This window comes from Nuphar pumila, chromosome 6 (genome assembly GCF_984573655.1).
Source record: "Nuphar pumila chromosome 6, dmNupPumi1.hap1.1, whole genome shotgun sequence".
Taxonomy (NCBI): Eukaryota; Viridiplantae; Streptophyta; class Magnoliopsida; order Nymphaeales; family Nymphaeaceae; genus Nuphar; species Nuphar pumila.
The window spans coordinates 534,024-643,768 of record NC_143254.1 but is presented as its reverse complement, the minus strand read 5'-3'; the positions used below and the strand labels follow the sequence as shown (position 1 = coordinate 643,768).

The 109,745-nt window shown below is 38.9% G+C and overlaps 2 protein-coding genes across 4 annotated transcripts; one reads left to right on the top strand and one right to left on the bottom strand.

Moving 5' to 3' along the window:
* The first annotated feature begins 21,227 nt into the window (after positions 1 to 21,227).
* Positions 21,228 to 108,465, top strand: LOC149833586 (uncharacterized). Of its 3 annotated transcripts, none has more exons than XR_016432703.1 (15): positions 21,228 to 21,615; positions 22,271 to 22,398; positions 22,731 to 22,863; positions 32,791 to 32,947; positions 33,064 to 33,142; positions 45,328 to 45,368; positions 45,478 to 45,594; positions 45,700 to 45,780; positions 76,745 to 76,807; positions 89,177 to 89,228; positions 89,761 to 89,835; positions 107,672 to 107,736; positions 107,854 to 107,889; positions 107,960 to 108,034; positions 108,150 to 108,252. XR_016432703.1 is itself a non-coding variant. In XM_090010883.1 (15 exons), the coding sequence occupies exons 1-15, from the start codon at positions 21,456 to 21,458 to the stop codon at positions 108,222 to 108,224; spliced, it is 1,320 nt and encodes a 439-aa protein (XP_089867009.1). In that variant the 5' UTR covers positions 21,228 to 21,455; the 3' UTR covers positions 108,225 to 108,465. The 3 variants fall into 3 exon arrangements, 2 of the variants coding, with proteins under 2 accessions (XP_089867009.1, XP_089867010.1); XM_090010883.1 differs by having other exon boundaries at positions 107,672 to 107,719; positions 108,150 to 108,465; XM_090010884.1 differs by lacking the exon at positions 76,745 to 76,807 and having other exon boundaries at positions 107,672 to 107,719; positions 108,150 to 108,465.
* LOC149833587 (uncharacterized) lies at positions 25,137 to 29,149 on the bottom strand. Its single transcript, XM_090010882.1, has 2 exons — positions 25,446 to 29,149; positions 25,137 to 25,369 (listed from the first exon to the last, which is right to left on the bottom strand). Exon 1 carries the CDS (start codon positions 28,127 to 28,129, stop codon positions 26,339 to 26,341), a length of 1,791 nt encoding a protein of 596 aa, XP_089867008.1. The 5' UTR covers positions 28,130 to 29,149; the 3' UTR covers positions 25,137 to 25,369; positions 25,446 to 26,338.
* Positions 108,466 to 109,745: the final 1,280 nt, after the last annotated feature.

The following is a 109,745-nucleotide window of genomic DNA, read 5'->3' as shown; positions in this document are numbered from 1 at the left end:
CGTGGGTCTCTCCACGAAATGACTGCGATATTTGGAATACACATTTTGTGCAAGTAAGGCTGCGATTTGTTTTACGATATAATATGATTAAACCTGAATTAGTGGGTTTAATATCTTTACTCCTACATTAAGTCATGAACAGTGATAGGTCGTCCGAGTACCCACGCAATCCTCTCGTGTATGTATGTGTGTCTAATTGTAAAACAACTTTCTGGAATGGGGTCTCATTTTTAAATGTAGCAGCCTATACTGAGATCGTTGAGTGCAACCCTTTCAACTTGTTGGCCGCAAAGGCTAAGGAGTATAATAAAATCCTTGACCGTTCTACATTGATTCGAGTTGGATCGAATCTTACGTAAATTTCTTGAACCTGACTCCTTTGGATTCTGCTGTCATAACTCTGTGCTCAATCGACCAATTTCATAGTAGCAAATTATCCACCACTTGCCCTCCATCAACAATACCTGCTTCTTGATTATAATTACCTAGGATGAATGGAACAGAAATCGTGAAAAATATCAGGGTAATTAATCTGCATCAGCCAATTCCGTGTTTGAAATTTCTCACATAAATAAAAATAATTGAAAAATCTTTCTTTGAAAAGGATTCCTATTCTTCTTTCTCCCGAGGGTTTGTTTGAAAGGTGGTGATTGGAAAAACAAAAATTAAGTGAAATGACTTCCAGGGAATTCAAGAGAAATGGATATAGAAGGAGTTGAAAAGAACCATCTTATTTGCAATTACCTTGCTGGAGGTTTTCGAAGGAACCAGAACCCTCTTGTAAATTTAAGTGCCATCACGGTTGTTGGATCTCAAAATATCCAACGGCTGTAAAAAAGCGCAAGTGCTCCTAGAGCACCGTATAATTACTAATATATATATATATATATATATATATATATATATATATATATATATATATATATATATATATATATATATATATATAGTTGCATCTGGTCAGGACACCATGACATCTGAAGGAGTCTTTTTTTTCGTTTTCTTAAAAAAAAAAATTGTCATTTTTTCATGAAACCAATCTTACATATGTGATGCACATGTTTTGGTTAGTGAGAATGGGCTTTTGAATTGTCCGATCATGACATGTAAGCAGGATTTTATGAGCCTTAAAAAATCAGCAGCCTACAATGTTGTATCATTAAGTCCACAAGTGACATCATAGGATAACAACTAGTTGTTTTTCTTCAAATTGACAATATAGAACTGGCTTTTTTTAAACTTCTACTCATTGAACTTATAATATTATATACTTTTCATATATAGTGCATAATATTTACTTTAGATATGGAATTATTGGCCTTAAAATAATCAAATCAGTGACTTCACTCACACAACCACATGGTTGCTTAAAAGTGTTATTCTTGTATACAAGAAAATGTCTTCAAAAAACAATTATAGTTGTTGGATAGTTTTCTCTTGTGCAAATAATGTCTAATATATCCTTTGACTAGCGGAGTCCTTTTATTATAAAGTTACTTAAATGTTTTGACTACCAGACCTAGTAAATCTGTGTAATTAAGCAGGATAATTCGTATACAAACTTCTAAGTTGGTGTTTTGATCGTTACATGAAAACAATAATTTCTTCAAATTTTACATGAAAGATTCAGTTATATATGATTTATATCCTCATACCCTTACCAATAATGTACTTATAGACTATGGGTATTTGAAGTTTCTTAAAAAACTTTTATGAGATGATAGTGAGTCGTTCTACAAATTTCTTTCAACAAATGTGTTTTGAACTATGTCCATCTTTTTAAGGGTTAAACTGAAAACAAAAAACCTTCAGTTACACAATACATTTGGGAAGTGTTCTAAGTGAAAATTAGAGAGAGCAAAAAGGATACTCTCTACTTAGACGTAGTTTACTAAAAATCCCAATTATAAAGTCTTGTTAAGGGGGCCTACGTAGAAATTTTAAAGAAACCAATCGAGTACAAATGTGAAAAAGACAGCTTTTGCTGGACAAATACAAGAAGAATATATGTATTTTACTTTAATATTTAGACCATATGGTTCAACTGTTACCAATCTCAATAAATTATCAGTAAGAATTCATGTTAGTCTGCACAATTATAACAATATGCATTAGGTGGAATTGCACCCATCTCGACATTTATTTTTAGTTGCCTTGGAGCCTTGTGATTTTCTATTCTATGCATATCAGACAGCTGTTAGCAAGGTTCTTTTTAGAATGCACGAGGTGCAACGAAGTGTTTTTTGAAAGATATATACAAGACGTTAGCCTTGAGGCCCATCAAGGCATACCCTCATGTCTTTTGTGGTATTAAGTTAAAAAGTGCTGAAAAAAGTTTAAATTATTAAACATATTATCTTATAATGTGAACACAATTATTATATAATTATACAATATGCAGTCATTCACTTTGCAATGAATTTTTCACAGAACTTTGACCCATTATTGATGAATTCTCGCATGTATAAAATCAATCATGCAAGATCAAGGTTAATTGTGTAAGAACTTTGAGGGAACTTTTTGTTATTTATTATTTAAACAGCTTTTGCATTTAGTTATTCCCATGGTTTATATTTTGTAGTTTAATAAAATTTTTAATTTGGATAAGATCATAAGACAAAATTTCTGTATAATTTTATATAATCATGGTGGAAATGAACACAAATTTTACCTTTTTTTATGATGAAGTTCCCAGCCACAGCATGTAATCTTGGGGTGGGGTCACCGACACCCACGCCCTTATGGAGCCCCCAAGAGAAAGACGGCCGCACACCCAGTAGGAATCAAAATCCCAACCTTTGTTATTTGGTAGTACTTGATATAAAAGCCTTTGCTTGTCTGCTTCTCTTCTAATTGGTGCATGTAAAATGAGAGTTATGTGATTACAAGAATTATCCACTTTTTACCAAGGGGGGCTCCTCTTGTCTGGTAGGAGCAGCTAGTGCACGTCGGGAGGGTGTTGTGTGTTCTCTCTGGAACACAAATTTGCGTGTTCGGGTGTGTACGAAGGAATATCTTGGGACCTGCGATAATTCATATGCCAATGTTGCCCACGATGACTTTATAATAAAATAACATATAAAAAAGGTAGATATGCTTTTGACAGAAATGTCCTCCCATAAGATAGATATGCGTTGGACGAAAATATCCTCCCGCTCCCTGTAAATAGATTTACATGTTCCGCCTTTGTTTTTAGCTTGTGTTACGATACATGGCCACCTTCTCGTTCTTACCTTGTGTTAGATAGAAAACTTTTTCGAGTTCGTTCCTACCTCGTGGAGATAACTATAAATCGAACGACTGGTTCGATCATTGGTGAGCGTCATAGGGAGATTTGTTGGCCATCTCTTTTTACAGTCTTCTCTTCTTCTTCATTTTCGTTAGGCAGTATGGAAAAAAGCAATGACGCACAAACATTCCAACAAGTGCCATTAATGCATTCTGAGTCTCTTTCCATGTCATCATGCTACTGTTGAAGAACGTATATCATCGTGAGTGTCATTAAGGCATTGTTTTGTTATTGCAGGTAGATTATATCGTTTTGACAGTTGAAAACTTGAAGATATTTGTAAGGCGGTGGGATCTGTTGACAAGAATGCTTGGTTACAGATGTGAGCAAGGGCCTTTATTCCATCTGGTGTCGTTCATTCACTTAGTATATGCAATGTATAACGTAAATCGCGATTATAGTAACATGTATATCGATTTTTGAGATATTGTTTTGTTTGCTAATATCGATTTGTAATATATTATGTTGAACTATTGTATATCAATTTATAAGGTATTATGTATTTTCTAGTGTCAATTTGTGAGATATTGTTTTGTTTGTTAATATCAATTTGTAATATATTATGCTGAATTATCGTATATCGAATTGTAAGATATTATGTATTTTCTAATGTTGATTTGTGAGATATTGTTTTGTTTGTTAATATTGATTTGTAATATATTATACTGAATTATCGTATATCGATTTGTAAGATATCATGTATTTTCTAGTGTCAATTTGTGAGATATTGTTTTGGTTATTAATATTGATTTTTAATATATTATGTTGAATTGCCGTATATCGATTTGTAAGATATTATGCTGAATTACCGTATACCGATTTATAATATATTATGCTGAATTATTGTATATTGATTTGTAAGATATTATGTATTTTCTAGTGTCGATTTGTGAAATATGGTTTTGTTTGTTATTATCGATTTGTAAGCTATTATGTTGTTGCTTTGATACTGTGATTCATTCAATCATTTCTTTGACTTGCTTAACTAATTGGTAGTCGTTGTTATATGCATCTTGAATAAATCGTAGTAAATGTATGCGCTGACTAACGCAAATTTATATTTTGCTCATGACAATGTTGAGCTTATCAACTAGTTGCAATGAAGATGATATATCTCAATCATTGGAAAGTCATGGAGCAATGAACATTCGTATTGTCGATGCACCTGGAAAAGTGAATATGTGCACTAATGATACACATGATAAGAAGGGTGCAAGCATTGGATTCACTCTTGACTTGAATATTCTAGCAGACGCAATGAAATTCGATAATGAGGTAAACGATCATGACAGTGCACTTAACAAAGGTGCAGGCACCTCAAGTCTACATGATAGTACACTTGACTCTATTTTTATAGAGAGAATGCAGTTTAATAATGAGAAAGTTGCATACAAATTTTACAATGATTGTGCCTTAAAACTTGGCTTCAGTGTTAGAAGGTATTTTTGGGCAAAAAATGCACGGTGTGTTGTGGTGAGAAAGGCATATGTTTGTTCTAAGAAAGGTTGGAAGAAGTCAAGTGGAAATCCAACAAGGAGCAAGTCAGATTCAAGATGTGGTTGTCCAGCGAGAATGGTGTTAAGAAAACATCTAAATGGGAAACATGTAGTTCGTACTTTAATCAATGATCATAACCATGAATTAACCATTTCATTTATGACTCCTATGTTAAGGTCACATCGTAAAGTAACTGAAGTGCATGTTGCAATTACTGAAATAGCTGATAGTGTCGGCATTGCACTAAGGAAGACATACAATTTATGTGCGCACATAGATGGTGGTCACGAGAATGTATCATTCACACCTATGAATCTAAGAAACTACTTGAGAAGGAAGATGTCAGACAACATGAAGAATGGAGGAATATGTTCTTTGGTTGATTACCTACAAAAGAATTCAAGTAATGACTCTGATTTCTTTAATGCAATGCAACTGGATGAAGATAAGTATGCTGTGAATATGTTTTGGGCAGATTCAAAGTCAAGAGTAGATTATTAATGCTTTGATGATGTGCTTATTTTTTATACACCAGTGAAAATTATACGGAACAATGGCCATTTGCGCAGTTTGTCAGAGTGAACCATCACTCACGGAGTTGCATATTAGGCGGTGTTTTTTTGTATGACCAGACTAAGGAAACCTTTGAGTGGTTGTTCAGAGTATTTACGCAGGCAATGAATGGAAAGCACCCTGGAGTTGTACTTACAGATGGTGATCATGCAATTGTGGTTGCAGTGTCTCATATATGGCCATATGCACATCATCGCCTATGTTTGTGGCATATCTTTCAAAATACATCAAAGAACATAGGACACATTTTTAATCAGAAGACAGGGTTTGATAAAAAGTTTAGAAAGTGTGTACTTAAGAGCATAGATGAGGTCACCTTTATGTCTGATTGGGAGCAAATGATTCAGATGCACGACTTTGAAGACTGTGTGTGGTTACAATATTTATATGTAGACAAAGAGAAGTGGGCATTGGCATATGGAAGATAATACTTTTGTGCAGGTATGATAAGCACACAATGAGTTGAATCTATGCATGTCACACTGAAAAAAAACTGTGTATTCATGTTTAACAATGTTTCGCTTCATAGAATAGTATGAATTATTTGTAGACGATCTTAGGCAAAATGAGCTTGGACAATATGTGAAATGCTTCAACACCCGCCCTTTAACTTTGAGCATGAAAATATTGACGCGACCTACAGATCTGTATACACTAATTGTATTTGAATGGACTAAAAAGGAGATTATACAGGTCATGAATTGCAATATAGAAGGACATATGCAAATTAGAAATATGCACAAATACCATGTTGTATGGGAGGGCAAAGAGCATCCAAAAAGGAAAGAAGCACATGTTACGTACAATGTTGACAACAGAACAGTTGAATGTATATGCAAAATGTTTGAATTCAAAGGTATTTTATGTCATCATGCATTAAAGGCACTTAATCAAGAGAAGATACAAAAAAATACCTGAGTCATATTTAATACGAAGATAGATGCGACAAGCAAAGATTAAACTGTGGGATGCAAATAATGTTAGTCCATCTGGTGTTGATGAGAAGTACCACATAGCCTTCTGTTACCAACAACTATGCAGGTAACTTATGCATGTTATAGATTTGGCATCGAAAAGCGAAGAAACCTATGTATATATGAGAAAAGTGTCAAGAGAATTATTAAAAAAGTGAAGTTAATTTACCATCAGTCTGTTGCAGCTCATAAAGACCAATCTAAGAAAATGGGATCAAACAGTGTAGGTGAAAATCACACTTCTTCTGACCCTTATGAGAAGTTGCATCGAAGCGTAATCATCATTTCTGACAAGTCAGGAGTAAACGTTGTAGATTATGAAGAAAACATTCACCTAGCGAAGGGTATCAAAAGAAAACTTGCCTCTGATCACAGTCGTCGAAGGACAAAGGGTGCACTAAAATTGGTTGGCAAGAAAATATTGAAGAAACAACCAACCCCTAAGCAACCAAGCCCTTTGCATGAACAGGTATGTAATACAGTATATTGCTTCCCATATAAATTATATTACGTGCAACTTATCAATATATAACTTTTGTAATTTTCAGCATGCAACAATACCCTATAGACGTGAACTACAACGTTGGAACCTGCAATCCTCCTGACTTGTTTGAGTGAAACGATGGCATGAATTTGACAAGTCTTTTGGTATGTAACAATTCGGGAGGATGTTTGCATTTCTTGTTGAACTTAATGTAGAGTCTGATATTGTTCTATTTTATGACAGACTCGGTTCAATTCAAAAGTGAGCAACTCAACACAGAAATCGTGTATGAATTCTTCAACTACAAAATAGTTGTAGCATTTAACTTTCATTAGTGTAAAATGTTGTAATGTTTAGCATTCTATAATTCTTTGTTGTAAATCGATAATTCTTTGTTATAATGTTATAATTCTTTGTTATAATTCTACAATAGAAATCATACTATAAATATCATAAAAATCGATATTAGAAAACACATAATATCTTACAAATCGATATACAACAATTGGGCATAATATATTACAAATCGATATGGTAATTCAACATAATAGCTTACAAATTGATATTAACAAACAAAACAATATTTCACAAAAATTGGTAGAAATGATTTATCCTATCACGATTTATATAATGACTGATAAAAGGCGAAAAAGAGAAAGAAACAACAAATCGACACAATGTTTATTGATTGCAATATCTTAAATCTGTATAATATCCTATAAATCTGCAAATCGATAACTTATCTCATAAATCGATATGAAAATTCCTATTGATAGCTTAGAAATCAATATTAAGAATCAACATACAAATCGATATTAAGAATCAAAGTAATATCTTAAATCGATATAATATCTTACAAATTTATAGTAGACATTGTGTTAGGAAGCAATATCTGCAAATCGATGATAAAATATCATAAAAATCAAGAGAGAAATTCCTATTAATAGCTTAGAATTTGATATTAAGAATAAGCATATAAATCAATATTAAGAATCAATTTGTAATATATTATGCAATATTATATCGATTTGTAAGATGTTATGTGTTTACTAGTGTCAATTTACAAGATATTTGTATTATGATTTTGAAACGTGTGCCAGCAGAATTTATATCATGGCAATTTGCACGCTTAAGGTGGCAATTTGCGTATTCAACACATGTGTGCCTAGTGCATAATTTTGGTTTTTGGATCAATGTGAATTTTGTACACAGTTTTATAAAATTTGTATACACAATCTATAAAATTTCTCACAAATGTCTATACACAAAAAATTTGTCATGTTCGACAAATTAAATGTTGAACCAAAAATTGCTATCTCTCTCAGCAGTAGAATGTAACCCTCTTCACGTTATCCTTGAGAACAGGTAGACATTTAAAATGACTTTCTCTTACTCCTGGTGGTCTCGCGTCCTTCGTTGCTTTTTAGATAATCTTGCAGTATGGGTTTTTGTATTTTTCACAATTAGAAAATTCATCATTTTTTTGCATAGTTCTATGCGGAATCCAGGTATATCATCCTGTAAAAAAAAATGAAAGTCAAATCAATATAGAAATGTAGTCACCAATAATATAGGATAATAAAATATATCTAAGTGTACAACATACAATGGTGAATTCTGGTTCTCATCTACACTATATTGCTTCAATATACTTTATTACAAAGATGCCACAATCAATGTCATTATTTTGTAAAGGAGCATCCTCTACGACGTGAAGCCTCCACGGGCCAATGATGACACCCAACATCTCTCTGAAAAATACAACCTATGGTTTATGTAAAAACAAGTAAATTCTAGGCCACGATACAAGATATTGTAATCTTATATATAGAAACTTACCAAATGCACAATGTCATGGTCTACACTACCGTTAAAGTTCAAGGAGATGTAGAACCATATTTTTTGTTTTCGTCCATCCAACACGTATAAGACCCAATGTTTTTTTTATTGCCATAATGTAGGAATCAATATCTGCAAATCGATTATAAAATATCTTACAAAATCAATATAGAAATGCATATTGATAGCATAAAAATTGATGTTAAGAATCAAAACAATATCTTAAATCGATATTAGGAATCAACATAGAAATTGATATTAAGAATCAGAACAATATCTTAAATCGATATGAAAATTTCTATTGATAGCTTAAAAATAGATATTAAGAATAAACATAGAAATCAATATTAAGAATCAAAACAATATCTTAAATCGATATTAAGAATCAGCATGGAAATCAATATTAAGATTCAGAACAATATCTTAAATCAATTTAGAAATTTGTATTGATATCTTAAAAAATGATATTAAGAATCAAAGCATCTTAAATCGATATAAAAAATCTGATTGATATCTTAAGAATCGATATTTAGAACCAAAACAATATCTTAAATCGATATCAAGAATCAGCATAGAAATCGATATTAAGAATCAAAACAATATCTTAAATCGATATTAGGAATCAACATAGAAATCAATATTAAGAATCAGAACAATATCTTAAATCGATATGAAAATTCTTAGTAATAGCTTAGAAATCGATATTAAGAATCAACATAGAAATCGATATTAAGAATCAAAACAATATCTTAAATCGATATTAAGAATCAACATAGAAATCGAAATTAAGATTCAGAACAATATCTCAAATTGATTTAGAAATTTGTATTGATATCTTAAAAATTGATATTTAGAATAAAAAAATATCTTAAATTGATATTAAGAATCAAAACATCTTAAATCAATATGAAAATTTCTATTGATATCTTAAAAATCGATATTTAGAATCAAAACAATATCTTAAATCGATATTAAGAATCAAAACAATATCTTAAATCGATATTAAGAATCAACATAAAAAGCGATATTAAGAATAAAAACAATATCTTAAATCGATATTAAGAATCAACATAGAAATCGATATTAAGAATCAAAATAATATTTTAAATCGATATGCAAATTCCTATTGATAGCTTAAAAATCGATATTAAGAATCAAAACAAAATCTTAAATAGATTTAACAACTTACAAATCGTATGGTCACAAACCTTTTCACTTGACCAAAAGTCTGCCATTTGGTCATCGTTACTTCAGTATTTTAGTCCATCTAGAAATCCAACCGAGTATGGCATTCGGCGGATGATACTCTGTTGAACGAAATACTAATAATAGTAAGTTTAAAACACGATGGTACATTAGTAAATAAAAAAAGAAAATAAACATATAAGATAACCGATATACCATAAAACAAGGGGTGACGACGCAGACCGTCATGGTTGTTCCCTTGCTTTGAATATACATGACAAAATCGTGTATAGTCTGCTTACAACAAATATGCACTTGTTAATATGCATACCCATGACATACGTAAATGTATAACTGATAGTGGTTTCATACATACAAAGTTACTGATAGTGTTTTCTTCTGCAAATTCATCTCGCATTCAGTCGATGTTCTCTTTGAGCACTTTTTTGAGTTTTCTGGCACCTTGTTTTGTGGATGTTGCACTAAAATTAGCTTAATATTCAGTAAACGAACTGTAACATTATATTGTAATTCCTTTCTACAATACACAAAACAAATCGAATATACGACATAAAAAAGATGAAGCAGGTTAAAGAAATCAAAGGTACCTTTTTTTGTGGACGTTCGACTGAATCACAACGTCCTTCTTAGGCATCGATACAACTTTTACGATGAAGGAGGTTGAAGGAAACGTCAGTTTTTCTGTTCATTGCTCACGAAGCAGGTTATAGGAAAGGCTTTGGTTCTTTTTTAAATGAAACGTTGTATGTTCCTTGCTCTTAAAGGAAACGTCTTGTGTTCCTTGCAAAACATACTACTGAAGTTATGCAACACTTTATTCATTTATATGTCTTCACAACGTTTTACGTCTCGCCCGTTTTCAAAAATCATGCCCAAAGAATATAATAAATAAATAAATTACATTGTGCATTAATTAAAAGACGTCATTTCATTTTCTAGTATCATCGAAATGATGTTAGTACGTGTAAATGAATGACACATCGCATAACATTATAAGTGTGTCAGATGACATTTTCCTAAACTCTAGACCCTAAACCCTAAACTAATATTATGTGACGTTCCTTGCTCTTAAAGAAAACGCTATAAATAATAAACCTTAAACCACTAATCGCTTAACAATTGAGCAAACCTAAGTACAGATCATGGTAACTTCATAATCGCTATACCTAGTAATCGCTATACTGAGTAATCACTATTACAAGAATCACTATACATAATAAACTCAAAACTAGTAATCATTATACAATTTAGCAAACGTAAGTACAAATCGTGGTAACTTCATAATTGCTATACTTATTAATCGCTATCACATGAATCACTATAAATAATAAACCCTAAACTAGTAATCGCTATACGATTTAGCAAACGTAAGTACAAATCATGGTAACTTCATAATCGCTATACATAGTAATCGCTATACAAAGTAATCGCTATCACAAAAATTGTGATACATAATAAACCCTAAACCAGTAATTGCTATACGATTTAGCAAACGTAAGTTCAAATCATGGTAACTTCATAAATCGTTGTTGCTTCAAACGTACAAATCGTTGTTTCGAACATTCAAATCATTGTAGAAATTGCACCCTACATAGTAAAGGAAACTTTTATGCTTTTTCAAACTTAAGTTTATGTAGTCTTATTGATTTTTCAGTGGCACTTCTTGTGTTACACTTATTAATGAAAGAATTATATAATTACAATAAAGAATAATAGAATTACAACATAGAATTATCTGGATACACAAATCACATAATATGTTTATTCACCAACACTTGACGACTCAGATTGACATACAAATTGTCTCTTTCTTTGCCTTGGTGGAGTCTCTTTATTCAGTGGCCTCTTCGTTCCCTTGATCTTATTAAACCCACTGGTAATCATCTCTACCAGTGTATCATATTGTGACTGCATTTGTCTCCCCAAATTCTGCACATGCTTTCGTAACTCCTTATTCTCCCTCTCCAGCATCGCTAACCTTTTGGCGGACACTATATTCTCCTTTGTGAGTTGTATTTTCTCCTTATCGTATACTGCAATAGAGGGAATCATAGTATCTGTCAAAGGGACATGATGAACATTATGCCTATGCTAGAAGATGACATGCTTGGGGACAAGAGTGGTCTTACTTTCAGGTTGCTTCTCCTCAATCTGTCGATTTTGACTCATGGGTTGCCAATATTGTTTCAAATAGTTGGGGTCATATTATCGTTCTTTATAATCATATGGTATGGCACGAACAACTCCTTTATTCTAGCTATCCAATTGTTTCCTGAAGCGTTCATGCCAATTCACGTTCCGAGCCCCACTACTATTCATCTTCTTTCTCATTACCACAAGCACTTTTGGTATCGACTGTCCCAAGTCAGCTTATAAAAGTACTCGACTAACATGCTGCAACTCGGCTTTACATTTGCTTAAGAGCCAAATATCGCAGACAAACAATATTGTAGCTTCAGCAACAACATTTTTGTCCTCGTTCTCCCCATCTCCATACGGTCTCCACACAACCTGTATAATCGAGATTGTGGTTTAGATATAGACATAATTATTCATGCAAAATATTGAATACGATAACGATTTATACTAAAGAAGACAAAAAGTTGAATGCGATGATTACTTAAGAATGCTAAATATTACAACAATTTATGCTAATGAAAGTTAAATGCTAAGGAGATAACAATTTATACTAAGGAAGACAAAATCCTAAAGCGATGATTACTTAAGAATGCTAAACATTAGAATGATTTACGCTAATGAAAGTTAGATGCTAAAGAGATAACGATTTGTACTGAGAAAGACAAAATCCTAAAGCGATGATTACTTAAGAATGCTAAACATTACAACAATTTACGCTAATGAAAGTTAGATGCTAAAGCGATAACGATTTGTACTAAGGAAAATAAATTCCTAAAGCAATGATTACTTAAGAATGCTAAACATTTTAACGATTTTAAACCATTTACCTCATTTAATTGCAGACCATCTAAAATGAACTAAGCATTATCCTCGACATTTATTGTAGCCCACTGTAAACACCCCAAATTTTCATCATCCATTCTCAAACAACCATCCTCGTGCAGTGTCAACCCTATTAGGTCAGTGTAGGAGTCAAACCCCGAGTCAGTTTCAGGAAATTACCATTTTACCCATTTTTATTAGGAAAATTACCATTTTACCCCTAGGTCATCCTGGACCCCAGTCAGTCAGAGTCAACCAAGCTCATTGGTCAGTTCAGGACAGTTAGAATATTAGTCATTTCAAGTTCATCTGAGCTCACAATGAACATACCATTTCTATTTCTAACCATTCTTGCCAAAATGGGATCATTTCTTCAGAAATGAACTCATTTCTCACTCAAATCCAAGCCAATTGTCTCTGAGTCAGTCATTCATAGTCGTTCATATTTTCCAGAGTCTAACTTGATTTCACCAGGAGTTCGAGTGCTCCAGTTTCAGTTCAAAACCATTTCTGAGTGTCCAAGAGCCCATTTTAGTCCATTTCAGCTCTTTCAGCTGGAATTGAGCTGAGTTCAGTCAATTGAGCTAGTGTTCGAGCTTCGATTTTAGTTTATGTCAGTATTACTGACCTTTGTTCTAGCTCAAATCCAACTCTAGTTCGTAATTCACTTCGCTTCAGTGACCATTCTGTACCATTTCTCTAAAAATGACAACTTTTCTTGAAAAATTTAGTCGAAAAGGTCAGTTGAGTCAGTGTCTGGTCAGTTCACTTGAGTTCTGAAACTCTGAAACCCAGCTGAATCCAGCTCAAACCCCAATTTTCAGTGTCACTCTAACCCAATAGAGTCCCGAAAACCATTTCTTAAGCTATTTTGCAAATTTTGTCAATTTTAATGCTTTTTAAACTAGTACAGCGGCCAATCGGGGTTTAAAATCCAAAATTCTTCATCCAAGGTCTGCATTTTGCATGTCATTTCTTATCATTTCATATCATTTCTCAGCATTTCATAACATTTCATCATATTTTATTTCATTTTCGAAGTTCAAAACTCCAGTTTTATAAATTTCAATCTAGATTGAGTTTTAAAAGTTTTCAGAAATCAATTTCAAACCCTGGGTTTCCAAAATTGACATTTTTACCACCAGAATTCTAAATTTAGAAATATTTTCTCGAGAAAAACATTCTGGATTTCTTTCAAAATTAAATTTTCAAATTCTATACTGGATTTGTTTTGCAATGGGGTATTAAACTTCAAAATATGAGCTTGTTTCAAAAACTGCCAAAAATAGTTTGTTTCGTCTAGAATTTTTCTTAAAAGACTATTTTACCCCTCTAATCGTCAAAATGAATTTCAAAAGTGAAATTTGAACCCGCTCTGAGATGGCCCATCCATTTGCATTTTTTTGTTTTAATTTATAAAAAAAGAAAAAAAATTACCTTTTTCTTTATTTTTTGTTTGTATTATTTTTTATTTTATTTTATTTTATTATTTTATTTTTTCCTAAGGTGGGACCCACAAGGGGGTCGACCACCCTAACCCTCCTTCCAGCCCATTTCCTTTCTTTCTTCCTCCATTTTCCTTTTTTTCCATTTTTTCTTTCCTTCTTTCTTTCTTTTCTTCCTTTTTCTTTTCTTTCTTTCTTCCCCTTTCTTTTCTTTTCCTTCTTCTCCTCTTCTTTCATTTTCCTTCCCTTCCTTCTTTCCCCTTTCTTCCTTACCTCCTTTCTATTTTTTTCAAAGGCATGAGGCTACAACCATTCACGTAAGATCACTCATGGAACATTATTAGTAACTTAGGTTTTGATTTTTATCAAAACCCAAGTTAGCAAAAAAGAGGAAAAAAAGGCCATACAGCTATTGATTTTTCTCAACTAACGCCTCTCTCTCGCTATCTCCCTTGAACTCTTTCTTTCTCTCCTCTTTGCTGCTACAACCCACAACAACTCTCCCATTTGCTGCAACTTCCAGCCATTGAAGCTCCACAACCTTACCCACTATGTTGCAACCGATCTCCAGCCCACACAAGGATCGTCCATCCTTCTTCATTGTTCCAGCCACCTACAACAACCATCATCAAACTCCATCCTCCTCCACGCCCAACAACTCCAGTCAGCAGCTTCCCCTTTGAAGCCTCCACGCCCAGCAGCTCCAGCCAGCAGCTTCCCCTTTGAAGCCTCCACGCCCAGCAACTCCAGCCAGCATCTACTTCTTTGAAGCCTCCACGCCCAGATCTCCAAGCCCTTTTGCCCTTCCAAACTCCCTCACAGCCCCTTCAAGCACCAACTGACACCTCCTTCTTGCTGTCACCATGTCCAATTGCCAGCCCCTTTTGTGGCTATAGCCACCCTTCTTGGCAACACAGCAGTAGCCACCTTGGGCAGCACCAATACTTCTTCCTTCCACCACCAGCCAGACCTCTGATACAGCCCCAGCTGTTACAAGTGCAACCCCAAGGTAAGAGTCTTCGGTCTTGTATGCATCCATTGCTTATTTTTATAATAGCCCCTTTTCACAGCATAGTAACATGTATTTTTTTTTGTGATGGTTATGAATGTTGCATAAAACCAGATCTAAGATGATGAAAGGGTCTCTTTCATAATCTTTTAAAACATAAATAAATATAGAGAAACACATATCTCATGTGTAGGGGCTAATTAAACGATAAGATCCATCCGTTCAATGGATTGGATCTTGTGTTTCGCAAGCCAACAACAAAGAATATATTGTATCCCCATTGATGTGCATTTTAATTTTATATTTCGTGATATTTTATTTTAGATATACATGTAGATTAATTCATTTTCTTTTATTTTCATTTATCTTATATAGGATTCATTGTTACTTAGTTTAAAATCTACAGAATTTTAGTTTTAGACAAAGTCCAACAGTTATTTTATGTTTATTTTTTTATCGTTAAATCCAAAACAATTTTATGTCAATTGAGGTTATGCGTCACTAATATTCTATCAAAAACCTAGGTTCATTCGGGTTTCAGAACCCATCTAAACCGATCAAACCCTAAATCGGGTTTTCTGCTTCTCTGGATTTTCAATTTCTGCTTTAGTAGACAAGAACCTCTGACATCACCCTCGTGGGGGATTCAGATCATCCTCCAAAAATCACAGTGGATTCATAATTGAATTTACTAATGATCTAGAAATTTTGAGGTTTTTCCAATTAGTTTTGACCTCTGTCAAAAATCAGATTTCTTAGACCTTTGGGAAAATCTCGATTTTCCTTCGTCACGGTATAGACAGATCGTAATAGACCGAGTTCGTTCAGTCTGTAACCCGTCTGCAAAAACTTTCAACACTAAAGTTGTTCCTAACATATTTTCTTATCATTTCTCAAAATTTGATGATTTTTGAAACTGTCTCAGTATTTTTCTTAAATTTTTATCTTTTGTCTGTCAGATTCCAATATCCAGAAATTTCAGAGATTTAGGTCTCTGATAACAGTATGCTCTTTTCCAAATCGTAACCATAATCCCAATGATAAAAAAAGATCAAATTTTCTTCTATTTGTCAGGGATATTTTCCCACAATTTTAGCCTTTTCGCCATCTGTTTACTATTTTTCCCACTTTTTCTACCGAAACCTATCTGTTTCCTCCAAATCCTAGAGTCGCCAGATTCTGATCCGACTTGCCGGAGTGGTACAGCTCCGACCATAGGTCAAAACCAGAAAGTGTAAAAGAAAAAAATCTTTGCTATCGCTCCATAAAATTGGGGAAATTTTTATGGAAGTTTGATACTCTAAATCCCATTTAGAATCAATATTTTAGGCAAAAATCACAAAATTTAGGGTTTTTATTTGAATTTTCATATTAAAAAAATACAAAAAATAGATTTTCGAGATTTATTCTGTTTTTAGGGTTAGTCTAGGTGTTCATGCCAAATTTGGCTCAATTCCAAGTTCATTTGCTTTATATGTTAGTTTATCTTTGAATTTATAAGCGAAAATCAGACGAAAATCAAGTTAAATTTGATATTTTATGATATTTTCATCATTTTAGGGTTTTATTTATGTAAATAAGTATATATAATCATATTAGGGTTAATTTCAATCTCATTTGCATTTCCTATTTTTCATTTTTGCAAAAATTATTTCAGAAAACCCTGGTTTCAAGGCCATAGTCTTGTTATCATGGGTATTTTGGTCATTTTGACCTAAATTTCGAAATTTCAATCTTTAATTTCATAAATTTTCATACATATCATCCTACTTCATCATAATGTATTGGATTTATATCATTTGATTTTCAAAATTCCAAAATTTACAAAATTTCTTTCAGAAAACCCTGATTTCAAAGTCATCAGGGGTAATTTGGTCATTTTGACCCCAATTTGGAATTTTCAAGTTTATTTTAGAAATATATTCAGCATTTATCATGTTTATTTCAAAGGGGGTATGAATTTGGGTTTATATCTGAATAATATCCGATAATTTCTAATATTTTTGGATAAGTTGAGAAAAACCTACATTTTTGTGCTAACATTGTTTTCTAGTTTTGCAGGAACATCCAAGAAGAAGACTTAACTTTATTCTTTTATTTTTATTAAATATAAAGATGTAATAATTTGGAATAAGAATTTACATTTCTGCTAACGTTGATACGAATGGCACATGCAGAAGCTTTTATGGAGTTTATAAATTCGGTGGGATTTGTATTTATGGCCATAGTCAAAATACGAAGAAAACCAAGATTTATAATCTTCGTATTAGCCACATTCAATCTACACTCTTAAGCTAACTTCAAAAATGCACTGCATTTCTCAAAGTTTCAAAAGGATTTCCCAATTCCTCAATTGAAATTCCTTTTCAAATTCATAGTCATTCATTCATATCATTCAAATTGCATTATTTTCAAATTCATTTTCCAATTTCAATTTCAGAAAAATCAATTTTCTCAAGGATTTACCAAGTCTTTCTCAGGATTGGATTTTCTTAGAACTCTAAACTTTAAAATGAGATTTCAAAGGATTTTCCAAATTTAAATGAAGATTTTCCAATGTTTTAACATTCTCAAATTTCAAAATCCCAAGTTTTCAGAAATTGACTTTTTCAGAATTCTCATTTTCCTGAGAATCCATTTTCATTTCAAAAAATCTCTTTCTAATGAATTTTTTGATTTTTCCCAGAATTCTCAAATCCATTTCCTCAGAAAAACAATTCAAAAGCTCAAAATCAATTTTCCAAAGTTTAGGTTTTCCTGAGAATTCATTTTCCAATCCAATTTATGATTTCCAATAAAATTCAATGATTTCCCAAGAATTTCTATTTCAAGCACTTTTCCAAACATTTTTCAAGCATATTTCAATTTTCCAAAGCAAATATCATATTTTCTCAAACTTGAATCTTTTCAAAATTTCATAGCACAAGCCTGATTCTTTGTGGATTCTTAGAAAAATAGAGCATAATTTAGATATTTGAGTCGAGTTAAAGCACATAATTGGTCCTTGGTTCAATTACCTCTGGTAAAGGCGTCAGGAACGGTTGAACCTCGTACCGACAGGCGGATCCCTTTCAACAGAATTTTTCCGCAAATTTTCAAAACGGAGGCGAGTTAATTTTCAAAAACCAATTTCAAAACTTTGGTCGAGTTTGATTCGCGAAATTCGTTTCTCTCTCGCAAAAGACAAGTCCGGATCGGGTGAAAACACATGACACAAATTTTGTGCATTAAGCACTTGATTGCCCTCTATCAGGCCTTGAACCCCACAACTGGCAGGACTGTCCCAAGGATGGAGGGTGATCAGGTGCTTAATGCATAAATATTTGTGCAATCATATTGCTCCTGATCTTTTCGCATAGCTGACACACACTCATGCTTCCTCTCAAATGAAGTTACCACCACATAAGGCTGAGTGGTCAGTGTTTTTCTGACTTTGACAAGGGTTTCTTGTTATAAAATAAAAAAACAACTATATCACCTAGTCCAGCTTTGCTTTAGGCGGGCTAGACAAGTTGAGTGGCCTGTCCATACGGCTAGGTAGCAGTACATGAAAAAGACCGATACATGAGATTGGCAATAAAATGTTTATTATTTTGAACACTAAAATGGGTAAAAAATATAAAAAAGGGTATAAATGTGAGCCATGAATCATGGTGAATTTATAGAGAAAAAGCCCAAAGATGAGTGACCATTCTATTATTGATAAGTGGAGGAATGTCAAGAGATGAAATCACCCTCCTTCATTGTGGCTTACTTTCTAATTGGTGGCAATTTGGTTTTACAATAACAGACTCTTGAGGAGCTTACTTGGTAGCCGGCTGGTATCGTGAGTGCCACCGTGTTTTCTATCAATAATGGAATTGCTGGATCAGAATTGTGTAGTATGTTGATAGAACTAGTAGAGTGATTATTGAATTCTCAAGAAGAGACAGTCGCCATCCTAAATAGCAAACTTGAGGGATGCGGACGTCCAAACCTTATTATTCAGGAAGTGCTTCTCCATACTCTCTTCCAATTTCAAAGGATTCAAATTGTGAGAGCTCTAAAGTTTTGCAATTGGGTGGCAAGGGACTTGAGGTCCTTACATATTATTGTGATCTATTATACATTTTATTTTGTTCAATGATTGATAAGGGTCAACTTAACCCCACTTTGCTTAAAAAAAAAAAAAAAACTCAAATGCCACAAATGTTTAATAGGAGACATGACTTTTAAAACAATCAGTTTTTTTATTTGAAGCAAAAAGTTGATGAGAAGTAATTTAGGTATCCGTTAAAAAGATGGTAAGGGAACAAAATGAAATTGAGACAAAATGTTGGTGGTTACAAAACGAAATTGAAAATTCTTCAAGTGTCTTCTGAAGCGTCGTGTCATTTACAAAGACGAACTTCTCGTCCTTTTCTTTTTTTATCAGAATAAGACAAGAGCTTCTGGTCATGAATAACCTCACTGCTGCCTTTATATTATTTATATACACGACGTTGAACGCAAAGGAGAGTAAGGTCCTCATTTAATTCTTTGAATCACCTTAACTCTATTCTACCGAACAACAGCTGTAACGTGTGAGGCTATGAGTTGTGACCAGAATACAGCTCAAATTCCCATTTATTGTCTCCATCACCGGCTCCCAAACGGACACTTAAAAGATAAGACACTTGACCGGTTGATTGGCTGTCCTTGGGCACGGGGATGCATTTACGCGAGGGGTGTTATACAAGGACAACACAAGACATGACATCTGTTCTGTTTCTTAGCATGCCAAAGTAGCTGTGGGCCCAGAGAACAGAAGAAGTTGTTCCTGCATCCTGTTAAGAATATGCGTGTCGTCTCACTTTTGAGTACACAACGTATCGGCTGGTTGAGATGAGACGGGAGAGTTGTTGGAAAAAGCTCGTCATTGTCTACGGGAATGATGTACGACACAATCTTGATACTTCGGTCTTACGAAGCAAACCAATTCGCAACTCAAGACATAATCACCAGGACGTGCGTTATTAACCGTGCTACTTACCAAAGGGGGCTCAAGACCTGTGCCGGTTGGTGTTGTGTTGGGACGTTGAAAGTTCGGATTTTTATTGTCACGGGTATAGAATTTTTTTGCAAACTGGTGACACATTATACTGCTCAGTTTAAACTAGTTTAACAGTCAAAAGTCTCACACAAACTCATTTTTATGTGCCAAATCATTTTATTGGCCAAATGCACTATTTCGTGCGTAACACTATCCGGCACATCTTTTCTTAACGCATCACCATCGTGCTTTGATGAATAATCAAAGAGGTCATTTAAGTTTAAAAAAAAAAATAACGCTCACATCTAACCAACCAATCAATCAACCAATCCAAAAGGTAACGCCACACCTGTAGACCTCCTGATAGCATCACTCAACAAGGCCTGGCAGATTTGTAATGAACGAGGAAAGATTAATCTCAAGACTGCCCAACCTTTCGACCATTTGATAATGTTATGTCATAGCAAACAAAAGTACCCAGATTGCTTACCGATGTTTAGACATTCATTTGCCTAACTTCAAATCACAATACCCGATTAAAACTATTTAAGGTAATTTTTAAAAGAGTTAACGTTAACCCACATGTACCCTCGTGCATCCAAACTCTATGCGAGAAAAAATCATCTAATTTGAGAGATTCTTAAATAAATCTTCAACAAAAATGTCCTCTTATCCATTGACACTGCTTAACCAAAAATATTCTAAGTCCATACCATCACACGTCATCAAACCAATGACGATTACATTGTTCATTTAGATCAAGCCTAACGCATTCCACATGCTCCATTGGTATTAGTTGAGTCCAAAGATCCTTCTACCCACTTTCCCATGTACTCTCTCCTCTCTTCTCCTTGTTTAGATTTCACTTTTCGAGTCCCGTATGTCATTTTTTTCGTCATATAATAATAAAGTTGGATCAACAGCCGTTGATATCTTTTGGGGGTGGGTGGAGGAAGTGTCAGACCGTCCCTCTCTTGCCGCTAAAAAAAAAAATTGGGCGGTTGTTGAATTGCTCTCGCCATGGCGGGTCCGTCATAGCCTCTTACTGTTTTTAACATAGGGATTGATCTTTGTTTCGAACCGGTGGCTTCTGGTTTGTGCAGCAGATCACCCTACCGGCCGCAACCCAGCACCACCGCTACCTACCTACCATCACCACCACCGGCCATGGCTTCAACGGAAGGGCTGGTGCCAATTACTAGGTCATATCTGGCTCGATTTTACGACAAATACGAGTTTACCCCACTCTCTGACGACGTCCATCGGTTGTCCGCGGAGCTCCGTGAAGTCTCTACAGTTCTGCTGGATGAGGTTCACGCTTCCCCTGGTACGACCAGTTCTCTCTTCTCCTTCTTTCCTTCTTCTCTGGATCGTTTTTTTTCCCCCCCGATTTCGTTTCCCTACTCAGAGACGACTATCTCTCTCTCTTTATTGTCCGCCTTTTCTTCTTTTCGCTGTATCGCTTTTAGACGAATGGAAATCGGAATGAAAGAGCGCTGTTTTCGTAGTTTTGTTACATGAAAACCACGGGATTCCAAAATCAAATTTTGGTTGAAGGCCAGCGATTTGAGAGACGGAAATCTCTGTTCCTAATATTCTCCAGAGTTGAACGTATGCAGTCCGTGAGTTTGTGTTGGCGGCTTAGGGGAGTTTCCTTTATTGAGATGTGATTCCTAGTTTTATCCTTGTTTCAATTTTTCTCCTATGGGCGTTTGTGCGTCACCCCCTAGTGTATGCATCCACCATTTGATACATTCGCACACGAACACGCAATCTCTTGTTTGCCATGACTGATGTCTTCAATTGATTTTGTTGATGACTTGTTTCTTCCACGTCTGGCTGTGGCGGCCCTATTTCTTCTTTGAATCCTTTTGCTCCAGCTTTTATGTAGGCATGTCGTATAGTTTCTTTCCCCTGTTGAACTTAATGAAATATGTCTTTATTTTTCTCATCATTCTCTTTGTTCTTGTGCATCGTTTCAGCCGAGGAATCTGTTGTCCGTGAAGCAAATTTGGTTCCTCCACATAAAATCGACGAGAACATGTGGAAGAACAGAGAGCACATGGAAGAAATACTGCATCTACTGGAGACATCCAACTGGCCAAAAAAGGCATTAACTGTTTATCTTTCTCTCACTTATAATATGTTCATGCATTACCACCATACTCTTATTTTCCGCTTTCTTAACTTACAACATTGTTCCATGCGTCGCATGAACTTAAAGCGTGATTGATCCACACAGAAAATCATGGTCTTTGCTAATCCATACTCCATGTTGCATGCTTTGTTTGCTAACATTTATTATTAAGATGGAGCAGGGTCGAGGTTGATCTTTGGTGTTTCAAAATATTGAAAATTTACTCTGGTTGAATGAACTTCAGTTTTTCTATGGTCGTTGTCTTAGCCTAAATCTCATTTACTACTGGATGCTTGCCATTGCAGCTTCAACGACAAGAGACACATGAAGAGGTTGAAATCATTGCCATTATTGAAAAGGTTAAAACCAAATTACAGGAAACTTTGAAGACCTTGGAGTCTTTCCAGACAAAAAATGCTGATAATGTATTCTCAGTGGGTTAGTATCTTGTCTACCCATGCATTGCCCTCATTAAGACCCTCTTCATATGCATAAAGAACTAGATGTTGAAATGCAATGTGGTTCCTTCTGTGTGTTTGGAGAAGCTTCTTTGAAAGATATGACTCCACTGTGTCAAGGAGATTCCTTTTGTATATGTTGATTTTACTTTTGAGTCTTGATGCTTGCTAATGCTATGCTAACAACTTTTCCTTAGGTACATATATGATATCTGCTGCATCTTAGTTTCTTTTTTACATAATACACATAAATATGTAGGAACATCCAGGTGTGGGACGATGGTTGACTGATGCGTGACTAATTTATCTGCAAATTGTTTACTTCATATTCTCAGCATCATTGGGTGGCATTCATCATCTACATAACATTCATATCTGGTTGTGGAAAATGCGATGAACAACTCGTGGCTCAGCTCATGTTCGAGTCGTGAAAAGCTCCTTCAAACTCGTAAAAGAGGCTCAGCAAGCTGAACATGAACAACAGATGTTCGGCTCAGCTCGGCTCGTATATTCTCATTAGGTAGTAATGGATATATTTTTGACATAGAGACAGAGTGTACTGCAGTGTAGAATAAATGACTAAAACACTTGGCTTGCAAGCTATTAAAGTTCACATTTTTTTCCTTCCAACTATGAAACAATGTATTTATTTTGTAAATGTATTGTAGTGTAGAATAAATGACTGAAACACTTGGCTTGCAAGCAGTAGGTTTAAAGTGTACATACTATTGCTTCCAACTATGAAACAATGTATTTATTTTGTAAATGAGCCTGCTTAAGTTTGGGTTTGGGTCAATTGGTCTAAAGTTTAAATCCTATTGTATCCAGCTTTGAAGAAAAGGCTATGTTACATGGGTGCGGGTGCGGTGATGCAGCACTTTCAAAAAACTTGGGTGTGGGGGTGCGGGAGGGCAAATATATATATATAATTATATATATATAATATTATATATATATATATATAATATTATATATATATATATATATAATTTTTATATTCTTTATAGTCTATTTAGTGGAAAACATGCATTAAATTAGGTATCTTTAGTTTTATGTTTAAATGGGTTTCTAAAGAGATCCAATTAAAATTAATAGTCTCCAATGCCGATTCTTGATGATATACGATACAGAAGATGTAAGAAGAATACATATGTAGAATCTCCAATGCCGATTCACTCTGATGAAGAGACTTGTTTCTCATTTTCATTCATTAAACAAATGAGGAAAAAGGAGAAGAGAATGATATACAATGACGAAGGAAATGTGAATCTCTCTCAAACAAACAAACAAGCAAATAAATATATAATATTACTGATAAAAATGGTTTTCTATTTAAATATGAAAAACAATTGACACGAAAAAAAGAATGTGTGAATATATATTAGGTAAAAGGGTAGTAGCATTTGAACTGTTTGTTTCCTTATGCCTATTTTGATACCAAGAAGAAACTTGTTGCAAAAACCAACTATTTGTTAATCAAGATGGCAACTTCTCTTTGAACATTTAGAGACGAGGGGAGAGAGAGATTGAAGGAGAGAATGAGAGAGACAGAACGTATCGGACTTCGGTGGTAGCTTGAGGTCGTCGTCGGGGTCGGGAGACGGTGTCGGGGTTGGGAGAATAGGTCGGGAGGATTAGGCCAAAATTTTTTTGCCCTAATCCTCCTCTCTTCAGCCCATTTCATCGGGCGAGTTTTTTTTTTAAAGTCCAAAAGTTGGACATATATGACCCTGGGTGCATTGACCGCACCTAGGGTTGGGTTGACTGCACTCGGTGCCGCACTCGCACGCACACCTGCGTTGCGTCGCATCGACGCGGGTGCGGCACTTGGTTGGCCGAATCCCTGTGACATAGAGAAAATGCATTTTTTTGTGAACGAGCCAGCTTAAGCTCAAACTCATTATGAGCTTGAGCACAACTTGGCTCATCACAGGTACAAGGCAAGCTCGAACACCACAAACTCAGGTTGTTCGGCTTGTTTATATCAGAGTTGCCAGTCGAGGAAGCGGGAGCGGGAAGCGATACGGGAAGCGGAAGCGGGAAGCGAGGCACTTTCAAAAATTTAGGAAGCGGGAAGCGTGGGACCACTTAGGAGCGAACCGGGAAGCGTCTCGGAAGCGACATAGGAAGCGAACCGGAAGCGACCTAAGAAACTATAAATTTCTAAATTATAAATTATAAGCTACAATGTTCTAAACTCTAAGTCTAACCTTAAAATTAACATAATCCACTACTTCACTTCATCATGCAAGATTCAAAATAAAAGTATACCAAAAAAATATTATAAGACCATGACAAAAAAGTAACATAAAAGTTTTTAAGTTGGACAACTCCAACTACATCATAAAAAAAAAATAATAATTCAAGAGTTCATTAATCTGTCATCTTTCTCTTCCCCTTCAAGTCAGCAATAGATCGCGAACTTTCTGCATCATCACGTGCATCTTGTCCTCCACGTCCATGTCTTCTGCTCCTTCCTTCATTTCCTATAATGAATACGTTAAAAAGTTAAAATGTTCAAAAACCATAATTTAAAATATAAAAAACACAATATCAACATACCTTGCCTAGGTCTCCGGCTAAAGAAACGATCAATCCGACCATGAGGAACTGATGGTCGCTCTTGTATATCTGCAGTTCTACTAGCTCTGATGGATTGATTTGTATCCTCTTGAACTTCATTTGTACGTATAATTATTGGAGGTAATGGAGCTCTTGGATGTGCATCTTTATGTTTGGATTTGGAAATAGTGCTTGATTGTTGTGCACTATCATCCAAATCTCTCCATCGCATATCCTCTAATCTCAACGTATTTTCTTCTACAATAGGAAGTTCTGGATTGATATCCCATTTTCGACTAGGCCCTTCTTTATAGCGATTGTTGCACCTTTTATAACAAGAATATAAAATATGAATGCTAATAAACAATCAATGATAAAAAAAGAGAAAAAAAAATACCAAAACAAAAGTACAACACAGTTTAATTATACCTGTCAATCAATCGAAGATTGGAATGAATATACACTAAGGTATCAGCACGATCTTCATTGAGCCTATTTCTTTTAACATTGTGAATGTAACTATAGGTGCTCCACACTCTTTCTGCAGAAGATGTGCTAATAGGTTGAGATAAAACCTTAATGGCTAATGCTCTCAACTCCGGTGTATCACCACCATAAAAACGCCACCAATTAAGCACTGACATTGTAGGATTCAGTGCATCTATTCGTGCTGCATTTCGGCTAAATCTTCCACTTCTTGATGAAAAAGCCATAAGTTGTGACCTATAAAGTGTAGATAACTCTTCATTTCCAGAAGATATGACTTCAAGCGCAAGCATTGCACCGTCTAAGATATCATTATCCTTTTCTGCAAAAAAAAATGTTTAGTAACTATAACAAGAGAAATGCAAATGAAATAATAAAATAATTAAATCATTTAACTTTAAACTTTATTAAATAGATAGAATTAATTTTTTACCAGGAGAAACTCGTTTGACCCCTCCTGCTGCTGGGATTTTGAGATACTCCGACTCGTAATATTTTGGAGTAAGCATGTGGGCTAGACTATGGAGAGGCACATTCATTCTGTCCCATCTATTTGAGACAATCTTATGAATCTTTTCATATAAATCTGGTTGTCCTTTTAGATTGTCTTTGATTTCCCCCAACATGTTGTCCATGCCTTCATACACTTCACCAATTATAGGGCCTTCCTGATCACAAAATTTAATCATCTTGTAGATGGGTTTTGTAATCAATAATGCTAAACGTACAGAATCCCAATATTCTTCATCAAGAACAGTTGTTTCTGTTGTAAAAGCCCTTTTTTTCATAATTTCATCTGTGCATGATTGCTTCCAATTACTCCATCTATCTGAAATTACTGTGAGCCTTAAGCTCTCCCTCACATCAAGCAAGCGTTTCAAAGTAGTATAATGTGAAGCAAACCTTGTTTTTGCAATCTTTATTAATTCTAATTTTTCATTGCTTCTAAAGATTGCTAGTGCTTTTGAATGATTTGTGATATACTTCACAATTTCTTTACTCTGCAAATATGTTTCTCCCAACCAATGAAACTCATGTGCCAAATCCTTGAAGATCAAATTAAGTGTGTGCACAACACAAGGTGACCAAAAAATATACTTGTACGTTTGTTTTAATTCTTCACCTGCTAACTTGCAATTTGCTGCATTGTCTGTAATCACTTGCACTACATTAGAAGGCCCCACAAGTTTAAATCCCGTCTTCAAAAACTCGGCAATGTTTGCAGCTGACTGTTGCACATTAGAAAAATCGCTTGCATATAAGAACATCGAACCAAAACAGTTTGAGGCAAGTATATTTATCAAGTGTTTGTTCTTGATATTTGTCCAACCGTCTGAGACAATGGAAACTCCAAACTCCTCAAACTTTTCTCGAAATTCATTTAACTCCCTGTGAACACACTCTTTCTCACTGTCAAGCAACGTTGTTCGCGCTTTTTCATATGATGGGGGTTTATATCCGGGCACTTTACTAACTGCAGATATCATCTCTTCCCAATATGGTGATCGAAGCACATTGAAAGGTATGCCATTTGCACACAAAAATCTGATAATTTTGTGATCTACATCATCTCTTTCTACCTTTTTAAAGGTATCACGAATATCAACTGTTTTTTGGCTTCCACTAGATGATGTAGTCATACTAATAGGCTTCTTCGGAGTATCAATTCTTGATCTCCTCAACTCAAATGCACTTGATGAAACCTCCACTCGACGAACTTGCCTCTTAATTTTTTTTGCCAATTCTGCATTTTTTGCAACTTCAGGGCAAAAGGCAATCCCAACACTTTGTCCCTTTGGAGATCCCATGAGATGTGCAAAAACTCGAGTATATGACCCATGATAAATATTTTTGCAGTGCCTGCACATAAAAACTTGGGTTCCACCTTGCTTTCCTTGCCCACTCTTCTTTTGTTTCAATACATGGCGCCATAGCACTGTTGTTTTATGCATGCTAGGCGGTTCATCATCTTGGTCATCTTCAAAATAGTAGTCATCCAAGTCATATTCTTCTTCATCTTCCTCATCAAAAAAATTTTCGTTTCGGTCCTCAAACTGATATGGACAAGCAGAAGATCTCTTCTCGCCCTTCCCAACACCACTAGATGATTCATGCTCCAAATTGTACAAAGAATCGTCATCGTCATCAGAATTATCGTGATCATAGCTTGAGATGGTCATTAATGAAGCAAAGAACATGCAAATATATCTGCATCATAAAAGTATCAGAATCAACCTAAAACACTTAAAAAAAGCTATTATTAACAGTAAATAATGGAGAGTGAAGAACACAAAGCATGGGGATGTAAACAAAAGACTAAGCTAAAAAAGGGGGGGAAATTACGTGCAATCTGACTATCACTGAACTAAATACTCAAACAGGCACTTCAAGTTCTAATAAGAAACAAGCAACATAAATAACTGAGAATATAGAGAGAGAGAATAGTTTGATTGAACTGCTAAATCAGATCAAGAACATATAAATCCAGTTTTCTTTCAGGACTCCACTAAAGTTCAATACCCGACTCATTGGGAAATTCTCCAAGTACCCATCAACTTAATTTTGCACAAATGGAGAACATTAAAGTGCTACCAGCCTTGGCAAACATTGATCTCTGAGACAATAGACTTAGAACTGAGGTTCTAAATCATTACGGTTATCTTCTTCATGATAATGTTCATTTACTATTTGTACCAGCTCACATCCTCCAGCAGCTCTCAGCCTCTCACTGTACGTCGGACTGAAGAAATAGCTTTTAAAATGTGGGAACAGCACACTCAAATGCTCTCCAATAAAACAATAATATTGCATATTATACCCGTTATACACCAATTAGCAAAAAAATTATTCATCAGTGTAGAATAGTTAAGATCATTAAAACCATCAACAATATCATGTTATCTCTAATGATACTTCCACCCCATCCGGTGCACTGATTTTCTTTGCCAACTGATGAAGTATAAAATGAACTTCCACATACACTATCACCATCATATCATAAACAACTGAAGAGTTAAATAAGAAGCTACAACACATAATGGCCAATGCAAATTAACAATCCAGCAGCCAGCTATATCAGAAAAGTTTTGTGACGAATGCATACCATCTGTTTAGATAAGAAGTTAATATTACATTTCTTACGCTATCAATAGACTAGTATCATGGAGACAATAAAAAACAACCCACTGCTTCATGCAGAATGAATAAAAAAAACGGCTGCGATAATGAATTAGAAACTAAAAAAACTACAAACAAACCCTTGATCTACAGGAACAAAAAAACCCTTGATAGTTATGAGAAATAGACGAGTCAAAAACCACAGTGGTTGTCAACATCGTCTGAAAAAAGGGAGAAAGGGGGGAGGACATAGGGCCACCCTCTGTCCCTATCGCCCACTGTGAGGAAAAGAGGGGGCAGAAGATAGAGGGTGTTGCTCTGTCTCCACCCGGCACCAGCACCAGCACCAGCACCATGAAGAAAATAGTCATTGCCTCAATTTTCCATATTTTTTTGTTTTTATTTTTATTATTTTTTTCTTTTGACCACACTCGGTTTGGGTCACACCCAGATCAAGTTGGTCTGGGTGCAAACCCGCCAGACCTGGACTGAGTGGCAAACCTATCATATTTTTAAAGGTCATCTAAAAGGCTGCCAAGCTGATAAACCTTACTGTTTAGGGAGTGTTGAAAACAGTAAGATAGAATGTATAAAAGCTGTCGCTATTCTTGACAAAACATAATACACAGCCTCCTGTTTTCTTCTCCGTGGACGTAAGTTCCTTTGAACCGAACCACGTATACCTTTGTGTTTTCTGTTCTTGTTTTTTGTTTATGGTTTCAGAGCGATCTGTGTAAGAGTTGTGTCAGCACCATGGCCGCATCTTCATCACCTTCAAACCTTTACCCATATCCCTTCAATCTAAACATCTTTAACTTCGTTTTTCATAAACTCACCCAAGACAACTTTCTCTTGTGGAAGACTCAAGTTATGGCTCTTGTTGAAAGCCAAGACCTTCAAGGGTTTTTGACCGGTGAAGTTCCTATGTCGTCGGCCACTGTCTAAGAGAACAGTGAAGGAACAATTAAGAGTGCGTTGAATCCTACATATGTCGCATGGAGGCGTTCTGATCGGCTGTTGAAGGGCTGCATTACGAGTACATTGTCGGTTTGGGTCACACCCAGATCAAGTTGGTCTGGGTGCAAACCCGCCAGACCTGGACTGAGTGGCCTTGGTCGACTCAGTCTGGTTCAGAGTCTCCAGAGTTCAGACCCACACCAAGTTGGTCAGTGGTCTTTAAATGGCTAAGACAAAGGTCATGACCTCTGTCCGTGGACTCTCTCTTCCTCTCTCATGGCTGCTGGTGGCTGAGGCAAGGGCACCCCCCATGTTTCGCACTTCTTCTTCATGGTGCTGGTGCTGGTGCCGGGTGGAGACAGAGGAACCCTGATATACACCCTGAAAAAAAAACCCTGCGATAGATCTACACCGAGAGTGTTGCTGACTGGAGGGGAGCTCGCACGACAGAGAGATAGAGAGAGTGACAGAGCGTGAGAGAGGGGGATAGCGTACCTGAAGGTGAACATCTTCATCTTCGGAAGTCGGTGGAGGCCACCGGAATTTTTTGAGGTCGCCGGAACTCGGAGCTCGCCGAAAACTCGAGAGAGACTGAGAGAGAGAGAGAGAGAGAGAGAGAGAGAGAGAGAGAGAGAGGAGTCGGAACGCGTGAAAAAACAAAACCCTAAGCCCCTTTTGATTTTATTTTTTCACGGGTTTTATAAAATACCCATTTTAACCTCGGTAAAAAATATATTCATGTTTAAAAAAAAAAAATTTTAAGGGCAAACACGACCTTTCCATAATAGCGTCCCCCTTTAAAGGGGTACGCGTCCCCCTTTAAAGGGATACGCGTACCCCTTTAAAGGGGGACGCGCTTCCCTTTAAAGGGGTACGCGTACCACTTTAAAGAGGTACGCGTACCCCTTTAAAGAGGTACGCGTACCCCTTTAAAGGGGGACGCGCTTCCCTTTAAAGGGGGACGCGCTTCCTCAATTGAACCTGCGCTTCCCCTCGCGTTTCGGAAGCGCTGCGTTTCGCGCTTCCGAAACGCGTCCCGGGGAAGCGCGCTTCCCCTATTCTATAGGCGTTTCCGGTAACTCTGGTTTATATGCCTCTAGGGGCATATGTCTGAATCTTTGCATCTAACTTGCAAAACATACTCTTAATGGCCATTTATTTCATGGGAAGGGAAACCTTTTTCGCATGAAGAATGACTGCCTTTCTTGCCTACTCAAAACAAACAGCCCCACGAGAAAGCGTGAGGCCCACGTGCTGCCTATATGGGCCCTGCTTTTTTCTGTGGGTTTCAGCTATTTCATACAAAATGGCTTCCCTATTGGGAGGGGTGGGGAAACCATTTCGACACGCCCCGACACGGGTGCAGCTTCGGACACAGTCAACCAAGTGTCGGACTCGATCAACGCATCGGGGCCGAGTTCGTCCACATTTTGGACTCGGTCAACTTTGACCGAGTCTATTTTTATCCATTTTTTAGGGCAAAAGACGTATAAAAACTAAAAAAAAATCAATCTTTATATATATATATATTTAAAAATATATATATATATACATATATATATATATATAGCCGTGTTCCCGTGTCCAAAATTTTTGAAATTGCTCCGCACCCGTGTCGCACCCGCACCCATGTGACATAGCTTCCATCCCACATAATACCTCTCTTAGATTGGTACCTGCTCCATTGGATGTGGCGCATGATAATACATTCATTTAACTGCTTTTTGTTATTTTCCTTGTTGATTAACCTGCCACCACTCATCTCATCTTCTGCTTCTGCTTCATACTACTCTAGTGAAGTTTACTTGTCTATAAAGAATGACGAGTTATCTAAGATGGAACAAAACAACTATCTGAGTAATTTCTTTCAGACAAGCATGTAAGGAACTAATGTGCTCGTGGTTGATGAGGAGGCACATGATCTTTGTGTGTGCTTCTGAATGCTTCAAAATTTTTTGTAGCTCTTTTAAGACGGGTCTGATGCTACTTTTCAAGAGTTCCATCAAAATGAATTTCTTACTCAAGAAGTCAAACTTGTTAGTACTTTGATACTTTCCTTTCTTCAAAGAGAAATACATGCCAAGGTTCTAGTGGTATGCATTAAGGAAGTGCTTTCTGATTGTCTTTTAGCAATTATTGTACATTTATTATAAGGGAGATCTGTTATTAATAACATAACCAATACTAAAGCTATATAGTATCTACAAAGAAGCAACTGCCCTGTTTTCCTTCTTAAGGTCATCCATAAAAGCCTTCAGCATGTGGGGTTTAAGAATTTTCTCTTTGGCCTCCAGAAAATGGTGTTTGATGAGGCAAAGAATGGTTGCATATGACCACGTTTTGTTTTCCCTCTATACACTTTCTTTCTATTGAATGCTAATCCTCTTTGGTAGCTTAACATTCAACCAGTAAGAAGTCTGCCCATCTACGCTACAATTATTCTTTATCCATAGATGCGTACTGGTTCTGGACCTTGGCATTTGCACAGAAAGGAAGCTGAGATTTTTTATTTTGTTTGGAGGTAATAGCGCCATAAACTGTTTGAGGTTTGACATTATGGGGTTTTATGTGGTCACTTAACGTTAGGTTTTTGATCTGGTTGAAATAATTTTTTATGCCCAGGGTAGCAAATCTAATGTTTCGCTTGGATCCATTTGGAAGAAAATTATAATGGACATATGCTTTTCCTTTTCCCTAGTTTTATGCATAAAATAATTTATCTCATCATTCTGTTGCTAAGATACTGTGGTGATAATTGATCAGGGATCTGTGAATATGTTTGCAGTTATGACCTACATGCCTCAAGATTTCCGAGGTACTCTAATCAGACAACAACGGGAACGCTCAGAGAGGAATAGACAAGCTGAGGTTGATAATCTAATTAATTCTGGTGGAAGCATTCATGACCGATATGTCTTACTATGGAAGCAACAAATGGAGAGGTGGGACTTTGTTATTTTCTGCGCATGTTGTGGATGTCCTCTTGATACATATTTTCATAGTTATTAAGTACTGAATTCTTGTTTTGTCTCTTTTTCTCCTTTTGTTGTCATTTCAGAAGGAGACAATTAGCTCAACTTGGTTCAGCTACAGGTGTTTATAAGACACTTGTAAAGTACTTGGTTGGAGTGCCTCAGGTTTATGCATTCATGCTGTCAATTGTTTCTGTTGGAGACATTATTGACTATGGTGTATACATTGTCCTGTTTACTTCTAAAGCATCTGCCTCCATTTTCCTTGTTATCTGATGCATAGATTGACATGCTCTTAATGTCCTGTTAAACGTAATGTATTGGGGAGCTTTTCAGGATTCAGGACATTTTTAAGAGTTCCTAAATTCTGTTCTCTTGAGGCATCATGAAGAAGTCCGCTATTTGTATATCTACAGTGGCATAAAGGAAAGGGGTGTGAACAATATGCAGTAAATGTTAAAACAGTTTGGTTCTTGTGGATCTTACACTGCTGTGATGTCATACTTTTTGCCATGATATAGTGGAGAGGGAGTTATCCCATGAATCACAAGTTATTTACTGTCAAGTTGATGCAGAGCAGGATGGACCCAGATCCATACAGCAAGCAGAGTTTGTCTCGGGTCCGGGACCGGACCCGATACCCGGATCCAGCTGAAGCCTTTTAAATAGCCCAACCTAGGGTTGCGTGCGGGGGACTATTGGAAAATCACAAAGCTCTCTTTGTTATTTTTTTTGCCGCACGTCCTTTACTGTTTTCTTTGTCATTTTGTGTTTGGTTTCTTCTATCAGTCTGAATACTTTATTATTGTTCTATCAGTCATTGTTTTTTTTCATTCCCTGTTAATAGAATCAATCTGTGGGTGTCATTATTTGATTCTTCGTTTAAATACATTGAGTTCGATTCCTTGTTCCAAGCTTCTCTTTTCATTGTTTCACATATTTCTATGTTATTTACGCTGCACGATTGTGCATCGCACGAAGCCATCAGCGTCAGCCCCCTTTGTGTGACCATTGCGATTTCCCCCCTTTTCGCTGCATCAAGTGCATTTCATCTGTGTTATTTTGCTGCCGCACGACTGATCGTGCGTTGAGACATCAACATCAGCGTCAACGTCAGGCCTGTTACGTGGTTGTCACTCTCTACCACTGTGTCGAGAAGCATCAACGTCAACATTGTTATCGTGAAAGCACCGTGCCCTCACTGCATCAAAGTGGTATCAGAGCCTAGGGCTCCTCCTTCGACAACGTGATGTCTCATGAAGCGAGGACCGATCTGGCACGTGGCAATGAGCATGAGGAACCCATCGTTGAAGATTCAGTGCTGCGGGTGCTTGACGTGGTGACTACGATTCAGGAAAATCTACAGCGCGTCAGCAAAGAGGTCGCCGGTTTGTCGAGACGCATGGACGGAATCGAAGAACGACTTGGGGCCATCGAGTCGTCTGGAGAAGTGCGCGCGACCTCCATGCTAAAAGCGGGATCGGGAGTGGGTGACGGTACGAAAAATCAAACAGTTGCCGCCGCAGCCGAAGCCGGCCAGCCGATTCCTCGTGGTCGCACTGCCACCCCGAATCTGGTACTTTCCCTAACGACAGACTTGGTCACGACTCCTAACCAGCCTCTCGGTGCCTACCAGACCAAGCACGGGGCTTTGGCTGTGCCTCCCAGCGTTAGCTGGGGTGCGCAGGTTTGGCCTCGTGCCCCAACACCAGTGCCGCAACCTGGGTTTGGCTCGCCAGGTCCCAACGTGACTCTGGGCCCGATTGCTGGCCCAACCACTTTAACCCGAGTAGGGACCGACCCGGTCCACTGTCCCGGGCCTGCGCGTAGGGGCACTGTTACAGGCCATCCACTTGCAGGGAGTGGCGGTACCCAGTGGGTGCCGAGCTTGTGATATCGGGCCCCCGACCTGGGTCCTAGGGACCATCCTTTGGGTCCCAGGGAGCGGGTCCGGGCCTTGAACTCATTTACCTGACCTACCCAGTTGGGTCTGGTTTGCGGGTCGCCCCGAACCAGATCCATCATCCAACCTATTAATTTTGATCCCCAATTCAGATCCCCAGCCGACCCAAGCCCATATCGGACCCGGACGGAGCTCCAACTTGAACTTGAGCCGGGTCAACACCAGACCCATCCTGTTATGGATCAAGGATCGAGTTCAAACCAGACCTTCTCACACCCCAACTCGATCCATGATCCTACCTACCCCATTCTGGGTCTGACGAGTAACTTAGGACTGGACCTGATCCATATCCAATCGGGCGAATCATCCCAATACTACATGTTGAGAATAGGTGGTTTAAGTTTAAATCTTCTTAGTTTGAAGGTTATTTGAATTTTTTATTTAATAAGGGACTTAGATGTAATTTATTCTTCTGGCCTCTCTTTATTTAACATAGAGAGCAGCCCTAATGTGAATTAACGAGTTTCTCTTCCTGTGCAGCCATCTCTCTCTCTCTCTCTACCTAGGGTTCAGTGCATCTCTCTATATGGTATCAGAGCATCGATCGTGGGAGCGAATCGATCGTGATCAAACTACGATTAATCTACACCAACGAATTTTTTTTCCAGGCCAGCTGTTTGTTTTTCTGTGTAAGATCTAATAACAGATCTGGGATTTGACCAAGGTCATGGCCCAAATCTGTCATCAGATCTAAGGGAACAGGATGCGTGCTGCTGGTCGTGGATGCGTGCTCCTCGTTTTCTATTTTTTTTCTTGCCGTGATTCCCTATTGCCGTGATTCTCTGTTGCCGTGATATCCCTGTCGTGAGTTTCTGCCGTGATTCTCTGGTGCAGAGTTTGTGGCTTTAATTCCCTGTTGTCGAGCTTTATTGCCGTGATTTCCTGGATTTCCTGTCGTGATGTTTTGTTGCCAAGTTTTATTGCCGTGATATCCTGATGTTTGGGCACAACAACAATCTTCTTGTCGTGTTTTTTTTTGTTTTCGTGATTTCTTGTCGTGACTTCCTGTTATTTGGAAGAAACATCAATCACACTTGTTGTGCTGTTGCTGGTGATTGGGATATGACTGTCGAGCTATATATGTATGGGAGCAGCCTCTATGATTCAGTTTCTGCATATGCATTATGTTGGTCGTGATTCCCTGTTGTGCTGGAAAAAAAAATTAGAACTATTATTCATGTTTGTGGGCTGCTGTTCACTACTGTCGTGGAAACTGCAGGCTTGATTCCCTGCTGTGCTGGGAAAATACGCTTGTTGTGGGCTGCTGTCTCTTACTGTCGTGTTTTTTGTGTGTGTGAACAATTGCTGGTTGTCGTATCGGTTGATGTGTGAGTGTAACACACGCTATTCCCTGTGTTGATTGAAGTCTGTCCAAATTTTTATCTCTGCTGAAACAGAAGTATATCTTCAGTATGGCTGAAACTTCGAAATGTGATTCCAAATTGGAACATATTGGAGAATATAAGGCATTTGCCAATCCCTTTTCGTATGACTCTTCTGTAAGGTTGAATGAAACTAACTATGCCAGGTGGTCCAGAACGTTCATGATGTCGGTATCTGGACGTCGTAGAAAACATATCTTGTTGGAAGACGAACCCACTGAAAAAGTGGCAAAATATGTTACCTGGGATGAAGATAATGACATAGTTATGTCATGGATCATGAATAGTGTCGAAACCCATATTGCAGATGATTTAATTTACTATAATGCAGCCAAACAGATGTGGGACAATCTTAGAGATATGTATTCACAAGAGACTAATGTGAGTCGTATCCTGCAAGTCGAACAGGAGATATATAATTTACAGCAGGGAGATCAGACCTTAGCCCAGTATTATGGATCAGTAAAAGTTGTGTTTGAAAGATTCAATGCTCACAAGCCTCTTTGTTGTTCGAAGCAGAAGGATCATCAAGAACAGACTATGGTTGCTCGGTTTCTTATAGGTTTATCTTCAGAATTCTCTGTTGCAAAAGTCCAAATGTTGACTTGATCAGATGTACCTACTCTTGCTGATGCATACAATCGCCTGAGTAGACTTGCGATATCTCTTCCACAATCACAGCCTGTGACCCAATCATCTGCTCTAGTTGTCTCCTCTGGTTATGGGCGTAGAAATATTCAGAATATCAGAGAACGAGGTCGTGGACGAGGTATGAGAGGCAGAGGAAAGCTTCAATGTACATTCTGTGGAAAATATGGACATTTAGAAGATCGGTGCTGGGATAAACATGGCCGGCCAACCTCTTCATCAAATTCATATGCTCCTAAAGCAAATGTTACTACTCTCGAGGCAACAAAGGTACAGGAAAATATATCTGCAAGTGACAGTAATATCACCCTCAGTCGTGCTGAATATGATGAGCTGATAGCTCTTCGTCCTGTGAGTTCCACCCCTCCTGTAGCTGGTGTTGCCTATTCAATCAAAAATCATTTTCATCCGACTGACAGTAAGTGAATTATTGACTCTGGTGCATCTAGACATTTGTGTGGAAATTCTCTTGTTTTTTCAGATCTAAAGGATATTAATGCTCATCGAAGAGTCTCATTAGCCGATGGGAGTTTCTCCTCGGTTGTTGGTTAGGAAAATATTTCTATATCCTCCTTATTACAGTTGCAAAATGTTCTTCATGCTCTAAACTTTCCTTAAAGTTTACTCTCTCTTAGTTGCCTTATAAAAGAACAAAACTGTAGAGTAATATTTGATCCGATGGGTTGTTATTTTCAGGATTTGCTGACGGGGAAGAAGATTGGTGGAGGCTATGAAGAAAATGGAGTTTACTACCTATATCATCCAATGGGTAATGTTCATGCTGCCGTGGAACATTCATTCAGTCCTGTTCAGTGGCATCGTCGTCTTGGTCACCCTTCATTGTCAAAGCTTCGTTCGGTCTTTCCTCAAATTCCTTCCACCACATCTTTTCAGTGTGAAGCATGTTAGCTGGGCAAACATCATCGAGGTTCGTTCCCTTCGAGTCAGAGTCAGTCTAGTAATAAAGTGTTTGAACTTCTTCATGCAGATGTATGGGGTCCTAGTAAGATTCCTACTAGGACTCAGTGTCGATACTATCTAGTTATTGTTGATGACTTCTCTAAGTTGTCATGGGTCTTTCTAATAAAAGAACGATCTGAAGTTCCAAGTATTATCAGATCCTTAATTCTTGAAATAAAAACTCAGTTTGAATCCATTGTCAAGATTGTTCGCACTGATAATGCTCTTGAGTTTAAATCAAAAGTTCTGTTACAATTTTACCAAGATCATGACATTCAACCTCAAACTTCCTGTGCCTATTCATCTCAACAAAATGGGGTGGCTGAGCGAAAACATAGGCACCTGCTTGATGTTGCCCGGACCATTATGATTCAATCTAATGTTCCTGCGTTATAGTGGGGTGATGCGATTACCACTGCGTGTTACCTGATCAACCGCATGCCTTCTTCTTCCGTGGGTGATCAAATTCCATTACATATCCTAAAACCCAATTCCCCACTCTTCTCTTTCTCGCCCAAAATATTTGGATGTGTTTGTTTTGTACACAAACTTGGCCCTGACCGTGATAAATTAGCTGCTCAAGCTACAAAATGCATATTTATAGGTTATCCCAAAAATCAAAAGGGATATCGATGTATTGATCCTATTTCTCGCCGAGAGTATGTCAGTGCGGATGTATCTTTCTTGGAATCCACTCTATATTACTCTAGTACCTGTTCCCCGCTGCAGGTTGATCCAGCTGAGTCTTTTCCATTACCTATACCTCCTTTTCCTTTGGAATCCGTGCCCTCATTACCGAACCAACCTTCATCCTCTTCTAGATTTCATAATCCAACATTGGTATATGTGCGTAGAGCTCTACCTTCGCAAGTGCCTTCATCTTCTTCTTCCCCTGAGGTAAGTTCTATTGACAATAGTGATCTTCATGATGATAACAGACCTATTGCTCTACGAAAGGGGACACGACAATGTACCTTATATTCCATATCTCATTTTGTCTCCGATGCCAGAATTGGAAATCAAATGAAGTCTTTTATTTCAGCCTTATCTGCTGAAACTATTCCTCTGAACTATCAGCAGGCAGAGCTTGATAATCGTTGGAAGCTGGCTATGCAAGAAGAAATGGATGTTTTAGTATCTCAGCATACATGAGATCTAGTTGATTCCCCAGCAGATGCTGACATTGTTGGATGTAAATGGGTATATACAATAAAGTACAAATCTGATGGTTCTATTGAAAGGTACAAGGTCAGATTAGTAGCAAAAGGGTATACTCAGACATATGGTATTGATTTCTTTGAAACCTTTTCTCCTGTTGCACGGATGAGTACCATTCGCCTTGTTCTCTCAGTAGCTGTTCAACATGGTTGGAGCTTGTACCAATTAGATGTGAAAAATGCATTTCTATATGGGGATCTATCTGAGACCGTTTACATGCAACAACCTCCAGGATTTGAGGTTGAGGGGGAGTGTCAGAAGGTGTGTAGATTGAGAAAGGCGATTTATGGCTTGAAACAAAGTCCTCGTGCATGGTTTCAAAAGTTGTTTGAAGTGATGTCACACTTTGGCTTTAATAGGTCAGCAGCCGATCATACACTATTTATCAAGAAAACTAGCTCTCGCATAGTTGTTATGGTGGTATATGTGGATGACATCATTCTTACAGGAGATGATGTGAAAGCTATTGAAGCCACAAAGGCTCATCTTCAAAAACACTTTGTTACAAAAGACCTTGGTTCACTCAGGTATTTTCTGGGTATAGAAGTTGCCAGGAGCCGTGAAGGGATGGTTTGTCTCAACGGAAGTATGTTCTTGACTTAGTAAAGGAAACATGAATGTTGGGAGCTAAACCAACAAATATTCCCATGGACCATAAAGTTCAGTTGTTTGAAGAAGGGTCAAAACCGGTTGATAGCAAAAGCTATCGCTCCCTAGTAGGGAAGCTACTGTATGTAACTGGGACCAGGCCGGATATTGCTTTAGCAGTAAGCAAAGTTAACCAGTTTATGGACAAATCAACTGAGGTACACTAGAATGCAGCTATTATGATTCTCAGATATCTAAAATCTTCTCTTGGAAAAGGGTTATTGTTCAGGAAAGGTGGAACTCTGGAGATAGTGACCTATTCTGATGCTGACTATGCAGGATCTGTAGTGGATAGAAAATCTACCACAGGATTCTGTGTGTTTCTGGGAGACAACTTGATTTCTTGGAGAAGTAAGAAACAAAATGTGGTTTCTAGGTCGAGTGCAGAATCAGAATATCGGGCTATGGCCCAAACAACTGCTGAATTGATGTGGGTTCGTACTGTTCTTCATGATCTTCAGGTGAAGGTTTCCTCTCCTATGACCATGATGTGTGATAACAAGGCTGCAACATCTATAACGAACAATTCTGTCTTTCATGAGAGATCAAAGCACATTGAGGTTGATTGCCACTATGTAAGAGATATGGTTCAAGCTGGACATATCACTACCAAATATCTAAAGTCGGATGATCAAGTTGCAGATATGTTTACAAAACCCCTTGTTAGACCAAATTTCTCAAAATGTTATGACAAGCTGAGCATGATTGATATCTATGCTCTAGCTTGAGGGGGAGTGTTGAGAATAGGTGGTTTAAGTTTAAATCTTCTTAGTTTGAAGGTTATTTGAATTTTTTATTTAATAAGGGACTTAGATGTAATTTATTCTTTTGGCCTCTTTCTATTTAACATAGAGAGCAACTCTAATGTGAATTAACGAGTTTCTCTTCCTGTGCAGCCGTCTCTCTCTCTCTACCTAGGGTTCAGTGCATCTCTCTACACTACACCAACCAGACCCAATACCCGTACCAGAACCAACCCATTAACCCGTCTCTGATCCAAAACCCAATACCATATCCGACCCAACACCCCTATCCTAGCCCGACCCATAACCCAAACCCATATTATCCCATTCCTACCCACCTAGAGCCCAAGACCCGACCAATCTTTCCACCTATAGCAGGACCACCTGTCGTACCGGTGCCACAACGCTGACCACAGATGGTTCCCACTCATGGGTGAGCCAGACAGAAACAAATTCCTATGCAAATTCAGTAGGGACTGACTCGACCAGAGCGCCGACCACAGGTTGTCGGAGTTTGTCAGCATTAGTTACCAGGAGAGCAGTATCGTGGTGAAGGAGATGAGGTCGTGATGGATAATGATGCCTTATGGAATGAGTACCCCGCAGGCATGGTGGAGGCCCGTCAGCAGAGAGCACCAGAGCACCCCTCCACATACGGGGTGAAGCTGGAGCTTCCAGAGTTCGCAGGTCGGTTCGATGCGAAGTAGTTCTTCGATTGGTCTTATGCCGTCCAGTTCTTCTTCGACTACCACGATGTCATTGAGCATCGTCGTGTCTCCCTAGCCTCTACTCGGTTGAGAGGCCTAGCGCAGATATGGTGGGTTGAGCTACAGAGGTCGAGGGAGCGACAGAGACTAGAGCGTGTACAGACTTGGGAGGAGATGCAGCGGTTGATGCAGTCTAAGTTCGTGCCGTCAGATTACACCGAGAGAGCCTACAAGGAGTACTTGACCCTGCGTCAAGGTACTAGTACTGTGGCGGAGTACACTGCTAAGTTTCATCGTTTTTTCCTACGAGTGCAGATTGAGGAGACCGCTCGCCAGCAGGTCACGAGGTATTTTTCTGGTCTCCGTCATGCTATTTCTGATGACTTCAGTTGTGTCACAGTCGAGTCATTAGATCAGGCAAGCAGTTATGCCATGAATGTGGAGGAAAAATTGAAAAGAAGACAGGAACATAGGACATTCCGTAGTGATCAGTCCAATCAACCCAAGTCGAGTTTCCCAACCAGGAGAGTGAGCTCCCCTAGGAAAGAAGACTCAAACTCCACCCCTGGAGTTGACCCTAGCAAACCCGATCAGTCTGGACCCACATACCATACAAGATCCAAAGTTAAGCCCAGTGAGTCTACCATTCGTTGTTTTAGGTGTCAAGAGTTAGGTCATATTGCGTCCAAGTGCCCCACCGTGAGTAAGAATACCCATCTTGCAAAGGGCATTGTTGAGTCAGTGTCCGATAGTGAGAGCGAGGGTGAGTCGCTTGTTGAGGGAGATGCCGAGATGAAAGTCGTAGAGTTCGACGACAACATCGAAAATTTGTTAACCATCCGTCATGTTTTGACCGCATCCCGAGAGTTGGCCCCGTCAAAATGGCTGCGAAATAATATTTTTAGAACCTGGTGCAACTGTGAGGGGCGTGCGTGTGATGTTATCGTTAATAACGGGGCGTGCGAGAATATGGTGTCCGAGAGTGTCGTGTCCAACTTGAACCTAAAAACGGAAAAACTGTCCCAACCTTATAAGATGGCATGATTCAAGAAAGGAAACGAGGTACCTATCACCCTGCGTTGTCTAGTTCGGTTTTTCATGGGAGAGCATTACCACAATGAAGTGTGGTGTGATGTGGCCTCTATGAGTGTGTGTCACATCATTTTGGGACGTCCCTGACAGTTTGACCGTAAGACCATCCATGATGGCCGTAAGAATACGTACTCATTTATCTTTAAGGGTCATAAGATAGTTTTTCTTCCCACTTAGGAGACCGGGTTTCCCCATCTCGCGGGCCTATCTTACCGGTCTTCCTCGTTTGATGTTGTCGAGTACGTGCACGACATACATAGACAAGCCCACCCCAAACTTATTGAGAACCACGAAGCCTACAAAGCTTTCGTAGATCATGGTCGTCGTGATGTCCAGTTTCAAGTCAGCCAGTTAGTATGGGTTTACCTGCGTCCTGAGTGTTTCCCAGTAGATACTTATAGTAAATTGAGTCCTAAGAAGTATGGTCCTTTTAAGATTCTTAGGCGATTGTGTCCGAATGCCTGCCTCCTTGAACTGCGTGAAAATTGACACCTTTCGCCTATATTCAATGCGTCTGATCTAAATGCTTACTGTGGAGACAACAAGTCGTTAGAGCCGACTTCTTCCCAACCAGGGGAAAATGACGCAGAGCAGGATGAACCCAGATCCATACAACAAGCAGAGTTCGTCTCGGGTCCAGACCCGAGACCCAGATTCAGCTGAAGCCTTTTAAATAGCCCAACCTAGGGTTGCGTGCGGGGGACTATTGGAAAATCACAAAGCTCTCTCTGTTATTTTTTTTTGCCGCACGTCCTTTATTGTTTTCTTTGTCATTTTGTGTTTGGTTTCTTCTATCAGTCTGAATACTTTATTATTGTTCTGTCAGTCATTGTTTTTTTCATTCCCTGTTAATAGAATCAATATGTGGGTGTCATTAGTTGATTCTTCGTTTAAATACATTGAGTTTGATTCCTTGTTCCAAGCTTCTCTTTTCATTGTTTCACATATTTCTACGTTATTTACGCTGCATGACTGTGCATCGCACGAAGCCATCAGCGTCAGCCCCCCTTTGCGTGACCATTGCGATTTCCCCCCTTTTCGCTGCATCAAGTGCATTTCATCTGTGTTATTTTGCTACCGCACGATTGATCGTGCGTTGAGACATCAACGTCAGCGTCAGGCCTGTTACGTGGTTGTCACTCTTTGCCGCTGTGTCGAGAAGCAGCAGTGTCAGCATTGTTATCGTGAAAGCACCGTGCCCTCACTGCATCACAAGTTTTACAACCTAATCAATAGCATGTGACTTATGACACATAGATGCGGGTGTCAATGCAAATTATGCGACATGGAAATTTCAAAAAATATAAGTGCAGGGTTGCATATATACACGCACACACTCGCACACACAGTTTCCATAAAATGCAATTTACAATTATACAATTATAAGTTTTTTAAGTGTTTTTTTTACTTGACTTGGTCAAAGTTGTCCAAATCCAAAATTAGACCAAAATGGTCGGGTGTGGGTTGACTGCACTTGGCACTTGTTAACCTGCATCCAGCAATGTCAGGTGATGCACCCACACCCACAAGGTGCTTTGAGAGTGTAGAAGCATCAATTGCACGTGACATGGTGAAGTACTGGAGTGAAAGGAGAAAAGTAGTACCCTGCTTCTTGCTTTTTTGGTGGATTAGAATCTTGAGAGAACTATAATGTGGTGAAACATTGGTTAGGGCTGTTAATGGGTCAGGTTTGTATTGGGTACCTGACCAGACCTAAATATAAATAACTGGGCATGGGCATAAAAATGCAGGCCCAAGGCTTATTCTGGTCAACTTGAAACCAACCCAAGTAATGCGTGAGTCACACTTGAGTTATGATTTTTGTCAGATATCCGTTCCGATCCAGCTTGGCGTAAGAAGTTTGTATCTACATTTAAGTAAATATATATTACTTTATATTGTATGGGGCCGCCGGGTGGGTTTGGGTTTCTATTTTCTCATCCTGGCATAACCTGGACCTGAACTTGAACATGCAAACTTGTTATTTGGTTAGGTTAGGTTGCACCTTGATGGATTGGATACCCGGTCGATTAACAGCCCTAACATGGATCAGTAACTTTACCAATTTTGTCAATTCTTAAATACTCAATATTCATTCATCTTGATTCTGAGTCTGACTGAAATGTTGCCATTGAAAGTTGAATGCTGATGCTAATGGCCTTATCTCATAAGCATGTCATGAATAGTTGATGATGATGTTACAGTCTTTATGGAACTCTGACTACCTAAGCAATTTATTAGGGCACTTCAAGGTGTTGTTTATCTATTGGTTGAGATTTACATCAAGTTCATCAAACATGACATATTTACTTTGTGGCTTACTAATAATATTAGATGCCTTCTTTATCCGTAACTTTGTGATAAACATGCCAATTTTAGAACCTGTTTTATATTTTCAAGGATCTAAGCCATAAGCGCTACAACTGATTAAGATTATTCTTAATGTCACCATAACGTATTTACATCATGGATGTATGATAAGAATGATTTTCTCTGTTTATATTTCAGGAAGTTTTACAGGTTACCAATAGCTAAACATGTAATAACAATTCGTCCCCTGCCCCACCCCAAAAAAAAGGGAAGAAAAACATCCTTCAAACACAAAATATTGGAGATATTTATACTGCCATTTGCATATGTTAACAAGTATAGGCTTGTAGTTAATTTTCTTATCTCAGATATAAAGCATGATAAAACATACTGGTTGGGATATGCAACAATATGGACTGTCACTCAACTGGTGATATCCTGAGTATTGTGGTATTATGCTTTATTTAGTTGGGGGCTGCAATTTAACAAGAATGTACTCATAAATCATAAGACCAAAGCCTGAAAAAGAAAGAAAAGGAAAACCATAATATCAAGATTTTGAAGCAAGTTTTGCATTCTAATTAGTCAAGCCTTGCTACCAGTTTGTCTGCTTCCCTTTGATTCTGTTCATTAATTAATGTTAACAACTTACATTGTTTGGCATTCCCATATGGCACAGGTTTTACTGGATTTCATACGACAGATAAATGATGATCAGGGGTAAGATGTTTTTGGAAGATGGCAAAGAATTCCAAATTTTTTTATGGTTGTGATATATCTGAAATGCAGTTAATAATTTGACATGTTACTACAAATCTTTGCAATATAGGCCCATGGAGGAGCAAAGGCAACGGTATGGCCCTCACTTGTACAGTCTGACTGCTATGGTGATTTGGGTTAGGTTACTTCTGCTTCTTTTGTGGGGACGTTTGGAGGCAGGGAATTTGTAAGATCTCTTGCTTTGCTAAAATATTTCAGCTGATCTCTCTCTCTCTCTCTCTCTGTGACAATCAACTGATCATAGTGCTTGATGCATATTTTGTGCTAACAGACATAGAGAAAAGTTCGATCTCTTGGAACAGGCTGTTTATGTGTACACCTCTGAATTGGAGCGATTTCTTAAATTCATAGGGTACTTGCTCACTTTTCTACTAAACCTTTTTTGGAGAATTATCTGTCCATTGCCAAATCCACTTTATTTTTTTTTCTTGTATGCACATTGTCTGGCTGAGCCTATTATCATCAGTACATGTGTGCATATGACAGTTCATTCTGGCAGCTTCTGGTTCCATTTTTCATATGACAACACTGCATTATTTTTTTTCTACTTAATTTGTTATCAGCTTGTTCATCTCATGTACCTAAAACTTTATTCAGTCCAGTTATTTGCTTTTTCCTTTTCCCACTTGAGACACTTTTGCATTGGGCACATGGTACCCTGTCTGAGAACCGGTTTTGGTCCCAAGAATGTTGTTCAATTGGATCAAACCGCTTTCCCATAATCCTAACCTTTGAGAAACTATGGGTCTGAGGCTCTAAGCTGGTTTCTAGTTATCAGATGCACACAAGGGCAAACCACAAGGAAGAAGAAGATGAAGGCACTCTAACAATGCTTCATTAGGAAGAAAAGAAGAATACAAGGATCGACCTCCCCTTCAGCACTACATGACAAAATTAGTTGACCTCTAACCTCCTACTAAAGTACTAGAATACTCCTCGTTAAATAATCTATATACAATTGGAAGAGGGTAGTACAAAAGTAACACTACACATGGTACATCAACCTATTACACTTCTCAAACCCCCCCCCCCCCTCAAACTTGAGATGATTCTAAGGGAATCATCCCAAGTTTGGAAAGAAAGAGTTGAAAATGTGAAGGAGCCAAACTCTTAGTAAACACATCAACAACTTGTTCCTTTGAGCTTACATGCTTTAATGAGATGATTCCATCTTCATAATCTCTCCTCGTAAAGTGACAATCAATCTCAATATATTTTGTCCTCTCATGAAACTCAGGGTTTTTAGTAATATGAATGACACTCATATTGTCACAATATTAGGAGGTTCTACAAACTCCACATCAAGTTCTTTAAGAAGCCACCTTATCCATGTAAGTTCTGTAGTAACCTATGTCATGGCTCTGTAATCAACCTCTGCAGTAGACAAAACAACTCACTGTTGCTTTTTGCTCTTCCCGGAAATCAAAGAGCTTTCAATAAACACAAAATCTTGTAGTAGAGAGAATCTTTGGTTGATCCTCCAAAATCTGAATCACAATAAGCTCTAATATCTATAGAGAATGAAGCTGAAAAGAACATCCAAAAATGCATAGGGTCTCACACATACTGAATAATCCTAAGCATAACTGCAAGATGCACTGATATAGGTGAACTCATGAACTGACTAACTACATGCACAACATAAGTGATGTGGTGGGGCTAGGCGCACTAGTCAGTACCCAAAATAATTTTTTTTAAAAACACACAAAATATGTAAACAAACTGCTAAAAATAATGACAAACATGTATACAACATAAAATCAATCAACAATAAGAAATAGACAAAACATAACATGTCATCGAACACTGTAAAGAAATTATATTAAATAATTTGCTCAAAAAAATAAATAATACATAAACAATTGAATAAACAAACCATACAACTAACGATGTGAATCAACAATATACAAAAAATAAAATCATCTATACAAAAAAATTAATAAGTCAACAATAGACATGATATAATCAATAGACAAATAAGAAGAAAAAATGAACAATTGAATAACCAAACCATGCAACTTACATATATTTACATAGAAAACAAATATATATGTGATGAAACTACCCATCAACATGTGTGTGTGTGGACTGTGGGTGCATGTGAAGTGTGAATTCTGAAAAAGAACAGTAAAACATATCATATACGAAGTCCACACACAGATATATAACTTAGAAATATAACTCTTAAAGACACAAATATAACTCAGAAACAGTCAACCAGAAATATAACTCATAAATACAACTCACAAACATAACATCGGAACTAGTCAACCGCAAAATTAGCTAAGAAATATAACTCAAAAACAATCAAACAGATTATTTATATTATAAATTACATTACATTGATACAATATTATATATAAACATATTATATTAAATTACAAAAAGATTATATATAAATTATAGTACATACACAAATATATTTATATATAAATGCAGTATATATAATATCTAATATGTTGAAATACATTATTATATATCTTGAAATACAGTAGATATAATATAACTGAAATACAATATAATTAACAAGAAGAAGAAGAAAAAAAGGAAGAAGAAAAAAAATGAAAAGGGAAGGAAAAGGAAAAAAAGGAAGAGGAGCGAGAACAAAAGAGAGAGATAAAGAGAGTGAGAAAAAGAAAGAGTGAGAACTGAGAGAGAGAGAGAGAGAGAGAGAGAGAGAGAGAGAGAGAGAGAGAGAGAGAGAGAGAGAGAGAGAGAGAGAGAGAGAGAGAGAGAGAGGGCGTACCTCTTGGTCCTCTTCTTTTTCTTGCAAAAACTTGAGAGACAGTGAGAATGAGAGAGAGAACGAGAGAGTGAGAGAAAGAGAGAGGAGGGCGTACCTCTTCTTCTTCTTGCAAAAACCCGAGAGAGAGGAGAGAGGGAGAGAGTGCGAAAAGGGGAGAAATTAGGGCCTCTTTTCCCCTTTTATACGGGTCGTTTGGTCCACTCAAAAAAAATGGGACCGATCTAGGCTTAAGCCTAGGCGAACTAGGCGACACCTAGGCGCTAAAATAGGGCATCACTGCCCAAACCTAGTTGCCCAGCCGACGGGGCTGTGCCTAGGCCGCCTAGGTACCACCTTTGACAACCAAGGGTCAAATATATCAAGTTGCCTACTAATTGTTTGTATACCACAAGGTCTTCAAGCATCTCTCCATCTGAACTTCTCAACTTGATATTCATTTCCATAAGAGTAGAAACCTTTTTGGAATTATCTGTCGGCCTTGCTTTGCTTGCAAGATCTGTTGCGTATTTATGTTCCTCTTTTGGAGTAAGCAACCTCAAGATCTAGGAAATATTTTCAATATCTGAATCTTTCATCTCAACGACACCAGTCAACCTCCTTTTGGTATCAAATATTTTCTGCACATCATCTCCTGTAATAATCTTGTTGTTAACATACAATAGCAATATACACTTACCTTGAGCAAAGGAAGTGACAAACAAAGCATGATCATGATGACTCTGCTTAACTCCAAGCGACTTCACAACAATGCTAAACTTCTCAAACCAAGCACAAGGTGCCTGTTTGAGCCCATATAGAGCTCGCCTCAACCTTCACACTTTGCCCCAAGGATATGAATATCTAGGTGGTAGTTCTATATACACCTCCTTATTCAAGTCTCCATTCAGTAAAACATTCTTTACATCCAACTTCCAAAGACTCCATTGCCTTATTTCAGCAACTACAAGTAATGTTCTTATGATAGTCACGTCGGCCACCTAGGCAAATGTCTCTGCAAAGTCAATTCCATATTGCTGACTATATACCTTAGCCACCAGTCTAGCTTGATGTCTCTCAATTGACCCATCTGTATTAGTCTTGATCTTGTAGTCCCACTTGCATCCAACAACATTCTTTTCTGGTGTGAGTTCCACAAAATCCCAAGCATGCATCCTCTCTAATGCACTCAGTTCCTCATCTATAGCATGCTGCCATTACTTTTTGGAAGAAGCCTCTGCATAAGAGTTATGCTCGACATAGGATAAAATTAGAGCTAAATAGGCACAATGTTGATGAGTAAAAGAATCATAAGATACAAATCGGGTGAGAGGAACATATACTTTGGAGCTTCTACGTACCTGAGGAGGTGAGGGGACGAATAATGATTCTGGACTTGTGTGCTCTAGATCAACTGGGAGAGAATCAAAATTGGCCTCTAGGTTCCTTGTGTCCTCCATCTCTGTCCGATCCATAAAAGGAACCTCCACTACATTCTCCTGCCTTTTAACATAGGTTTGCCCAAATCTATTACTCCTTTCAAAAGCTTTCTCTTCCTGAGCGTGCACACTCTTTTCAACTGTTCTTTGTTTAGGGAATGAAACCAAGAAAGAGAAATCAACAACCTCTTTCTCTTTAAGCTCCCCCTTACCAAAATAAGGTGTGTCCTCATGAAAAACAACACGTCTTGATATCCAAACTCTACGCTCAATTGGGTTATGACATTTATACTCTTTTTGTCTATGAGAGAACCCTAAGAAACAACACTTCACAGATCTTAGTGAGAGCTTGTCCCTATATCTACTAGGCAATAGTACAAAGCAAGTGCATCTAAAGACTTTCGTCATTTTATAATTTGGAACAATTCTATATAATTTTTGGAATGAAGATATACCTTTAAGTATCCTTGATGACATCAAGGTTGATCTGATATATTGTCATGCACACTGCGTTTTCTCAAAAGTCTTTAGGCACACATCCACCAAAGAACAATGCTCTAATAGTCTTTAAGTTGTGCCTATTCTTCCTCTTTGCTACACCATTTTTCTTGTGGGTATATGGACATATTTTTTGATGTTCAATTTCTTTTTCTTGCAAAAAATTTTTAAACACACCAACATATTCATTCATCATAGCTGCACTCAGACAGGATCCAAAACTTTCCTACTTGCTCATGTCCAGCCAATCCAAGTAATATAAGTCTCCTCTTCTATGGCCAATTTCAAACTATCTTTTTCGATAGTTGATCCTGCACAATACAATCAGTAGGAGAAAATGTGATATTACGATTGTAGTTAATGATTTGGCCAACATAAATGATATTCATGGCTAACGAGGGAACATGATAAACTTGAGAAATGTTTAATTTGTAATAAGAATAGAAATTTGAAGAAATTCAACTTATTTTTGAAACTTACGTTGAGGAACCATCTATAGTGCGAAAAACACCACTCAGGGTTGACAAATGATTAGAACAGACTCATAAGCAATCATATGACATGAAACACTTGAGTCTATCAACCACCCTGAAGCATAATTTGACTCAAGTCATAGGGATTCGGCCAGACAGGTGCCGCACCCGCGTCGACGCGATGCGATGCGATGCGGGTGCAGCACCGGGTGTGGTCAACCCGACCCTGGGTGTGTTGACCACACCTAGGGTCATTTTGGCCCAATTTTTTGATTTTTTTTTATTTTCCCTGTGAAATGGGTTGCGGAATTTAAAAAAAAATTCTGCTCACAGCTGACCGCGCAGCGGGACCCGCCCCTTGTTGGATTTTGATTTTGATTTTGGCCTTGATAGCTTCGGTCTCTTTAGAGTTGCCTATTCCCTGACGAGGACTTCCAGATTCTTCACCTCTCCCCACCCCTTGCTGGATCCCTGCAAGTAGTGATGAGAGAATGAAAAGACGAAACAACCGATGCCTGCTTGCTGCCACTGCTCTTGTTTTATAAAGGGGGCACTTGTGTCCACAACATCTGATGAGCTTTGTTAGCATCCCATGCTATTCCTGCCTCCAAACAATGAATTCACAGCGTTGTAAAACATACTGTTAACTTGGAAATGATGATCCATCTTCCTCAAAAATTAAAACCAAAATTCAAGAGCCTTTTGAAGTCTTTATCCTTCAACCATCCAGATCTTTCTTCGTCAAGGATTCTCTCTCTCCATAATAAATGATAATGGTGGTGGTAGCCTTGGTGGCTATTAGTATTCACTTTTCTCCCGACGAGATGGGTGCTCTAGCCGTAGCCTGGTGTAGACCTCTCTTTTCCACATGTCAATTCCAATAAATTTCTTTTAGCTGTCATCCAGAGTCCAGACTGGAGATCTCTGTGCAACTGTATATAAAATGAAATTTGAAAAACCCTAGGCAGTGGCGTGGCAGTGGCGCCGTAGGCCTCGTGAAGACTCTCTCTCCAATAAACCACATCAAACCTTTCGTTTATATTTTTTTTCGTGAAGACCAGGGAGTTTCAGACATGATTGAATCATGACAGTCAGCAGAGCGCAACAGGCTGGGTCAATCAGATTGCCAATCCTTCCGGTTCATCAATTTTGTCCCGTTGCGCCAAAGTACACAAGCAGAGCGTGGGTAACAAGTCTTCAAACAAACACACCAGCAAAAAAAAAACTGGTTATAAGTCCTATATATATATATTTTTTTTTTTGCCGCACCCCCGCACTCGGGTTTTTTTGGAAGTGCCGCATCCCCACACCCTCACCTGCACCCACACCCGCACCCATGTGACATAGAATTTGAGATACCTCAAAGGCAATACTAGAGGAAGAGAGTGCAATAGATGACTGAGCAAGAAGTTACAACTGAAAAATCTGTTGCTACATCTTATCTAAAACCTAAAGTTGGCTACAACTCGACTTCTTCGAGGATCAGCAGGAGACACTACAGATTGAACACCAACCTCAGTGTCATCATCTCTAGACTTAGTGCCCTTGCCATAAAAATATACTTCATAAGCTGTCACCGTTCTTTTTCTTGAGAGCTGAACAAGAGTTTTTCATGTGACCAAATCTCTCATAGTAGTGACATTAAATACAATTTAAGTCTCCTCTACTTCCAGCTCTTCCACCATCTCTACCACCAAATCCGCTACCTGACTGCCGAGGAACTGCCATAACTGAATCACTAGGAGGATATGTACTAAGAGACTTCATCTTAGTCTCTTCAGCAATAAACTCTGCCAATGCATGAGTCACTATGGGCAAGACCTATGAAGCATGGCACTCCTTACCCCATCAAACTTAGGGTAAAGGGCCATGAGAAACTTTATCAACTTGTTTCTCTTTATAGCTATGTCACAGGGATTCGGCTAGCAGGGTGCGGCCAACCTGATCCTGGGTGCGTTGACCGCACCCAGGGTCATTTCTGTCCATTTTTTTGGATTTTTTTAAAAAAAAATTTGCCCTATGAAATGGGCTGCGGAATTTAAAAAAAAAAATCTGATGACAGCTGCTTGCTGCTGCTGCTCTTGTTTTATAAAGGGGCACTTGTGTTCACAACATCTGACGAGCTTTGTTGGCATCCCATGCTATTCCTGCCTCCAAACAATTAATTCGCAGCGTTGGAAAACATACTGTTAACTTGGAAATGATGATCCACCTTCCTCAAAAATTAAAACCAAAATTCAAGAGCCTTTTGAAGTCTTTATCCTTCAACCATCCAGATCCTTCTACGTCAAGGATTTTCTCTCTCCATAATAAATGATAATGGTGGTGGTAGCCTTGGTGGCTATTAGTATTCACTTTTCTCCTGACGAGATGGGTGTTCTAGCCGTAGCCTTGTGTAGACCTCTCTTTTCCACATGTCAAATCCAATAAATTTCTTTTAGCTATCATCTGTGTGCAACTGTATATAAAATGAAATTTGAAGAACCCTAGGCAGTGGCATGGCAGTGGAGCCGTAGGCCTCATGAAGACTCTCTCTCCAACAAACCACATCAAACCTTTCACTTATATTTTTTTTTTGTGAAGACCAGGGAGTTTCAGACATGATTGAATCATGACAGTCAGTAGAGCGCAACAGGCTGGGTCGATCAGATTGCCAATCCTTTTGGTTCATCAATTTTGTCCCGTTGTGCCAAAGTACACAACAAGCAGAACGTGGGTAACAAGTCTTCAAACAAACACACCAGCAAAAAAAACTGGACCCCCGACTGGCGTCGGGGGAACCCCCGGACTGGCGTCGGGGGAACCCCCGGACCCCCTTCTCTCTCTCTCTCTATGTATATATATTTACATTTTTGCCCCTGCCGCACCCCCGCACATGGGTTTTTTGGAAGTGCCGAATCCCCGCACCCGCACCCATGTGACATAGCTTTATAGCTGTCAAACATCTCTATGCAGGCCTGACAACCACTGCTCTGCTACTACTCTCCATTAGAGCAGGTGCATCCCATAGCTCTTGCATTTCTGAGTAAAATTTTTCAACTGACTTATTCCCCTTACCTCAAAGCTTTAACTTCCTTTACAAGCTAATATGGTTTGGCCCCATTTTCTTGTTTGTACACTTGTTTGAGTTAGCCCCAAGCATCCTTAGCATCTTGGAACTTTGCCAGAGTCATTGTTATTCTTTGCTCAAGTGAACCTAATATCCATGCCTTGACCCTTGCATTATTCACAATCCACTCCTCCAACTTGTCATGATCAGGGTCGGTTGGCTTAGGTTTCACCTTTGAGCCATTCAAATATTCTCCAAGCCCTTTTCCCACGGTTGCAGTAGTCATAAAGTCTACCCAATATGCATAATTTGTTTCATCGAGCTTCACCAGAATAAGTTGTATGCCTTCTCCTTTCTTCATATCTCACTAGAACTCTCAAACTACAATTCAGAGTTTGCTGCACAAAAGAGAACACAAGGAAACACAACCAAATAGCAGCCAATTACAAGCTGAATATATGCAGCCACACGAACAATATCAACTTCAACACACAAAAAACAACTATTGTCACCAAGACCCAAAAAATAGCTTCTCACACAACACCCAATCCAAGCCTCCACACAAACTGACCTTCATACAGTCCAAGATTATATTTCAGATGAAATTCACACAAATCTGATGTAAAGCCTTGCTTGACACAGCTATACTAAGTCACAATGAACAATAACCGGGTTATCATCCCACACAAGCAAGCCAAAATCTTAATAAAACTCCTCCAAAACTGAACAAAATGGAACCAAATCACTTCTAACAGATGGCATACTAAAAAACAATCAGAATGATGTCCAACCCAAACATTCACATCCACCAATATGTTCAGAATGTGCACAAAGATCAAAACCGAACACTATTTACCACCATTTCAGGAAAAATCAAAGAAAATCTAAAATAAATCAAATACTGCTTTGATGAACAAGATTTTTTATTCAGAAGCTCTCTAAAATCATTCTCTAGTAAACCCCCAACTCAGATTGAACTAATTCAGAGGTTCACTTGGGCGTACTGACATCATCAGCACACAGCCCGGGGCACAAACTGGAACAGTGGCAGGGATGAAGCTTTACGCACCTCCTTCTCATGATCAACGATCTCCTTGAGTGATTGTGGTTCTGATACCATATAAGATGCACACACGAGCAAACCACAAGGAAGAAGAAGATGAAGAAGGCACTTTAATTATCACAGGCTAAAAGCGAAGGCCCCTATGATGTGCCTCGGTGTACCCCAACACCGGAACGACCTTTCAAGCGCACAACGTAAATCGAGTTAATCATTGCTCATCAAGCGCGCTGGCACAATCACACAAGCACGCGCACACACATCACATAAAGAAAGCAGGGAGACAGAGAATAGAAAAAGGCAAGAATGCAAGAACTTCTATTAGCAAAGTTAACGAGTACAAAGGGAGCCCCAAATTCACCTTGTACCTGGGGGTCGGAAACGATCTTCCTGCATCCGTTGAGATACCTCAAGGTCTTTTGAGTGACACTTTTATGAGATTGTGTCGTGGCCATGGGGGCATGGCGTTGCTGTTGAATTTGTGTTGTTGGTTCAGAGGGGTGTGAGCATCGTCCCCTTCTCGGAACTCGGACGATGACCACTTTTGTACATTTATTGAAGAGTACTGTGGCCTGCATATAGGGAAGATGCACTGAACCGTGGCTTGGGCTAAGTTGCACATGAGGTGGTGCGTGAGGTTGAACATCTGCTTAGGCAGCTGTGCATGGGGTGGTGCACAATGCCAATGATCGTTTCAGCAGTCGTAGAAAAGAGTTTGTGTGAGGCCTAGGCCGTTAGGCTGGCCAAACTGGGTTGTCTGGCGCCGCACGAGCTCGCAATTTTTTTTCCCATGATAAATGGTATCAGACCAAAGCGATTGGTGGTGATAGTATTCGTTTGTATGAGTTCCTAATAAAAAACCAAGAAGAGGAATGGTTTGTTCTGTGTATGCGAGTGTATGCAGCTGAAGCATTGTGAACCAGGCGTAGAAGCGAGTTGTTGGAAGGGTGGTATAGGACAAGCATATGCGTCAGGTTGTTGCTCAGTTGGCTAAGGAACATGGGTAAGCCAATGCGTGTCAGAGTTGGCACCATGACACTGTGCTACGAGGAGCACGTGTGATACAAACCTCGCTAGAGACCCATAGCCTTTGTTTCATAGGGCAGCTAGCCAACTGCATAGTGCGCACAACCGAAGCAAGATGACTTGGAACAACCAATAGCCAGGTTGTAAACAACCTAAAAGACTTGTGTTGATAGGCTAGATCAAGTCCTAGAAGCAGCAGCTTGGCCAGACCAGTGAAGTCAGCTGGCGAATTGGTCAAGTGCGAATAAAAGTTCATAGCAGCTGAGTGAAGATGAGAGCTTAAGTCTTGATCAGTTATAGACAAGTATGTGTCAGCATCACAAGGTATGCAAGTTAAGGAAGGCAGATGCACAATGTGCAACAGCGTGAAGTGCATAAAAGCATGAGCACGAGGCGCAAGGCCAGCAAAGCCTTTTGATGTAGAAGACTGAAGCCATCAGTGAGAACCAAGTGGAGTTGGTTCAGGTCACGTGGTTAGCTAAGAACAACGGTTAAGAGCATGGAGGCAGTCGAAAGGGTAAGTTTGCCAGCATTTAGGCCAAGAGTGCGAGGTAGTTGGTCGTGCGAGCCGATCAGCCAGGATAGCCTAGTAGGTCAAGCAGGGCAGCTCGTCAGGGGATGGGTGCTTATGTGTGTGCACCAAAGTCAATAGAGCAGGGACGAGCCAGTTAGCTCAAGAGACGGATAAGCAACCAGGTCAGTCGAGTCCAAACATGACAGAAACCAGTGCAGCTAAAGCTAGAGTGAGTTGCAGCTCAACAAGGTCGAGTGGTTCCAGCTGAAGTTTAAAGAATGACAACAGCATGACTGGAAGTGTGGGCCGCCCAATGTGCTGGCATCCACTACAGTGAAAGCTATAAATAAGCTTCCTTAATTGTAATGGGGTATCTTTTGAAAAAGGGAATTTGAGTCCTGTAAATGAGAGTGAGAGTTTCTCCTCTTTTGTAATAAGATCAACCGATCTTTGGCTCCGGCAAGGAGATAGGCTTCTAAGGAGGATTAGGCTTCAATTGTTGTCTTTGGCGACAAATTGAAGATCATGCCATTTCTTCCAGCCTCTGCAGCTCACCTTCTCAACCTGCAGAATGTTCAACGTATATGCTTCAGCTAGATCTAACAAGATCAAGCTGCAGCTGTGATCTAACAAGATCCAGCCATTCAATCGAGAGATCAGTCATCCTCTCGGGGAAATCAACTGCATAGAGCGTGCAGATTGATTTGAAGGATCGATCTTCCCTCAATTAGAGGATCCACATCTGTGAATCTAAGCTTGACCTTCACATGAGGTGCGTGAGTCAACTGATAACAAAATAGAAAGCTTCCACAACTCTGAACTTTGAAAAATTGCTGATAATAAAGAAGACTTCCATCAACAATAGATCCTGTAGAAGGACGATCCAACGAGGACTGTATCAATTGGTATCAGAGCCCAATGCCGATCAGAATGAAGCTCTGGCATGAATTAAGCGGGAATCCTTCGGCCGATTCTTGATCTAGCTGCAACAAGTTTTGCAAGAATTCTGAACAAAGTCTTTTCTGTTCTGAATTTTATTTCGGCCAGTGGATAGCTCGTAAGACAATTCTATTTGCAGATTCTGGTTCCTCAGATTGAGCACTATCAAAACGAGTATTCACACGTCAAAATCGGAGTTGAATTGACTTCCGAAAGTGAATTTGAAGTTAAGCCCTATTTTGACGCGTGCATATCGCCGGCCAGACTTTTCAAGTTATGCGTTCCAGTTTTAACTGCATATAGCAGAGTGTGCCGACTTGCTGATCAAGATCCGGCTTCAGCACGAATAGCTACAGCCTGACTGTGAGGAACTTGATCCAAAGCTGGATCGTGTTCTATTAGGCGAGGATACATCTGAATTATCCTGTTGATCGTGAAATCCACCGGACGGACACTGTTCTTGCTGAATCTAGTGCTGAGCAATGCAAATCAGGCGAGCCTGATTCCATTCAGCGACAAAAGTCTGCAACAATTGAGACACAGCTGAGGACAGCAATCTGTACCGAACCTTGCTGCAAACGGTCAAGTTGCTGTCAAACTTTACTGCAAATCACAATGGATGCAATGTCAAAGGAGTGAAGCGCTCAATCAAGTTTTAAGCAATTCTTTGAAGAAGAATGTGCGGACAATGGAGGAGATCAAGCAAATTGCGAGATCTAATTAAAAATTCAGAAAAGCTCCAGTGAAAAATGAGCAATTGCTCATTTCACTGAATATCCAAAAACCAGCTAAGTGCATAAGCACTTATTTGTCCTCAATCTGGTTCATTGTACTCGAATTACGATTGATATCTTGTTGACAGGTAGAACTGAAGATCTATTCAGCTGTATAGCTGAATCACACACAACAAATGAAGATCCAGCTGCGGAATATCAAGCATGTGCAGCTGAACCGCGTGTAGGCGAATGGCTTGTTCAGGCCATTAGTTGTAAAAGCATTTAGCATCACTAATTGGAGTTGTTATTGTGTGTTGAAGCCTCGAGATGGAAACACCTGTGTATGTTTACTCCGTGCACGAGACAGTCGATTTTGTATTGCTGCATACTACAGCCAGATGATGGAACCCATCAAGAGACAGCCGATCGATTCGTGGTCCCGGTATAGACGATGGCTACAACAACAAGATGATGAAGCTGCTGCCTGCGGCTATGCTAGTTGTAGGGGGGCAGAGGTGAACATTCAGTCATTGCGGACAACAGAAATGTTGACCGAGGATCGAGCAGACTGCTGGTGTGAGCAGCGCCTTCGAGCTGCCACAAGGTTGCCTCAGCAAAGACAGGTGAAGGTGCGCACGCATCTGGCCTCCCGTACGCCGCGGTGCAAGGAGTCGCAGGTGTGTAGGCGCATCACATCAGTCGCATCCGATGCACTTCATGCGCCAGACATAGGTTTTGGACATGGGGCAATGAGCGCACTTGATGATGGCCGCAGATACAAGAGGCATGGTCCCTTCAGCAAACACAGTGTGCAAGATAAAGGATGCATCCCTGATGCGTACCACGCACAGAAGGCGCACTGTCATTTCAGTGTGTGCCAGCCACAAGACACACACAGACTCACTGAGGTGCGCTTTGTGCGCAGCACGGGCGACGCGCGCTATGTGCAGAACGCGCACGGCGTCATTGACGCACATTTGGTGCATGACGTGCGCGTCGTCGTCGGTGCATGCGGTGCGCAAGAGGCGCTCAACGACTCTGACTGCGCTACGCACAGCACGCGCGCGGCATCCACGATGCATGCTACGCGTGAGACACGCGTGACGTCTCTGACGCGTGCTACGGGTGAGACGCGCTCGACGTTCCCGACGCATGCTACGTGCGAGACGCGCGTGACATCTCCGACGCGCGCTACACACAAGACGCGTGCGGCGTCCCTGATGCACACTACACGCGAGAAGTCTTCAATATGCGGGAGGATCATGCTGCTAGCAACACGTATCATGAGTGAGGTGGCTGCGGTGCCTTCGATGCACGTGACGCCCGCGGCAGCTGCAATTTTTATGACAGCCGTGAGTGGCGTGATGTTTTCAACAATGCTTATATGCCTGATGTGCGCAAATGGCGAGATGATCAGAGTGACACTGAGGAAGAAGAAGCACGACAAGGAGTTCAATGAGGAAAGACAACCATGCGCAACGATTGAAAATGTTCACAGGGAAGATCAGTCTTGGTATGATGATGATGAAGAGCGGAGTGACTATAACTATGTAGAATCACATGCTTGGAAGGATGAGTCTTTCTGTGCCAGCACTGAAACAACTTAAGTACCAAGTGAAGGATACTTATGGGACCAAAGAGCCAACACAAAGTGTATGTAATGAGGCTCTTCCTCTAACCAAAGCGCAAAAGTTAATGAGCTATGGCAGCCAGCTTGTCATTGCCAAAAGTGCAATTGAAGGTCAACAAAGTGATGGTGTGCTACATCATGAGTGTGCACAAGAATCTAGCCAAAAGCTTGATCTTGAGACACACATCCATTCCTTACAACAATTTGTGACCAAAAGAGTTGAAGGGCTGAGGGAAACTCTGCGAGTAGAGAGGCAAAAAGAGAAGGTTTTGGAACCTTCAGCAGCAATCCAAATTGAGGATGCTCATGAGTATCCTAAGGAAGATGAGGTGACCAACGTCACTCAGTGCAACCATATTGAGCTAGGTGTAGCAACATATGATGCTAATGTGAAAGAGGTACTTCCAAGAGTTGAGCATCTGTTGAGTTCCGAAGATAACTCAATTCATTGGTAACCAAATGAACAAGAACCAAATATCTCAGCTCATCTAATCGAGAAAACAGTAAAGACATGGGATGAAAATCAAAGATCGGATAAGCCATGGATGAGGACAACAATCGCATGCAGTGATTTTGTTGGAAAGAGCTTTAAGATGGATTGCTTTTCAAATTTCATTTTAACTCAATTTGGAAAGAAGATGTGCTTCTACTTGGAGCAGAAGATTTTTAGAAAGGTGGTAAGAAGGAGCCACCATAAGAAGAAAAACATAGCTGCTCAAGGTAGAGAAAAAATAAAGAGAAACCTTTTTGTCACGCTATGGCATAAGTTCATAAGAAGGACCATGCGTGACAAGGAGCAAAATTTTGTGTTCGATTCGGGAGGGGTTGAAACATTTTCTATGAAGAACACTTTGTAAATAGAGAGTAGTTAGGCCAACAATAAGATCAGAGTGATGCACTCAAGAGTCGAAATAAAGCGTGGATGTGAGGGACCATAACCCACAGGTGGTGAATGAATCTTGAGGGCAAGACCATGCGGAGCGTGGTGGTTTGATACGGACCTCGCTAGAGACCCGTAGCCTTTGTCTCATAGGGCAGCTAGCCAACTGCATAGTGCGCACAACCGAAGCAAGATGACTTGGAACAACCAATCGCCAGGTTGTAAACAACCTAAAAGACTTGTGTTGATGGGCTAGATCAAGTCCTAGAAGCAGCAGCTTGGCCAGATCAGTGAAGTCAGCCAGCGAAGTGGTCAGGTGCGAATAAAAGTTCATAGTAGCTGAGTGAAGATGAGAGCTTAAGTCTTGATCAGTTATAGACAAATATGTGTCAGCAGCACAAGGTATGCGAGCTAAGGAAGGCAGATGCACAATGTGCAGCAGCGTGAAGAGCATAGAAGCATGAGCATGAGACGCAAGGCCAACAAAGCCTTTTGATGTAAAAGACTGAAGCCATCAGTGAGAACCAAGTGGAGTTGGTTCAGGTCACGTGGTTAGCTAAGAACAACGGCTAAGAGCATGGAGGCAACCGAAAGGGTAAGTTTGCCAACACTTAGGCCAAGAGTGCGAGGTAGTTGGTCGTGCGGGTCGATCAACCAGGATAGCCTAGTAGGTCAAGCAGGGCAGCAAGGCAGCTCGATAGGGGATGGGTGCTTATGTGTGTGCGCCAAAGTCAATAGAGCAGGGACGAGCCAGTTAGCTCAAGAGACGGATAAGCAACCAAGTCAGCCAAGTCCAAACATGACAGAAACCGGTGCAGCCAAAGCTAGAGTGAGTTGCAACTGAACAAGGTCGAGTGGTTCCAGCTGAAGTTTAAAGAATGACAGCAGCAAGACTGGAAGTGTGGGCCGCCCAATATGCTGGCATCCACTACAGTGAAAGCTATAAATAAGCTTGCTTAATTGTAATGGGGTATCTTTTGAAAAAGGGAATTTGAGTCTTGTAAATGAGAGTGAGAGTTTCTCCTCTTCTGTAATAAGATCAACTGATCTTTGGCTCCAGCAAGGAGATAGGCCTCTAAGGAGGATTAGGCTTTAATTGTTCTCTTAGGAGACAATTTGAAGATCACGCCATTTCTTCCAGCCACTGCAGCTCACCTTCTCAACCTGCAGAATGTTCAATGTATATGCTTCAGCCAGATCTAACAAGATCAAGCTGCAGCTGTGATCTAACAAGATCCAACCATTCAATCGAGAGATCAGTCATCCTCTCGAGGAAATCAACTGCATAGAGCGTGCAGATTGATTTGAAGGATCGATCTTCCCTCAATTAGAGGATCCACATCTGTGAATCTCAGCCTGACCTACACATGAGGTGCGTGAGTCAGCTGATGGCCAATTCCAGCTAATTGAAAGCTTCCGCAACTCTGAACTTTGAAGAATTGTTGATAATAAAGAAGACTTCCATCGGCAATAGATCCTGTAGAAGGACGATCCAACGAGGACTGTATCACGTGTGCGATTGATTTCTACTAGTTTGTGCGTCAGCTCGCAAGTGGAGCATGGTGTTGCTTTGTGCATGATGCGGAGAGTGCACCATTGGTTATTCGGCTGAAAGGACTTGGACCTTTGAGTAAGGGAGACTCAATCAAACTTGCATTTTCTCTCCCAAGTGTCTGAGCAGGACAATAGAAGCGTGAAGCAGAAACGTCTATGAATAGGATGATAAAGTTGTGGGTTTGCAGAGTACCCACCTTTCGAGCAAGATGATCTTTGTGTTGGTCCGTTGTGTTTCAGCAATTTCTCTTTTTTGGATTGTATGAGTGGTAAAATGCTGTTGTTCTCGGCTCGCCAGCAAACACGTTCCTATGAGAACATGTTTGCTGACTCTAGAAGAGAGTTGCAGCGTTGGGCCAGAAGTTGGCCCAGTTGGATGGGTGTCCGAAAGACTGCTTTGAAAGACCACTACAAGGTAGTATGCGCGTTGGCATCCCCCATTTTGAGGATTAGTTTGGCCGTGGATAGTTGAAAACCACAATTTGGTGCCTTATGGGAGCAGACATCCCTGTGGCATGTGTTGGTAGTCTCTTTTTTCTTCAAGATATCGAGGACCACATTGGGTAGAAAGTGCCTTTAGATAGCTCTAAGGTTCGGGGCATGAGCGCGGCATAAGGTCACAAGAGAAAGCGGTGGACCGTTGTTGAAGTGACTTAAGGTGCATCGTGGAATGGGATGCAGCGTGTTAAAAGTTATGATGATGGTTGGTTGAAGCCAGACAAGGTTGGCCATGCGTGAGGGGGGCGTACATGCAAAGAGAGATCCAACGTAAAGTTGGATTTTCTAGAGTGAAAGTTCAAGTTGAAAAGGATGAGGTAAAGTGGAACCAAAGATAAGTGCGAAAGAAAGCTGAAAATTCAAAGGAAAGACACTATTCTTACCTGCACCAACTTCGATGAGGACGTCAAAGGGTTGGGTGGGGGAGAGTGTCACATACCAAGCTTGTTGGAATGTGACAAGTGCAGTGTTGAACATTTGAACTTTATTGAGTGAAAATGCATTGGGTGTAGTAATGGGCGATATGCGTTGGGCTATCAGTGATGTGCGGTGGTAGCATACCATGCTATAGACAATGGTATCGTCGTTGGTATGATAGTGTATGGTGGCACAAATGTGAAACATTGTTTGGTAAAGTGTTGGGCCGGTGTATCGGAGGATGGATGCCTTTGGAGATTTGGTTAAGTACCTCTCTACTCGGAAGAGATATCCCACATGTAGTGTTTGGTTCGCACGGGAGTGCGTGTGGTTAGAACTAATTCTCATATAGGGATCCAATTAGGTGTTCTCAACCGCGTATGGTGATACGAGGCTAAGCGAGTGAATGCCTAAGTGTCAGTGAGTTGTTTGGGTAGTGTTGCTTACTAATGCCTAAGTGTCAGTGAGTTGTTTGGGTAGTGTTGCTCACTATGACGCATATCTATTAATTGGCTGCAAGGTTGGGGGTCGGAAACAAAATTTCCCCATCCATTGAGTTACCTGCAAGGTCTTATGAGTGATGCTTTCAGGTGATCACGTCATGGCCGTGGGGGTGTGACATTGCTGTTGAATTTGAGTTGTTGGTTCGAAGGGGCATGAACATTGCCCCCTCCTTGGAACTCAGATGATTACCTTTTTCGTACATTAATTGAAGAGTACTATGACCTGTGTATAGGGAAGATGCACAGAGCCATGGCTTGAGCTAAGTTGTTGCACATGAGGTGATGCGTGAGGTCAAATATCCACTTAGGCAGCTGTGCATGGGGTGGTGTGCAATGCCAATGATTGTTTCGACAATGACAAAAGAGTTTATGCGAGGCCTAGGCCGTTAGGTTGGCCAGACTTGGTTGTCTGGTGCCGCACGGGCTCACAAATTTCTTTTTCCCGTGACATTAACAATGCTTCATTAAGAAGAAAAGAAGAAGAATGCTTATAAGGGTCGACCCCCTCCAGTACTACATGACGAAATTAGTTGACCTTTAACCTCCTACTAAATTAGTTCCAAACCACCATGTTTTTCACCTTTTTGTTTCTCGAGTACCCCAAAAGGCCTTACTGCTTAAGTACCCCATGTATTCAGACCCTCTCTTCTCTTGATGTACTTTGCTTTAAAGTATCTATAAAGAAGCTTTTTGCATCTTTGCCTCTTTGCTCTCTTTGTGATTGTGCATGCGCGTACTCTTGCTTTCGCTCGTGCGTGCGTGTTGTGAGTTGCTTGTGCGCTAAAAAAGCCTGCTTTTGGTATTTGCGATTACTTGAAGCTACGTCGCGGGGGTCTTTGCTTCTAAGCCCATGACAAGTTGGTACCAGAGCCTTGTCGACATTGGGATTGACAATGGCGCCTAAGAAGAATGTCTTGACTCCTTCAGGCAGTATGGTTCCTCCTGAAGAAGACTTCATGGTCGATGATCGGGTGTCAGCCATCTCGCGTGATGTTGTCGAGTTGATTGGGATAGTGACTAACATGGAGAAGTTGGTCAATGGGACTTGTGCTGCTTTTAAGGATCTTAACACAGAGATCAAGACAGCGGTAGAAGGGGTGGAAGACTCTGTGGAAAGTCTTGCCACTAGATTTGGTTATTCGGTGGAGGTCCTTGCCACCAAATTTGATAATCTGCTGGGTCGGTTCAACATCATGGCTGTTGAATTGGATGTTGTTCGACGGAAGAATGATCAGTTGTTGCGGTAGTTGAGGACTGCCCTACCTGGCGGTGCACATGGATAGGTCACGTTATAGGCTAAGTATAAGGGCACACGGGACTCAAAGGATCTCAAAAACTTTATCTACGAGATGGATTAATTTTTGGAAGCTGCGAGAATAGAGGAAGACACAGATAGGCTGCGGACTGCAACAATGTACTTTGCGGATAAAACGACTCTTTGGTGAAGACGTCGCTTGGGTGATGTTCGACGTGGGTTGGTTGCTATAGTCTCGTGGGAGGACCTTAAAAAGGAATTACGACTACTTTTTGCCTAAAAATCAAAAGAAAATGGCCCGCAAAAGGTTGCTAGCATTGAAACAGATAGGGTCAGTGCATGACTATGTCAAGGCATTCTCTTCGATAATGCTGGAAGTCGAGAGAATAGATGATCAGAATCGGTTGTTCTGCTGGGCAAACACATAACTCATTCGGCATGAACCTGCAACATTAGCTGAGGCGCTTGTGGTTGAAGAGAAACTTGCCGAGTTTGATAGAAACAACGCGACATTTTAAGGCAGACAACAGGAAAATGACCATAACAATCGAAGGAATGATCATGCACAGAATGCTGGCCGTGGGAACCAACAAAATCAAGGCCGACAGGATGGCCAAAATAATAATTAGAATCAGAATAACTTTCAGGGTGGCAACTATCGTCACCGTGATTGTCGTATCTTCCACGGTGATCATTGGGCCGACACATGTCCCAACAGAAATGGGGATAACCGCGCATCCTGAGCTGCGAATGTCGTTCAAGGTGAGAAAGTTTATCAACCTGCAGAAGCGTCAACAGTTGGTGCAATGCGGATGATGAATGCAGTGAAGGTGACGGCTACTACAGAACCGGTCGTATGCAAAGAACTGATGTACTTGGAACTTCTACTCAACGGAAGACTCACCAAGGCATTAGTAGACATAGGTGTGAAAATATCTCAAATGAGATATAGTGCTAAATACGCACAACCACCACAAAGGGAGAGGTGCACAAAGGCACAAGAACACTTAGAACAATGTACACAAAGGTACAAAAAGAGAACCCAAATACAAAAATATAAAGAATTTTATTGAACAAGTTGGAGAACAATGCTCCAAGCAATGGATGATTTTACAATAGGGGTTCAACCCCTTTTATAGAGGAGAGGAAGCCTTGGAGGGGCTCCCACTAGTCGTTGGAGCCCCTCCAACGGTTAGAAATCTAACCGTTGGAGGGGTCCAACGACTAGTGTTGGACCCCCTCCAAGGTTGACTAAGTCAACAAATGAAAAAGAAAAAGAAAAGAGAAAAAAAAGGAAAATCAAAAAAGAAAAAAGTGAAAGTGCAGTAGGATCGAGGCAACGAGCACTAGAGGGGGGGGGGTGAATAGTGTTTTTAAATATCGTCTTAAGAATTTTAACGGATTTTGCAATTCGCAAAGCAATCACACAAGGAACACAAGAATTTATCCTGGTTTGGTCTTTCCCGACCTACATCCAGTCCTCAAGCAAAACCAGCTTGAGATTTCCACTATCAACCTTGTGTAACTACAAGATCATACAGACCAAAACCGGTCACACTTTCAGTAACACACCTACTGAAAGCAAACAACTCCTTTAAACCAATGAGTTCTTCCTTTTACAGAAAAATGAAATAAGTAACAACTTACAAAACAACCTATGAGCCCTTCTTATGAATGCAAATGAGATGCAATTGCCTTTTGAGGTTGTTGAAATACTCTACTCACAAATTCACTGTCTCTCAAAGGAATTTGAGTGAAAAACTGAAGTGAAAAATATTGAGTGAGTGAGAAACTGAATATGAGTGAAAAACAAAAAGTAATTCAATGTAATTGCATTCAATTTGATGATTTTGAATGTAGAATGCACTCATATTTATAGTTGAAAGATTCCATACGTTGAGGGTATGAAAGGGTGTCAAAACAGTCCATTTTGAACGATCAAAACGTTTGAAAAATGAAAAGACACGTTTTTTAAAAGTTTCAGGAAAAACGACAAAATTAGTCGACTGGAACAGTAGTTAGTCGACTGATAATTAACTATTAGTAGACTGACAGTTATCGTCGGTCGACTAATGTATTTATTTGAAAATCTGAAGTTTTGAAACTTAGTCGACTAGAGAAAAAATTAGTCGACTGATAATATCATCAGTAGACTGAAAAACCTTTCAGTCGACTGCTGCTAAATTTCCAGAAAACAGATATTCTGTCCGGTCGACTGATAAAACCTTCGGTCGACTAATTTGACAAAAATGACATTTTGTTTAGAAAATTTGGCGCGAAAGGATTAGTCGATTGGTGAGTCTATTGGTCGACTAATAAACACGAAAAATTAAATAAAGAGTTTTCTAAAAAGATTTTCATGAAGGGTTCTTTTAGAAAAGTTTTTCTAAAGATTTTTTAGGTGAAATGCAATCGAAATATGCACTCTAAGTAAGGCTCTTACAAGAATCTAAGACTTTTAATGAATTTAACATTTGCACACTAGTCTTCAAAGATTCTTCATCAAATTCTTCAATTCTTCTCATCTTTCTTCATTGCCTTAGCTGAAATGCAGTTGATTCACTTGTTCATCATCAAAACCTTGTACTTGAAGTATCATGTACGGCTTCATTGTCGTAACAAAAAGAAATAAATTACAAAGCGTAAAATAGAACAAAAGACAAAAACACCCTTGAGTGTTACATAAAGGGAAAATATATATTTATATATATATATAACAATAGATGCATATACATATATGTATAATATATATATGTATATGTATCTCTCGTTACATATATATAAAAATATATGTACATAGGCGATACAATTTAACACCCTCCCTCAAACTTAGGGCGAAATGATCGAGAGTTTGCCAAGAAGAAAATTGAATCTGGAAGAGCATAGAGCCTTGGTGAAGAAATCTGCCAACTGATATTCTGAAGTCACGTATGGAAGATCTATAATTCTTTCCAAGTATGCTTCTCTAACGTAGTGGCAGTCCATCTCAATATGCTTTGTGCGTTCATGAAATGTGTGATTTTTGGCAATGTAGATTGTACTCTTATTATCACAACATAACTTAGTGGGTTCTTGAACCTGAATCCTCATATCCTGTAACAGTTGATGAATCCACACAATTTCCATAGTTGTAGAAGCCATGACTCGATATTCTGCTTCTGTGGATTACAAAGACACCTTTTGTTGTTTCTTGCATCTCCATGAGATTAGGGATTCACCTAAAAAAATACAAAAGCCTGTAGTGGAGTGACGGTTATTTGGGTCACCTCCCCAATCAGAGTCAGTATATGCAATCAAATTTAATTCAGAGGATAAGGAAAGAAAAACTCCCTTGTTGATAGTTCCCTTTATGTATCTGAAAACTCAGAGAACAACTCCCATATGAACGAATATAGGAGCATGCTGAAACTAGCTTGCAGTGTGCACGACATGTGAGATGTCTGGCCTTGTGATGCTAAGATACATTGAAGACCCCACAAGTTGCCGGTAGGGGGTAGGATCATTCAACGGAATCCCATCATCGATTTTCATCTTTGATCCCACAATTTCAAGAGTTTCACAAATTTTATCATCAGTAATACCAGATCTGTCAAGAATCTCACATACAAGTTTAGTTTGAGACAAAAAATAGCCTCTATGAGAATAAACTACCTCAATACCAAGAAAATAAGTTAGATACCCTAAATCTGACATTTCAAAGTGTTTTTAATACCTTTGATGCCCTTTATGTCACTACCTGTTATCAACATATCATCAACATAGAGCAGTAAAATCACAATACCTGCATCAGACCTTTTAACAAATAGAGCAATGTCAGTGTAGCATGAAACAAAACCATTTTGAACCATTACTTCATTAAATCGATCATATCAAGCCTTATGAGCTTGTTTTAAACCATAAAGAGCTTTTTGCAAACAAAGGACTTTTTTCTTTGGAACATCCAAGCCGGGAGGAGCATCTATATATACTTCTTCATTAAGGTCCCCGTTTAAAAAAACATTTTTGACATCCATTTGATAAATGTTCCAGTTTTTAGTAGAGGCAATGGTGATCAAACATCTAACAATGACCGTTCGTGCAACAAGGGCAAAGGTTTCTTCGTAATCAATGCCGTATTCTTAACTATATCCTTTAGCGACAAGGCAGACTTTATATCTCTGAAGAGTGCCATCACTCTTGGTTTTGACTTTATAAACCCATCTACATCCTATTGATTTTTTTCCTTTTGGGAGATCTTGAAAAACCCAAGTTTTAGCTTTGTTGAGCTCCAAAATTTCTAGGTTCTTGGTAGGAGTGAATGGAACTAAGACATGCCCTATGCTTTGGAGAAAAAGACTCATAGGATATAAATCTAGAAGGATTTTTCGTAGATCTTTCGGTTCTTCGAGATTGGTTAGAAGATTCACTAGGGTCACTATATTTTTCTATTGCACTTCTAAAGGTACTTTTATCTCTATGTGTATAGGTGATTGGTTCAACTATCATTTCTTCTTCATGTTGGATGGGTTGCAGAGTACTTTCACTTCTACCCTCATCCTCATTTACTTCATCGTCACTAAAAAAATCTTCATTTCTAGATAATAGTTAAAAAAAAAGAGTAATCAGCATTATCTTCATGAGCTTTGTGTTCTTCAAAACCACTTATGTTCTCTAAAAGAGTCACGTTTCTTGAAATATATAGTTTGTCATTTTTAATATTATAACATCTAAAACCTTTTTGTGTTTCCGAATATCCCCAAAATGCACAAGGAATAGCTTTAGGAGATAATTTATCATTTTTGTCAGGGAGGACAAAACATTTATAACAAAAAATTCTTAGTCTATTGTAGTCGGGTTTCTTTTTATATAAGATTTCCAAGGGGGTTATTTGGTTCAAATTTTTGGATGGAAGTCGATTTATGAGGTAAACCGATGCAAGAGCCGCTTCGGCCCAAAATCTTTTTGGAATTTTTTGAGAAATGAGTAAGGTTCTTGTAGTTTATATTATATGTCTATGTTTTTGTTCGACTAATCCATTTTTGTTGAGGAGTTTTGGGACAAGACCTTTGATGAATAATTCTATTATTTTCAATATAACTTTTGAAATCTATTTGAAAGAATTCTCCCCCGGAATTGGTTCTAAAAATTTGTAATTTACTATTAAATTGGTTTTGTATCATCATATGAAAAACCTTAAAGGTAGAGAACACGTCATGTTTATGCTTGAGGAATTAGATCCAACTATATCTTGAAAAATCATCAACATAAATAACATAATATGAAAACCCTCCCTTAGACACAACGGGTGCCGGTCCCCATACATCCGAATGCACAATTTCAAAAGGCTTAGTTGAAAACATAGTTCTTTGTCCAAAAGGTAAGCTTATCATTTTACCAAGAATACAATCATTACAATTGAAGTTGTCTTTACATAAAGTTTTGGTAAAATGTAAATAAGAAAGCTTGAAAATATTTGGATGCCTAAGGCGTTTATGCCAAACATTTATATCCTTATGTTGGGCAACATTACAAAAAGAGTGTTTTGAAATTTGAAGAAATTCCATAAAGTATAGATCTCCCTTCCTAGAGCTTTCCTCAATCAACTTCCTGGACCGGCGATCTTGTATCCAACATTTATTTGATGAGAATTTGATATCACACCCATGATCCGATAGTTGAGAGATGAAAAGCAAATTTAAATTTAATTTTGGGATAAATCTAACTTTAGGAACAAAAAAAACCTTGACTTTCAAAATCTCCAATTCCCTTTATTTCAAGAGAAGCCCCATCCGTCGTAGAAACAAAAGAGTGTGACAACTTTTTTGAGTATCTAGAGAGCAAAAACATTTGGAATCATATGAAAGGATGCACTCGAGTCTAATAGCCAAAAAATCTTACCAGGAGGAGAGAAGGTGGACATGGCAGCTCCGAAAACGAATCCCTTGAGGAGAGGTTGAAGAGCTTCCATTATTTGATTTAGAGACAATGTAACATTGTTGGAAGTTGACGGTCCTTCCTCCTTGTATTGTTGGAAAGTTGTAGACATAGCCACCATCTTTTTCCATTTAGGACATACCGGTTTAATGTGACCCGGTTCTTTGCAAAAGTGACATGATTTTACTATAATCTCTTCTTCCATATTGTCCACCATTTTCTCTTCCTCGATTTTTGTTGAAGTGGGGTTTATATGTTTTAACATTATTTCCCGGTCTAGAGACGGCATAAGCGCACTCATTTTCATCTTTAAAGGGAACGACCAACACACTTTGATTGGTTTTATTCATCCTCAATCGAGTTTCTTCTCCGCTTAGCTTGGTAATTACATCTTCCAACGGAAGAGAAGAGAAAAAAGACAAGAGAAAGGATCTAGTTTGCTCGAATTCGGGTCTAAGCCCGTTTAAAAAGTGGAAGAAGTGATCATCTTCAAGTTGTTTGGCCCTTAATTCAATAGCCTCTCCACTCCATTTAGGTTCTTGAAGAGCAAGTTCATCCCAAATGGTGGATAGCTCGACAAAATATTCTCTAACGGACATTTTCCCTTGTTGAAGGGTTAATGCCTTTTTTTGGAGGTAATATTTATGGGACAAATCTCTCGAAGTATACATTCTTTCGAGATATTCCCATACTTGAAAGACTTTCTTGAACTTCAAAATATTGGCATTTATTTCCGTTTCAACGGAAGAAAAGAACCATGAGAGAATTTTGTAGTTTTTCATCTCTCATTCTTCATGTCTTTTGTTATATTCTTCAAAAGCTTTTTCTCTTTCTTCGCAATCAAGAACCTTTATTTCACCCTTATCAATAATGATGATCTTAGGTTCAGGTTCGGGAATGGTTCCTTTAACATATCCCCAAAGACCTTTCCCCTTAATGTGAGCCTCCATATTACCGGCCCAAACATGGTAGTTGGAGCCATTTAATTTGAAACCAAGTGAAAAGTGGGACTCTTTCTCACCCATTAGAGATGGAAGAATGGAGAATATATACGTACCACAAAGGACTCTTAAGTCTTTCTTGTTGTAAGAATCTTCCAAAATATTGATGGAAGAGAAGTCCCTACTTTAATCACCAAGAAGCCAAAGGCACGCTTTACGTGGCACTTTGAAAAAGATGAAGAATCACACGATCTTCAATCTCCAGCCTTGCTCTGATACCATGTGAAAATATCTCAAACGAGATATAATGCTAAATACGCACAACCACCACAAAGGGAGAGGTGCACAAAGGCACAAGAACACTTAAAACAATGTGCACAAAGGTACAAAAAGAGAACCCAAATGCAAAAATATAATGAATTTTATTGAACAAGTTGGAGAACAATGCTCCAAGCAATGAATGATTTTACAATAGGGGTTCAACCCCTTTTATAGAGGAGAGGAAGCCTTGGAGGGGCTCTCACTAGTCGTTGGAGCCCCTCCAACGGTTAGAAATCTAATCGTTGGTGGGGGTCCAACGACTAGTGTTGGACCCCCCTCCAAGGTTGACTAAGTCAACAAATGAAAAAGAAAAAGAAAAAGAAAAGAGAAAAAGAAAAGAAAAAAAGAAAAAAAGAAAAAAAGAAAAAAGAAATAAATTACAAACATATTTACAAATGTAAATATGCGTAAAATAGAACAAAAGACAAAAACACCTCTGGGTGTTACATGAAGGGAAAATATATATTTTTATATATATATAATAATAGATACATATACATATACATATATGTATGATACATATATGTATACGTATCTCTCGTTACATACATATAAAAATATATATACATAGGAAATACAATTTAACAATAGGTGCCACACATAATTTCATCTCGTGTGAGGAGGCAGAACGATTGGGACTGTAGTGGGAAAAGGAGAGCCGCATGAAAGCGGTTAACTCGGAAGCCAGGGCCATCTACGATGTTTGTGATGCGCTAGTGCAGATCCATAACTGGTCAGGAAGGATCACATTATCAGTCACACCTATGGATGATTTCAAAGTCATCATCCGGATGGAATTCTTGAGAAGTAATAAGGTAGTGCCGATGCCTCACCTCAACGTTGTCAGCTTTGAGAGTGATAATCAACCCTGCATGGTTTCTGCGATATCAGTGAAGCCTTGCGAGCGCTTGGTGTCTGCGCTCCAGTTAAAGAAAGACATGAAAAGTGGTGATGAGACTTTTCTTGTCATAATCCATGCCACATATGATGCAAGAGAAACCGCCGATGTCCCAGGGGCCTTAGTGCCCGTATTGAAGGAGTTCGGTGATGTTATGCCTGCCGAACTGCTTAAGAAGCTACCTCCAGGGCGCGAGGTAGACTACCAGATTGAGCTAGTGCCGGGTGCACGACCACTCGTAATGGCTCCCTATCGTATGACAATTCTTGAGCTGTAGGAATTACGCAAGCAATTGGATGACATGCTCGAAGTAGGAATTATCCAACCATCCAAAGCTCCCTTTGGAGCGCCCATGCTATTTCAGGCAAAACACGATAGGTCGAAGCATATGTGCGTTGACTATAGGGCACTGAATAAAATGACTGTGAAGAATAAGTATCCGCTTCCTTTGATCGCTGACTTGTTTGATCAGTTCGAAAAGGCGAAGGTCTTCTTTAAGTTGGACCTAAGTTCTGACTACTGGCAAGTCAGGGTTGCTGAAGGGGACGATTTAAAAACTACTTGTATGACGCGATATAGGGCATTTAAATTCTTTGTAATGCTATTCGGCTTGACGAATGCGACCGCCACCTTTTCAACCCTGATGAACAAGATTTTTTACCCACACCTTACCAAGTTTGTCGTTGTGTACTTGGACGACATAGTGGTGTACAACGATTCTATCGAGCATCATGTTCGACACCTTTGGATTGTGTTTCATACTCTGAATGACCACAAGCTGAATGTCAAGCTAGAAAAGTGCCTATTTGGTAAGAAGGGAGTTCACTTCCTTGGCCATATTGTGGGAGGAGACACATTGAAAATGGACCATAAGAAGATTGATGCTATTCAAGCTTGGGAGCCGCCTACTAAGGTTCCTGAATTACGCTTTTTCTCGGGGCTTGCGAATTACTATCGACGCTTCATCAAGGGATATTCACAGATCGCTGCTGTGCCAACAAATCTGCTGAAGAAAGATAGACCATGGCTATGGTCTGATGCATGCTAGAAGGCTTTTGACGAGTTGAAGCATGCCCTGACAGAGGAACCAGTGCTAAAGTTACCCGACTGTCGGCAACCATTTGAGGTACATACCGATGCGTCTGACTTTGCTATCGGAGGGGTATTGCTCCAAGAAGGACATCCCATTGCATTTGAAAGCCAAAAGCTGAATGGCACCGAGCATCGATACATTGTGCACGAGCGCGAGATGTTGGCGATCGTGCATTGTCTTTGCACATGGAGACACTATCTTTTGGGGTCACTGTTCGTTGTGCGCACCGACTATGTTACGACAAGCTACTTTCAGACTCAAAAGAACTCGAGTCCAAGGCAAGTGCGCTGGCAGGATTTCTTGGCAGAATTTGATATGGTCCTCGAGTATAAGCCTAGCAGGACCAATGTTGTTGTCGACGCCTTGAGTCGAAAGGCAGAACTTGCAGTTTTGCCCGCTTGGGATGACAGTGTTAGCCAACCGCCGAGCAATCTTCTCGAGTAGGTTCGAGAAGATTTAAAAAGTGACCCGATGGCTCAACAATTGATTGCATTGGTAAAAGATGGAAAGACACAAAGATTTTGGCTAGAGGACAATTTGCTCCGCTCAGCGGGCGACCGTCTATATATCCCGCGACAGGATACTCTACGAAGGAGCTTGATGCACGAGTGCCGTGATACCTCCTAGGCAGGTCACCCAGGATAGCAGAGAACATTGGCGTTGGAGCGTGCATTCTACTGGCCGCAGATGCACGATGATGTTGATGCATATGTGCGGACTTGCTTGATTTGCTAAGAAGACAAGCCCATCAATCAGAGACCCGATGGACTACTGGAGCCCCTACCAGTGCCGAGCTGTCCGTGGGAGTGTATAACCATGAACTTCATCACGAGCTTGCCAAAAGCTCAAGGTTGCAGTTCTATCTATGTGGTTGTGGATAGGTTTTCAAATTATGCTATCTTCGTGCTTGTCCCTGCCACTTGCTCAGTTGTCGACACTGCTAAGTTGTTCGTGCAAAATGTAATCAAGCATTGGAGAATCTCAGAGAGTATTGTCAGTGATCGTGATGCCCGCTTTACTGACAAGTTTTGCCGAGAAGTGTTTCACTTGATTAGGACAAACTTGCACTTCAACACAAGTTTTCACCCCCAAACCGATGGACAGACAGAGAGGATCAATGGCATGTTCGAGGAATATCTGCGACACTTTGTAAGTGCCAATAAAAAAGATTAAGTTGATTTACTTGATGCAGTTCAATTCTGTTACAACCTCCAAAAAAACGAGTCATCCGTCCATACTTCATTCGAAGTTGCAACCGGACAATAGCCGCAGGCTCCGCACTCCCTTGCTGCGCGAGGACGTGGCAAAACGCCTTATGTATACCAGTTCGTCAGGAACTTGCAAGATCAGACGGAGTTAGCAAATGCGTATTTGAATAAGGCGACTAAGCACATGAAGAAATGGGTAGATGAGAAGCTTCGACCAACAAAATTTCAGGTTGGGGACAAGATGTTGGCGAAGCTCTTTCCCGATCACACAACTAGCTTTCAGTGCCACCACTGAGGCCTTATTCGCAAGTATGATGACCCCTTCACCATTATTAAGCGCGTGAAAAACTTGGCGTACCGGCTGGACTTGCCAACAAACTTTCAAGTGCATCCGGTATTCCACATATGCAACCTGAAGCTGTTCCACGAAGACGAAGGAGACCCTCAACGGAGCATGCCTCAACATGCTCTCATTCTGCAGCGTGCACCCTCAACGGTCTGCACCCCAGGCAGAGAACCAGAAACCATCCTTAACCATTCCAACAACTACCTTGGGGAAGTAAAAAAGTACTTAGTGCAGTGGAAGAGATTGCCAGGATGTGAAGCCACCTGAGAGAAGGCCACCAACATGTTTCAGCATCGACAACTTGTAGAGGTCTACCATTAACAATTGGCGTCGAGGACGGCACCAACTTACGCAGGGGAGCGTGTTCCGAACCGCCATGTTTTTCACCTTTTTGTTTCTGATGTATATACCTCTTTGGCACTCTCGAGTGCCCCAAAAGGCCTTGCGGCTTAAGTACCCCATGTATTCAGACCCTCTCTTCTCCTCTTGATGTACTTTGCTTTCAAATATCTATAAAAAAGCTTTTTACATCCTTGCCTCTTTGTGATTGTGCATGCACGTACTCTTGTTTCCGCTCGTGCGCGCGCGTTCTGAGTTGCTTGTGCGCTAAAAAGGCCTGCTTTCGGTGTTTGCGATTACTCGAAGCTATGTCACGGGGCCTTCGCTTCTAAGCCCGTGACATTAACAATGCTTTATTAAGAAGAAAAGAAGAAGAACGCTTATAGGGGTCGACCCCCTCCGGTACTACATGACAAAATTAGTTGACCTCTAACCTCCTACTAAAGTACAAGAATACCCCTCATTAAATAATCTATATACAATTGGAAGAGGGTAGCACAAAAGTAACAATACATATGGTACATCAGCATATCACACTTCTCAACACTAGTGACACAACTGATGATCATCCTTCACTATTAGGGAGCAAACCCCTAACAGCACTAAAGGTGCACAATGTAATGAATTTTATGTCCTTGTCGACCTCAAAAGGGCATGTTTAGTTTGTGTGTGGGAGCAGCAACATTGCTTATAGAAGTTTGGACAGGTAGCTGCTAAATGTATGTTATGAGTTGGAGCATATTGTGCATTTGTAAGAAATTCATGCTAACAAGGAACATGAGATGTTGTCAACAAAAAGAATATGGGCATGGTTGCTAAAAAGCAGTGATAAGCCATTCACTAATCTTGTTATCTTACAAAAATGATTGCTTTGGAGACAGTATTTGATGGAACATGAACGTGTGAAAATAGATAGTGTCAATTTATGTTGATTGAGTTGAACAATTAACCAATTTAACTCTATTCTCTGTTATTCATAATTGAATAAATGAAATTTGGTTTTTCAAATGCTATCCCTCTGGTGTATGTTTGTATTTACTTACGACTTCTTGTTTTGGTGATTAACACCCTATATCTGTTACAGGGAAGTTTTCCGAAACTCCCCCTTCTTCATTTCAGCAGATGATGCCTGTGCTGCAGAATCAAGGCATGTTCTCTGTTTTATTCTTCAACCTCTGATATGATATATTGAATACTTAACAGTTTTTTAGTAGTTACCTTATGATAATTCTGATATGACTTCTTTGTGTATTCCTCATTGGCAAATATGGAAAACAATTATGTCGAAGATTTCCTCAACAATCTTCTAGTGATGTCCTGGGGAAGTTGGTGTGCAATATGAATAGCTTAAGCAACTTAAATCAACTCTAATGATTCAAGTTTTACCTCGTACAAGTTTTAGTTTGAATGGGTCGATTGCTGCATTTCAAAGGTGAAAAAAACCCCATCAAGGAAAGTGCAGTATTTTGGACCATATATGGCACAACCATCTGTGTCTGCTTTTATATACTTTGCCTTGAAGTGTATCCATCACCTCAATGCCCTCTCTCCATGCCTTCTATTTTGGTTTTGTTAAACTGAAATGAGCTTTTTTTCTCAAAATATACATCTAAAGAGAGGAATAGTAGGATACTTCTGTGCAACAATAATGGGATTCTTTATGTTATAAACACTCAATATAGGGCATCTTTGATAGCAGTGAGATCTTGTTAAAGTCTCCAAATTTCCAATATTAAGGGTTTGATGTGTAGAAGATACCCTTACCCTTTTAATGATTTTTGGATTCCATTTTTGAAGATCATAGTTCCATCAAAGCGGACTACTGACATAGTCCCTGTTTTGTAGTCTGCCTAACCTGGAGTATTTTCTCCCATGTACTGGCCAACAGTAGCGACATGATTGAGAGATAACACCAGCGTGCCCACCAATGCTCATGTTAGCTGGTCAGATTACCTTCAGTCTGGAGCATGTCAACTTTTAGTGAGGTTGAACCAACAAGGAGTACATCTGAACCTTGTGTTTTACTATTTGGGCCATGCTAGTCTGGCACTGGCATGTTGGAAAATCAGCAGTTGCCTGGGCTACCATTAGCAAACCATTTGTACCGTCATGTTGGGCGATCAGCAGATGTTTGGGACACCATTAGCAAGATTTTTGCATTGATGTTGGATGGTCAGAACCTAAAACTTTCATCCATCCATTGTCGATTTTGTCAATGCCACTTTTGCTTGGGTAGCTCCACCTGTTTTCTGTGAAACAAAGAGACAAATCAAAGAAATAATCTGAAAAAATGAAAAGAAATAAAAAACAGGCACATCGAGTTGGAGAAATAACCATAACAAAGAGCGCCTATACTGAACTAATAATAGGTGTATATACATGTACATGAATATTGAGAAATCCAAGTGTTCCTGTGATTTTGGAAGCTAACCGTTGTAGCCCTCTTGTCATAATTCGGGGTAAGATGTCATAATTTCTTTACATAGATGAGGAGAAAGGTGCCAAATGGAAATGGAGTTTATTTTTACAAAGTTCTCTACTTTATAAGATGCTCTAGATATGAAGTTATAGACTGTCAATTGCAAATTTAAAATCTAAAGCATGTGAAAGGTATTGACTAACAAATAATGATCAACAAATATACGTTAATGACTAGTACTTTTTATATTGACCATAAGATGCACATTGTTTGGATCAAAAGATAATAAAATGGGTAAAGTTAAGTTTGAAACCTAGATGCCCCCTACCTAGGTATACCTAGTACTGGCTCGGGGTCTTGGTAGAAGTACCTGAGTTACATAGGATACAAGTTGTTGAAGCTAATACTTCTTTATTCATTTACACATTCATTTTCAGCAATATCATCAGATCATCATAGTGGATCAACACATCTTCGTGGCGTATTTTGTTCGAGAAGAATTTTGTGCTGTTTTCATGGAAAATAGAATCCTTTGTTTTATTTGATTGCAGATACAATGTGATGTTAGTTAGATACTGTGATTAATTGATGAGGTGTAATATCAAATTATCAATCTAGATTATGCTAGATTATCATATTGGTGATGTCAGGGCTCTCACTCCCTGTAATTTCTCTGACTTACCTTGTTGAGGTGATTCCTTGTTACCTGTCTTTGTACTTCCTGATTTACTATCGAGAAAGCTTCTTTTGTCTTGTTTCACAGAAAAGGGGAAAAAAGCTTGATTTAAAAATGTTGTGTGATTTTGAAAAACGTTAGGAATAGCTTTTTGACTTTTTAAGTTTTAACACACGTGTAAACAGCATATTTTTGCACAAATTTATACAAGATGTAAAAACCTTACTCTACTAACCTATTCAATTTGGAAATCTCTAGTCTTCAATTAGCATCTGATCATGAAAGTTGTAGATTTTGGTTAGACTGCATCTCTCTCTCTCTCTCTCATTTTGAAACCAAATAGAAGATTTCAATCATGTTTGAAGAAAGAAACAACAGAACAAGTGCTAAAGGTAATTTGTGATCATTCTAGTAATGGCAAGGTACATGTCTGGTAACTATAAACAACAGAACAAGTTCTAAAGGTAACAAGTGATCGTCCTAGTAATGACAAGGTATGTATCTGATAACTATATCACCTTCCATCCTATGCGCTGCACATCTAACCATTTCTATCCTCAATAGGGATGGGTACTGGGTTAGGCAACCTGCCAGGCCCCACCGGGCTTACCAGGTGCTTGGGCTGGATTTGGGCCAGTTCTTTGTGCAGTAGCTTGATCAGAACCAGATTTAAGCACGGTATTTTATTCATGGGTTCAGTTTTTGTCAGCTTAATAGCCTTGTTCCTTGAAAAAGAAAAGAAAAAGGAAAATATGTTTCAAATTTATTGAGTTGGATTCAATCCATATTTTGGCTCCACCTGGCCTGTGGGCGAGCAACTTTATTGCTAAACACGATAAGGCTCGGGCTAAAGTCCAGCCTAACTGGATTGGGCTGTATAGGTTTGGGTCAGCCCAAAAACCCCTACAGACCTTATTGTAAGAAAACAAGAGAACTCCAGTCACGAACCAAAGGTTCTCTAATCTTCAACGAAAGTGTTCTCTCAAGGAACACACTTACAAGATCCACAAAGAGTTCCAAAGAATTACTCTCACAAACTCCACAAAGAGGATAAAAAATATAATTTATTCAATAAAGAGTGTGCTAAAAGCCATACATAACAAAGGCGTGAACACCCCTATATATACACAAAGGAGAGAGGTGAGAGATAAAGAGAGAGAGTTGAGAAGGAGCAAGGCTCCCAAACTGAGTTTGACTTCTCCCTATATTAAATATATATTTTATGTTTAATATATATATATAAGTATAAATAAATGTACATTTTAACACTCTCCCTCAAACTTACGGTAGGATAACCAAAAGTTTGCCTAAAAGGAAGTGAAAACTAGGAGCATGACATAAGTCTGATCGATAGTTTTTTGAAGATATTTCTCTCGAACATAATGGCAGTCCATCTCGATGTGCTTCGTTCTTTCATGAAACATGTTGTTGTTGGTAATGTAGATAGCACTTTTGTTGTCACAACACATCTTTGAAGCTCTTAGAATATTGATTCCCATATCAACCAACAGTCTTCTCAGCCACACAACATCCATTGTGGTAGTAGCCATGGCCCGATACTCGGTTTCAGTTGAAGACAAAGAGACCTGTTGCTTTTTGCACCTCCATGAGATCAACGATTCACCTAAGAAAACACAAAAACATGTGGTTGAGTGCCTATTGTTTGGATTATCTGCCCGATCTTTATTTGTATAGGCAAGTAAATCTAATGCAGAAAAGGAAACATAAACAAGCCTCTAGAGAGAATTTTTAAGATATCTAATAAAACAATGCCCATGTGAACAGTTGTGAGAGTGTGTTGAAATTGACTGGCTGTGTGTACATCATGTACTATATCAGGTCTAGTAATAGTTAGATAAGAAAGAGCTGTCTATAAGGAGTTGGATCATCCAAAGGCTCTCTATCATCAATTCTCATCTTTACATTTATTACTTCAGGAGTGTCATCTTTCTTATCATTTGATATTCCATACCTGAGAATAATATCAGAAACAAACTTAGATTGATATAATAAATAACGTCTAGGGGAATAAGCAACTTCTATTCCTCGAAAGTAGCATAGAAAACCCAAATCAGTCATTTCAAAACTAGTTTTAAGAATATTTATGATTTATTGTACTCCCTGTTTGTCGCCTCCAGTGATTATCATGTCATCTACATAGAATAGTAGAATGATAGTACCTGCATGAGAATCCTTAATAAATAAAGCAGTGTCAGTTAAGCACGATCTAAAACCAATATCAAACATAACTTTGTTGAATCTATCATACCAGCTATGTGACATGGGTGCGGGTGCAACACGGGTGCGGCGCAATTCCAAAAAATTTGGACACGGGAACTCAGCTATATATATATATTAAATTATATATATTTTAAATATATATAATTATATATATAACAATAAATTAACACATAAAGATTATAAATTTTAAAGCAAAAATAAAAAAGCAATTCTTAACAACACAAACTTACCAAAATATAATACATAAAGAAGCTTGTGAGTGTGTTAAACAACAAAACTTCTCATAAATGTGCCTCATCGTCTAAATTAGAGGGAAGAACATGATCGAGGTAGTCCATGTTGAGAGTATGCAAATTATGTTCTCCCTCCAAGTCAAAGTCTTCTGGATTTACATCCCAATTCTTGGATGGTCCACAACTGCATCAAAAAACGACTATATTAGTATCTAACTTAAAACTTTGAATACAAATATTTAAATACAAACTTTGAATACAAAGAAAAAAAAATACCTATACTCTTCTTTGGTGCGACGAGAAATTAATCGTAGATTTAAATGAACATAAACCAAATCATCTGCTCTTTTACTAGTGAGTTTGTTTATTTTAATGTTGTGAATTTGAGCATATGTACTCCAATTTCTTTCACAACAAGATGATGTAGCAGGTTGGGATAACAACTTCATTGCAAGATGTTGCAAATTTGGTGTCTCTGATCCATATGTTGCCCACCAATTAAGGGGATCTTCCTCGTCCCTTGCCACGAGTGCTGCTAAAGAATCAAATCTCCCAGTAGAAAACTTTCCAAACTCATTATTTACAACCTTAAATATGTGAGGATCATTAAAAAGTCTTCTCAAACATATCATTCTATTTCTTAATATTTCAGGATCTTCATTTGGAGAAACACGACCAACACCTGCTGTCAACCATTTTTTTGCATAGTATTTTGGATTGAGAGAGTGTGCCATGCAATGCAAAGGTGTATTGCTTTTATCTCATCTTCTCACTAAAACTGAATGTACATGATTGTAAAATTCTGAATCATCAAGTGCAATATCTTTCTTCTCATGTTTAAAAATGATAATTTGAACTTTTTCAATCATATTGTCCCACATTTCATAAATTCTATGAAGCATGGGTACATCTCTGTCAACTTCTCTCAATATTTCCCAAATAGGCTTTGTAAATTTAATAAAATATATAATTTTATCCCACCAAAAATCATCACAGATGCATTTTTTGATAGCTTGAGCCTTGACATCATCTTCAGTACGATAAAAATCCCAATCTTGATCAGCCACCATCATCATCAATGCATTCTTGAGTTGCTTAATTCTTTTCATCATAACAATGAGAGAAGCAAAACGAGTTTCAGCAACTTGAGATCAGAATGCCTATTAAATATAGAAAGGGCATGGTGATGGTTTACAACAAAATTTCTAATATTTCGAACATCATGCTCTATTTTCTCAATCCATAAGCACATTTCATGTGCACGTGCATGGATTGCATATACTCTTAAGTGCCAAATTTAAACCGTGTGCTGCACAAGGAGTCCAAAAAATATGTGAATATGTATTTTCACTTGCCAAATTCATTCCTGCACGACTGCAAACTGGAGCATTGTCAATAATGATTTGCACTACATTTTCTTCACCCACTTCTTTTATCACTTCGACAAATAATCTTTTTAAATATTCAGCATCTTTATACTTTCTAGATGCATCAACAGTCTTCAAAAAGATTGACCCATTGAGTAAGCAATGAAGTTTATCAGTGGTCGTCTTTGTATATTAGTCCACCCATCAGAAACAATCGACACTCCATGTCGTTTTCATGCAAATTTTTGGGTCTCTAACAAGTCTTTAATTCTATTTTTTTCTTTGCAAGAATGACTGCTCTTAGTTTTTTTGAACTAGGAGGCACATAACCACTCAAATTACAATTAGCCAAAGATGTAATCATATCTTTCCAGTATGGACTTCTAGCTACATTAAAAGGAATTGAGCTTGAGTAAAAGAATCGACCAATCTTTTTATCAATTTCTGCTCTTGCCATGTTTTTGAATGACGTTTGTATTGTTTTATTGCTTTCCATCTTTCTTTTCTTTAAAAGCTCTTCTTGTATATCACTAGCAATAGAAAAAGACAAATTAATCGAATCGCTTCTGATCTCTGCAATTTTCTTCTTTTCAGCTTCCTCTTGTTCTTTTTTTAATTGCTTTAACATGTCTTTGTCAACCCCAGAACATGCTCTAATTTCTTGACCACGAATATGCAAAAGATGTGCTTTCACACGCGTATAAGAACCTGTGAAAACAGTCTTACATAGATTACAATGAAACTGCATATTCCCACCACCACCACTACTAGCTTTTACCCCTTTTGTCACAAGCCTCCAAAGTGGTTGAGAAACTTCTAATTCAGGGTTAGAACTTGAACCAAATGTATTGACACTACCACTAGAACTCGCCATTATATTTGAAAAGTAAAAACTGAAAAGAAAATAAGTAAATAAAATAAAGTTAATAAACACTTCAAAATAATAGTAATAGGAGCTTCAGGTTCGTTCCCCCTGTTCAAACCAGGCCCTCCTCTGCAAACCAGGTTCGAGATAGGGGGCCTACCCCCTATCTAACGCAAAAAGGAGGGGCAGGGCAAGCCCCTGCTGAACCTTATCAGTGGCAGGGGCTTCGCCCTTGCTAAAAAGCCAAAGGCAGTAGGGGAAACGAGGAGGGGCCGAGCCCCTCCTCATTTCCCTTTTGTTCGGCAGGGGTAAGAAGGAGTGGGGGAAGGAGGGGGCTCGGCTGACAGGCCGAGCCTTGCCCCGCCGGACAGAAAGGAAACGAGGAGGGGCCGAGCCCCTCCTCTGTGAATCGAAGGCAAAGGGAGGGGCCGAGCCCCTCTTATGCGAGCAGAGGGTGCAGGGAGGGGGGGGGGGGGGGGAGGGGCCTGCCTGACATAAGTGAAACGAGGAGGGGCCAAGCCCCTCCTTTGTGAATAGGAGGCACAAAGAGGGGTCGAGCCCCTCTTCTGCGAGCAGAGGGTGCAAGGAGGGAGGCTGCGAGCAGAGGGTGCAGGAGGGTCGACATACCTGTTGAGTGTTGACGGAAGGGGAGACGGTGGCTGGCACCTGTGCGTATCGTCGCCAGAGTTTGGATCGTCGGCGTGGGTATAGGAGAAAGCTGCAGGGGCTGAGGGGGAGAGGCAAATCGAGAGGGTAAGCCCCTCCCTCTGTCGACAAACCCCTTTTAGGGTTCGACTGCAGATGAAATTTGGATCTGGGTCGGGTCCGAACTCGATCCGACTCGGATCCAAAACGTATTTTAAAATCAAAATGGACATTTTTGGACTCGATCAAAGTTGACCGAGTCCAAAATGTGGACGGACTCGACCTCGACTCGTTGACCGAGTCTGACTCTACGTTGACTGAGTCCGAAGCCGCACCCGTGTCGGGGCGTGTCGACTCGGGTGCGGCGCCTCCTTAGCCGAGTCCGTGTGACTTAGCATACCAGGCCTTGGGTGCCTGTTTCAACCCATATAATGCCTTTTGAAGGGGAAAAGTCTTTTTTTGAGAAAGACTCATACCGGGGGTGCCTCCATGTATACTTCTTCCATAAGATTTCTATTTAAAAAGGTGTTTTTAATATCCATTTGGTATATAAACCAGTTTTTAATTGAAGCTATTGCAATAAGAGTTCTAACCATAGTCATGCAGGCAACCAGTGCAAAGGTTTCTTCATAGTCACTGCCATGTTTTTGCAAATATCCTTTTGAAACTAACCTAGCTTTATATCGCTCAAGGGTTCCATTACTCTTGGTTTTTATTTTATATACCCATTTACAACCTATGGGTTTCTTTCCTGGTGAAAGATTTTGAATAGACCAAGTTTAAGCCTTCTCCAAGGCTTCAAGTTCTACCCTCATAGCTTCCACCCATTCAGGGCGTTCTTTAGCATGAGCGTACGATGAGGGTTCTATATATGAGTGAATCATGGCTATGCATGCTTTATATTTTGAATAAAATGAATCATATGTTACAAATTTTGATGAAGGTTTTGGTACTCTAGATGATTTCCTAATTTGCAATTTATGTTTACTAAGGTTAGAAAACTTTTCAAGTGCACATTAAAGGGTTTTGATTTCTCCACCTAGAATATTGCATACAAGTTTGATCATTATGGGGCAATTCATCGGGTGGTTTAAAGTCATTAGATTCAATAATGTTCTTCAAATCATGCTTACAATCACAATTGTCAATATCTTGCTTAGAGACAAGGTCAAACAAAAAAGAATACTTTGTTACTTCCTTCGGTTGATTCTTATCAAAGAAATTTTCTTTTTCCAAGAAGGTAACATTTCGAGAGATGTATAATTTTTCATTTTTAGAATCATAATACCTATATCCTTTTTGGTTATCGGCATAACCAAAGAAGGCACAATAAATAGCTCTAGGAGAAAACTTGTCATTCTTATTGGTAAAAATAAAACATTTGCAACAAAAAATTCATAATCTTGAATAATCAGGGGAGTGTGTAAAGAGTTTTTTAGTTGGAGAGATATTGTGTAAAGAACCTTAGGCACATAGCACCAATAAGTAAAGTCCTTGAAGTTTCAATAATGTGCCGATGTTTTATCTCAACATGGATATTTTGTTGTGGGGTGTGTGGACACGATCTTTTATGCGTGATTCCATGTGAGTAGAGATAATTTTTAATTTTTTTTGACAAAAATTCTCCTCCTAATCAGTACGAAATATAGAAATATCATTTTCAAATCTATTTTTGACCATCTTATAGAAATTTTGAAAATGAAAAAATACTTCAGATTTATATTTAAGGAAGTAAATCCAAGTATATCTAGTAAAGTCATCTATAAAAATAACATAACGTGCATATCCACCTTTAGACACAATTGGTGCTGGACCCCAAACATCCGAATGAACCAACTCAAATGGTCTAGATGAAACAAAAGTTCTATCGTTGAAAGGTAATCTTTTCATTTTTTCCTGAACATAGTCTTCACAAGTGAAATCATTAATATTATAAAATTTTTCCAAACTTAAAAAAAATTGAATTTAAGATACAATGGGATGTCTTAGTCTTCTATGCCATAATTTAAAATCCATTTTTCAGACATTACAACAAAAAGCATCTTTTGGTATCTCCAAAAAATCCATATAGTAGAGACCTCTCTCTCGATGGCCTTGTCCAATCAACTTCCCTGACTGACGATCCTGCACCAAACATTCATTTGAAGAGAAAGAGATATTACAACTATAATCAGATATTTGAGATACGGATAGGAGATTCAAGTTTAATTTAGGAATGTATTTAATTTTTGAAATGAGAAACTTTTTGAGTTTGAAATATCCTTTTCAAAACTTCATATTCCTTTGATTTCAAGAGGTGTTTCATCGGCCGTAATTACTTTTGACACACTTGAGTTGCTATCATTGTTAGGGGTCATGTGAAAAGATGCACCAGAATAAAAAAGCCAAAAATTCTTACTTGGGTCCGAATAAGATGATATTACAGCCCCAGCTGAGGAAGATGACCCTCTAAGAAGAGGTTGAAGGGCTTCAACTAATTGAGCTAGAGACATGCTTCCAATAGATGATTCTTGAGGTATGGGAATGTTCTTGTCCTTTGATTCTTGAGGAGAGCCAACCGACGCAACCTTCTTTTCAAATGTCCCTTTTAGTTTAGGACACTGAGGCTTAATGTGTCCCGGTTCATGACAAAAATAACAAATGATTTTCTTTCTTTCATAGTCATTTCCTTGTCTTCTATAGTGAGGTGGCTTATATGCACTAGCATAGTTTCCCAGTCGAGAGGCAGCTAAGACCGAGTCATCTTCACTTTTGCTTACATGCTTTTTCAATCTTTTTTCTTCCATACTCAATTCTTCTATAGTGTCTTCAATAGAGGGTACTTTTCCTCTATGGAGAAGAATAAACTTTATAGATTTAAATTTCGGTCTTAGACCGTTAATGAATTGATAAAAGTGCTCCGCATATATGTGCAATATCTTTAAGAGAATACATTCTCTTAAGACAATCCTAAGTCTTGTTGGCATGCTCAAATTCAGCAAGACTTGAACATTTTTTTACATCCATACTACTAATAAGCCAAGACATGATCTTGGCATGCCCCATCCTTCACTCCTTCCACTTCTTTTCATAAGAGGTTATAGCCTTAGATTTCTCATTTTCGGTTAGAGGAACCTTATTCTCACCCTCTACCTTAATGAGAACTAGCTTGGGTTCTGGATTAGATCCATTTACTAGTCCCAACGATCCCTTTTCCCAAATAAGGTGCTTCATGATAGAAGCACATGTTACATAATTGAAATCATTGAGTTTTATGGGTTTAATGGTGACATTATCATTGCCATCCATTTTTACAAGGGCTAATGAGAGGAGAAGAGAAAGATAAAGAAAGAAGAAAGAAGAGAGGAGAGATAATGGGCACGAGCACACCTCCACCAAAGAATTTTATGAACACTTGAACGCTTGCAAGATCACCAATACTTTTGAGGAGGATACTTCAAATGAGCTTCAATACTTCCAAGCTTTGATACTATGTAAGAAAACAAGAGAACTCCAATCATGAACCAAAGGTTTTTCAATCTTCAACGAAAGTGTTATCTCAAGAAACACACAACATCCACAAAAATAACCACAAAGAGTTCCAAAGAATCACTCTCACAAACTCTACAAAGAGGATAAAAAATATAATTTATTCAATAAAGAGAGTGTGCCAAAAGGCATACATAACAAAGGGGAGAACACCCTTATATATACACAAGGGAGAGAGAGAGAGAGAGGGAGCAGTCAAACTGAGTTTGACTGTGCCCAACGGCTAGAATTTCTAGCCGTTGGGAGCATTCAAACTTAGTTTGGCTTCTCCCTATATTACATATATATTTTATGTTTAATATATATATATATATATATATATGTAATATAGATTATATATGTGCAAGTATATATATATATACACACATTTTAACACTTATCAATGCCCACCATTAATCCTTGTTACACTGGGCCACTTTAGCACAAGATTTTATGTCTCCTTGGATGTGTATTTGTAATGAGATGAGACATGTGAGCTTGTCATGGAGGTATTTGTCATTGTGTTGAAGCCAAATTTCTTACATGCTGACGGCCTTATCCATCTCGAATTGTGACCACCTTTTTGCTTATTGCTTCATCCGAGCCCAAATTACTAGGTCGGTCAAGGTAAAAGCACCAGTTATTGAGCAAGTCAATGGGGTTCAATTCCATGCCTTCTATACAAATAACCCATATGCTTGTTCAAGACTCGAGCATATCCTGTTATTTGGATATTGTCCAAGTTGTGCGGATTTAACCACTAGGTATTCATTAGTTTGGGACCTTGTTTGACAGTGGGCATGTGTGTCTGTAGTTATGTATATGTATGTATGTATGATGTTAATATGCCCAACTTGTAGTGGATATTACAGATCAGATGATTTATGTAAAATTGCACAGCAGTAGTAACTTTCTCATTTCCACATGACTTCTCATTACTACAGCTTTCTTCTTTTCCTTGATAAAATTCTCTGCTATCTTAAAAGTAGTGGATTTTATCAAGATCACCATTCTTTATTACACCTATTGCATTTCAAAGTACCATAGTGGTTCTTTTTTTGGATAGTGGACACTTACAAAATTCCTTTTTCTGTTAAAGAGAGGTCCCTATGAATTTGTTGAATATTTCACATGATAAATCAATGCAGACTTTTGTATGTGTAAAATTTCTAGTCCGTCCAGCTTGAGATTTCTATGGTGCTATATAGAACCTGACTATTAGATCACTAACATTACATATCTAGAGGAAAACCAAAGTTACTCAGTTGTATTTTAAATATGCTTGGGTGGGTATTTCGTGTGTCAAAAAATAATTCATGCTGGCAAAAGTCTCATACAGAATTGCAGTTTGCCAAGGCAAATAATGGTCAAGTAAACCTTGAGGATTTTATTTTATACCATAAGAATGTCATGAATTGTGTATGGTTGTATTCTTTGAGTTATGGCACAGTATGAAGAACCATCATGTTTATTACGCACTAAAGTTTACCAAAGTGCTTAAACCATGTCAGCTTGACTGCAAATGTACTGTCTTTTATTGAAATCATGTTGATTCTTTTACAGGAGGAATGATGACTTCAAGGAAATGGTAGTTCCTGCAGGAAAAACTTACGAGGTCTGCTTCTGAAGTAATTGATCTTTTTTATTTGCAAATACAGTTACCTTACATTCATGTATTCAGTTTTATTTTAGAAAGTATTTTGGTCTGTGACTTTCTTATGCAAATGAAGCATGGGCTGCAGACAGATTGTTTTTTAAAATTGTTAGCTTCATCCATGTCTACTCTATTCGAAGTGTTTCTAGTGCCTTCTAATTCAGGTTTCAAAATAGTGAGAACTTAAAGGTTGTTAACAAAAGGCAATTAGCATATCTATACTGAGATTGCAGTATTGGTGCATCTTTGATGGAGTTTTTGTATACAATAAAAAAGTAAAATAAGTCAACCCTTATCTTTTTGCTGGTTTTTACCTGTTTTGACATAAGAATTACTTTTGAGGATCAAAATTGAAATCATTACAATTTTCACTGGTAACGTGAGCCTGCCTACTCAATTGTTGGTTATTACACTTGTGATCTAAAGCTATATTTAATTCGAGTGGAATTGTTTGCTCCTTGCTTACAGTGGCTCTGAATTTCATCTGTTTCAGATCTTATTGACAGTTGACTCTGTAAACTCCTACATTGCTTGGGAGTTCTCATTGATTCAAGGAAAGATTAACATGGTATCATTTCAAAACCTTCAAAAATGATTTCAGGCTTGACCTTAGGACCTACTTCCTCTTTTGGGAAAAATGTATGGCTTGTGGTTCGTTTTAGACTTACTTTTGTTTGGCATAATACAAGTGTTGAAATGGTTCTGCTTCTTTGTTAAGCATTTTTGTTGGTGAATGGAGACAGAAGATGCTATCATGTAGGATACAATTTTTATATATAGAGTTTTCACATATATGTATTATGCATCTTCATTGGTTCTAAAGCATGTTCAGCTAAAATTATGAGTCTTATCTGAAAAAGGTATGTGTGTAACATGAATCACAATTGTTGCACTAGGTACAACTAGGAAGTGACAACTTAAATTAGGTGGACCAAATTTCAGTAGGTTGTGCTTTCCGTTGGTTGTAATATTCATGAGACAAATAGTTATGTTCTGTTGTGGCCTAACAGCCAAGTCAGCTATAACATGCAACAGTTGATGCCATTGGATTAGACCATTCAAGAGTCTTAGTGGGATTTTTGGATGCAGTGACTCATCCAGAAATTTAGGCAACCAGATCAGTTTATTAGCCATAGGCAGAGGTCCACCTTGCCTTTGCTATTTACTTCTGTTTTCTATAATTTCCCTTGGTTTCATATATCAATTGTTACCATTCTTCCAAAATTACCTCATGATCCTCAGACTCTATTTGTGAAACAAGATTGTATTTTTTCCAGATGCACCAGAAGCTTATTTTTTCCAAGGCTAGTGCCCTGCTTCTGTTCTGGTGATGCTGATTACGTTCACTAAGATTTTTCTTTCTAAAATGGTGCATCACGGGTGCAACTGCATATGATGTGTCTGTGTCAGGCTCACATGCATTCATACATGTTTCAACTTCATCTAGTCCTACATAATTTATCTGTTAGCTACACTTTCCACATCTTTTGATGGTCTTAAATTTTTTTTGTTAAATCATGCATCATTTACGGTCAGCATCTATGTCATAAGGATTCGGCCAACTAGGTGCCGCACCCGCGTCGCTGTCGACGCGGGTGCAGCACCTGGTGTGGTCAACTCGACCTTGGGTGCGGTCAACGCACCTAGGGTCATTTATGTCCAACTTTTAGACTTAAAAAAAAACGCCCGATAAAATGGGCCGAGGAGAGGAGGATTAGGGCAATTTTTTTTTTGCCCTAATCCTCCCTTCCTTTCCTCCCGACCTCTCCTCTTGAAGTCGACGCCAATGACGACCTCTCCTCCCGACCCCGACGCCGATGATGATCTCTCCTCCTGAAGCCGGCAAAGAGTATCCTCAGGTACACACTGTAATGAAAAGAGGCGGAAGCACCAATAGAGCAAAAACACTTTTTAAGAGTGACCACAAGAGTCAAGAACACAAACACTAAAGGTGTACACACAAAACTCACAAAAGTAGGAAATGACTTAAAGTCATAAGTTGAATATTATTGAAGAAAGAAAGAGAAGGGTGAAAACCCCGTGCCATTACAAGTGAAAACCTCCTCTATTTATAAAGGAGGAGAGCTAAAAAGGAGACCATAAAGGGGGGGCTCCCTTCTAGTCGTTGGGAGCCCCAACGGTCATAAATATGATCGTTGGGGCCCCAACGACTAGATGGGTGGGGCCCCTTATGGTCCTTCAAAAAGAAAAATAAGAAATAAAAAAAGGAAAAGAAAAAAGGGAAAAAGAAAGAAAAAAGGAAAAATACAAAAGAGAAAAAATACATGGTAATTTACCAAAACACCCCTATCGGGTTTTTGGTTGTACAGAAAAAGAAAATAAATTATGTATATATACATATATGTAAATATATACTTATATATATACGAATGTATATATATATATATAAGTATATGTATATATATATATATATATATATATATATATATATATATATATATATATATATATATATATATATATATATAATTTAACACGCCCCCTCAGACTTTACGAGGAAAAGACTGAAAGTTTGCTAAGAAGAAACATAAATCGTGGAGTTGGGAGCGCTTTGGTGAAGAAGTCAGCTAGTTGATATTCTGAAGTAACATATGGTAATGTGATAGTTCCTCTGAGATATTCGTCTCGAACATAATGACAATCCATTTCGATATGCTTGGTCCGCTCATGAAAAGTATGATTGCTTGCAATGTATATCGCACTTTTGTTATCACAGCAGAGCTTGGTGGGAGTGGAAATGAGGACGCCCATGTCACCAAGGAGACTTCTGAGCCATACGATTTCCATAGTTGTCATACTCATGGCCCGATATTCAGCTTCAGTGGATGATAGTGAAACCTTCTGCTGCTTTTTACATCTCCACGAAATGAGAGATTCACCTAAAAAAATGCAAAGACCCGTAATTGAGATACGATCATTGGGATTTCCTCCCAGTCAGCATTAGTAAAAGCAGTTAACTCAAGAGATGAGCAAGAGGATAAGAAGAGTCCCTTGGAGATGGTATTTTTGACGTATCGCACAATTCTCATTACGGCCGCCATATGAACCGAAGTAGGTGCATGCTGAAACTGGCTTGCTGCATGAACCGCATGAGCTATATCTGAACGTGTGATGGATAGATAGGTGAGGGATCCAATTAATTGACGGAAGGGGGTTGAATCCTCAAGAAGAACATCATCCTCAAGTCTTAGTTTTGCATTGATAACTTAGGGAGTCTCAACTTTCTTTTCATCAGATATTCCTGATTTGGTACAAATTTCTGCAGCTAATTTCATTTGAGATAGGATGTATCATCGCGCCGAATAAGCCATCTCAATTCCTAAAAATATCTCAAGTATCCAAGATCAGACATATCAAAAGTTTCTTTTAACATAGAATTTACATCATTTACCCCCTTTTTGTCATTCCCAGTGATGATCATATCATCAACATATAGCAAGAGCATAACAATGAAGTCACCTGTCTTCTTAACAAAAAGAGCAGTGTCAGTATAACAAGAAGTAAATCCTAAATTGATTAATACATTACTAAACTTGTCATACCAAGCTTTAGGAGCTTGCTTAAGTCCATATAAGGCCTTTTTTAATTTTAAAATTTTTTCATTTAAATTCATCCCTGGAGGAGGTTCCATATAAACTTCTTCATTTAAATTTTCATTCAAAAAGACATTTTTGACATCAAGTTGAAAAATTGGCTATTTTTTAACAGAGGCTATAGCAATAAGAGCTCGAACACTAGTCATTCGAGCAACTGGGACAAAAGTTTCATCATAATCTACCCCGTATTCTTGGGCATATCCTTTGGCTACTAACCTAGCCTTATATATTTCTAATGAACCATCACTCTTAGTTTTTACTTTAAAAACCCATCTACATCTAATGGGTTTCTTGCCATTGGGTGAATCAATGATTTTCCAAGTTTGTGCCCTTTTAAGAGCATTAAGTTCTAGTTCCATAGCTTCATTCCAATAAGCATATTGTTTAGCATCATTGTAATGAGATGGTTCATGAAAGGAGTGAAGAGCAAGTAGACATGCTCGAAAGTTTGGAGAAAAAGAATCATAAGATACAAATCTATTTGGTATTTTGGAAATACGATTTGATCTTCTTTAAGAGGTTTCTTCGATCGACTCACTTTGAGAGAATTTTTCAAGGGCACAAGGTAGATTTCTTTCATTCCTTCTAGAGTAGACTTGTATTTGTCTTAAAACATTTTCTTCTAAATTTTGATCATCATTTGGATGTTCAAAATGATCTTCAATGAGAGGTTCACTAGAATCAATATGATCATCTATGATGTTTTCTTGATGCAACAAGTCAAATAAAAATGAATAATCAATATTTTCATTTGGTTGGTGCGAAAAACCATTTTCTTCTTCTAGAAAAGTGACATCTTTTGAGATATAAAGTTTGTTTTTGAGTATGTCAAAACATTGATAACCTTTTTTGTTTTTCGCCATATCCTAAGAAAATACATTCAATAGCCCTAGGAGAAAGTTTATCATTTTTTGTGAGTTAGAACAAAGCATTTACATCCAAAAATTCTTAGTCTTTTATAATCGGGAGACATATTGTAAAGTTTTTCAAATGGAGAAAGATTTTTCAAAGAAGATGAAGGGGTTCTATTGATAAGGTATGTTGAGGTTAAAACCGCTTTGGCCCAAAAGGATTTTGGAATATTTTTTAAAATTAATAACGTTCTTGTGGTTTCTATTATGTGTCTATGCTTTCTTTCCGCAAGACCATTTTGTTGCGGAGTGTTGGGACAAGAACGTTGATGACAAATTCCATTTTCTTTTAAATAGCTTTGAAATTCATTGGACATGTATTCGCCTCCCGAATCAGACCTAAGAATTGATAGGTTTCCCAAAAATTGATTTTTAACCATCGCATGGAATTCTTTAAAGAAGGAGAAAACTTCGTATTTGCGACTCAGGAAGTAAATCCATGTAAATCGAGTGAAGTCATCAATAAAGACCACATAGTACGAAAATCCTCCTTTAGACAAAATAGGGGAAGGTCCCCACACATCGGAATGAATAAGTTCAAAAGGTCGAGTGGTGAAATAATTTCTTTGAGGAAATGGAGTAGCTTTAGATTTCCCAAAAATGCAATCTTTACAAGTCATGTGATTGTCTTTACAAGTATTGTTCAAAAAAGGAAAAAGAGACATTTTACAAAATTTGGATGACCAAGTCTCTCATGCCAAATTTCAATACTTTTGTCCTTTACAAGATTGCAAGATGACTTAGATGGAAGAGTCAAAAAATCCATAAAATAGAGATCACCCCTTCTATGGCCTTGCCCAATCAGCTTCCCTGACTGGAGATCCTGCACAGTGCAATCTTTAGGTGGGAAAGAGACTTGACATCCATGATCGGTGATTTGGGAAACGGAAAAAATATTTAGATTAATTTTTGGAACGATTCTTACTTTAGGAACGAAAAAGTTTTGAGAATCAAGTGTTCCAATACTTTTAATTTTCAAAGATGTTCCATCGGCCGTTGAAACATAAGAGGATATGGGTTCGGAAAAAAACATTTGAAAGAGAGTTTTTATGAGATGTCATATGAAAAGAAGCACCGGAGTCTAGTATCTACATACCTGGAGGTGATGAAGAATAGGCGATGACGGCTCCAGATGTTGAAGAAGAAGTCTTGAGAAGATGTTGGAGAACTTCGGAGATATGATTAAGAGTTTCTTTGATATCTCCCTCTTTGGCACTTTCTTCTTCCTTCTTTGGAGAATTTTCTCCAACCGCGGCTACTTTTCCCTTAAGTTTGGGACAAACCGGTCTACTGTGTCCCGGTTCATTACAATAATGACATATCACTCCCTTTCTAAGCCCATTATTTTTGTTAAAGTGAGGAGGTCTATATGCTTTTACATTTGATCCGAGCCTAGTAACGACCAAAACTTCATCACTCTTAATGCTTAGGCCAAGTCAAGTTTCTTCTTGGCATATTTCGGCAAGGGCGTCTTCAATGGATAAGGCTTTACTTCTATGAAGAAGGGATGCCCTAACTTGTTCAAATTCCGGTCGAAGACCATGAAGAAATTGGAAAAAGTGTTCTTTTTCAATTTGTTTCCTTCTTAACTCAATATCTTCCGGAGCCACCCATTTAGGCTCAAGAAGAGCAAGTTCATCCCAAAGAGGGGTTAGAGAGCTAAAGTAGTCCCGGACACTCATATTCATTTGTTTGGTGGAATGAATTTTTTCTTGACAAAAAAATTGTCGAGCAAGATCCTTTTGGGTATACATACCCTTAAGGAAAAACCATGTCTCATTGGCCCTTCTAAATTTGGAAATATTAGCACAATTTTTAAGGTCTACATTGTTCATAAACCATGCTAAAATTTTGGCATGGTTACTCTCCCAATCCTCAACTTTGGATTGATGGTCATTGATAGCTTTGATGCGCTCATCGCCATCTAAAGCTTTTTCAACCTCATTTTCGATTTTAGTGAGAACAAGAGAGGGTTCGGGAGTAGTTCCTATAACAAAACCCTAAAGTTTCTTACCTCTTAGATGATTTTCCATGGCGGAAGCCCACATAAGATAGTTTGACCCATTGAGCTTAAAAGAAAGCTCAACTTTAGAATCACGTTCCATCGACACCAAATATTCTTCCTTTCTTCAAAAGCTTGAGAGGCACACGTCCCAAGATAACAAAGAGAAGCCCAATCACCAACCGAGCTCTGATACCATGTAATGAAAAGAGGCAGAAGCACCAATAGAGCAAAAGCACTCTTTAAGAGTGACCACAAGAGTCAAGAACACAAACTCTAAAGGTGTACACACAAAACTCACAAAAGTAGGAAATGACTTAAAGTCATAAGTTGAATATTATTGAAGAAAGAAAGAGAATGGTGAAAACCCCATGCCATTACAAGTGAGAACCTCCTCTATTTATAGAGGAGGAGAGCTAAAAAGGAGACCATAAAGGGGGGGCTCCCTTCTAGTCGTTGGGAGCCCCAACGGTCATAAATATGATCGTTGGGGCCCCAACGACTAGATGGGTGGGGCCCCTTATGGTCCTAAAAAAAGAAAAATAAGAAATAAAAAAAGGAAAAGAAAAAAGGGAAAAAGAAAGAAAAAAGGAAAAATACAAAAGAGAAAAAATACATGGTAATTTACCAAAACACCCCTATTGGGTTTTTGGTTGTACAGAAAAAGAAAATAAATTATGTATACATATATGTATATATATACTTATATATATACGAATGTATATATATATAAGTATATGTATATATATATATATTAATATATACATAATTTAACACACACATCACTACATCCTTTCTCTCATTCCATCTCTCTGTTTCTCTCTCTCTGACTCTCCTTGTTCCTCTCTCTCACTCGCTCTGTCTCTCACTCTCACTCTATCGCTCTCTTCTCTTGCTTTTTCTATCTCTCGAACTCTTACTCGCTCTCTTTATCTCTCCATCTCTCTTCTCTCGCTCAATCTCACTCCCTCTGTCTCTGTCTCTGTCTCTCTTCTCTCACTTTTTCTGTATCTCGATCTCTCACACACTCTCTTCTCTCGCTCTCTTTGTCTCTCCATCTTTCTTCTCTCACTCACTCACACTCGCTCTCTCCATCTCTCACTTACTCTCACTCTTGCTCTCTCCATCTCTTTGTCTCCCGAACTTTCTCCCTCAGTCCCTCTCTCTCCATCTCTCACTCGCTTTGTCTCTCACTCTCACTTCACAATCTGTCAGCTTTGGTCTGATTGAGATAGAGTTTTCATAGTTTCTTGTTCAGATTTGAGATTTTTTATGGTTTTGATCAAATTGGTTCTTTTTAAATGTAACAAACGTATTTATTCAAAATTCAGATTTTTTGGTTTTACTTGTTGGATAGGAGTTGCAATGCATTATGTGGTGAACTTAATAGATCTTGGTTAACAGAGATAGTTTTTATTATCTATTTAGTTAATTTTCAAATTTCAATTGTATTAATGAAATTTAAATTTCTATCTGGCCTAATATGTGTAGTTCTCATATATGTATAATATATATATTTTGGATTCCTTTAAAACTCATATTTTGGATTTCTTTAAAAAGAAAGCATAGTTGTTGGTGTTTTTCCTAAATGATTTAGGAAACAGAGAGATGGAACGAGAGAGAGAGAGACAGGAACATGCATAGTATTCGAACATGCATAGTATTGGATTTAGGCTAAATCCGAACATGCATGTATTGTAGATGCATTTATCATGGCTTGTTGCTAGAAAATATGCTTTGATATCGAATTAATTCAACCAAAACATTTGTTTTTTTATGACAAAGTTTTGCTGCAATATAGACTGTTAATTTTAATTGGATATCTTTAGAAACCCATTTAAACATAAAACTAAAGATACCTAATTTAATGCATGTTAAGTGAAAATATGTCTGGAGAGTGCAGAGTGCAGACTCTACACTTATATATATTTTTTATAATCCTATGCTTAGGAGTGTTCACTTTGCATTAATGATTGATGTTATTGTTATATATTTTTTTCGTACCTTTCGGTATTTATTTATACATACTACTACTATATTTTTTAGAACTTATTGTATATGTTATTGACCTTGCACTCAATATTATAAATCTTGATTATGTGCATAATTGATTTTAATATAATTTTTTTTGTATTTTCAGGACAAAAATGATGGATAAAGTGGAAGGACTTGTGTTTTCATTAGTGTTACCGTTGTTAACTGTTAAAACTTAAAAATTATATATATATATATATATATATATATATATATATATATATATATTGCCGCACTCCCGCAACCTTGCGCCCAAGTTTTTTGAAAGTGCTGCACCCTCGCACCCGCACCCGCACCCGCACCCGCACCCATGTGACATAGGTCAACATTCGTTTACGTAGGTAATTGCAATTCATCCTCTATTACATCTCTTCCATCAGTCCCCTATAAAATGATAATAAGGTTAAGGTCTTTTGCATAAGCAGGTGGCTCCCTTATGTTTGGAAGCTAATTCAATTGTAATATTGCGTATTTTCATGCTTAGTCATTTTGAGATTTTTCGAAAATTTGGCTAAGTATAGAAGAAAAATCGTTTGAACATCGTTATTAGACCGATGCTTTTGAGTCTGGGCGTGGCCCAGGTCTCATCGACAAGGTCGAGACGAGCCAATCGAAATGTGGGAATGAGTTTTATGTTCGACTTTTAAATTCAAGCGAAATTTGGGTTATTTTTTAGCGAAATTCAGAATTTTATATTCATGTTATTTATCATTGGATGCGTCTCGGAATGCCGAGCGCAACGATATGTTACTTTTCCGCATTCGAGTTCCGGTTGGCTCGAAAATCTCATTTTTTTCGAAAAAGGAGCAGTTTGTCGGTTCAGATCTAGATTTGGATCGGACTGGATTCGAAGGATTTGATCCAAATTAATATGGATCTGGACTTTATCCAAAACCCATATTAATCTGGATTTGATCCAGTCCAAAACCCATTTGGATTTTTGGAGATGGATTTGGATCTAGATCCAAATTCATGCCCAACGATTTTTCAGCTTTAAATTCAATAAAAAGCTTTAAATTGGAGTTAAATAAGGTTAAGAAGTCTCCCAATTTAATTTGCCTATTTTTGGAAATTTCTAGATAATTATTAATTATTTAATATTAAATAAATAATTAATTAATTTTATTAATTCTGAAAAAGGAGCAGTTTGTCAGTTTAGGACTTCTTAAAAGAGTCCTTGTATATGCCTAAGAAGGCTAAAATAAGTTTTAGAAAAGACTTAAAAAATTTGAAACTTTCAAAAAAGTCAAAACTTAAAGAGTTGGAAAAATTTTTGGAAAGGGGAGAGAGAGAGTCCTTAAAGGAGGAAACTCTCCTTCTCCAGCCCATCTAGAAAGGGCTGGAGAAAGGGGGGGGGGGCATCACCTCCCTCTTACCCTATTTAAGATAAAAAAAAAATAAAGGGAAAGAAAGAAAAGAGAAAAGGGAAAAAAGGAAAAAAAGAGAGAAGAGAAGAGAGAGAGAGAGGGGGGGGGGGGGGGGGGGAAGAGAGGGGGGGGGGGGGGGGGGAAGAGAGGAAGAAGAAGAGAGCGATCACTTGATCTCCAGCCATCCGACGTTTTCACCATCAACACTATTCTTTTTTTAGACTCACGGTGAAGGTACGGGTTTCCTCTCTTGATTCAAGTGAGAAATTGAATATAGATTGGATTTCCATGCAATATTTTGATGGAAATCCATGAAAAAAGGGTGAATCCGGATATTCACTCTATAATACATGGTTGAGGATTTATGAATCCTCTTTATTGGATGTATTTTTAATTCTATGCGTCGGGTCAATAAGAAATTCTGTATGTCTATTTCTATAGTAAAACAAAACTTTATTTATGATAGAAGCTGTGTATTGGGTGTGTGCTCTATTATAAATATTGTTTCCCACGATTAGTCCAAAGTATGGATCGTTGGAGACATGTAGCATGTGATAGAAACTCAGTATCATGTATATTTCAAAAGAAGAAGAGATAATCATATATTGCGATCTGCATGTTCTATATCGATGTATCCTTGTTAGATTCATGTGAAAATTGAATGCAGAATTCCGTGTATACATGTGTATTTGTAAGTGAATCTATGTGCATATGTATATCTATATACACAGGTATTTTGAAATGAAAAAAAAAAATTAAGAAGGGGCATATACATACATACTTGATCTTTTCATATGCATATGTATGCTTACCTGAGTCCCTACATCTGCATATGCATGCCTATTCGAAAGTGCACGTAGACCTGACAGTCAGGCCCAGCAAGTGTATCTATCAAAGTCTGAGTCAGAACCGTGACAATAAAATCAACGCAAAACCTGCAGGACATGGAGTATGTCCTCCAATTAGGATAAATGTATTTCCATCAACTGTTTTTTTTTTCAACTTATGTAATTTGTATCTTCTCATTCCATTTTTCTTTAGGGGGGTTTGTTGGGCTAACTGGCAGCCCAGCTGAATTGGATTCAGTTGGCCTGGTCTGGGCATGTGTAGGGGCTGCCAGACCAGCCGACTAAGCTCGGTTGGGCCGTAGCCGAACCCCAGCCGACTAGTTCGGTGAGGTGTAAATAACCTATTAAAAAAAACAGAAAACTATTTTTTTTTTACAAATATTTATCTTGTTGCTGTTTTTTCATGTCAAGCAAGTGAGGCCCCAAGCCGACCCCCTGTCGGCTGGGCTATGTTGGCCAGGACAAACCCAACTGACTGGGTCGGCTGAGTCCTTGGTCTACAAAACAATAAAATAAAATAAAATAAAAAGGAGGATGAATTGACACACGGTTCATGGTAAGGTATGTGTATTGAATGAAAAAGATTATGCAGATGCGTGTAGTTTTGTAACTATTATGTTATGCATGATTATCAAAAAGATAGTATGGAGATGCATGCTTGTTTAAACATGAATATGTGTATATCTAAACAAAATATTTGCTTCCACATATACAGTCTGTGATATGCTCTCATATTATACACAATTACACATATAGTTGATTTTGGTTTCAGATCATCGTTACTCATACTTATATGAGAGCTAGCTGCATAGGTTTGAATATGAATCTGTCTCCCTACTCTTACTATAACTTCGATTTGGATGTCCAGTTTAAAACCCAGAAAAAAATCCGGACCCGGGTCGGATCCGGATCCGAGCCCCGTAAAGAGAAGGGCTATCGGTAGGCCGTAAGGGCCTACCGAGCGGCGCCCGCCCCCTTTGCTGCTTATAAATGGAGTTGGGGGGGGGGGGACATCTAATGCTTTCCCCTCCCCGTCGCCTCTCCTCTCCCTGACGCCCCTTTTCCCCCCTCTCGGCTCCTCCAATTTCCCTCTTTCTTCGGCTCCCCCCTCCTCGCCGTCGCTGCCACTCGCCGACACCTGCTATCCGCCTCCGTCCGGTGCCGTCTGCCTTCGCCGGCGACCTCCAGGTGAGCCCCTCTCTCCCTCGTCTTCATGTTTTCCTGCAAGAGAGGGGGAAGCGAACCCCTCTGCCTGCGGCCTCGGCAGGGCAGGGGGGTGCCACCCCTACCTCCTTCTTAGGCTTTCCGGCAGGGGGGTGGGCCCCTGCCACCTTTGGTTTTCCAGCAGGAGGGTGGCCCCTCCTGCCTCCTTTTTGTTTTCCGGCAGGAGGGTAAGCCCCCCCCCCTGCCTCATTGTGCTTCTCGACAGGGGGCTTCGCCCCCTGTCTTATTATGTTTTCCGGCAAGGGGCGAGCCCCCTGCCTTATTATGTTTTCCGCCAGGGGGGTTTCGACCCCCTGCCTTGTGTTTTCCTACAGGGGGGCGAGCCCCCTGCCTTATGTTTTCCGACAGGGGGTTTCGCCCCCCTGCCTTGTGTTTTACGGCAGGGGGTTTCGCCCCCTGCCTTCTTATGTTTTTCCGGCAGGGGGCGAGCCCCTGCCATCTTATGTTTCTCGGCAGGGGGCTTCGCCCCCCTGTCTTGCGTTTTCTGGCAAGGGGCGAGGCCCCTACCTTCCTGTGTTCCTCGGTAGGGGCTTTGCCCCCTGCCTTGTGTTTTTCAACAGGGGGCGAAGCTCCCCCTGCTCTCCTATTGCTTCTCGGCAGGGGGTTCTGCCCCCTTTGCCTCCTTCGGCCTCTCAGTAGGGGGCGAAGCCCCCTGCTTTCTTCCTATTTCGTTTCCAGCAGGAGGCGGTGCTTCGCTGCCTTGTTTCCTGTTAAGGTGGGTTTGGCAGGGAGCCTCTGCTCCCTCCCTGCCTTGCTGCCTCTGTCCTTCTTGTGCAGGGAGCTGAGCTCCCTGCCTACCCTAGTATTTGGGGTCCGGTACCACTGCAGGTCTTACCAGACCCGTTCCTCGTGATATTATGGCATATTGACCTTTTTAGCTTTGCAAGTTGCACCACGGAGCCTTCTCGTGCTACGCGGCTTGAGACAGTGATCACTTACGCTCGCAAGCGTATAGACCCTCGCACCCCTTCTAGGTAGGGGTTTGCGTAAAAAGGAACACGAACAATGAACTGCTAAAAACAAATGACTTAACTAATAAATTAAAACATTTACATATAGTATATATGTACGTCCTTTCCTTCAATTTACTTTTTCTGCACTTTACTTATTGTTGCCATCGCGCTATATGTGCCAAGGCTTTCCTTTTAGTGTACCTTTATTTATTGTCTTTTACTTTCAGGACGCAGTTTCGCGATCCTGATCCCGTTTCCCTTCTGCACTTTACTTTTCGTTGTCGTCGCGCTATATGTGTTAAGGCTTCTCTTTTTGCACTTTCCTTTCTTGTCTTTTACTTCCAGGAGACTGTTTCGCAATCCTGGTCCCTGTTGATTTCATTTGTTGTTGCTTCTGCTATTTCATACATATATATGACACTCTTCTTTTTAATGCCGTAGTCTCAACCCTGCCGTAGATTGACAGGGTTCGACAGCAGAGCTTAGCCTAGCGTAAGAGTGCAAGTATCAACGTTCGAACTCTGCAGTGAGTTATAAAATGACACTGGTTTTCTTAACTCGAGACAAGAGCCTCGTTGCACGAAGGGCTGCTGTTTCCTGAGTTTGGGCAAACGTTTGGTTTTTGGTACTGTTGCAACACTAATATGGTTGGCACGATGCAATGAGTACTACGAGACAAATTAGGCCTTGATCGTGCAATGATACTGATTTAAAATACACCTAAAAGGTCTCAGGCGCCTTCACATGCAAGATGCTCGTTTGGGTCTAATGGACCAAAGCATGAAGAATGAGGCGACGGTTAAGAAACCCCCGTCGTGCTCGATTCGACCTATATTCGCCAAGAGAGAGGACAAAGGGTACCAACTTCGATGGACATGCCATTAATGGCTATTTACGGGCAAAAGACTCGGTTTTCCCGATCATCGGAGATTAGGGGAAAGGGGCTGCACTAGATAGCCTAACACTTCTGCAAAAGTTGGATGCATCCATACTGGGCCTTTGGGGGCTTGCTCTCTCGACCATCGGTCGTCCCCTTAGGATAAGATTCAATCAGTCAACCGAGGTATCTTAAAATACATAGCATAATAAACCCTCGGATTGGTCTCGACTGTTTCGGCTCCTGTGTCATGTATATACCCGCATGACCGGTTAACAAGTGATAACTAAATTAAGCATGCTCACCATTCAACTGTTGTTTTTGCATACTTGTGGTATTACGTGCTAGCATACTGACGAGTTTCCTGTGCAATATATTTTTTCTTAGTATTGTTGCTATGGTATGCTTAGCTGCTTTACCTGCTAGTTGTTCTTGTTTTTTTTGCACTCTTACTAGTTTTTCGCGAGACTAACCCATTTTATGGGCATGTGACAAGTAGCGGTGACAGACAATCAACAGTGCATGCGACGTGGCTCGAGGCTATACTTTTCCTTCCAGACTTCTGGTTGTCGTTGCAGGGTTTTGAGTTTTGGGTTTTTGTTTTAACTGGGGCTGGGCCTCCTGTTGATTTTCCTTGTACAGTGACTTTTTATTAAGAATTTAGTACTCTTTTCAGTTGTCTGCTATTTTTCGCCGTGATCATGTTTGGATTGTCGAGCTAACGTGCCTGGGATTTGAAAAACTTGATTTCCAAAATAGAAAGATACTTTTTGAAGGGTTTTCAGAACAACAGAGTTCAAGCTTTCAGGGAATTCCCTCAGAAAACTTTACTTGTCAAGTTAAGAAATTTTGGGGCGTTACATCCAGTCATGTAGGCTTTCTATAGTTGGCTTTCTGCTGGGCAGCACTGGCAAATGTGCCAGGCCTCGACAGATCTACCAGGCCAGGCCTGCCAAGCCACATAGGCCCAACCGAGTAGGGGCTTGGCTGGGCAGATGCCTACCAAAAAACAAAAACAAAGGGAGTTAGCAGGGGGCCACGCGTTGGGTCTGGTCGGCAGACCAACCAGACCTGTTCCACATGCTGGCTGGCCTATCAGGCTTGGCTTGCCAGGCCAGTCGAGCCTGCTGAACCCAATTGAGTAGGGGCTCGACTGGGCAGTTTTTGAAATATATATATATATATATATATATATATATATATATATATATATATATAATTATTTTCTGTTAAGAGTGCATCACCATTCAATTCCTTTTCATGTTTATCATGCTTACGTTTTGAATGTGCAAATGCATTTATGCGTCACTCATTAATGGTTTAAGTGCTTAATGTATCATATGCCTTGTTATGGTTGTTGACATATGATCTGAGTGCATGTGTAATTACAAGTTAATCATGCATATTACCTCTACCTGTTATAACTTGAACGAAATTAAGTTTGGTTTGTAAATTCTTAGATCTGTAATTGAGTTTAAGTTGGCGTACTGCATACAAGAGAATGGAATACTCGTGTGCTTGCACCTTGTCTGTCATGCTCAATTTAAGTGTTGATTTACAGTTGTTTTCATGTACAGGGGCATACTTGAAATGATATGTCTTTACATGTAATAAATGCATGAGTGTTCATATGTTTGATTCATGAATGAGCATGTGTATTGAATGAAAGCATACATTTAACATGACTATGTGAACTCATGTGCATGCATATCAATGTTATTGTGTCATGTATATTGTTAAATTGGCATATATGAATGTGCATCAAAAAACACGTTGATATCATTGCATATATGGCGTGATGTTATGATTTTTGCATATGATGCATCAATGATCAAAATAATTCATCGTAGGCCTGGTTAGCTTGAGCTTGGATTGCTAATTCTTAATTTGTTTTAATGCATCGCGAAAGTCACATTGATATTATTTCACTATATTACACTGTTCTATGTTTTTCCGCGGGCTGTGGTCCCATGATGGGTCTCGCATGGAAATATGCGAGCTTGAGTATTGATATTTGCATGCTGAATTGCAAATTAATGAATTAGCCATTAATAACAAGATAAAGAAAGAAAACAATGTAATATACATTTTGAGATATCCCATCGTTGAAATGAGACTTTTAGAGTTTCAGTTTTGGAAAAACAACGAGGATACAAAAACTCCGTGTGCATTATTATTACCCTTGAATCTGATATTGAGGTTCTTTCTTCTGGACACAATTTTAGGGAGAATCCGCCACTTTACCTGGGGGTAGTATGTAGACACAACTGTTATTTTGGTATACTAAGAAAGTGACATTATTGGATGTGGAGGTCTTTAGTGTCCCGATATTAGATGCAGAGGTCTAATGTTCCGAAGGTTGATTCGGTCGAGGACCAAGTTTAGAACCCAATAATAAAATATAACTTGTGTGCTAAGTTATCCTGGAAACTCTACTTGACATCGAGATTTTTTACCCGTTTGGTGTATCCGCGAGCAATGGTAATAAAAAGAGAAACTTAAATGTGTGTATCCTAATAGAGACATGCATATGAAAAAAATACTCTAATGAAAGATAATAATTTATTCATGCATGTATAAAGAAATTATGCATATTCCCGCTATGCATTAGATCATGCATATTTATTTGTTTCCTTATGATGCACAATTAATATTATGATATTGCATTATGTTGCATGCTGAATATCTTTACTGCTTAAATGAAATTATGAAAATTGTTCTGGTAATGTCCTTCTAAATTATTGCATGAATCTTATTTGTATTATTTATGCTTATTTGTTTCATTAAAGGGATTCATACACATAATTCTTTGGATTTTTGACACTTCTACTTTTGTGTTTTTCGTAGCCTTACAGACTCAGTGAAGCGACTTGCTTTTGAGAGGAGTCACGAGGGGACCACATGACTGTTTGACAGATTTTCTTGGACAGTGTGGTTATTTTCTTTTCATTTAATTTTTATACACTCTGATATTTTGCTTTTTCGCATGACCCTATTATTTTTTAAATTAATAAAGTTGGCTTGCTATAGTTTGGACCAGAGTTACCAGAAGCACCTAGGTAAAAGGGGAAGCCCGCTTCCCCGAAGCGCTCTTCGGAAGCGCGAAACGTCGCGCTTCCGAAGCGTGCGGGGAAGCGCCACTTTTAAATGGGAAGCGGGCTTCCCTTTAATGGGGAACATGCTTCCCTCTAATGGAAAGCGCGCTTCCCCCGTGCTTCCCTCACGCTTCTCCAAAATTTTTATTTTTTTTTTGTATTTTTTATTTTTATTTTTTCGCTTCTCCCTTGCTTCCTAGGTCGCTTCCGGTTCGCTTCCTAGGTCGCTTCCGAGACGATTCCCGACTCGCTCTTAAGTGGTCCCACGCTTCCCGCTTCCTAAAATTTTGAAAGTGCCTCGCTTCCCGCTTCTTCAATTGGCAACCATGGTTTGAACGGTGGGTGTAAGATTTTTTGTAGTTCTTCGGATTTCCTAATTGTGATGGAACTGTAAAGGCCCTTGGTCTCTGGGAAGATTTCCGCAATGGTTTTTTTTTAAAAAAAAATTGCACTTTTTCTTGGGTATGAGTTGAGGTCGTTACATCAATTGATTAAAAATAACAGTTGACGGATCAATCATGTCAGGACTTGATTGATTTGTACCATAATTAGCTTGTAGAGATATTATTCAGATGCAAGAACTGTTCAGTTCATAATTAAGGCCAATGTCAAAAAACTAGAGCCATCACCGATTGAACAATAACGCACCTTGAAATGTTTGTGTCAGCTGGTATTTGAGGATTGGTAATGAATGAAGAAGAAATCCGTGTATCTGTAGCCATGGATGAGATGAACCAGATCCAACATTCACAAGATGTACTTTAGGAGCTATTCGAATATTTTATTCGAAAAGAAATGAGTATTGAGGTTTACATATTGTAATCCAAACTAGGGAAGCTATGAACTATCATGTGGCTATGGTATCGATTTGGCTTATCCATCTATAGATTACATGATTTAGATTGAACTATTATTATGAGTGTAACGAGTGTCTCGGTACTATTGGGATATTCCATATTGCATATTTTTGGTTCATCATCATTTTGTAGACACCGACATTTTCTTTAATAGCAGGTGAGTATCGTTATATGTCTAAAATCTTAAAACTGAATAGTTTTTACTTCATAGCTTATTAAAATTTTCAACGGATGCTTTTATCTCTTTGATTTTTTTTCTCATTTTTTATTATTTAACTTGAGAGAAATATGATTCATACTTTTTTGTGATACAATATTGCATTCTATTTTTTTGTCTTGGATGCTTTTGGTTGATATGATAATACAAGATGATTCCTTAACATTGATCTCGTCCATTTAGAACCTTAGTGTATGTTTTATTTCCAAATAATCATCGTTATGAAAAATGTTTGTTTTGTGGGTCTGGAATTTCCATCTGGATGTGCATAAACTGGAAGTTTATTGAGACATATATTCTGCAATTGACATGCAAATAGTTCATGCTCATGGCAAATTTTCATGTTAGTCATCATATATTAGCTTGTTTTGAAAGAACATCCATCTACCTTTTCTTGGGCAGGATATAGGATTCAGTGTGGAGTATGTAAGTTCTACGGGTGAAGTGACTGTGAGTTCTCATAAACCGTGAGATTTTCCTTCAGTTGTTAAGTCAGAGAAGATATAATGCCTAAGACTTTAATCTTTCATTTCTTGTTTCTCCTTGTTTGTTTTTCTTTCTCTGAATGAAGCTGTTATTTGCAGATGATCTTGCCCTATAGGCGGTATGATTCTGACCAGGTAAATTCCCATCAGTTTTGTTGTGTGAGTTTTTCTGCTGGAGAATATATTTAGAGGCCGATTATACCAGGGAAACTTCTGCACGTGCCTTGCTGGGTCATACAAACTCATCTGGGATAATTCCTATTCAACGTTCTTCAAGAAGGTACATATCAGTTCACAAGGCGTGCTTTGCAATTAAGACGGCTATGTTAAGCTTTCAACCTGTTGGGATTATTCTGACCTTTGTTTTGGGTGTGTGCGTGCTATGCTTTCTTTAGACATTGCGGTACAAGGTAGATTCTATACCACCTGTGGCGGAACCATCAGGGCCTGAGAGCCAAACAGATGTTTAAATAGAAATAAGTTGGATCATAGTGCGAAGAGGAAGATTTCTCCAACTTGTTCATACTGTGGATCCATCTCTCCTGGGCTCGGTTTTTATCTTTTCCTTTGGAGCTCAGTTCCTGGGTCCTGATAAATTGTTATTTAATTTGTAATGGATCAATCAGTGGCTATGGCCATATTTCTGCAATTGTAGCACTATAGTCCATTATAACAGAAATGCTGCTACTGAAATTCTTTGGTTAGCAAACTATAATGTGTGCGTGCGTACACTTGTTCTGGAATATTTCAGCTTTCTCAATGACAACGTGGCAGGGCGACTTATCATAGGATATACAAATTAGGCAAACATTTTTTATTTTATGCTTGAATAGATTATACGTAGCTGGATGGTTAGGCCGCAGTTATCAAAGTTACAGCTTGGCAAAGGCAAACAAAATTTTGGGAAAACTGAATTTTCTAACACCATGATATTTTCCAGTGTGTAATTTTCCCATTTCGCCACTTCTTTGATTTCTCTTGTAGAGATGAGACGTTCATCTTACACGGTGCCAGCTATTTGTAGGTGATGGCTTATGTTTTTCTTCAAATTGCGTTTGATTGCCTGCAGACCGCTGCTTGGATGCGCTGGGCAGTGTTCGTCCAGGACGAATGAGTTGCACCTTTGTGTGCTGCGATGAACAATCCTGTGCGAGATTATTGTCCCAAACAAGGAGTTGCATGTACACTGAAGATGATGCAACTAGAAGAATCTCAAATCACATCACGAACTGTAGGCCCTTTAAGCTCAGTCACATGGCTACTGCCTTACTGCTAGGATCCTGTTTAGGCATAGGCTAGTCTTTACCATGCAGCGAACAGGAGAAGATGGTTTGAAACGCTAACACCAAGCAGTCCTCTAAACAGACAGCTGCTGCATGATAGAAGTCGCAAGGACCTATTGGTATTGCTCGCACATGAACGATCTTAATTAACTCCACCAGGTTCATCCCAACATCGATTACCAGTCCACCCAGTCTTAACCATTTACCTCAGCTTGAACCGAGCTCAGTCCACAAAGAATAAGTTGAAAATGAACAGCCTTGTGTGCAAAATAATCAACGATATCCGTTTTTCATAAAGATGTAGCCCGCTTGTGATGTAAAACGATTTAACGAAAACATTTTCTCCATGTCCTTAGAACAGCTGGGTAGCCAGTCACATGGTAGCAGTTTGAGGGCGGATTGCATTATGTTGCTGCACATCTCATGTAATGCTGCCACATGGTTGGTTGTTTCACGCATGGGAGTGGATCCCGGATGCTGTTGGGTAAGGCTTGTGATCCCTAGGTCAAGACATACAGAAACTTGTGAAGCTTCAGTTACCGGTACATTTTTTGGTCATCACCTATCTTGTCGAAGATTGGACCATCTTGTCATTCCTGTGAGTGTGGTCATTGCCCATGTTGCCTTGCTAGGGAGGGTGTTGTGTGCTCTCCCCCGCAGACGCAGGGTTTGCTATAGTGCATGTTCGGGGGTCCGAATGGGCGCCAC

Bases quoted from the DNA above. Each gene is read 5' to 3' on its own strand.
- LOC149833586 (XM_090010883.1), top strand. From the start codon at position 21,456: ATGGCTTCAACGGAAGGGCTGGTGCCAATTACTAGGTCATATCTGGCT. The intron at 107,720-107,853 runs GTGAGTTCTCAT...TGTTATTTGCAG, and splicing joins GTTCTACGGGTGAAGTGACT to ATGATCTTGCCCTATAGGCG. The intron at 107,890-107,959 runs GTAAATTCCCAT...CGATTATACCAG, and splicing joins GGCGGTATGATTCTGACCAG to GGAAACTTCTGCACGTGCCT.
- LOC149833587 (XM_090010882.1), bottom strand. From the start codon at position 28,129: ATGTTCTTTGCTTCATTAATGACCATCTCAAGCTATGATCACGATAAT.